Raw genomic sequence first — 143497 nt, forward strand, 5'->3', positions numbered from 1 at the left:
CTCGTCTGAACAGGCCATTCTGCTTGGCATCCCTTTTCAGCCACCCTCACCTGGCTAACTCAACTCATGCATTTAGATGTGGCATAACCACCACTCTTTCAGGAAGCTTTCTTGACCAGCTTCCCAGGTTGGGGGCCAAACGTGCCTACAGCGACTCCCACAGTCTTGTGCTCACCCACATTTCTCAGTTGAACTGTGTGAAACACACATTTAACTAACAAAAATTCAACCATCTCTGCTTGGCCAAAGAGAGAAAGAGAAGGACATTTTAATTCAAACAGGGCAGTCTTTGGCCTGAACACTTTCCTGAGAGGAAGCGATGGAAGCCCTGACTGCATCTTAGTACTCCTATGTCCTAACATTCGGAGAAGGCAATGGCACCCCACTCCAGTACTTTTGCCTAGAAAATCCCATGGACGGAGGAGCCTGGTAGGCTGCAGTCCATGGGGTCGCTAGAGTCGGACCCAACTGAGCGAGTTCACTTTCACTTTTCACTTTCATGCATTGGAGAAGGAAATGGCAACCCACTCCAGTGTTCTTGCCTGGAGAATCCCGGGTACGGGGGAGCCTGGTGGGCTGCCGTCTATGGGGTCGCACAGAGTCGGACACGACTGAAGCGACTTAGCAGCACCAGCAGCAGTCCTAACATTGTGAGCATCTGTCCTTTCTGGGAGTGATTCTGGTGTTTAAAGACATATATGTCTCACAGGGCAGGAAATGTCCCAGACAGAGCAACAGGAGTCACACCCTGGGGGACCAAAGGAGAAAACATTAAAAATAGAAAAAGAAAAGCAGGACATACCCACTACAAGCTCTTTTCTTTTATGGGAAATTTAGGATATGAGTTCAAATCCCAGCCTTGCAGCTAACCAACTTGAGTACTTCGGTCACGTGACTGTAACCTGTTTAGACTTGGGATCTCTAGGTGTGCCTGCCCATCTTGGAGGGTTACCCCGAGGCTTGAATGAGGTAACAGATGTCTGGAGCCCACAAGGTAGACTCTCAGTAGCAGTTCAGTTACTCCAGCTCATTCCGCCCTGCCTCCTTAGAACCCCGCACTGAAGCATTCCATCCACCTCCAGCCAGACTCTGGGCAGGTCCACGGGACACATTCAGAGGCTCAGGAGCTAGGAAGGGTTCCAGGGGAGGTTCTATTTCCAACGCCTCAGTCTGCAAGCGTCCACCAAACTCCGCCCCAAGGGATGGAGTCCGGTTATAACCCTCCCCCACGACGGGGGTTCAGGCAGTGGTCACAGGGGGACTCTAGGACTCCGGGCCCCCTTGGAGCACTCTTCCTTCTGCAAGCTGCGTCCGGGTCTATCTCCCTCCCGACCGCGAGTTCCTCGTGGGCGGGACGGCCTGCTGCCCTCAGGATGCTGAGCTCAGCCCAGGGCTGCTCAGCGTGCCGGGGGCAGGAAAGACGACCGAGTTCACGGTTCCCGGGTCACTGTTAACGATGCTCCTGCCCGCAGCCCTGGCCTCAAAACTACTGTCACGGCTCCATCTAGATGCGGCGCGCTCCCAGCTTTTGAGGGACGCGACCTCGGCTGTTGCACACAGCAGGCGCTCCATCGACGCTACAAACGCCTAGCTCAGGCCGCCGCCCAGGACCATTTGCCGGCTCCTTCCCGAGGGCCGCGTGGTCAGGACGCCGGGAACCCGCCGCCCCAGCCGCCCGCCGGTACCAGCCAGCCCTTCCCAGCAATGGGTGCCGCCCCCTCGGCCCGGGAGTCGCCCCTAGCAACAGCAGTCCGGCCGGCTATCTCGAGCCGCGCTGATTGGCCGAACTCCGGGAGGCGGCGGTGTCGTCACTTCCGGCATCCGGAGGCAGCAAAGGAAGCCGAGAGGCGGCCATCTTGGGTCCGTGAGGCTCGAAGGTGCCGGGAGCGGCGGTGTCGGCAGCCACCGGGCGGAGGCTGAGGCGGAAATCGAGCCGGAGAGAGAAGAGCAGCCAGGCGCAGGCGCCGCTTCCGCAGTCCCCTCCATGGTCGGCGCCCGCAGCTCGCGGGGACCTGTCTCGCACTCCACATCCTCTACTTCAGGGGCCGCCGGCGGCGCTGTGTGGAGGCTCCGGCGCTGAAATCCGCGGCGCGACGGGCGGGGGCGGAGGAGGAGGCGAGGGGGTCCGGGCCTGCGGGGCGCCCTGAGGCGCGGGGACGCCGGCGGGCCGAGCCGCAGCCCGCCGCCGCCGCCGCCGGCCCGGCCCCGCCACCGCCGACCGCGGGGCTCCTCGGCGCGGCCGCCGGGGCCGGGGGAGCATGAGCCCCGCGACCCTCCGGGAGACGGCCCGGGCCCGGCCCGGGTTCTAGACGGCCGTGGGGGAGGGGAGCCGCCCTCCCGCGGCGCCGCTCCGGAACCGCCGGGCGCTCGACGCCGCGACGCCGGCCCCGGGGCCGCGCTGTTTTGTTTCGCCCTCGCGTTGTGAAGTGAAGTGAAGTAAAATGTCCACTAGGACCCCGTTGCCGACGGTGAATGAACGGGACACTGAGAACGTGAGTAACCTCGGCGGCCGCCCGGGTCGGGTCTCCGCGCGCCGCCCCCGGGAACGCGGCCGCATCCCTCTCTTCGCCCCCCGGGGTCCGGGGGGCGGCCGGTTTCCTGAACGCGCGGGGCGGGAAGCGCCTCCGTGGCGACGCCGGGGGCTCCCTCGGAAGCGACGCGTGGAGGCTGCAGCGTGGCCGCCCGCGGTCCTGAGGCGGTGGCAGCGCAGTGGGCGCTCGGAGCGGGTGTCGGGTCTCCGCTACTGGACTCCTTCAGATGAAGTAGGCGGCTCTTGAGAGGCTCTCGGGCTAGAAACTGGTTCGTGGTGTTGACTCAACGTACTTGATTGGACCAAGTGGACTGTCCTTTTTGCCTCGTTCTGTAAATCGTCTGCAGCTGAGTTTAGTGACAGTCACTAGAAGTAAGCGCCCTCTGAGGGATCTTTTCGGCCCCCTTAGGTGGAACTCCAGAGCTATTCAGAAGTTCTTGGAGAGAGTTTAGACTTACCGAGGAGCAGCCGCGTTTCCAGACGGCTGTTTTGAAGGAGTTGGTTGAGAGTTGGTTGAGCACCTTTCAAAGGAAGGTGTGTATAGTCAGGCTGCCTGCCTCGCAGTGCCTAGCCGAGGGTCACCCACTCCGGGCTTAGCTCTTCTCCTTCCTGAAAAGAACTTGGCTTAGATGAGCTCTCTGGTCCACCCTGGCACTCACATTCTATGATTCTGTAAAAGGAACCTTGGCACTTGTTCGTGTGAACTTTTTAAAAAGGCAAGAAACAGCAGTTTTAGTGACTGACAACTTGTAGTAAAAATTCCATTGGAGCGATGTTTCTTCTGTCCCAGTGCGATTGGAACTCTTTTCTAGCTCTGGCTTCGGGACTGTTCAGTCTAGCTGTGAGTTATCGTCTGTTAAAAACAAAAACATCTAGGTTGGGGGTGGGGAGGGAGGGATGGACATGTACACTCTGCTCTGTGGATAACCAGCAAGGACCTGATATGTAGCGCATGAAACTATTCAGTGTTGTGGGGGGCCTAAATGGGAGGGGAGTTTGGGGGAGAACGGATACACGTATAGACACGGCCGAGTCCCTCTCACCTGAAACTTACAGCATTGCTAATCGGCTATACCCCAATACAAAATAAAAAGTTAAAAAAAAAATCTGGAAAATAACTTGTAATGAAACTTCACTGGCCTTTTATTATAAGTGTTATGAGGTAATTCCTGGCAAGAAAATGCTGTCACTTAGGAAAAGCTTCCTTGCTCTGCCTGTTATCATGCTTTCAATAACGTCCTGAAACCTTGTGACGTAGTGGTATCAAATACCTTCATTTTAATCTTCAAAATGCCACTTATTTGCTGGATAACTATTAGGTGATTTAATTTGTTTATGTAAATCTTGGCTTAAAGCATCCTTTTGGTATATTAATGGGTGATATTTAATGTTCTTTAACCTTGTAAATCAGTAGTACAGTGATATATGTACCTTTTCATGACATGGATTAGAAAATTACATAAAAAGTAATAGAAAATCTAGACAAGGTGAATTGGTGAGTTCATTTTCTCATAGAACCTAATTCTTCATTGTTTTCTTGTTCTTTGTGTAGAGTGGAGCAAACAAAAATGTGAGTTAACTTACATCATTGACTTTCACTCAGAGAAGCACAGTCTTAAATTGAACCAGAGCAGGAGGTCCATACTTCCTATTTTGTTACTACTATTATTTTTCTATTTTTTGACTGCACTGCCTGGCATGTGGGATCTTAGTTCCTTCACCAGGCATGGAACCTGGGCCCCCTGCAGTGGATGTGCAGAGTGTTAACCACTGGACCACCAGGGAAGTCCCAGGAGCTCCATAGTTTCTAAGTAAACTATAATCAGAAACAATGATAGCAGATTTGTGATAATGAAGGGTTTACACCAAATGGGTCTTTACTGGTTCTCTGTTGAATTTGTTGAATTATGGTGTAATCTTTTTGTGTGTCATTAGAAATTACTAAGTTTAAAAAAAATGTGGGGTATGGAGTGTGCCTTTATTCTCTTGGAATGTATTTAAATTGAATTTCTGACAGTGGTGAAATAGAGGTTTGTAGCACATCATTTCATTATTGCACCATGCCGTCTTTTTAACTCAGGTATTGACATGTTCTGAAAGTAGTTGTATATTTTTCACAGTGTGATACCTTGTGTGGTGTTTGTCTGGCATATACAATATTATTTACCTGATACTACTGAACTGAGTGTTAGACTTCTTGCCAATTGAATGATGAGGGTTCAAGAATGAATGGGAGTTCTCAGTCTGATGGGCAGCTCTTTTAAGTTGTGTATGTTGAGATAGAACATTCACTCTTCCCAAGTGTGCAGTTTGATGAGTTTTGACAAATGTATAGTTACGTAATCAGTGTCACGGTTAGAGAACGTTGCCATTGCCCGAAAAGGTGCCCTGTGTTTCTTTACAATTCCCTTTCCCTTCCCCCAGCGGTTGGCAACTATGGATCTGTTACCTGTCTCTGTAGTTTCTCCTTTTCTAAAAGTTACTTGAATGGCATCAAAGAGCATATAGTCTTGTGTCTAGCATCTTTAATTTGGCATAACATTTTTGAGATTTATGTGTGTTTGTGTGTGTATCAGTAGTTCATTGCTTTTTATTGCTGAGTAGTAAGTAGTTCATTGTTTGGGTGTGTAACTTTTTTTTTTTTATCCGTTCACCAGTTGATGGACAGTTTTGGCTGATATGACAATTAGCTTTGTCTTTATATTTTGTAAAAAGATTCCATTTTTGCTTACCCCAGGAATCTTATTTAAATTTTAAATAATTATATATAAATTGTGTAAAGAATGTTGCTTATAGGTCAAGAATAATAAAAGGCAGATAATTTGCAAAAAGAAAATTCTCTTCATGCTGGTACACGACTCTATTTTCATTTATTTGATTTCCAGATTTGAATATCCACCTTTAGCTGATAGACTGTTACCTTTTAAAACTTAAAAGGATAAAACAAACAAACAAACAAAAAACTCAAAAGGACTAGTCAAACAGTTGGACCTAATGAAGATGTTGAGGCTCAAAAAGGTGACAGGACCTGCTTGCAACTATTGACTTTAGCAGCAGAGCATCTACTAGGCCTCAGATCTCCATCCCAGCCCTCTCTGCTTTTTTGTGTATCAGGCTGTTTCTCTAAATTTTATGTAGTAATTATTCAGCTAGGGAGATGCAGTTGTACCAATACATAGAGTATAATTAAAAGTAGACTTTAAAAAATATTTTTCTATGGAAAGCAAATAGAATTTAATAGGTATTTATCAGTGGTTCTCAAGTGGGGACAAGTTTGACCCCCAGTGGACATTGGACAGTGTTGGTTTTGGTTGTCACAGGGAAGAGGGTTGCTCCTGACCAGGAATGCACCTAAGCATTTTACAATACATAGCACAGTGCCCCCTACCCCCTCAACAAAGAAATAGCCAAAATGGCAATAGAGCCAGAGTTCTCAACCCTGGTATATAGTTAGCCCCCCCATTCCTATGTACTCAGCAGCTCAGTGACCAGACTAATTTTATATGTTCTGTCCCTAAGAATCAAGCTCAGAACATATCATTTCATTTCTAAAGCTTTTAGAAGAGATAAAGCTTCTTTAAAAATGTAATCTTAATCCTCTGTCATAATTTTTTAATATCAAATATCTAGTTAGCAGTGTTCAAGTTTCCTCAGTTGTCTTTTTTTTTTTAAACAGTTTGTTTAAATTAGAATCTATATTGGGTCTACGTATTATAGATGGCTAATATGTGAAACAAGATGCTTTTTTTAAAAGGCAGCAAAAAGTTTGCATTTTAGTTTATGTTCCACAGTTGACTTGCATAGAGGTCATGAACAAATTGTGTACTGGTAAATTTGAAATGTATTTTCCACTTACATTTCAAAGCATATGACACTTCGTAAGCAAGCCTGGGTTACTTGCCAGAGTACCAGAGGCCCTGGAGTACTTTGCCAGTTAAACAGCTCCGGGTGTGTGCACGTTGTGTCCTGACTTAGTGCATTATTTGTTAATGCAAACAGTCATCAGAATTTCTTATCTCTGTGAAATAATAAACTGATGTTGTTATTGTCTAGCTAGCCACCTGCTGTTTGACTATTACCTGCTCAGACCTGAGTGCCTACTTTGTGTGTGGCACTGCTCTAGGCTCCATGGAGGATTTACCTAGGAACTATTATCACTCCTCTGCCTTTGGGCTCCCAGTCCCTGCAGAACACAGCACCCCGAGCTCTGTGAAACTAGCCTGCTAACTCTCAAACTGGAGCACACACCGCCTGGAGGGCTTATGGAAGCTCTGATGGCTGGGCTTCACCCCCAGACCTTGATTCTAGCTTTGGGGTCCTAGAGTTTGCATTTCTAACAAGTTCTACCAGATGATGTTAATGCTTCAGATCTAGGGATCACACTTTAAAGAATTGCTGTGTTAGTATTCAGTGAAGGCTTGCTGACTAAATTATGTTCCTTTAGATTGTATTGTGACTAAAGAAGAGATTTCGGTGGTTTCAATAACATTTTCAGGTTCCTTGAGTTTTAAAATTGGTTCTTTGTTGAAAGTGAGGTTATCGAGAATAAAAATAGTTACTGGTTGTTGGTTACTATGTGTCAGGCAACAGTACTAAGTACTTTATATAGTATTTAATTTAAAACATGTAGTGTGGTTTCATTTAATCTGCTTAACTTCTAAGCATAACTGTCTTTTGAATCAAGCTGTTTGGGCCTTAAAAAAAAAGGTTGCTTTCTGAAGAATTAATATTTTTTATTGGGTCAAAGTGTTTGGGAAAAGATCTTATTCAATTTGAGAGTTGTTTTCATTTCTTTTTTTATGTAAATTAGGTGAAGGTGGAAATTTTCAATGAGTAGAATATTTTTCGTTTAGATCGTGTGTGTGTGTGTGTGTGTGTGTATGTATGTGTATGTAGGCTTGGTTGTGTCTGACTGCTTTGCAACCCCATGGGCATGGAGTCTTCCAGGCTCCTCTGTGGAATTCTCCAGGCAAGAACACTGGAGTGGGTTGCCATTTCCTACTCCAGGGGCTCTTCCTGACCCAGGGATAGAACCCCCATCTCCTGTGTCTCCTGCAGTGGCAGGTGGGTTCTTTACCACTGCTCCATCTGGGACGCCCCTTTGATTGTGTAGTGCATGATTGTTTGTATTGTAATTAGTTTTAAGAGATTCATACACAGTTTAATGTGAATTAATAGTACGTGTTACCTTTAATTTCAAAGAGGATTGCTCTGGATTCTAAAACATGGATAGATATTATCCCTGGAATTTATTTTCAAGCTGAAAGTAAGAGTCAAGGAGTATAGCTATTTCTGATCACCACTGGGAAGATAAAAGTATAAATTCACTTGTCTCCCATCCATTTTAAACTTTCAAAATAATGAAAAAACAGATCTCTTCCTTGGGAATCTCCCAACTTTAGTGTTGTCTTACACAGGAATTTAAAGAATGTGCTTGGAATTGGTCTACAAGTAGTCACAAAGGGTCTGTGCTGACCCACACGCACCTGCCTGTACAGTCATTGAGAGGGCAGCTGGCGGCACTGGAAGAAAATGACTTTTGAGGCGAGTCCAACTTTTTCTTCAAACTAGATTCTTTAGCACTGCTCTTAGGTCACCTGAGCTGCTTGGCGATGGTTGGTTAGTCTTACACAGTGTTGTGTAGACTAGATAAGGCATTGTTTCTACCTTATTGTATCTGGGTTACCTGGGGTCTTGGTGTTCACAGCTGAAGCTTGAACAAAGCTTAAGATGTTTTGTTTGTATTTCTCACTAATAGGCAGTTGCTTGGGAGTGGAGGTTAAATATTGTGGGACTTGTATTGTTCATTCGCCTAGTCATGTCTTTGAGTCTTTGTGACTCCATGGTCTGAGCACACCAGGCCTCCCTATCCCTCACCATCTCCCAGAGTTTGCCCAAGTTCATGTTCGTTGTATTGGTGAAGCCATCCAGCCTTCTCATCCTTTGACGCCCTCTTCTCCTTCTGCCCTCAATTTTCCCCAGCATCAGGGACTTTTCCAGTGAGTCGTCTATTTATATAAGATGACAAAAATACTGGAGCTTCAGGTTCAGCATTAGTCCTTCCAGTGAATATTTAGGATTGATCTCACTTAAGATTGACTGGTTTGATATTCTTGCTGCCCAAGGGACTTTCAGGAGTCTTCTCCAGCACCACAGTTTAAAGGCATCCATTCTTTGGCGTTCTGCCTTCTTTATGATCCAGCTCTCACAACTGCACGTGACCATTAGGACATTTTATATGAAAATCTATTTTGGGAGAGTTTCATATGAAGTTTGAGTAAGCTGAACTCAAGGGTCTTATTCTAGAATTTTATATAGCCCCATTCTTTTTATAGTCAGTACCTTTATGACTTCACTGACCACAGTAGCAGATTAAAATGAGAATCCCAGAGAGGAGTACACGTAGAACAATTTCCTAACATAGCCTTCTGCCCTTTGCATTCTTTGTCCGGAAGCATAATTTAAGCTGGGCAGGCAACTTTTATTGTTGAAGGCACATGAGGTGTTTTTGGTGGCACTCCGTTCACATTCTGTCTCTACCTCTTTCCGTGTCTTCCTTCCTTTTCGTAGCCCTTGCCTGTCCCAGACTTGCCTTGGTATTCATAGGCATGTGTTAGCTTCACTAGTAGAATGGACTAAAGGAACTTCATACTTTTTTTCTTAAAAGAAGGTTGCCTTCTAGACATTAAAGATTTTCAGTGATAAAGAACCTTCGACATACCATGGTCATGTATTCTAGTTTCTTTTTCTGTTTCTGTTAATAAATGCTTAACATTTATTTCCTGCTTATTATATAGTTATCCTACTTATTATTCCTGTGGAACTAGCCACTCCACAACTTAGTAGTATAAAACAACTGTTTCATTATACTCACAGATTTTGTGTGAGTAGTGTAATTCAAACGGGAATGACTTATATCTGGGACTTCACTTGGGATATCATGAAAGGCTTGGGGATTTGAACAGCTGGGTTGAAAGATGCATATCCTAAGTGAAAGTGAAAGTCGCTCAGTCGTGTCTGACTCTCTGCGACCCCGTGGACTATATACAGTCCATGGAATTCTCCAGGCCAGAATGCTGGAGTGGGTAGCTCTTCTCCAGGAGAATCTTCCCAACCCAGGGATCAAACCCAGGTCTCCTGCATTGCAGGCAGATTTTTTACCAGCTGAGGCACCTAAGACCACTTCTTAATCTGGCACATTGACAGGTATTGTCAAAAGGCTGCTGGGGCTCTTGGTCAGAGCCACTATGTGGGCCTCTCCAGCCTGGAGACCTCAGTGTGATCAGACACGAGGTGGCTTGATATTTTAGCAAACAAGACAGAGCTGCTTGCCTTTTATGGCCTATCCTCAGAGGTCACATAGTATCAGTTCTTAGAATGCTAAAGCAGTCATGGGCACCCAGATTCAAGTGGAAGAGACATAGCCCTTGTAATGGGAGTCAGAGACTTCGGGGTCTTGTTTTCCAGCCACTGTAATAGTAACTTCGAGTTTATAATCTGACCTAGCATTTTTTGTGTGACCTTGGACAAGTTATTTAACTTCTTCATGTCTCATCTATAGAATGGGATTGGTGGTAGTAATCACCTCATGGGGCTGTTAGAATACCTTCCATGCCGTGCCTCCCTTACCTCTCTGTTCTCATCTCTTGCCTTGCTGTTCTTTGAATACACCAGGGACACTCCAGCCTCAGTGCCTTGGCGTTGGCTCTTCTCTTTGTCCGAACACTTTTGTTCCAGGTACCCACATGGCTAATTCTCTCACCTTCTCCTCTTTTCAGGCATCACCTCAGTGAGGCTTGCTCTAACCATTGATGTCCCTCCCAACCTGCCTAACCCTGATCTAGTTTTTTTTCTTAATCCCCATTGTGTTGTTACCTTTAACATAGTATATAGTTTATATATTTCTTAGGTTTATTGTGTTTTGTCGATCTCCTGTGGCTACTGAATACTCCATGAGAGCAGGAATATTTGTTTTGTTTATTGATACTATTTCAAATACCTAGACAATGCTGGTCATTTATTACAGGTGATCTGTAAATAAATATTGGTTGAATTAGTGATTAAATGGGACAGTATGGGTAAAGCATTTAGAATGGTGCCTGGCACATCATAAGTAATAGATAAATGCTAGCCATCATTAATGCTTGTTACTTGGTCTTTTCATCTCATCTCTGTGTTGTCATTTCTTTCATCTCTCATGTCCTGTGTCTTCAGCCTCTTCTTTCTGTAGTTCCAATGAATTCATCTTCTTTCTCCTTTTTTAAAACCTCAGATAGCTTTCTTTTTTTTTTTCAGATAGCTTTCTTAAAGGGAGGCTTAATGGAAAGAGTCTGGGCTTGGAAGTCAGAGGTAAAGATGGGAGCCTAAGACTGTGGTTGAGGGAGAGATTCTGAAGACACTTCTGGTGTAGAGTGGACCAGATGTGGAGCCCAAAAGAAGGAGCAGCAAAACATGAGAGAAATTCAGATTTGGAGTTAGAGGCTTGCATTTGAACCTGGTCTTCCAATACTAATACAAGTATTTGACCATGGGCAAGTTAATTACTTGTCTGTGCCTCATTTAAAATTTTTTAATATAATTAAAAACTTATTGATATAATTGACGTGTAGCATCATATTAGTTTCAGGTGTACAACATAATGATTTTATATTTGTATATGTTGTGAAATGATCACCACAATGAGTCTAGTTAATATTCATCACCACATATAATTAAGGTTTTTTTTCTGTTCACGAGAATTTTAAAATCTACTCTCTTAGCTGCTTTCAAATATATAATTTAGTGTTATGTGTTCAATATTATATAATCAGCATGCTACACATTACATCTTTTTATCTAACAGAAGAGAGTAACATCATCTATTCAGGGTTGTTGTGACTGAGGAAACTGACACCAAGAAGAGCTTGGCCGGGTCTGCTCCACGTGACGAGGGTTCTGCATGTACATGTCAAATTCCCTCTTCAGGTAGCTTTTGTAGTGTGATTCTAGAAAACTGGGTAATCTAAAGTCTGGTTTATTATTCAAATACTGACCCACGCTTTGTTTTTTCTAACTGTTTGCCTGTTCTCCTTGACTGTTCACCTAGCAGTTTCACACCTGCTGGTTGCCAGGTCCTGTGTTCTAAGAATACAGAGAGAATTCTTACCATCAAGGAGCTCTTAGTCAAGTACTTCAGTGCAGAAATTAACTAAAGCAAGGGGATGCAAGACAGAAGTGCCAGCCTAGTCAAGAACAGAAAGAGAAGAAATTTCCAGCAGTCACGATGTCAAGGAATTAAGCCAATTTTTTTTTTTTCAGTGTTAGAGGTGTGTGAAAGAATTGTGAGAGGTGAAATTGGCTGGACCTTCAGGTTAAGGGATGTCTCTCCCGGCACCTCCAAGCTTTTTAAGCTTTCCTTGTGCTCATGTCTGGCTTGAAATGGCCTTCATCTTCCTTTAAAACTCTGCTACTTGTCTTTCAAAGACTCCATCCCATTTTTTTTCCTTCATCTTGGACACCTGTTTTTCCTTCATCTTGCCCGAATGTGGTCATGTTGTCTGAGTGCTTAGAGCTGCATTGTCCAGCACAGTAGCTACCAGCTATGTGTGGCTACTGAGTCCTTGACATGTGACTGGTCTGAGTTAAGATGTCTTGTGAATATAAAGTATATTCCAGATTTTAAAGACAATATGAAAAAAGGAATATAGAATCTTACTTTTTTATATTAGGTGTTGAAATATTTGGGAATATATTTTTAAAAAGAAATTAAAAATTGAATAAAATTAACCTATTGCTTTAATAGCAAGATGAAAACACATTTCTCACAAACCTGTTGGGTGGTGCTTAGAGTATTCGCACTTTGATTTTTTCATGGGGCAGGGATTGCCCCTCGTTTCAGTAACTGTTCTCCGTTAGCTCCTCAGCTAAACTGTGTGCATATGTTCTATTTGTTTTATTCCGCTGTTATTTAATGAGTACTGGTCCTGTTATTTAATGAGTACTGGTCCATGGGGTCGCTAAGAGTCAGACACGACTAAGCAACTTCACTTTCATGTATTGGAGAGGGAAATGGCAACCCACTCCAGTGTTCTTGCCTGGAGAATCCCAGGGACGGGGGAGCCTGGTGGGCTGCCGTCTGTGGGGTCGCACCGAGTCGGACACGACTGAAGTGACTTAGACTAGACTAGACCAGCATATAATTAACTGGTCAGAAGCTACTGAGTCAGTTTTCTTTAGCTGCAGTTTGTGCTTTATTCTTCTGAGGGTAAATCAAGTAAATTATTTTTCAGTATGTTTCATTATTACGATGCTTCATCTGCTATACCAGTAATCAGTTCAGTTGAGTCACTCAGTCGTCATGTTCAACTCTGCGACCCCATGAACTGCAGCACGCCAGGCTTCCCTGTCCATCACCAACTCCTGGAGCTTGCTCAGACTCATGTCCATCGAGTCGGTGATCCCATCCAACCATCTCATCCTCTTGTCGTCTCCTTCTCCTCTTGCCTTTAATCTTTCCCAGCACCAGGGTCTTTTCAAATGAGTCAGTTCTTCACAACAGATGGCCAGAATATTGGAGTTTCAGCATCAGTCCTTCCAATGAATATTCAGGACTGATTTCCTTGAGGATTGACTGGTTTGATCTCCTTGTAGTCCAAGGGAGTCTCAAGAGTCTTCTCCAACACCGCAGTTCAAAAGCATCAATTCTTCGGTGCTCAGCTTTCTTTATGGTCCAGCTCTTACATCCATACTTGACTACTGAAAAAACCATAGCTTTGACTAGACAGACCTTTGTTGGCAAAGTAATGTCTCTGCTTTTTAATATGCTTTCTAGGTTTGTCATAGCTTTTCTTCCCAGGAGCAAGTGTCTTTAATTTCAAGGCTGCAGTCACCATCTGCAGTGATTTTGGAGCCCAAGAAAATAAAGTCTTTGTCGCTGTTTCCATTGTTTCCCCATCTATTTGCCTTGAAGTGATGGGACTGGATGCCATGATCTTTGTATTTGAATGTTGAGTTTTCACCCAGCTTTTTCACTCTCCTCTTTCACTTTCATCCAGAGGCTCTTCGGTTCCTCTTCGCTTTCTGCTGTAAGGGTGGTGTCATCTGCGTATTTGAGGTTATTGATATTTCTCCCAGCAATCTTGATTCCAGCTTGTGCTGCATCCAGTCCTGCATTTCCATCATGTACTCTGCATAGAATTTAAATAAGCAGGGTGACGGCGTACAGCCTTGCTGAACTCCTTTCCCAATTTGGAACGAGTCCGTTGTTCCATGTCTGGTTCTAACTGTTGCTTCTTGACCTGCATACAGATTTCTCAGGAGTCAGGTCAGGTGGTCTGGTATTCCCATCTCTTTCAGAATTTTCTACAGTTTGTTGTGATCCACGCAGTCAAAGGCTTTGGCATAGTCAATAAAGCAGAAATATATGTCTTTCTGGAACTCCCTTGCTTTTTCCATGATCCAGCAGATGTTGGCAGTTTGATCTCTGGTTCCTCTGCTGTTTCTAAATCCACCTTGAACATCTGGAACTTCTTGGTTCATGTACTGTTGAAAGCCTCACTTGGAGAATTTTGAGCATTACTTTGCTAGCGTGTAAGATGAGTGCAATTGTGCGGTAGTTTGAGCATTCTTTGGCATTGCCTTTCTTTAGGATTGGAATGAAAACTGACCTTTTCCAGTCCTGTGGCCACTGCTGAGTTTTCCAAATTTGTTGGCATATTGAGTATCATCTTTTAGGATTTGAAATAGCTCAGCTGGAATTGTATCACCTCCACTAGCTTTGTTCGCAGTGATGCTTCCTAAGGCCTGCTTGACTTCAGACTCCAGGATGTCTGGCTCTAGGTGAGTGATCACGCCATCGTGGTTATCTGGGTCATTTAAGATCTTTTTTGTGTAGTTCTTCTGTGTATTCGTGCTACCTTTTTTAAAAAATATCTTCTGCCTCTGTTAGGTCCTAATACTGATAATAAGCGTTTTGTTACAAATGAAACCAAGTTGGCTGAATTTCTGCAAATGAACAATAATAGTTCCCCTTCCCTATTATTCATATTCTTGGAAAAATTTTCATAAACTCAGCTGCAGAAGTCACATCTTGATGAGTGTGAGGCCGTTCTTTTTATTCCTGTTAATCCCTATATATCATGTCCCTTATCTTTCCAAGATGTTAGTGTTCTCATATGTGTTCTTAAACGTGTGTGTTTTGTGCTTTGTGTAAATAGTTCAGTCTCATCTGTGCATCAAACCTGTTGCCTCTAATTGTAGAAGAGCACTTCTGTGGTATGAGTCTGCCACATTTTACCTGGGTGCCAGGGGTAGACTGTCTGCTGCATACACGCATGCACACACAGTGCAACAATGAATATCTTCATACATGTCTCCTTGTGGAGCTGTGTAAGAAAGTCTTGCAGATGTGCAGCTAGGAGTGGATTTCCGGGGTCACAGGAAATGTCACGTACTTCCAGGTTGCTCTTCTGGGTGGCTCTATCAGCCCATACTCCCACTAGTAGTGCACAGGGGTTTTTGTAACACTGGTTCCTCCATCAGAATTCTCCAGTTTTCTAATTTTTTTTTTTTTGCCAGCCCTAAGTATAATGTGATACTTCATTGTTAACTTGTGTTTCTTCCTGATTTTTCAGTTCAGTTCAGTCGCTCAGTCGTGTCTGACTCTTTGTGACCCCGTGAATCGCAGCACGCCAGGCCTCCCTGTCCATCACCAACTCCCAGAGTTCACTCAAACTCACGTCCATCGAGTCAGTGATGCCATCCAGCCATCTCATCCTCTGTCATCCCCTTCTCCTCCTGCCCCCAATCCCTCCCAGCATCAGACTCTTTTTCCAGTGAGTGAACTCTTCACATGAGATGACCAAAGTACTGGAGTTTCAGCTTCAGCATCATTCCTTCCAAAGATATCCCAGGGCTGATCTCCTTTAGGATGGACTGGTTGGATCTCCTTGCAGTCCAAGGGACTCTCAAGAGTCTTCTCCAACACCACAGAAGCATCAATTCTTTGGTGCTCAGCTTTCTTCACAGTTCAACTCTCACATCCATACATGACTACTGGAAAAACCATAGCCTTGACTAGACGGACCTTTGTAGTACATCTATATATTTCTTGGCTTTGGGGGCCTTTTATAAATTGCTGTTTTTTCTCTGTCCCTTTTCTACTTGATGATTTTTTTCTTGTTGATTCTTAGATACTCTTTGATTTTCTAGGTATTAATCCAATGTAGGTTTAAGACATTGCACGTATCTTATATCATCTTAGTAGAAGTCCCTTTGGACAGAAGCTCTTAATTTTGGTGTAACTCACATGAATGTTTGCCTTAAGTTTGTGCATTTGAGGTTTTGCTTAAATATCTGGCTCACAAGGATATTTTCTTAAATTTCATTTTATATTTCACATATGGGTTTTTTAGTCCCTTTAGATTAAAAGGGAACGTCCTTTCTGCACAGGGACTTAGATAGGGATCTAGTTTTATTTTTCTCTGTAGACTGATCCAGTGAATCAGTTTTCCTCCTGCTGTCCACTCAATAGTCCGTCCTTTCCCCAGTGGTTTATAGGATTGCTTTCATTGTATCTTATGGTCCCGTACATTCAGTGGCTTTTATCTTGGTGTTTTGTTGCATTGTCTATTTTACTGTTGTGCCAATACCCTATAGGTTTTCTTTTCTTTAAAAATTAGTATGGCTTTATAGAATATTGTAATCTTTGTATCTTTATATGTATATGCTTATCAAACTTTTCATGTTAAAATCAATTCAGACTTAAAATTGTGAGATTAGTACAGAGTATGTGTGTACTTTTCACTTAGTCTCCCCTGATGTTGACCACTTAGATACCAGTGAACCAGTGAAGTCGCTCAGTCGTGTCCGACTCTTTGCAGTCCCATGGACTGTAGCCTACCAGGCTCCTCCATCCATGGAATTTTCCAGGCTAGAGTACTGGAGTGGGTTGCCATTTCCTTCTCCAGGGATTGAACCCAGGTCTCCTGCATTCCAGGCAGATGGTTTACCGTCTGAGCCACCAGGGAAGCCCAAACCAAAACTAGAAAATTAACACTGGCCCAATACCGTTAACAAGGGCTGCAGAACTTACTTGAATTGTCACCTGCTTTTCTCCAGGGTTCTTTTCTGTGTTTCAAGATCCAGTCAAAGATCCCACAGTTTAAGTTTGTCTAATGTTTTCTCAGAATTAGATTAAGGTTATATCCTTTTGGCAAGAAAGCCACAGAAAAGATGTTGGGTCGCTCTTAGTACATGCTTTTGAGGGTACAGTGTGATGCGGGTATGTCTTGTTACTGGTTTTAACCTTGATCACTTTTTATTTCTGAGCTTTATTTAACTCTTTTTTAAGGCTAACCTGGTAGCCATGAAATATTTGTCCATGTACACTTTGGAGTAAGTTTAAAATTACTCATAAACTACTGGCTGGAAATGTTAATTGAGATTGCCTTGAACTTATAGATAAATTTGGGTAGAATGTATAATATTATCTGTCCAAGAGTGTGGAATTCCCATTTTACAGTATTTAGAGTATCTTTTATGTCTTTTATTGAAAATTTAAGGCTTTGTCCAGGGAGCTCTTGTTTCAGTTAGTCTTCAGTTAATTTCTACCTACTTTTTATTGCTATTATGAAGGTTATTTTTTACTTAAATTTTGTGGTAGGTTACTACTAGTGTAGGGAACTTTTGTTATAGGTTGATCTTGCACCTTGCTAAGCTCTCTCTTGAGTTCCAGTGGTACTTCCAGTTCTTTTGGTTTGCAGGTAGTTTATATCATCTACAAATAATGACATTTTCTCTCTCTTTTTAAGATTCTTATAAGTTTTTCCTAAAAGTATTAGCCATGAGCTCCAGTTTTTTGTTAAATAATGGTAGTGATAATAGGCAGCTTTGTCTTGTTTCTGATTTTAAGAAAATGATTCTAAGTTTCTCTGTTTAGGATTTCCCTGGTGGTCCAATGGTTAAGAATCTGCCTGCCAATGCAGGGAACACGGGTTTGATCCCTGGTCTGGGAAGATTCCACATGCCATGGGGCGGCTAAGCCCATGCACTACAACTGCTGAGCTGTCATGCTGTAGAGTCCGTGCTCTGCAACTAGAGAAGCCACCACAGTGAGAAGAAGCCCACGCACCACAGCTGGAGGGTAGCCCCAGCTCTCTGCAGTTAGAGAAAGCCCATACGCAGCAGTGAAGACCCAGTGCCGCCAAAAAATAAAAATAAAATAAAGTCTCTATTTAGTGTAATATTTGTTAAAGGGTTTTTGGTCTGTGATTTTTGTCAGATTGAGAAAGTTCCATTCTATTCCCAGTTTGCTAAATTTTTAAAAACACAAGTGATTCAGTCCTAACAGGTATGTTTCCTTCAGTGAATGAAATAACTGCTCAGTTGTTTTCAAAAGTAAATTTTGGCTTTGTGAATATCTCTAAAGTATAAAATACTTGTAGAACAGCTTTTTACTGTCATAGTTTGGCTTTGTAGACCCCCCCACAACTTTTGTAAATCCCCCCCCCCCCAACTTTTGAAAATCCTGCTCATGTGTTAATGAGGTGGCTTGTTATTTGAAGGATTAGAAAGGATGTGTGGGCACACATTTTATAGACAAGGCCGAGCTCTGTTCAGGAAGAGTTCAGATATGGCATAAAGTTGTTGTTGTAGACATTTAAACCTGATTTCTTAAGTAGGCCTCTCAAATTTCAGGTTGGTGCTTTAGCAGATAGATCCAAGGGCAAACCTGGAATCATACAGTTTAAAAAATCATACAGTTAAAAAAATTTTTTCTGTGTGCATGTGTCTAAGGTATGTTCTCGTTTGTGGTCACCATAAGCACAATAGTTTATGTTCTGTGGCTCTGTTTCCCTCTAGGTTTTCTTTTTTTTTTATTGGAGTATGGTGGTTTTACAGTGCTGTTAGTTTCTCCTGTACAGCAGAGTGAGCCAGTTAAACCTACATCCACTCTTAGACCTCATTCCCATGTTGAGCATCACAGAGTTGGGAATAGTTCCCCGTGCTGTACCGTAGGCTGTTCGTTACCTGTTACACTGTGGTTATATGTACATGCCACTCCCAGCCCCCTCGTTTGTCCCCCACCCACTTGCTCCCTCTGGTAACCATGTTCGTTTTCTACATGTGTGACTCTGCTTCTTTTTGGTAAATAGGTTCATTTTTACCATTTTTTTTAGATTCCACATACAAGTGATAACACATGATGCTTGTCATTCCGTCTGACCTACTTTACTCAGTATGACAATCTCTGAGTCCATCCATGTTGCTGCATATGGCATTGTTTCTTTTTTTTTTTTTTTAATGGCTGAGTAATACTGCATCATGGGGCTTCCCAGTTAGCGATAAAGAACCAACCTGCCAATGCAGGAGACGCAAGAGACATAGGTTTGATGCCTGAGTTCCATAGGGTAGGAAGTGGCAACCTGCTCCAGTATTTTTTTTCTTTGTATTTTATATTGGTGTAAAGCTGATAACAGTGTTGTGATACTTTCAGGTGCACAGCACAGGGACTCAGCCATTAATGTACATGGATCCATTCTCCCTCCGAACTCCCCTCCCATCTAAGCTGCCACATCACATTGAGCAGAGTTCCCTGTGCTATTCAGTAGGTCCTTGTTGGTTACCTTTTTTTTTTGAAATTAAATGTTCACTTTTAAATGATGGGTGTATCTAAGAAGCCATAACAAGGACAATTAGAAAATATTTGTAACAAAATAAAAATGAGAAGAGAATTGGCCAGAATTTGTTGCATGCAGCTGAAACTGCTTGATGCAGTTTAAGTACAGTGGGGAATCTTGAATAAGGTATGAACACAAATAGTGGACAGTAGCATAAAATTTTGTGAAATTTGAACAAAATCTATACTTTCATTAATATGGTATCATGTTAATTTCCTGTTTTGTTTCTTTTTAACAACATAGTATTTCTTTATATTCTCAGAATTGGATTAAAAGTTTTAAACCTCATTCAAAATTTTTTTAAGTCATAAGATAATAAACTTTCTAGACTTTTAGTAGTAGCCGCTTCAGTATTCCTGCTTAGAAAATTCCATGGATAGAGGAACCTGTCAGGCTACAGTCCATGGGGTTGGAAAGAGTCAGACAGATTGAGTGACTGAACACACACACTATTCCATTTTATATATATGTTTAACTGATGGACATTTAGGTGGCTTCCGTGCTGCAGTGAACATTGGGGTTTTTGATGATGACCATTCTGATTGGTGTGAGGTGATACCTCTTTGTAGTTTCTAGAGCTCTTCTACATGTAGACACATTTTAAAAGAAGAACTAATATGTATAACGAAATGGAGTGCACTTCTCATTCACTCTTTATTGCTTCTTTCTTCAGTATTGATATGGCACCTGGGACAGTTTAGTAGTGCTTTGGCTAAAAGTAACTAACTTATACCATGGCTTAACCAAATAAGGGTTTATTTGTCTCACAAAACAAATCTAGACGGCCTCTAGCTTTGGTTCAGCAATTCAATATTGTTGGAGTTGGTGGTTTTTAAAAATATTTTTGTCTTTTCTCTCCTGTTTGAGACCTACAACTACAGGGTAACTTACAGAGCTGTAGCTCTTGTGGTTGCATTCAAGGCAGCAGAAGGGAGGAAGAGGCCGTATTAGTTAGTGTACCTGTCTGCCTTTATGAGAAACAAAATTTTTCCAGGACCACCCAGTAGACTTTCACTAATGAGAACTGACCAGAACCAAGCCATGTGCTACCTCCAGCTACAGAGAAGTTTGGGAAAACAAGAATTTCACTGGCCATGTTTCCTCCCCAGATTCACGTCTGGCTTCTGTTAGATAAGAAGGGAGGTATGGATGTTGAGTAGATACCTACAGTTTTGCTCCACTCCTTAATAACATTACCTAGCAGCTTAAATATTTTGCATTAAACAGAAACTTTAGTTTGAAAATGAACACTTTATGAATTTGTTAATACTTTTTTATTTTTGCCTTGATTCTGCAAAATTTTTAGTAGCACTGTCCATGTTCTAGTGTTCTTGGTGGATAAAATGGTTCAGCTCAATTCCCTGAGAGAGAGAAAGATCTGGACTCTTTTACTCTTTTCTTTTTCTTTTAATATAAATGTACTTATTTTAATTGGAGGCTAATTACTTTACAGTATTTTATTGGTTTTGCCATACATCAACATGAATCCGCCATGGGTGTACACATGGTTCCCCATCCTGAACCCCCCCTCTCACCTCCCTCCCCATACTGTCCCTCTGCGTCATCCCAGTGCACCAGCCCTGAGCACCCTGTATCATGCATCAAACCTGGACTGGCGATCCATTTCATATATGATATTATTCATGTTTCAGTGCCATTTTCCCAAATCATCCCACCCTTCTTTTACTCTTTAATAAAGATTAAATTAAACAGCTTTGAGTGCCTGTTGGGTTTTTAGTGCTTCCACAAAAAGTGGCTACTATTATATCACTTTTTGTCACCTTAGGGAGAAAAAAATTTATGGATAAATTGGCTATTAGTACAAGAATTTATTTATTTGCTAAAACGCTAGGAGATTTTTTCTTCTTTGGGCCTACTCATGGATGCATGGGGAAGATGGAAGCCAAGTAGAATCAAAATGCAGTTTAATCTGCTTCTGTTCTGAGAGAATTTTTTAGTTAAAAACCTTAGATTTTAAAATTTAGGGAGTTTATCAAACTAAATATTCTGAGTTTAACTCTATTGGAATTTAGCAAACATCAGCTATTTCAATCTGTTATATGAGTTTATATTCTTGTGGGAAAATACAGGTTTCTTTTTGGGTTTGTATTAGTGTTTATTTGCATGAGGGTGTATTACGTAGGCTAGGTTATGCTGTGGTGACATAGATGACCAGAATCTTAGTGGCTTAACATTGACTCTATGAAGCCTGATCTCCATTTCCAGGCCGTTTGGTCCTCTGACCTTCACTCTTTGGACAGGATTCTAAATTCAGGAGAACAGAAGAACACAGGGCTTGAGTCAAGCACTGTCAGTAAAGACTTCAGCATGAAAATGACATATTCACTTTCACTCGTATCTCATCGGCCATACTTGGACAAATGACTGTGTGGAACCTCAAGTTGAGTGAGTTTCTGTAGGAAGTCAGTGTAGTGTGGTGGATAAGTGTCTATGACAAAGTAGCAAGATAGAGACAGATACAAGCGAAGTACATTGGGAGTCCAAAGAAAAAGCAGTTCTGCTGGGACGCAGGGAGAGTCAGGGAAGATTGCTTAAAGATGGCGACAAATGATGCAAGCATACGGGAAAGAGTAGGATGTCCTTAGGTTTGAATGGAAGAAAGGGCACTCAGACTGAGGAGAGAATCACGCTAGAAAATAGTGGGTGATGGAGCGGCCGAGGAGTAATGGCTTAGATCAGAGAGGACCTTGACTTCATCCGGTATTCGTGCAGTAGGAGTCCATAGTAGGCACTGTTACAGTTTCTGGGAATATCTGATAATAAACAAAACAGACATCTCTGTTCTCCTGACATACCAGTGGATGTAGTGCTAAGGAGTTAGTTTGGGGGGGCAGTTGTTTGTGTTTTGTTTTTTTAATGTTTTGGCCTTACTTCGCACAGCATGTGGGGTCTTAGTTCTCTGACCAGGGATGGATCTGGGCCCCCTGCCATGGAAGCGCAGTGTCTTAACCACTGGACCGCCTGAGAAGTCTCAGGAGTTATTTTTTTATGATAAATAGATTGGAGAGTAAGCAAAGGTATAAACTTCATGCCTATGAATTTTAAGCTAAGCTAAGTCACTTCAGTCGTGTCCGACTCTGTGCGACCCCATAGACGGCAGCCTACCAGGCTCCCCCGTCCCTGGGATTCTCCAGGCAAGAACACTGGAGTAGGTTGCCATTTCCTTCTCCAATGCGTGAAAGTGAAAAGTGAAAGTGAAGTTGCTCAGTTGTGTCTGACTCTTCGCGACCCCATGGACTGCAGCTCACCAGGCTCCTCCATCCATGGGATTTTCCAGGCAAGAGTACTGGAGTGGGGTGCCATCGCCTTCTCTGCTATGAATTTTAACGTTCTTCTAATATTTCTATTTTACATGTAGTAGAAGACAGTTGATTTGTGCAAAAGTTAATATTTTGTCTACTTAACTGTGCCACACTCCAGAAAACTAATTTTCTGTAAACTAATTAATACATGAAGGGTTGAATTTATGAACATATAAATTAAAAGTCTATGTTTGCATTTAAAAAGCTTTTATAACCAAAATTTTAAATAGTAGTTTAATTTTAATAACTGTGTTTTCATTGTATAAATAGCAAAACCGCTTGACATACACCTCATGGTTACAGGGACTTTGTTTTATGTTCTGCTGGGTTTCTGACACTCAGAACAGTGCCTAGCTCATAATTATATAAAATCTATTATACATTATCATTCAATAAATATTTGAATAGAAGAAAGAAATTTGGGAAATAAAAATTTCTTGTAATTTAACCATCTGAATGCTACAGTGATTAGTGTTTTGATGTCATTTATTTAGTCGTTCCAATATTTATTAAGGCTTCCCTGTGGCTCAGTTGGTAAAGAATCTGCCTGCAGTGCAGGAGACCCAGGTTTGATCCCTGGATCAGGAAGATCCCTGGAGAAGGAGATGGCAAACCTCTCTCTTATCCTTGCCTGGGAAATCCCATGGACAGAGAAGCCTTGTGGGCTGCTTTCCATGGAGTCCCAGAGAGTTGGGCACGACTGAGCAACTAACACTTTTCACTTTGCAGTGTTCATTAAGTACCTGTTATATATGTCTACTATTCTAAGATACAAGGGATAGTAAATTACTGTCCTTGTTTTTAGGAAACATGTCTAGTTTGGAAATAAGCATATATGAAACACGTTTACCAAAATTATTTTAAAACAGTACTTTGTTGCTGTTTGGACTGCAGCATGCCAGGCTTTCCTGTCCTTCACCATATCCCAGAGTTTTCTTTAAACTTGTGTCCTTTCAATCGGTGATGCCATCCAACCATCTCATCCTCTCCTGCCCCCTTCTTCTGCTCTCAGTCTTTCCCAGAATCAGGGTCTTTTTTACTAATGAGTCGGCTCTTCACATCAGGTGGCCAAAGCATTGGAGCTTAAGCATCAGGTCCCTCCAATGAATATTCACGGTTGATTTCCTTCTAAAAAAAAAAACCATAGCTTTGACTAGATGGACCTTTGTCAGCAAAGTGATGTCTCTGCTTTTTAATATGCCGTCTAGGTTTGTCATAGCTTTCCTTCCAAGAAGCAGACGTCTTTTAATTTCATGGTTGCAGTCACCATCTGTGGTGATTTTTGGAGCCCAGGAAAGAAAATCTGTTACTGCTTCCACTTTTTCCCCTTCTGTTTGCCATAAAATGACTGGATGCCGTGATCTTTGTTTTTTGAATGTTGAGTTTTAAACCATCTTTTTCACTCCTCTTTCACCCTCATAAAGAGGCTCTTTAGTTCCTCTTCGCTTTCTGCCATTAGAGTGATATCATCTGCATATCTGAGGTTGTTGTTTCTCCCTGCAATCTTGATTCCAACTTGTGATTCATCCATCCTGGCATTTTGCATGATGTACTCTGCATATAAGTTAAATAAGCAGGGTGACAATATATAGCCTTGACATACTCCTTGTCGTATTCCTTTCCCAATTTTGAACCAGTCAGTTGTTCCATGTAAGGTTTTAAATAGCTGTTGCTTCTTGATCTGCGTACAGATAGCTTTCTCAGGAGGCAGGTAATATTCCCAGCTCTTTAAGAACTTTCCACAGTTTATTGTGATTCACACAGTCAGAAGCTTTAGCCTAGTCAATGAAGCATAATAGGCGTTTTTCTGGGATTCTCTTGCTTTTTCTATGATTCAGCAGATGCTGGCATTTGATCTCCGGTTCCTCTGCCTTTTCTAAAACCAGCTTGTACACCTGGGATGTCTCGGTTTACGTACTGTTGAAGCCTAGCTTGAAGGGTTTTGAGCATTACCTTGCTAGCGTGTGAGATGAGTGCAGTTGTACACAGTGTACATTCTTTGGCACTGCCCTTCTTTGGGATTGGAATGAAAACTGACCTTTTCCAGTCCTGTGGCCACTGCTGAGTTTTTCAAATTTGCCAACATATTGAGTGCAGCACTTTAACAGCATCATCTTTGAGGATCTTTCCGTAGCTCGGCTAGAATTCCATCACCTCCACTAGCTTTGTTTGTCGTAATGCTTCCTAAGGCCCATTTAACGTCACACTCCAGGATGTCTGGCTCTAGGTGAGTGATCACACCATCGTGGTTATCCTGGTCATTAAGACCTTTTTTGTACAGTTCTGTGTATTTTTGCTACCTCTTCTAAGTCTCCTGCTTCTGTTAGGTCCTTGCCATTCTGTCCTTTATTGTGCCCATCCTTGCATGAAATGTTCTCTTGATATCTCCAGTTTTCTTGAAGAGAACTCTAGTCTTTCCCATTCTGTTGTTTTCCACTACTTCTTTACATTGTTCACTGAAGGCCTTATCTCTCCTTGCTATCCCTCATTTGTAATGGGCTATTTTCCCAAAATTCTCATTTGAAAATTAGAATCTTTTTGCTACAGGAATAAAGTTGTTTAGATTTGTAACCAGTTTGTAAAAGTCTTTTTAACTTAAAATAGAAGAAAACCTATCTCAAAACTTGGTACAGGAATGACAGAGATTTACTTAGAGGAATATAAAAATGTAGATGGAAATTAATGTGGACATTCTGAAAAGGATATCTTTTGAGGAATTCAGAGGTTGATGGCACAAATTCTTAAGCTCTCACTGTAAAATACTAATTGGTTTTTTTTTTTTTTTTTCCATTTTTCCTTGATAAGAATGTGTTACAAAGTGTAGTTTCTTATGTTTATCACCTAGAATCAGGCTTGTTTGACCTACAGGTAGAGAGTGAACATGAAGAACAAGGGGTGTTTTCCTGGACAAGAGGAGAAAGGGATGAAGGTGCTTGACAGTGTCCCGAGAGGAGAGGAAGCAGTTAGCGCTCAGGAGAGGTAGGCAGTGAGGTATGGAGAGAGGAAGCGCTAGGCAGCTGGTTGCTCACGCATGCAGCGCTGTCCTCATCAGGCACTTTGTAACTCGAGCACCTTTCTGTTTAATGTGGTTAGAGGTGTTTATGATTTGTTTTACGTTTTTGGAGTATGTTGAATACTGTATTCATCTGTTCAACAGATGTTTATCAAGGGCTTTAGAGTCTGGCACACACTGTCTTAAAAATCATTGTTAGCAGCATAGTTTAGAAAGAAGTTGGGAATCCATATTCTTTTTGAATTTCTCACTAGTGATTTGGTGGTGAATAAATCTCAAGGTATCCTCATCTGGTTAATGGTGATGTTACCTGTTCTACCTATATCATAAGGTGTGTTGACTATAATATGTGCTGGTGTATTTAATAGCATGTGGGAAAGTTAAGTTCTTTATGACTGTAAGGCAGTCTTCTTTCTCCTATTTTATGGTATAGCCACATTACAGAAAATAATCTTCATCTATCTGAACACCCAGTTGAAGTTCAAGACTGGTATTTCTCTTCTCAGCATTTTATTTTCCTCATGAGTTTATATCACATGGGCAAGTCCCCATAAAGTGCCATATGTAGTGGGATTAAATTAAAGCAGAGATGTTTTGTTTCTTCAACTGGAGACTCTTAAACCTTGTCAACTACTGTGGGTTCCTCATTCCCTGCCCTTTGTTGTCTATTTTACTGCAGCACACGTCACATGGAGATGGGCGGCAAGAAGTTACCTCTCGCTCTGGGCGCTCTGGAGCACGGTGTAGAAACTCTATAGCTTCCTGTGCAGATGAACAGCCTCACATTGGAAACTACAGGCTGTTAAAAACTATCGGCAAGGGGAATTTTGCAAAAGTGAAGTTGGCAAGACACATCCTTACAGGCAGAGAGGTAAGTAACGAATTATACTTGGGTTTCTGTTAATACACTTTCCTGTTTATTTCCATGTGAGACAAAGAGGAACACAATGTATATATTTGGGCTTTCTGTAAGCTAGTTAAACCTTTTTTAAGAATAGGAAGCTTATATATTAATTATCCTGGGAGTTGTTTTACTTTCTCATTTCTTTACTTTTCATTTACTTTCTCATTTCTTTCTCTGTTGTAAAGATTACATATTGAGTGTTTGAATGATTTTGCCTTTATAAAGAGATAGCGTTCTTTTTCAGTGGTAAATATGTACCACCACAGTAAAAATGTTTTAACTTCATTATAAGCTCATGGTACTTGCAAAAATCGTGTTGACTGTTTTTATAGATTTATCAAGAAGCTTCTTCATCTCCCCAAACATTTATCTCATAGCTTATGTTCGATAGGTTATTATATAGAAAGGCACATGCTTTCCTAATTTTTGTCATATTTGCTTTCTGCTCAACCACATTCCATGTTTATAAAAAACACTTCCATTAAAACTGCTCCTTAATTAACTCCCTCCTCACATTCTTTTTGTGCAGCACAGAACTGTTCTGGTGTGTTTGGTTTTTGGCTGCGCTGGGTCTTCATTGAGACACACGGGCCATTTGCTGGTGTGCAGGCTTTTCTCTAGTTGTGGCGCACAGGCTGAGTCGCTCTGCAGCACGTGGGGTCTTGGTTTCCCAACCAGGGATCAAACTTGTGACCTCTGCACTGAACCGTGGATTCTTAACCACTGGACCACCAGGAAAGTCTCTGTTCTGCTTTTTTTTACATAGTTTCTTGGATCTTTGTTACCTGCTGTTTCTTGCCTAAAATACACTTCATCCTTTTGTGTTGGAGTCACTTCTTGGGGAAAGTAGTGATTAACAGACTCCCTTTCCCCAGGCACGGCACTCATGTTAAAAATCACGGTACTTTTTCCCTAGCTAGCATTTTTACCATTACAGTTAAATAAATAGTATGTTTTACTATTATAATTACAATTATATTGCAAATTGCTTATTTATCTGTCTTTCCACTCTAATCTATGGGGAAGATATCAGCACTTAGCCATATTTGGCACATACTAGGTGCTCGTTGTTTAGTCGATAAGTTGTGTCTGACTCTTTTTTGACTCCATGGACTGTAACTCCCGGGCTCCTCTGTCCATGGGATTTTCCAGGCAGTGGATTTTCTGGAGTGGATTGCTTTTTCCTTCTCCAGGGAATCTTCCCAGACCAGGGATTGAACCCACATCACCTGTGTTGACAGATGGATTCTTTACCACTGAGCCACCAGGGAAGCCTTATTAAAGTACTTAATAAATTTTTTAAAAAACTTTGTTTTATATTGGGATATAGCCGATTAACATAGTGCTGTGATAGTTTCAGGTGAAGAGCGAAGGGGCTCGGCCATGTGTCCATTCTCCCCCTGTACTTGATAAATATTTATTGGATGAACTTAATGCTACTTTTGAAGGAAACTGTAAAGAAATAATTCCCATGTAATGGAGCCTCCTGGTATGTGTGCCAAGGCAGTGTTAAGATGTGCTGAGGCCTGCAGTCCACTGTGCAAGGGCCTGCTGGAGTGAGACCCACCCTGGGTTTGCTACAGTTTGCCCTACAAATATTCTAACTTCCTCTGTGTTCTGGGACCTGAAGAAGATTGTGCATCATTGGTCTATTCTAACTGGAGTCTTAAGTAAAGACTGTAACTAAAAATTTGCCTCCTCACGTTTCATCTCAATTTTAGTGGCAGTTCCCTAGTTAAGACTCCATAGAGATGCCGGGACTGCTTTTGGAATCAGTAAATAGCATGAGTTAGTGGAGCTTTCTTTGCTGCCCTAGATCCAAACTTTTTGAAATAAGGAACAGAACCTCTGAGTTTATTTCCCCCAACCAGTTTCAGGTGGTTACTTGGCCAGTTTCCTTATATAGATAGAGATGGTGGGTTAAAAGAGGAGTGAGACAGATAGACCCTCTCGCCTTTTACATAACTTACTTGTGCTGGAGTGAGACTTGCCATGTTTACATCTAGTGTGTTCTCTCCAGAAATGCTTGAATTTGACTATATAGTGGCTAACTTAAAACACTTTTTTTTTTGAGGTCTGAAAAAATTGATTTTACTTTTTTCCCCCCCTATTGTAGGTCTTACCCAGAATCATGTAAAATATAAACATTATAGAAACTCATTATGTAGAAAATAAAATTCCTTAAACTTTCTCTCTTCTCAGAGGATCACTTTCAGCAGTTTGGTATACATTACCACAGTTCTTTATAGACACAGTAATTTTTGTTTATTTTAACAAGAAAGGACATAATGGTGGTTTTTCTTACCAAGTGCTCAGTCACGTCTTCATCACGTCTGGATTTCAGTGCTTCTGGACCTGACATACTCTCTTTAGGGGCGTTGCCTTCTAGTGTGTGCTGGCACCATAGTTTACCTATATTGATGGGCATTGGGTGGTTTCTGATTTTTTTGCTATTACAAACATCTGCACTGAATATCCTTAAACATAACTTTCTGTCCTTTATTAAGAGTGTTTCTGTAGGATAAATTCCTAGATGTCTGGAAGTCCTGGTTCAGAGGGAATGTGAGACTGTAGTTTGTTGCTGTTCAGGCGATAAGTTGTGTCTGACTCTGCGACCCCACGGAATGCAGCACACCAGGCTTCTCTGTCCTCCACTAACTCGCAGAGTTTGCTCAAATTCATGTCCATTGAATTAGTGATGCTGTCTAACCATCTCATCCTCTGCCACCCCCTTCTCCTTTTGCCTTCAATCTTTGACAGCATCAGGGTCTTTTCCAGTGAGTCAGCTCTTGGCATCAAGTGGCCAAAGTATTGAAACTTCACCATCACCGTCAGTCCTTCCAATGAATATTCAGGGTTGATTTCCTTTAGGAGTGATTGATTTGATCTCCTTACAGTCCAAGGGACTCTCAAGAGTCTTCTCCAACACCACAGTTCAGAAGCATCAATTCTTTGGCATGCAGCCTTTATGGTCCAGCTGTCACATCTGTACATGACTACTGGAAAAATCATAGCTTTAACTATATGGACCTTTTGTTAGCAAAGTGATGTTTCTGTATTTTAATACCGTAATGTTGCTGATGCTGCATCGCTTCAGTCGTGTCCGGACTCTGTGCGACCCCATAGACGGCTTCCCACCAGGCTCCCCCGTCCCTGGGATTCTCCAGGCAAGAACACTGGAGTGGGTTGCCATTTCCGTCTCCAGTGCATGAAAATGAAAAGTGAAAGTGAAGTCGCTCAGTCGTGTCTGACTCTTAGCGACCCCATGGACTGCAGCCCACCAGGCTCCTCCGTCCATGGGATTTTCCAGGCAAGAGTACTAGGTACTGCTAAATTGGTTTTGAGAGAATGTTGTACTGCTTTATTAGCCTACCAAAATGAATGAGAGTGCCTATTTTTCTACACCCTTGCTAACACTGTAGATAATTTTTGTCTATCGAATAAACAAAAAAATGATATTTTTTTAAAAAGATTGCTTTTTTGATAGCTGCTTACATTGATGATATTTTCATATATTTGTGTCATTTATATTTTCTTTTTAAAATAAGCTTCCTGCTGTATATCCTTTATCTGTGTCTCTTTTCTCTTTTCCTCTTAGTGATTTAAACCTTTTATGTGTTTTTAGACATCGGTCCGATCTGTCTGGGTTTCATGTCTTGGTGAGAACAGTTTACTTTTTTTCCCAGATTGTAAAAATGATTCTGTTTTTTTCTTTAAATACTGCTGTGACTGGCATTTGAATGTTTAATTGACTTACTGTGTATTTTGGAGGATTAGTATGAGGTGTAGAGTCTTAACTTTTTCCCCCTACATGCATTACTGCTTTCCCTGGATCATTGGTTCTTTCCCCCGATTGTTAAATTCCCTTTTGTCTCTCTGATTTAATTTATTTAGTTTTATGCCCAGTCATGGTGTTTTTATTACTGCAGCTTTTGATTGTACATTTTGATTTTTTGAAGTAGGTTAAAGTTCCCTGATGATTATTCTTATAAGAATTTCCTTGCTCTTCTCGCCATTTAGTCTATCAGATGAATTTTTATTATATTCCATTTTTTTTGGGTGGGGGGCACACCATGTGGCATAAGGGATCTTAGTTCTCCACCAGGGATTGAATCTGCACCCTGCATTGGGAATGTGGTGGAGTCTTAACCACTAGCCCACCAAAGAAGGCCCTGTACAGGTCTTTATGTGAGCATAAATTTTAATTTCTTTAGGATAATTAATCCAGGAGTGGGATTGCTGGGTCCTATGATAAAAAACTGAAGTTTTTTTAGACAGTTGATTTTATTATAGGTTTATTATAGTATATATTTTATTACAGGTTTATTATAATATTCCCAATAGATTAAAAGAAACCTAAAAACTATAGTTATTGTATTTTTATCACTTGGTACTGTTCTCCAGTCAGCCCATTGAAAACGAAAGTTTTTCCATCAGCATTCTCTTGCCCTTTTATGGGAATAGGATGTGTCTTTCCTATTGAGGTACTAAGACCTCTAAAGAAAACCCAGAGTGCTTCAGGAGGTGATTTTGGTAATTCAGAGACTTAATTCATTCAGTCAGTAGAAGATAAAGAGTTATTATATGGTATGTTAAGAGACATCAAACCAGTCAATCCTAAAGGAAATCAGTCCTGAATATTCTCTGGAAAGACTGAAGCTGAAGCTCCAATACTTTGGCCACCTGATGCAAAGAGCTGACTCATTAGAAAAGACCCTGATGCTGGGAAAAGATTGAAGACAGGAGGAGAAGGGGACAGCAGAGGATGAGATGGTTGGATGGCATTGCCAACTCAATGGACATGAGTTTGAGCAAGTCTGGGAGATGGTGAAGGACAGGGGACCCTGGCATACTGCAGTCCATGGGGTCTTTAGTTCCCTGACTTGGGGTTGAACCAGTGCCCCCTGCAGTGAAAGTGTGGATTCCTAACCACTGGACTACCAGGGAATTCCTTGGAGTTCCAATTAATCAGAGATTGGAAGCCTTGCAAAGGGCCTTTTATATGATTTTTGATTGTGCCATACGGCTTGTAGGATCTTAGTTCTGTGACCAGGGATTGAACCTGGGTCCTGGGAGTGAAAGTGCTGAGGCCTAACCATTGGACCACCAGTGAATTCTCAAGAGGCTTGATTTTTTAGTTTCTGGGTTTTTGTTTTGTTTTCTCTCTGTTCTGCTTTCTGGGACATGTCTGTATCTTCCAGTCTTTCTCTTAAATGTGTGTATGCTCCTGTGGGTGTCCTCCTCCCCCCGGTTCTTTCTTGTTCTCTGATTATTTGTCTTTATAGCGTCCAGTTCTGGTATCAGTGCTGTTTCTTCTGTTAACTCCCTGAGGATAGTAAAAAGCATGATTCTTTTTGTTGTTCTTGTTCCCTACATTATTTCTCTTGTCGCTGGGATTCTTTCTTGGTGTCTTCCTTAGAGACTTCATTTGGAATCTGGTAAGTCTTGGTTGTCTGTCTGTCTTAGGTGGAACCCTAAGAAGCTGATCGGAAGCTGGGTTTGCGTGCATAGAATATGTTTGACCACTTTCATTTGGGAGTTGTCCAGTGCTTTTATTGGAGGACCCAGGTATCTCTGCCATCTCTTCTCTGGGACCCTTCTGTTCTCTAGATTAAGAATCCTCTGTTCTGCTTGGGAAGCTCCGTGGTCCCACCCCTCCTCAGTGGCAGTCTGACACTTAATCCCCCCCTTTTCCTCTCATGCCTCACTCCTGCCCTCTCCTGGCTTGTTGACTTGGAGTCCAGAGCCTCTTTAACTTCTGGAATCGGTAGTCATTGGTTGGGCTGAGGAGCAGCAGCATTCTTTATGCAGACTTTTGACTTGGGAATTAGCCCAGCAGCTCCTGCCACCTGGAAGCTCCGGGTCCAGAGCCCTTTCAAGCCTGCACCCTGTCTCCTTCAGAAGGCCCCTGAAGTGCGTGCCTGCCGTTGTCCTCGCAGCCTGCTCTGCGCTTTTGTGGCTGCCCACGTTCACTGGCAGTCCGTGTCCTGCGGTAGAGGAGAGGCCAGAGGGGAGCGGGAGGAAAACAGATTTCAGTCTCGAACCTCATTTGTCCTCGGCCTCTGAGTACTCAATTAGCATTAGTTGTTGGTTGTAAGAATGATAAAACCTCAGCTTTTCATCTTTGAATGTGCTAAACTTCTTGAGATTTTAGTTTACAACATTTTGTGTGTGTCAAGACTGTGTTAACAGCTTTACAGAAAGTTTGGAGACCAGAAAGGAAAAAAATTCCCCCAATCAAAATATGCATAATACCATTATTTTGGTATATCATATCCTATATATATTTTTCAGCATACTTTTGGCCCTGATTTTGTATGCTGGTTTTTTCCCTTCAGAATTTTATCCTTAACAGTTTTCCCCAATGCTGCATAATCATAAATTGTAGGTTTCAGTGGTTATATGCAGTTTCATTGATTTGAACAGTAGTTTTCGATTTTTTTAATCTCACAATTCCATTAAACTTTTTAAATTGAGGACTCAAAACAAGCTTTTGTTTATATGAGTTACATCTATTGCTGTTTACTGTTTTAGAAGTTAGCACTAAGAAACTTAAAATATGTATTAATTTATTAAAAATAATAGACCTTTTACTTGTTAATATAAATAACATATTTTTATGAAAAATGACTTATTTTCCAAAACAAATTACAAAAAAGAATGACATTGTTTAAATTTTTAAAAGTGCAATTCACTTTAATATCTCTTTTAATAGAAGGTAGCTGTATTTTAAGTCTGCTCTGCATTCAGACAATTTTGGTATGTGATTCTGGTTGAAGTGTATGAAGAAAATCTGGCCCCACTCAGATAAGTAGCGAACGAAGAAAAGAAGACCTCATTATCTCTCTCAGGTGGTTCCAGGTATTGCCCTTTGCTGCTCTGTTAAAACTCAGTAAGTAGTCATTGCTGGGATTTGGGCAGTGATTAATAGAATGTTTTCTTCAAAACAACTGTTGACACACAAAAAGAATATTTTGAACAGTTTGCTTTTATTGGAAATAATAGTAGCAGATTTGGAAGTAAGCCAGCAGAATGGTAAAAGATAGCCTTAGTAGTTTAATAACATATAACTGAAAAGGCCACCTGATCTGCCTCTTGAGAAACTTGTATGCACGTCAGGAAGCAACAGTTAGAATGGACATGGAACAACAGACTGGTTCCAAATAGGGAAAGGAGAACATCAAGGCTGTATATTGTCTCCCTGCTTATTTAACTTATATGCAGAGTGCATCATGAGAAACGCTGGGCTGGAAGAAACACAAGCTGGAATCAAGATTGCCGGGAGAAATATAAATAAGCTCAGTCAGATATGCAGATGACACCACCCTTATGGCAGAAAGTGAAGAGGAACTCAAAAGCTTCTTGAAGAAAGTGAAAGTAGAGAGTGAAAAAGTTGGCTTAAAGCTCAACATTCAGAAAACCAAGATCATGGCATCTGGTCCCATCATTTCATGGGAAATAGATGGGGAAACAGTGGAAACAGTGTCAGACTTTATTTTTGGGGGCTCCAAAATCACTGCAGGTGGTGACTGTAGCCATGAAATTAAAAGACGCTTACTCCTTGGAAGGAAAGTTATGACCAACCTAGATAGCATATTGAAAAGCAGAGACATTACTTTGCCAACAAAGTTTCGTCTAGTCAAGGCTATGGTTTTTCCTGTGGTCATGTATGGATATGAGAGTTGGACTGTGAAGAAAGCCGAGCGCCGAAGAATTGATGCTTTTGAACTGAGAAGACTCTTGAGAGTCCCTTGGACTATAAGGAGATCCAACCAGTCCATTCTGAAGGAGATCAGCCCTGGGATTTCTTTGGAAGGAATGATGCTAAAGCTGAAACTCCAGTACTTCGGCCACCTCATGTGAAGAGTTGACTCATTGGAAAAGACTCTGATGCTGGGAGGGATCGGGGGCAGGAGGAGAAGGGGATGACAGAGGATGAGATGGCTGGATGGCATCACTGACTCGATGGACGTGAGTCTGAGTGAACTCCGGGAGTTGGTGATGAACAGGGAGGCCTGGTGTGCTGCGATTCATGGGGTCGCAAAGAGTCAGACACGACTGAGCGACTATTTACAGTTAGTGTGCAGAGAAAGAAACGAACATGACATAAACCTACTTTCTACAAATTAAAAAGCACTTAATTACATAATTGTAACACTTTTTTATTGTGATAAAATATACATAACATAAAATTTACTATTTTAGCCATTTTTAAGTATGCAGCTCAGTGGCATTAAGTGCGTTTATGTTGTTTGCAACCATCACCACTGTCCATCTTCAGAATAGACCCACTAGTCAATCTCATTATTCACAAATTCCAGATTTGCAAATTTACATACTCTCCAAAATTTGTTTACAATCCAGAAATCAATACCAGCAGTGCATTTGCAGTCTGTTTTGGCCATGCACAGAGCAGTGAGAAGTTTGAATTGCTTTATGTGTGTTTGCTCTGCTGAGGTCCAACAAGGTAACACTTGGCATTCTTTCAGCTTTCATACTATTAACAGATGCCTGTTTTGTGGTTATTTAGTCCATATTTTCCACATTTTTTGGTGCATTTTGATAGTGATTTTGCTATTTAAAATGACCCCCAACTGTAGGGCTGAGGTAACTAGCCAGTGTTTCTAAGGGCAAAGGCTGTGAGCGCCTTATAGAGAAAATATATTTGTGAGATAAGCTTCATTCAGGCATGAGGTTGGATAGTGCTGCTGCTGCTGCTAAGTCACTTCAGTCATGTCTGACTCTGTGCGACCCCATAGACGGCTTCCCACCAGGCTCCCCCGTCCCTGGGATTCTCCAGGCAAGAACGCTGGAGTGGGTTGCCTTTTCCTTCTCCAATGCATGAAAGTGAAAAGTGAAAGTGAAGTCGCTCAGTCCTGTCCGACTCTTAGCGACCCCATGGACTGCAGCCTTCCAGGCTCCTCTGCCCATGGGATTTTCCAGGCAAGAGTACTGGAGTGGGATGCCATTGCCTTCTCCGTAGATAGTGCTAGTCAGTGTTAATAAATCAATAACGTATAGTAAATGAGATGTCCTTAAGCAGAAACATAAAACAAGGTTATGTATTGGTCAGTTGATGAAAATGTTATGACCAGGGGCTCACAGGAACCTCTTCTAGAAACAGTGGTTCAGTATCCACCAATTCCGTGTTCACAGTGAATTTATAGAATGGAATTACCATGAGTAATGTGAATCAGCTGTCTTTTTTTTGAAATAGGAGGAGGCTTAATTGTTACCGATGTTTTCTTGTGACAGCAGATACATGGGAAGGAATATTAGGAAAGATTGTAGGCTTTGGGAAAGATTGAAGGCAGGAGAAGGGGGCGACAGAGGATGAGATGGTTGGATCGCATCATCGACTCCATGGACGAGTTTGAGTAAACTCTGGGAGTTGGTGATGGACAGGGAGGCCTGGAGTGCTGCAGTTCAATGGGGTCGCAAAGAGTTGGACACGACTGAGCGACTGAACTGAACTGAACTCAGGTGTCTTGAAAACATTTTCAAGAGCGGAGGAATCAGAAGCACCCTGAGAGCTCTTTACATGAGGTGTGTGGAGTTGGCTGGCTTAGCTCCACAGTGGCTTGGATGAAAGTTGGCCTTTCACTCGGACCTTCATGTACACAGCATTGAATTGTTTTCTGTGGTCAGTGAAGTTTTTCCTGGGTTGTATCCTTCCTTGAGCATACTCTAGGCTTGTGTGTGCCCTGTTGTGTGTACCTCTGATTTTTGTCTCCCAGAAATTGTTTCAGATCTCTTGTTCGCTGGTGCTACCTCTCCCATTCTCTTTGCCATTTTTTTTTTTTTTTGGTCATTTAATCTTTATTGTTTAATGGGACTGTCAGATGGGAGAAGAGCGAACGCACATGATTAGTGTGCCATCTTTAACTGAAAGTACTCACTATGGGTACGAAAGAGCTTCTTAATCAAACGAGAGTCTCCTGCATTGCAGGTGGGTTCTTTACCAACTGAGCTATCAGGGAAGCCCTTTAGTTATTTTTATTCAAGTTAATGATCTATTACACAGTTTAAAGAATCGATGCTGGTTTTTTTAAGTGTTCCCTGGCCCCACCCCAGTTTCCTAATCACTTTCAGCCTTTTATTATTATTTTTTTTTCCTTATTTTCTACTATTAATTTAAAAAGAAAATCCATCCTGAACCCTCCTCCCTCCTCCCTCCCCATACCATCCCTCTGGGTCGTCCCAGTGCACTAGTCCCAAGCATCCAGCATCGTGCATTGAACCTGGACTGGCATCTCGTTTCGTACATGACATTTCACATGTTTCAATGCCATTCTCCCAAATCTTCCCACCCTCTCCCTCTCCCACAGAGTCCATAAGCCTGTTCTATACATCAGTGTCTCTTTTGCTGTCTCGTATACAGGGTTATCGTTACCATCTTTCTAAATTCCATATATATGCGTTAGTATACTGTATTGGTGTTTGTCCTTCTGGCTTACTTCACTCTGTATAATAGGCTCCAGTTTCATCCACCTCATTAGAACTGATTCAAATGTATTCTTTTTAATGGCTGAGTAATACTCCATTGTGTATATGTACCACAGCTTTCTTATCCATTCATCTGCTGATGGACATCTAGGTTGCTTCCATGTCCTGGCTATTATAAACTGTGCTGCGATGAACATTGGGGTACATGTGTCTCTTTCCCTTCTGGTTTCCTCAGTGTGTATGCCCAGCAGTGGGATTGCTGGCTCATAAGGCAGTTCTATTTCCAGTTTTTTAAGGAATCTCCACACTGTTCTCCATAGTGGCTGTACTAGTTTGCGTTCCCACCAACAGCGTAAGAGGGTTCCCTTTTCTCCACACCCTCTCCAGCATTTATTATTTGTAGACTTTTGGATCGCAGCCATTCTGACTGGTGTGAAATGGTATCTCATAGTGGTTTTGATTTGCATTTCTCTGATAATGAGTGATGTTGAGCATCTTTTCATGTGTTTGTTAGCCATCTGTATGTCTTCTTTGGAGAAATGTCTATTTAGATCTTTGGCCCATTTTTGATTGGGTCATTTATTTTTCTGGAGTTGAGCTGGAGGAGTTGCTTGTATATTTTTGAGATTAGTTGTTTGTCGGTTGCTTCATTTGCTATTATTTTCTCCCATTCTGAAGGCTGTCTTTTCACCTTGCTAATAGTTTCCTTTGATGTGCAGAAGCTTTTAAGTTTAATTACGTCCCATTTGTTTATTTTTGCTTTTATTTCCAATATTCTGGGAGGTGGGTCATAGAGGATCCTGCTGTGATGTATGTCAGAGAGTGTTTTGCCTATGTTCTCCTCTAGGAGTTTTATAGTTTCTGGTCTTACGTTGAGATCTTTAATCCATTTTGAGTTTATTTTTGTATATGGTGTTAGAAAGTGTTCTAGTTTCATTCTTTTACAAGTGGTTGACCAGATTTCCCAGCACCACTTGTTAAAGAGATTGTCTTTAATCCATTGTATATTCTTGCCTCCTTTGTCAAAGATAAGGTGTCCATATGTGCGTGGATTTATCTCTGGGCTTTCTATTTTGTTCCATTGATCTATATTTCTGTCTTTGTGCCAGTACCATACTGTCTTAATAACTGTGGCTTTGTAGTAGAGCCTGAAGTCAGGTAGGTTGATTCCTCCAGTTCCATTTTTCTTTCTCAAGATCGCTTTGGCTATTCGAGGTTTTTTGTATTTCCATACAAATTGTGAAATTATTTGTTCTAGCTCTGTTAAGAATACTGTTGGTAGCTTGATAGGGATTGCATTGAATCTATAAATTGCACTTTCAGCCTTTTAAACTGTTCTTTAGGTTTTTTTCTTATTTTTGAATTTTAGGCATCATTAGCTATTGACTTTTGGACTGTAGTTTTTAAAAGTCATCACTGACTTTAAAAAAATTAACTCCATATTGAAATATAGTGCACACATTGAGAAAAAAATATAAGTATTTGCAAAACCATGACCCAGAGCAAAAATACGCCATGACTTAAACCCCAGAAGTCCTCCCTTCTAGCTCCTTCTAATCACTTCACTTTCCTCCCCCTGAGATAACCACTATAATGACTTCTAAAACACCGCAGGTTATTCTGTGTGTTCTCCTCTTAAAATCATGGAGCCGCACAGCGTTCATTAACTTGTGTGCCTCTGTGACTCTGCCTTGTGCTCGTGACAGGCACTCATCTTGCTTTGCATTGTTAGGTTTAATTTGAAGTTGGTAGGCTTGTTCTCCATTGCTGTGGACTGAATTGTGTCCCCCAGAATTCAGATGTAAAAGCTTATTTGGAGATAGAGCCTTTGTGGAAATATTTAGGCTAAATTAGGTCATAAGGGTAGGCACCCGATCTGATAGGATTAGTGTGCATATAGGAGACACCAGAGAGCTTGCTTGCTTTTTCCACCTCATAAGGACACGGTGAGAAGCTGAGCGTCTGCTCGCCACGAGGAGCTGCCTGTGCTGGTGCCCCGATCCCTGACGCCCAGCTTCCCAAACCGTGAGAAAATACATTTCTGCTCTTTAAACCACCCTGTCTCTGGTATTTTTGCTGTGACAGCCTGAGCTGACCAATATGCCATTCTTCTGGATCACTGTGTACTTCTATAGGACTTGGTAGTCTTTCTTGCCCCTGCTCTTCTGTAAAAGCTGTAATGCTTTAACACCCGCCAGGAGCAGGATATAAGGGTCTTTTGACCAGTAGTTAATTGACAGGAACTGGAAGATAAAGATTTTTCTCCATTGGGTGTTTGCCGCAGGTTTGTTGGACTCTTGATTTGAGGAATGTTGAGGGAAGCCTTTCTTACATGTGAGCTCTCTTTTATTCCTATTTTGTAATTTTCCACTTTGCTTTAGGCATCAGGGGGAACAAATGGAATTTCCCGGAACTTTACACAGTGGCAGGGACACTTCTGTTTCCTTGCCTAGTGAACCCCCGTGGCATTTGTTGTGCAGGTGTGAGCTCACTTGAGAGCACCCCCATACACACACACCCTCTACAACCTTGGGCGTGGCTGAGTGGTCTGTCAGGTCTCTGTCTTTCTCAGGCAGCTAGTGATGCCCCACAGTTGCCTCGAGGTCGGAGCTCTTCTCCTGGCTCCAGCTCTGGCCCTGGGTTATTTTGGTAGTTGAGTCATCCCAGCAGGGAGCTGGAAGGAAGAAGGGATTAGGAGCTTCCCCTTCAGCTTTCATTGCCACACATACACGCATTGTGTTAAATGAGGACTCTTGCTTTTGATAAAGCCTCTCGTCCACAGTGAGATTTAGCTGAATGCAACATGTTTTGAACTGATCTTGCTTTAGATACTATTTGAACAGCTGCTGCTGCTAAGTCACTTCAGTTGTGTCTGACTCTGTGCGACGCCATAGACGGCAGCCCACCAGGCTGCTCTGTCCCTGGGATTCTCCGTGGAGTGGGTTGCCATTTCCTTCTCCCATTTGAACAGCAGTACTTGAAAGTGAATATGTGTACTAACAGAATCAGAATGGAATCTCTAGAAGGTGGATACTGAGCAGAAGAAATGAGTGAACAAGGGGCCTCTGAGGAGAATAGAAATTGAACTGGAAAGACAGCATTTATGGTGGATTTGGATATGAGAGGAAGAAAGAAAGCAGGATTGTGGCCAGAACAGTGTTATCAAAGGGGTTTCTTTGGGAATGGGCAGATCCAAGTATACCACATAAAATTACTTATGAGAGTAAAGTTTGTGGGGGTTTTTTGGCCACACCGCATGGCCATGTGGGATGTTATTTCCCCGACCAGGAATTGAACCCATGTCGCCTGCAGTGGACCACTAGACTGTTGAGGAAGTCCCTTGACTTTGAAATAATGTAATTTTAAAACCACACTGATGTTTGCTAAAACATCAGAAACCCTGTTCTTCACTGTTCTGTCTCCATCTCTGATGTGTCTGTGGTTACTGATGCGAGTGTTCAAGGCCTCGGGTCACTGCAGTAAGCGTTCACTGACTGCTTCCTGTGTACAGGCTGTATGCTGGGGCTATAATAGGAGTCCTCTCGTCAACCAAGGTACGCAAAAGGTGGTCATCATTTGCATACGTGAGAAGCCAGTATTTCCTTTTGCTTTATTTAGTTTCCATCAAGTAGTTTCCATCAAGACTTAAATTTTCTGAATATAAGAATTTCGACTTTGCTTTTTCAGACATGTACACTCATTAACTCTCCCCTCCTCCACCAGTTCTGATTTTTTTCCTCCCAGGCAGGGGTGAAGGGGTGGTGGGTTTCTTCCACTCCAGGGTCAGACTCACTGGATACCTTTCTTTAGCTCATTAGGAGGCTAATAGAGTCCTAGGAAGTAATCAAATATATGGGCAGATGAAGGCTTTAAACCATGTTAAGCAGTTTTTTAAAACATTAATATGAGTAGTACAGGGTTCTTGAAGTAGGAATGTGGACCCCTGTATGTGTTCTGAGATCCTTTTAATGGGGGTCTGCAAAATCAAAACTGTTTTGGTAATACCATTAAGACATTATTTGCTTCTTTGATTCTTTTCCACAACTGTAAAGTAGAATTTTCCAGAAGCGGTGTGACATGTGATACAGTAACCGATTGACTACAGGAGGACATGTGAGAATTTTATTAAAATGTTATTTATATTAACATGCAGTGGACTTCTCCCATTTTTTATTGTGATAACATGCACATAGTATAAAATGTATTAACTATTTTAAAATGTGTATTTCAGTCATATTACATACATCCATAATGTTGTGCAGCCATCACCACCATTCATCTCCTGAACTCTTCGTCTTCTAAAACTGAAACTATATCCATTAAATTCGCCATTCCCTCTTCTCCCCAGGCCCTGGCAACCAATGTTCTGCTTTCTGTATCTATGCCTTTGAATATTCTAGGAACCTCATATAAGTGCAAGTACACAGTATATGTCTTTTTGCTGTTGATGTTGTTTAGTCGCTAAGTTGTGTCTGATTCTTTGCTACCCCATGGACTGTAGCCCACCAGGCGCCTCTGTCCGTGGAATTTCCAAAGCAAGAATACTGGAGTGGATTGCTGATTCTTTCTCCAGGGACTCTTCCTGATCCAGGGATCGAACACACATCTCCTGCGGCTCCTGCATTGCAGGTGGATTCTTTACTGCTGAGCCAGCGAGGAAGCCCAAATATTGATAGATATAACCTGTATTTGGTTCAGCATAATCTTTAAGAATATAAAAGGGACCAAAAAGTGCAAGAACTGTTGATAAAGAATCTTTGAATCTGTGTTCTGAGGGACACGTGGTAGGAACACAGCCTTGTCAGTTTGGGGTGAGATCATTTGTTGTTCTGGACCTCAGGTGTAAAGCTGGGTTAATTATGTATGTTCCCTAGTTCCTGGTACAGCCTCTCTATTCACTTACATCCCCTTCTGTCCCCTGTCGTCACCCTATCCCCCCTTCTTGCTGTCTGTAGCCCCTAGTTTTGGATATCTGTTGTTGTTCAGTCGCTAAGTCATGTCTTAACTCTTTGCGATCCCGTGGACTTCAACTTGCCAGGCTTCCATGTCACCCGGAGTTTGCTCACTTCATGTCTATAGAGTTGGTGATGCCATCTAACCATCTCTTCCTCTGCCACCCCCTTCTCATCTTGCCCTCAGTCTTTCCCAATATGAGGTTCTTTTTGAATGAGTCAGCTCTTTGCCTCAGGTCTGCAAAGTATTGGAGCTTCAGCATCAGTTGTTCCAATGAATGTTCAGGGTTGATTTCCTGTAGGATTGACTGGTTTGATCTCTTTGCTGTTCAAGGAACTCTCAAGAGTCTTCTCCAGCACCATAGTTCGAAAGCACCAGTTCTTTGGCGCTTAGCCTTCTTTATGTTCCAGTTCTCACATCCCTACATGACTACCGGAAAAACCACAGTTTTGACTATGTGGACCTTTGTTGGTAAAGTGATGTCTCTACTTTTTAAAGTACTGTCTAGGTTTGTCATTGCTTTTCTTCCAAGGAGCAAGCGTCTTTTAGTTTCATGACTGCAGTCACCATCCACAGTGATTTTAGATCCCAGGAAAAGAAAATCTGTCACTGTTTCCACTTTTCCCATCTATTTGCAGTGAAGTGATGCCATAATCTTAGCTTTTTGAATATTGAGTTTTAAGCCAGATTTTTCACTCTTTCATCTTCTTCAGGAGGCTCCTCTTCGTCAAGAGGCTCCTCTTCACTTTCTGACATTAAAATGGTATCATCTGAATTTCTGAGGTTGTTGATACTTCCCCTGGCAGTCTTGATTCCCCCTTGTGATTGAGCCATCCCAGCATTTTGCATGGTGTACTCTGCGTATAAGTTAAATAAGCAAGGTGACAGTATATAGGCTGGGCATAATCCTTTCCCAATTTTGAACCAGTTTATTGTTCCATGTTTCATTCTCTTGCCTGTTGACTTGCATTACAGGTTCCTCAGGAGGCAGGTAAGGTGGTCTGGTTTTCCCATCCCTTTAAGAATTTTCCACAGTTTGTTGTGATCCACACAGTCAAAGGCTTTGGTGTAGTCAGTAAAGCAGAAGTAGATGTTTTTCTGGAATTCTCTTGTTTTTTCTATGAGCCAACGGATGTTGGCAATTTAATCTCTGGTTCCTCTGCCTTTTCTAAATCCAGCTTGAACATCTGAAAGTTCTTGGTTCACATAATGTTGAAGCCTCACTTGGACAATTTTGAGCATTACTTTGCTAGCGTGTGTGATGAGTGCAGTTGTGCGACAGTTTGAACATTCTTTGCATTGCCTTTCTTTTGGATTGGAATGAAAACTGACCTTTTCCAGTCCCATGGCCACTGCTGAGTTTTCCAAATGTGCTGGCACATTGAGTGCAGCACTTTAATGGTATAATCTTTTAGGGTTTGAAATAAGTCAGCTGGAATTCGATTTGGATCCCAGATTAGATAAAAATGATGAATAATATTTTCATTATATAATATCTCCCCCTTTTGGTGTGGTTTCTGGGAGTTTTTTTCCCCCCTTGTCTATTTATTTATTTATTTATTTTTTTGGAGAGGACATTTTTTAATACTGAGGGCCAATTACCAGAGAAAAATAATCAATTGATATAAGTTATATAAGAAAAATTTCCTCATAATTTGGCAAGTTTTAAGATAATTATATAATCAGATCAGATCAGTCGCTCAGTCGTGTCCGACTCTTTGCGACCCCATGAATCGCAGCACGCCAGGCCTCCCTGTCCATCAACTCCCGGAGTTCACTGAGACTCACGTCCATCGGGTCAGTGATGCCATCCAGCCATCTCATCCTCTGTCATCCCCTTCTCCTCCTGCCCCCAATCCCTCCCAGCATCAGAGTCTTTTCCAATGAGTCAACTCTTCGCATGAGGTGGCCAAAGTACTGGAGTTTCAGCTTTAGCATCATTCCTTCTGTCACACTAGTGTATGTTCCTTGGTTCTTTGTCTCGTCACAACAAAGATTTGGAGCGACGGACATTAAAGCCCTCAGCGCGTCACAGCTCTTGGGTCTTGGACAAACCATGCTACAGCTCTTAGGCAAATCAGTGTTACAGCTCTATTTTATTTAGAAGATAGCAGGAGAATCCAAGACTTGAAGTGAAGAGAGTGGAGGAGTGTGTGGGGAGGGGGGGAGAGAGAGAGAGAGAGAGCGCGCGCATGCCCGTGGGAGAGAGAGTTCGAGAGAAAGCGCTTTGGCTCCTCCTTTTATATGTTTTTTTCCTCCACCTGGGCCTGCCCTATGCAAATTGGGCTTAGCCAGGAGTGCTGTTTGTTCTGTTTGTTCTGCCTGAAGTCTTCACTCTGGTCCTCGGACCTTCCTTGTCTTTTAGCCACCGCCATTTTGGACTCCTTTTCCCTATTCTGCCTACCTAACATTCCCCCCTCAAGAGATGGGAGGCCCAATTCTTTGGGAATAGGGGCGTCAAGGTCTTTCTGGCTACTTTGTGCTGAACTGGGATGGCGAGGGGTATTGGGCCTCCCCCTCTTGCTAGTCTCAATCCTCAGAGTCCTTAGAGCAGTGTCCAAGGGTGTGTGATATCTTCTGTGATCAGCTGTAGTTTTATATCTTTGTTGAACTGGCACTGCATGTTGTAGCTGGTTGACCCGGCTCTTCTTTTTCCATCCAAGACAAAGCTGCTTCCATCAGTGTGCCAGATTTCCTCAGGATTGGTCAGAGGATCTTCTGACAATCCCTCTCGGGGTTTTGTCCAGTGGTCCAAGGTTTCTTAACTGGAGGTCTTCTGGAATCTGAGACTGGGCCGTGTGAGCTTTCTGCTGAGTTTGGTTTTCGTTGTCCTGGTTTCCAGCACGATGGGCCTTCCCCTGCACTGGGTTTCTTCGCCTTCCGCTTCTAGCGTGGGAGCTTTGCTGAGTTGGGCTCCTGTTGTGCTTGGCCTCTTCCACGCAGAGGTTGTTTCAGCCAGGTTATATCCGAGTCACGGCACCATAGATGTCACACTAGTGTATGTTCCTTGGTTCTTTGTCTCGTCACAACAAAGATTTGGAGCGACGGACATTAAAGCCCTCGGTGGTCACAGCTCTTGGGTCTTGGACAAACCGTGCTACAGCTCTTAGGCAAATCAGTGTTACAGCTCTATTTTATTTAGAAGATAGCAGGAGAATCCAAGACTTGAAGAGAAGAGAGTGGAGGAGTGAGTGGGGAGCTGGGGAGAGAGAGTGAGGGGGAGAGATAGTGAGAGAGAGAAAGAGAGAGAGAGAGATAGAGCACATGCACGTGGGAGAGAGAGTCCCCCCCTTGTCTATTTAAATGTAAAATGTTGTACCTGTATTTGTATGAAGCCCCTCTTGTCAATTATAAAATATTTATAAAATGTTAAATAATTGTAACTAGTTGAGTTTTAAGTTTTTAAGGTTTGTTTTTAAGTACTTGTTTTTTAACAATGTCTCGTGTCTGGGTGTTTACAAACCTGTTACCAGTTAATCTATGATTACCAAATTCTTGGGCTTCCCTGATAGTTCAGTTGGTGAAGAATCCGCCTGCAATGCTGGAGACCCTGATTAGATTCCTGGGTCAGGAAGATCGGCTGGAGAAGGGATAGGCTACCCATTCCAGTGTTCTTGGGCTTCCCTTGTAGCTCAGCTGGTAAAGAATTTGCCTGCAATGCAGGAGACCTGGATTTGATCCCTGGGTTGGGAAGAGCCCCTGGAGAAGGGAAAGGCTACCCACTCCAGTATTCTGGCCTGGAGAATTCCGTGGACTGTATAGTCCATGGGGTTGCAAAGAGTTGGTCATGAATGAGTGACTTTCACACCAAATTCTTAAAATCCTTAAAATTTATTAATTTATTTTTTTTCTAGGTTGCAATAAAAATAATTGACAAAACTCAGTTGAATCCAACAAGTCTACAAAAGGTAAGATTGGTCCAACAGCCGGTATTTTTTTAAAAAATGATTTTCAGTGCTAATTGCCATCTAATTTGTGCATTAATTACCTGTACTGTTATTTTTATTGTGTTTAGCACACAGTAAAGCTTCCTCTTCCTCAGATGACTACTACTTTAATGTAATATTGTTTAAATGCAGTATTGTTCAATTTTTTTCCTTCCTTTCCAGTTGAAGATAATGATTTTTAAATGTTCTTAATAGCACAAACTGAAGGCTGTACTTTCAAATTGAATTTTCTAAATATTGACTAGAATAGAATTATAAAAAAACAGAAAAACGTATTTTCATGTAATTAGTGTAATGCAGAGTTATACATATTTTACAGCTAACACTGTGATCTTTTTTCAAGTCAGCACTTTAGCTTTATTAAGCTATCACTATATGTCTAATTAAGGAGTGATGATTAATTCGTGTGAAAGGAAAAAAGTAAACCTGAATTGATAGTTGAAAATGTGTTTGTAATACACTGCTGCCATTTGTATCATCTGATGTAGCTCAGAAGTTCTCAACGTGCTTCATGTTAAAATCACCTGGGCCTCTTTTCAAGCTCCTCATGGCCCATGGGAAGATGTACTTGCTGAGGCAGGGCCTGGTCATAGGTATTTCACTGGTGCATCAGTGAATGATTAGCACTCTTCATAAAAAGATCCTTTTAGTTCTTTTTAGTTTTGCAAAGCCTTTTTGCATTCTTTATTAGATTTCTAGACTTGGCCTGTGGTAGCTGGAAGGTATGGAGACCTAGAAATAAGAACAGGAAGTCCTCTGTCACTGAACTGAATGTCTAACTTCACCTGGAGCAAGTCACTTAACTTTCTGACATTGGGTTTCTCATCTTTAAAAACAGAGATAATTTCACTAAGTGAAATAAGTGAGACAAAGACAAGTACCATATGATCTCACTTATATGTAGAATCTACAAAACAAAACAAACAGACAAAACAGAAATAGACTTACAGAGAGCAAAACTGTTGGTTGCCAGAGGGGAATTGAGTGAAATAGGTAAGGAAGACTTAAGTGGTAAAAACTTCTAGTTACGAAGTAAGCAAGTCATGGGGGTGTAACATACAGCATAAGGAACGAAGTCAATAATGTTATAATAATTTTATATGGTGACAGGTGGTAATTGGACTTACCATGGTGATCATTTCATAATGTATTTGATTGTCAGATCACTATGTTGTACACCTGAAGCAAATGTAATATTGTATGTCAACTAAACTTCAATTGAAAATAATAAAAAATAACTAAATGGAGATTTAATCTTTTCATGATGGGTTATATCAATGAAATAATGCATATAAAAGAGTTTTGTAAATTGCAAAGCAATGTATAAGGTATTTTAAGTATAATGCCTTATGTACATTTCTAATGTAGTTCCAATGGTTATTTCCCATTTACATCATGATTTTGAAATCTTATCATTGAGGGGTGGGGTAGAGGTTGAGGTGGGAAAAGAGGTAGATTTTATCTTGTACTGAAAATGTTATTTAAATGAGTGGTTCTGCAGGGCATAGTGGGCCTTAAGGATTTTCAGGGTGGCCCTGGAAGTATCCAGAAATCCTAGCTAGTCCTTTGTTCTGAAGATGAAATTATATCCCTTTCCTTAAACTTTGATTTCTTCATGTACCTAGGGACTTGGTGCTAATTAATAGGTAAGGGGTTATAAAAATTTGGTATTCAGAACTAAAATTAGTATGTAAAGAGGTTTGCTGAGGATTCTAATGATGTTACAAATCTTCCATTGTTCAAGTGTACTTGTAAATAACTGGAATTGTGGCATTTTTCTAGGAAGAATTTTGTCATAGTATTGAGTTGATTGCAATTTTTGTTTCAAGCTTGATTGCTTTTTTCATTATTTTTGGTCATAGTTTTTAACTGCCACTCTTCTTTTTTATTATTATTACAAATTACAGTTTGTTATATCACTATCAATTCAGTACATGATAGGTTGTCTGGTTAGCTTGATTATGCAGATATGTTTAGCATTAATTTTGGCACATGAACAATAGGTATGACTTTTAAGATTTGTTTGGCATAGTACAAGTATGAACCATTCACAGAAGATTTATACTAAAAGGAAGATCCATCCAAGTTAAATAATCTGAGAAGTGTAATGTTTTCAGTTTTAGGGCATTGTTTTAAGCTGTAAACCATGTGTTCATATTCTTTTCTTATAAATTAAAAGCGTTCTATAAATATTTCCTTTAAAATTATTTTTTACTGAGTTCCTTTTCCATTGAAAAGTGGCAGCAGAGTGGTATGTATACCTGGCATCTTACGCCCCTGGAGTAGTGGTTCTTGCACCTGGTTTTCTTCCTCAGCGTCACTTACAGTTGTTATCACACCTGCGTCAGCAGCAGAGCTCTTTATATTGTGATCTTAAACTCCGGAGCTTGGTGTACAGCCTTAGGAGCCAGCATTCACATTCAGGAGCGTTCTGTCCGCAGTGTGTAATCTTTCTGTACTGCCACTGCCACAACTGTGCACACTGCTCATTCAGGCAGCGTTTGATCACTGATGTTACGATAGTTTAAAAGTGTTCTCAGTGTCCTGGCTCACACACGATCGTGTCTGATAAACACAGATAAGCAAACCTGAGGTGACTGCGTATTTGTAAACTGATGTTATTTTCACTGCCAAGTTCCCTCATTTTTCCTTTTAATTTTTCCAGCCACTGAGTGAATACATGTTAGATTCTAGTAAGATATATCTTTCTCCTGTTTTTTTTTTTTTGTACTTCTTAATTTCTAAGTACTATCCCTGAGACATTTTGCTGTTTATAAATGTCTTTTAGGTCAGCCTTTAAAGAAATGTGTAACACTGTGTACTTATAATGCTGTTGAAAACAACAGGAGCTTAAAAAATGTAGTTTTCTTCCTGGTTTTATAGAATCATTTTTAGCTGTGATTTGGTTACATGCAGATGATCTTGCGATCTTGTTTTGTTTTGTGTGTCATTAAGAAGCAAGTTATGACTTTATTAAGACATGCCAGTACACTGAGTGTAACCCACCTGAAGTTATTTTCTTTTCTAATCTTGGAGTAGTACTAACAAGAAGAGAGGGAGTATAGAGTCATGGATGGGAAAATGGTGAAGCCAGGCTACATAGATTCGAGTTTAGGCTTCAACCTAGCCTAGCTTTGTGACACGTCACCTCCCTGGATCTTCATTTCCCTGTTTTTAAAATGGAAATAATAACCTTATCTCTAGGGCTGTGGTGAGAATTAAATAAGTTAACATTTTAAAGCCCTTAGAAGAGCTGAGTGTAGTTCCTAGCATATGCTAAGGACTGAGTGTTATTATTGTGTATCCTGTTTAATATTGATTTTGAGGGGGAGTAGGAGATTTTCTTTTTTTTTTTTGGAGTGTAGTTGATTTACAGTATTGTTTTAGTTGCAGTGTACAGCAAAGTGAATCATTTATATATATATATATAAAAATAAAAATATATATATATATATTCTCTCTCTCTCTCTCTCTTTTAAATTCTTTTCCCAGAGATATTTTTGTTTGTTTGTTTAATTTTACCCTCACAAGAAGTAGGTAAAGCTTAAGAATTGAATTGTGGGTTCTGACTTGGGTCTCATAGGACCTATGTGCTGTAGACTACTTCTGATAATGGCTTAAATTTGCGTGTTTAGTATAACGTACTGGAGTAGTTTGCTCAAGCTGCTATAATAAAATACTGTAGACGGGGTGGCTTTTGCAAATTGTTTATTTCACACTGTTCTGGAGGCTGGGAAGTCCAAAATCAGGGTTGCCGGCACGGCTGGGTTCTGGTGAGAGCTTGCTTTTTGGATTGCAGAGAGCTGCCATCTCACTGTGTCTTCACAGCAAAGTGGGGGGAAGGTGTGTGAGCATGTGTGCATGCTCTCTGATGTCTCTGCTTAAAAGGGCACTAATCCCATCATAAGGAAACACCCTCATGACCTCATCTAAACCAACGTAATTCCTGGATGCCCCGTCTCCGCATATCACACTGTGGAGCAGTTTCATGAGGTAGGCTCTGTTATTCAGGAGAGAGAGGCCAGGAGGTAAAGTGACCTGCCCAGAGTCCCCTCGCTGATAGATGTGCGAGCAGTCATTTTATGGTGGATGTAGTCAGCGTGGAGTTGAACTCTCGTGAACTCTAAGTGAAAGCGTGTTTAGCACAGTTTAGATAACAGAGCACTTGCTGTAGGCAGTGTCCTTGGGTCCTTCACTGGATAGGATTGCATTGTCGGTAGATGCTAGAGGGGCTTCCTGTGTCCTCACATGCAGAGGCTTTTTCACACTCACTAGCCTGATGGGCATCTTCCTCTTCATACTCTGTTAGGTGAGTATTACTGCCGTCTTGATTTTCCATTGAGGAGACAGACTAAAAAGTTATTCTAGTCAAGCTGTCCAGTTCGTAGGTGATAGAGCAAAGATGTAGATCTTAGTCCAGCTCCAGAGGATGGACTCATTGCATTTCCTTACGCTGCTGCTAAGTCACTTCAGTCGTGTCCGACTCTGTGTGACCCCATAGACGGCAGCCCACCAGGCTCCCCCGTCCCTGGGATTCTCCAGGCAAGGACACTGGAGTGGGTTGCCATTTCCTTCTCCAATGCAGGAAAGTGAAAAGTGAAAGTGAAGTTACTCAGTCGTGTCTGACTCTCAGGGATGCCATGGACTGCAGCCTTCAGGCACCTCTGTTCATGGGATTTTCCAGGCAAGAGTACTGGAGTGGGTTGCCACTGCCTTCTCCTTACGCTACCCTCCTGTGATTAAATCTCGCTTGTTGAGGTGGGAACTAACTTGAGACTTCTCTGTAGTGGTGGTGAAGAAGTTAGTTAATAATTTCAAGTTTGAAGAAATATTTCAAGTACGTAAGAAAAGAAAGCCTTGTTCCCCACCTCCCCGTCTGAACTTTGCATAAGTCATGTCTTAATGCAAATTTGTTTACTTACTCCTTCACTTAACAAGCACTTATTAGTAAATACCTGCTGTGTGCCAGGCATTATTCAAGTACTGATGATAAACATTGAACCAAATGAAGTTCTGGCTTTCATGGACTTGACATCATAGTGGGGGAGTAGCAGTGAACAGATACATGGTGTCCCGTCATGTCAGTGCCATAAAGAAAAACAGAGCAAGATGTATGAACTGTATTTTCTTATTTTTTATATTCTCGATGCTCTGTCTGATCTGGGAGAGAGTATTCCCAGAATTTGCTAGTTTCTGGAAATAGAAAACTGCTCCCCTGTGAGGACTGTTCAGGTGCAGACCAAGCAGCACAGAGCCTGTGCTCCGACCACGCCTTCTGCTTGCTCTTAAACTCCAGGAGGCAGCTACTTCTCTGCCCTGCAGGTACTGGGCACCTAACAACTATACTTATACCTGAGATCTGCTGAAATTATCCAAAGGAACCAGTCCGCAGCCTGCTCGCCCTGCCTGGACTTGCCTTTCCTGTGGAAACCAGGATAAAAACTTGCCCATGCTTTCCCCTTGCTCTTTCTGCCTCCTGACCCGTCTTGGTGCTCCCTCACAAGGCCCTGGATGGCACTGTGTGCCCCCTTTTGGGAACTCTAAGTAACCATCCTTTTAGTGGTAGTCTTCTCGTAGCCTCTTGGCTCACCATACCTGAGTAATAACTTATGCTTTAAAGTGCAGGGTGAGGAGATAGTGTTGCGAGGAATGTGTAGGGGTGTCCTCTTAGCAATTCATTTGAGAAACTTTATTGTTCTTCTGAACCAAGCCTTGCGATAAGAAGTCAGACAAGTGCAGTGGACTCTGGGTGAACCTGTGTGGTTTGCAGTAAAATTTTACCTAGGCCTTGAGGATCTAAATATTTTTCAGTAAGTAATGAAGCATGGAAAGACATTTTCAGTCCTCATTGCAATGTTGACATGGAGGTCCTCATTGAGCATTCGTGGAGGATTGCACAGACAATTTGAGGAGCAGCAGCAGCAATGGGCGGCAGAGGCCTGCAAGTATGCAGGGCCCTGTAAGGCCCTGAGCCAGAGGATGTGTCAGGGCGAACGGGGAGCCTCAAATGCCCCGGCTCTTTAAGGAACACTCATCTGTGTGTAGTAAACTTTTTGGTGGTTCCCTAACCTTCCCCTGGCCTCTTCTGACTGAGATTGTGTTATTTTGGAAATAGTCTTGGGACTTAACTGGTGGTCTAGTGGTTAAGAATCCACCTTGCAATACAGGGGATGCAGGTTTGATCCGTGGTCAGAGAACTAAGATCCCACATGCTGCGGAGCACCTAAACCTACGTCCCACAACTACTGAACCTGGAGTGCCACAACTAGAGAGTCCATGTGCCGCAACAGAAGATCCCGCAGCCACAACTAAGACTCAACACAGCCAAATACATTTTTTTTAAGAAAATAGTCTTCTTGATCACCATACTGTGACATCAATATAAGCAGTCCGTCGTCTCTTTCTTAAACTGGAACCATTTAGTTAAAAACAAGAACTATGTAAATTAATGAAATAATTGATTTTTTTCCCCTTAGTATATGTTTGTGATAGCTGGTTAGCCAGCTTTAGAGTTTCCGTGGTGGCTCAGTGGTGAAGAATCTGCCTGCAATGCAGGGGACCTGGGTGGGGAAGATCCCCTGGAGCAGGGCATGGCATCCCACTGCAGTATTCTTGCCTGAAGAATCCCATAGACAGAGGACCCTGGCGGGCTACAGTCCATAGGGTTGCAAAGAGTTGGACATGACTGAAGCAAGCGACTTAGCACTTCTCCAGCTTTAAACACATAGAGAGATGGAGGCGATCTTCTTCCTGTGCCTCTCTGCTCCAGTGTTGATGACTCCAGTTAATGACCAGATTTTTTTCTTTTCTAGTTGAACATCTGTCGTCTAGAAACATGTACAACACTGTTCTCCATTCTTTCATATGGAGCTGTGGTGAATATGGCAATCCGAAAAGAAAAAACCCAAACCCTACTAATGCAGTATAACCACCTATTTTGAGTCTTATTGGTCCAATCTACAGAGTATACACTGAGCCTCTTGGGCCAACTACAGGACTTGCCTTCAACACAGGGCTAATTTATTTCATATCTGTATTTGATTCTTTTTCTTATCTGAATTTATCTGATTTTTGCTAAAAACCATTTAATTGGTAATCCCAGTCTGCTGGGGGTATTTCTAAAAAATGAGTGTTTTGTATTACCTGTCACTTCTAGTCTGGTGCTCTGTGCTTTGGACAAGGATGTGTTTGTCTAATTAAAGATCTGACAGGGCAGAGACAGAGCCCTCAATGGAGAATCCATGTTTTAGTTGATCTTGCTGACCCAGGAAAAACATTTTTTCAGTAAGATTCAAGCACCATTCCTTTTTTTTTTTTTACTTTTTATTTATTTTTTTTTAATTTTATTTTATTTTTAAACTTTACATAATTGTATTAGTTTTGCCAAATATCAAAATGAATCCGCCATTTAAATCCAGACTATTAGAAAAGGAAATCCCTGTGTTTAAAAAATATTGATCAAAATTACAGAAGAAAAAGAAGAATGAACCTTAAATTCAAGTATGTGCAAGTTATGAGAATTCCCTGGTGTTCCGTTGGTTAGAACTCTGCCCTTCCACTGCAGGGGGCATGGGTTCAATCCCTGGTCAGGGAACTGACATCCTGAGTGACAGCACAGTTCAGTTCAGTCAGTCAGTCGTGTCTGACTCTTTGTGAACCCATGCAGCACACAAGGCTTCCCTGTCTATCAACCACCCCTGGACCTTGCTCAATCTCATGTCCATCAAGTCTGTGATGCCATCCAACCATCTCATCCTCTGTCCCCTTCTCTTGCCTTCAGTCTTCTCCAGGATCAGGATCTTTTCCAGTGAGTCAGTTCTTCATATCAGGTGGCCGAAGTATTGGAGCTTCAGCTTCAGCATCAGTCCTTCCAATGAATAATCAGGACTGATTTCCTTTAGGACTGACTGGTTTGATCTTGCAGTCCAAGGGACTCTCAATCTTCAACACCACAGTTCGAAAGCATCAGTTCTTCAGCGTTCAGCTTTCTTTATGACAACACAGTGCAACCAAAAAAAAGTGTGCATAAGATACATACCAGTTTACTGAATGATTATTGACATATTGACTATAGATTCCTTTTATCACGGTCTTTCTGGGAAATTCTGCTTACACCCACTCAAGTCTGTTTTCTTAAGTCGGTTTTTTTTTTTTTTTTTTTTTTTTTAAGCTACTGTAATGCTTAGAGGTCTGTAAGTGACTTTTTCTTGGCATCCCAGGAAATCTTAGTTGTGGGACAAACCAAAGAACTGTATATTTGGAAGCAGAACTGGTTCATGCTTTTCATACGGTCTACAATGTAATTTACTTTTACTGTTAACCACACTAGGTTATTTGGAGTACCTTTGCTTCAGTCTCAGGCCAATCTTTTTTAACCCTTGCTGTGCATTAGAATCATCTCTCATGGAAGCCTCTGGCTCAACGGGTAAAGAATCTGCCTGCCATGCAGGAGACACAGGAGATGTGGTTTCGACCCCTGGGTCGGAAAGATCCCCTGAAGGAGGGCATGGTGACCCACTTCAGTGTTCTTGCCTGGAAAATCCCATGGACAAAGTAGCCTGGCGGGCTACAGTTCATGGGGTCACAACGAGTGTGATATGACTGGGTGACTGAACACACAGTGGAGTTTTAGAGAAAAAAAAAAAAAGGCCCATGTTTTCTTCAGAATACTCCACCCCCTGGAGGTGCCGACTGGTTGGGTCTGGGGTGAGGCAGAGGGATCCGGGTGCACATCTCAAATGAGAGTGGGTCCCGGACTTCTTTGGTTCCCTGCAGGGTTCTTAATTTCTCTCTTCTTTCTGAGGCTGCCCTTTGTTAAAGGTGACCCCTTCCTCCAGTGGTTTTAAGTCTTGCAGGCTGGTGCCACTACCAGTACTGAATATCTCCTTCTCTCAAACTCTTCCTAACCAGATTTCTGGATTTCTTTACTTTTCCTTGCCCATCTGGTGAAGCCCAGGTCATTTTTGGAATCTTTTTCATCAAGCAGCTCTGTTCATCTTTTCCTTTGTCAGTAGCTTCCTCTTTCCATATTGACTTGTAGAGGCTAAGTAGCTCAGGCCACTAACGAAAAGAGTTGTTAGAGTCCTGGGTTTTTTTAAATTCATTTTTAAAAATTGAAGTATAGTTACTTATGTATATTATATAAGTTAAAGGTGTACAATAAGCAATACACAGGTTTTAAAGTTTATATTCCCTTTACAGTTGTTGTAAAATATTGGTTGTAGTCCCTGTGTTGTACAGTGACCCTTGTAGCTTACTTTATGCCTAATAGTTTGTGCCTCTTACTCCCCTCCCCCTGTACTGCCCCTCCTCACTCCCCTCCTGCCATGGTAACCACTAGTTTGTACAGTGAGTCTGCTTCTGTTATAGTCACACTTTGTTGTATTTTTAAGATTCCACATTTGAGTGATATACAGTATTTGTCTTTGACTTTTCTTAACTAGCATAATGCCCTCCAGGTCCATTCATGATACTGTGATGGCAAAGTTTCATTCATTTTATGGCTGAGTAGTGTTCTATATATACACACACACCACATCGTTATCCATTCATCTGTTGATGGAGATTTGGGTTGCCGCCATATCTTGACAGATGTAAATAATGCTGTTGTCAACATTGGAGTGCATGTATCTTTTTGAATTAATGTTTTGGGGTTTTTTTAAATACGTACCCAGTGATGGAATTGGTTGTATATAGTTCTATTTTTAGTTTTTTGAGAAACTCTGTAGTTTTCCATAATGGCTGTATCAGTTTACATTCCCATCAATAGTGTGTGAAGGTTCTCTTTTCTCCACATCCTGACCAACACTGATCTTTGTGTTGTTTTTGATAGTAACCATTCTGACAGATATGAGGTAATATTCATTGTGGTTTTGATTTGCATTTCCTTGATGATAAGTGATATTGAGCATCTTTTCATGTGCCTTTTGGCTGTCTGCATTTCCTCTTTGGGAAAATATCTGTTCAGTTCTTCTGCCCATTTTTAAATTGAGTTTGTGTTTTTTGATGTTGTGTAATATGTGCTGTTCATATATGTTGGATATTAGTTCTTGATTGGTCATATCATTAGCAGATATTTTCTCCCATTCAGGAGGTTGCCTTTTCATTTCGTCAGTAGTTGCCTTTGCTGTGTAAAAGCTTTTAGGTTTAATTAGGTCACATTTGTTTATTTTTGCTTTTGTTTCCTTTACTTTAGGAGAAGTTCCAAAAAATATTGCTGTGATTTACATCAGAGTGTTCTGCCTATATTTTTCTCTAGGAGGTTTATAGTATCCAGTCTTACATTTAGGTCTTTAACCCATTTTGAATTTATTTTTGTATATAGTTTTAGAGAATGTTCTGATTTCATTCTTTTACCTGTAGCTGTCTAGTTTTCCCAGTACTAGTTATCAAAGAGACTGCCTTTTCTCTATTGTATATTCTTGCCTTGTTTGTCATACATTAATTGACTATAAGTGTGTGGGTTTATTTTGGGCTCTCTGTCTTGTTCCATTTATCTATGTTTATTTTTGTGCCAGTGCAATACTGCTTTGATGACTATAGCTTTGTAATATAGTCTGAAGTCAAGGAGTGTGATTCCTCCAACTCTGTTCTTTCTCAAGATTGTTTTGGCTATATGAGGTCTTTTGTATTTCCATGCAAATTTTAAAATTATTTTTTCTATTCTTTGAAAAACACCATTGGTATTTTAATAGAGATTTCATTGAATCTGTAGATTGCCTTGGTCATTATGGACATTTTAACAATATTGATTCCTTAGAGCGCTCCATCTGAAAGCAGCAGAATACACATTTTCTTCAAGTGTACACAGGACATTTTCTAGAATAGATCACATGCTGGGCAACAAAACAAGCCTTGGCAAATTTAGGAATGCAGATCACATCAAATGCCTTTTCTGACTGCAACACTGTGAGACTAGAAGTCAACTACAAGAACAAAAAAACTACAAAAAACACAAAACACATGGAGGCTGAACAACGTGGATCACTAACCCAGTGGATCACTGAAGAAATCAGATAGGAAATTTAAAAAAATACCTAGAGCCCTGACTATTATTTACAGTCCAGGATCTGCATTTGGATCAGTGTAACGAATCAGATAGAGGATACTGCTGCTGCTGCTGCTAAGGCACGTCAGTCGTGTCTGACTCTGTGTGACCCCATAGATGGCAGCCCACCAGGCTTCCCCATCCCTGGGATTCTCCAGGCAAGAACACTGGAGTGGGTTGCCATTTCCTTCTCCAATGCATGAAAGTGAAAGTGGAGTCACTCAGTTATGTTGGACTCTTAGCGACCCCATGGACTGCAGCCCACCAGGCTCCTCCGCCCATGGGATTTTCCAGGCAAGAGTACTAGAGTGGGGTGCCATTGCCTTCTCCGATAGAGGATACAGACTTTTACACATAGAATGTGGTAAATGGAATCTAAGACAAACCCTTCTTCATCTTATGTATTTAAAATACTGAGAATTAAAATATATGTATATTGTTAGATTTCAAAAGTGGTGAAATAGAAGTGAAAGAAAATATAGCTTCAGTGTTGCTGGTGCTTTAGAGGGAAAATTTCAGTTTATTGCCTGACTTATTTTCACTTTGGTAGGAGGCTTAGAGTAGATTTTGAATTGAGGATATTAGAATTTATTTTTAATTATACCAGTGGTTCATTGTGCTATTTAGAAAAGTCACTGAAAAACCAAGTATGTTAACACATTATTGATTGGGGATGTACTAATATGTCTTTTGTTACCTGAAGGTTATTGACTGGAGACGTATCAGCGCGTTTTTAGAGAATGGTACAGTTAGCATCACCGTGAGAATGCTGTTAGAGCTTAAAATTATCAGGGGTTCACTGTACGACTTACAATTGTCGTCGTCGTTCATGTTTTGCTCTGTTAGGTTTTTCAACCAAAGTGTATATTATAAACAGAAAATTTCCAAAAATGATGCATCATGATATTTTGAGCATAGAAGAATTTTTCAGTTTTATGCAGATACTTTCTCTGATTGTCCGAGCAAAATACATATTAGTGTCTCAGAACATGGTAGTTCTTCAGAATATAGTTCCGATTCAGACAGTGTGAATGTTACACCAACAAAAAGAAAAACCTTAGTGATAGATTCTGATCCAGAAAGTGAAAATGAAACTCATGGTGCTAGAGAATGCTCCTTTGCTTCAGTGAAAGAGGCAGAAGATATTTCACAAAAATTGGAAGACTTAACAGGTGTGTCAGGTATAACTGTTGGATGTAGTGACCTGCAGTGCTGATGAAATAACAGAATTAATTTTTAGCTGACCAAAATAAACATCACCGGCCATATGCATTAGTTTCTACAAAAATCCCCTGGTCAGTAATGAGTTAAAGGGGTCAGACTGGAGCCCAGCATGGAGAAATTCAGTTTGCAAAAAATTGAAAATAGGTTTAAAAACTAGACCTTTGGGAAAGAATCCTGGCAATAACAGCTAGAATCACAGCCGCGTGTTGCTTACTGTGTGCCGGGCACTGTTCCAAGATCTCTGCCTGTCAGATCCTTTATCCTGGGAGTACCAGAGGCCTAGGAGGTCCACCCACCTTGGTTCAGTCAGTCAGTGAGTGGCAGAGGCCTAGGTGGGGCCAGATAGTGTGCTCCAGAGGCCAGATTCTCAATGACTGTGAACGGTCTGCATCATTCATTGCCTGTTGTCACAGCAGCCCTGTGACATCGTTATTTTTATCTGTAGTTTACAAATGAGCAGTTCAAGTAATGTCACATCCTTGTCAAATTTTTGTCTGATTTTTCAGTTCTTGCCCATCTGGTAGATATAAAACTATGTCACTGTGGTTTTAATTTGTATTTCCATGATTACTGATGAGTGTTACATCTTTCATATTTGTATTGGCTTTTGTTTCTTCTGTAAATTGCCTGTTGAAGTCTTCTGTTCAGTTTGTATTGGATTCTTTTTCTTAATCATTTTAGAGACTATATATTCTGGATACTAACATGTGACAGACATGTAGCTTCTTCTGTTTGATGGTATGTATTTTCATTCTCTGGACATTGTCTTTTGATGAACAGCAGAGATTCTTAATTTTAACACACCTGAATTTATCAGTCTTTTCTTTTATGGTTTGTACATTTATGTCTTTAACAAATTCTTCCCTGCCTCGGGCCATAAGGATAGTTTTCTCTCTTGTCTTTAAGTTTTATACTCTTGAATCTACCTTGAAGTTGTGCATATTGTGAAGTAGGAATCTTAATTTCATGTTTTTTTTTTCACGTGTTATATCTTACTGTCTAGGCTCTCCTTTCTCAACTGATCTGCAGCAGTTTTCATTCATACCTGTACACACACACTTTGTTCTTTGAAATGGTTTTCCTGGTTCATTGCACAATTGCTATTTTAAAGACATTTATTTTACATTTATTTTTGCATTTAAAATTTTTATTTTCAATAGTACAAGGGCAGATGATAAATAGAATCCCAAAATAGGTGACAGGTAAAAAATCTGAGCTAAAAGTAGAAACACAAGAGTAACAAAGGAGGCTTAATCTCTCTCAGGCTATGTATAGCACATTAAGTAGAGAGAAAAAGATACAGATCTTTATATACAGCTCCTCCACTAGCCCATATTGCAGACTTGCGCATTTTTAATTTAAATTATTTGGTCACAGCTTGTGGCATGCGGGATCTTAGTTCCCTGACCAGAGATGGAGCTTGTGCCCCATGCAGTGTAAGCAGAGAGCCTTAACCAATTGACCAGGGAAGTCCCACAAATTTGTGAATTTTTTTTTTTTAAAGCATCCCTTTCTTAGGATACATTACTGCTGTGTGCCAGGAAATTATTGTGATAACTATTCAAAACTGTGATGACTGCAAGCAAAATGATTTCCTCAGGATTGGGCACTTGTGCAGCTGCTGCTGCTAAGTCACTTCAGTCATGTCCAACTCTGTGCAACCCCATAGATGGCAGCCCACTAGGCTCCTCTGTCCCTGGGATTCTCCAAGCAAGAACACTGGAGTGGGTTGCCATTTCCTTCTCCAATGCATGAAAGTGAAAAGTGAAGTCACTCAGTCGTGCCCAACTCTTAGTGACCCCATGGACTGGAGCCTACCAGGCTCCTCCATCCATGGGATTTTCCAAGCAAGAGTACTGGAGTTGGGTGCCATTGCCTTCTCCGACTTGTGCAGCTAGCTATAAGCAATGGTCCAGTTAATACAATTAATAAGCCTAAGTAAGAGATATTTCCAGGCTGCATTTTCTGAACAAGCAGTAAAAACAGAAACAAACAAAAAGTACAAACGAATGGAGCTTAAAGCACTCACAGAACTCCTGGGGTCTAAGAGAAAAAGCAAATCAAAATTGCAGTGTATCTAGAAAGTAACACTGTGTATCAGCACCTATAGAATACTGTTTTTGTTGCTCATGAAAATTTGAAACCTTAAACATTATTAACAAAAAATGACAGTACATTGAATACGTAGTAAGTTAGAAGAAGGAACAGAATAAATCTCAGGAACTAAGAATAATGTAAGGAACTAATAATGGACTTCCCAGGTGGCACAGTGGTTAAGAATCCGCCTGCCAGTACAGGAAGACACAGAGTCCTGAGTTTGATTCCTGGGTTGGGCAGATCCCCTGGAGAAGGAAATGGCAACCTGCTCCAGTATTCTTGATTGAAAAATTCAATGGACAGAGGAACCTGGCAGTCTACAGTTCATGGGGTTGCAAAGAGTCAGACATGACTCAATACCTGGAGTTCACTGTGGCTCAGATCGTGAAGTCCTTATTTCAAAATTCAGGCTTAAATTGAAGAAAGTAGGGGAAATCACTAGGCCATTCAGATATGACCTAAATCAAATCCCTTAAGATTATATAGTGGAGGTGATGAATAAATACAAGGGATTAGATCTGGTAGCCAGAGTGCCTGAAGAACCATGGACGGAGGATTGAAACATTGTACAGGAGGCGGTCACCAAAACAATCCTGAAGAGAAAGAAATGGGAGAATGCAAAGTGGTTGTGTGAGGAGGCCTTACAAATAGCTGAGAAAGGAAGGGAAGCGGAAGACATAGAAGAAAGGGAAAAATATACCCAACTGAAAGCAGAGTTCCAGAGAATAGCAAGGAGAAGGCCTTCTTTAGTGAACAATGCAAAGAAGTAGAGGGGAAGAGTAGAATGGGAAAGACTTTCTCTTCAAGAAAATTGGAGGGACTTCTCTGGTGGTCCAGGGGTTAAGAATCTGCCTTGCAATGCGGGGGATGCGAGTTCAGTCCCTGGCTAGGGATTGAACTAAGATCCCACACGCCATGGGGCAACTGAGTCCCTGGACCACAACTAGAGATCCTGCATGCTGCAACAAAGACCTGCCACAGCCAAATAAGTAAAATATATAAAAGAAAAGAAAATTGGAGATACCAAGGGAGCATTTCATGCTAGGATGGGCATGATAAAGGACAGAAGCGGTAAAGACCTAACAGAAGCAGAAGATACTGATAAGAGGTGGCGAGAATACACGGAAATACGATACCAAAAAAAGGTCTTAATCACCCAGATAACCGCAACAGCTGTCAAAATGTATCAGAAACAGGGAAGAAAGCTGTAGTTCAATCTCATAACATCCGTTCAAAAATTGGGAATTAACATAGCATATAGGCCATCCAGTTAAACATTTATCTTTGCTTGTTCCTCCCACTCACTAAATAGTAGTAAAAAAATTAAAAAGGAATGTCAAAAATAGAGAAGACTAGCAGACAAAGAATTAAACCAACTTTGCCAGACGGAAAACAGATGGGTGAATGGTGCATGTGTGTGTGTATACACATTATTGTATGGTTTTTTTCACACAATAGATTTTGTATATCATAGTGAGCTGAAACCAAGTCCCCAAAGGAAGCAGCTAGGGGTAGGAATAGGTAGGCTGGTCCAGCAAGAATCATGCTGAACCATGCTACAGAATTCAGGAAGTTTAAGAGTGAGTTCTCTTGGGTCCTTTTGTGGGTGGAGGTACAAGTAGAACTGAAAACAGGATTGGCTGAAAATCTGTAATTGGACCTTATATCACCTTAAGGCAGCCCACCCTTCTTTCCCCCAGTAGAAATTGGGCAGATTGTTTTCTGAAGAGGTTCAGTCAAAGAGCAGTTAGACTTGGGGTCCCCCATACTAAAAACCGGAGAAGGCAATGGCACCCCACTCCAGTACTCTTGCCTGGAAAATCCCATGGACGGAGGAGCCTGGTGGGCTGCCGTCTATGGGGTCGAACAGAGTCCGTGGGGTTGCGAAGAGTCGGATACGACTGAGCGAGTTCACTTTCACTTTTCACTTTCATGCATTGGAGAAGGAAATGGCAACCCACTCCAGTGTTCTTGCCTGGAGAATCCCAGGGACGGGGGAGCCTGGTGGGCTGCCGTCTATGGGGTTGCACAGAGTTGGACACGACTGAAGTGACTTAGCATAGCATACTAAAAACAGGGGCCCGCTGAGTGATGGACGTCTCCCGTCTCTTTGCTTGCTCCCCAGAACTCTCTTAGCCCTTCATGCTGCCTAATAGGAGAGTGGAGGATTCTTCTCCAGGAGAATTGAGCTAAATGAAAATACAGCTAGAGACATTTAATGTCTTTCAGTGAATCTACTTAATCTCTGCCTGGTCATCCTCTGGTCCAGCTCTTATATAACATTCAGTCCAGTGTTTTGGTGCCTCTCTTAAATATGGGCAGACAGCCAAGGATTTCCAGATATTTGAGGATAACCTGAAGCAAATAGGAATAAGAGAAAGGAACACTGAAGAGGAAACTCAACTACTTTAGAAACACACACACACACTGCAATTGGTGTTTTCAAAGAGCTTAAAAAGAGGGAGACAGTGCAACAACCACCATTGCATTCATGAGAGAAGAACGTGGCACACTGAGGACGCACTCGTGGGGAGAGGCGAGTTCATGGTATTGGAAAGAAATTCAGTAAAGGGGTTACAAAATAAAGTCAACAAAGGCTCTCAGTTCATAGAGATGAAAATTAAGATACCACATAAAACTGAAGTGCCTATCTAGGAGGTCTAGTTTCTGATGAAGAGGAGTTGTAAGAAGAGCTGGGGATAGGAGGGAAGATTATCAAAGACTAACATGTGACTTCCCAGAACTGTCGGACCTGAATTTCCAGATTGAAAGGCTTGGTGCCAATGCAGTAAAGGACAAAAGATCTACAGTGCGTCTGGACTGAATGCTAATGTACCACAGAGACTGAGTCTGTGGTACATTAAAACATATATACATCAAAATTAGAAGAAAGAGGGGGAAGATAGGTCATAAAGAATTGTAACAGAATGTCATCATACCAGTCCATATCACTGTAAACGGGAAGAAAATGGATCAAAGCCTTTAAAATTCTGAGAGAACTGAATATTCCTGTGTAAAAGAATGAAACTGGACCCCTGTTTTACACCACTCACAAAAATTAACTCAAAATGGATTAAAGATTTAAGTGGAAGATCTGAAAACAAAGTTCATGGAAGAAAGCAGAGGGGAAAAGCTCCTTGACATTGTTCTTAGCAGTGATTTTTTTATGTGACACTAAAAGCACAAGCACAAAAAGTGGGTCTACAGAACTTGCGCACAGCCAAAAAAAAGCGATCAGCAAAGTGAAAAGGCAGCCTGCAAAAGGGAAGAAGAGGAACGCTTAAAACCCAACAGCAGATAAGACCCTAAAGAATCCAAGTTAAAAAACAACAAAGAATCTAAATAGGAATTTTTCCAAAGAAGACATTCGGATAACCAACAAGTACATGAAGAGGTGTTTAACATCACTAACTATCAGGGGAGTGCAAACTGAAACCACAGTGAGATACATCACCTCACACCTGTTAGAATGGCTATCAAAAGAGTGTAGAGAAATGGGAAATGTGTACTGTTGGTCAGAATCTAAACAACTACTGTGGAAAACAGTGTGGAGGTTCCTCAAAAAATTAAAAACAGCTATCATACAACTCAGCAGTCCGTTTCTGAATGTGTATCCATAGGAAACACAGTTACTATCTCGAAGAGGTGTCTGACCTCCGTGTTTGTTGCAGTGGTGCTCTCAATAGCCAAGTCAGGGCCACAGCCTAAGTGTTCATTGACAGATGAGTGGATAAAAAAAGTGTGAGGGGTATTATTATATATTCCATAATTGTCTCTGCTATATAATAATAGGAATATTGTTCAGCTGTAAAAATGGAAATCCTGCCCTTTGTGACAACATGGATGGACCTTAAGTGCATTATGCTGAGTTAAATCAGACAAAGACAAACACTTGTTGTTCAGTCACTCAGTTGTGTCCGACTCTTTGCGACCCCATGGACTGCAGCACGCCAGGCTTCCCTGTCCTGCACCGTCTCCTAGAGTTTGCTCAAACTCATGTCCATTGGGCTGGTGATGCCGTCCAACTATCTCATTCTCTGTTGTTCCTTTTCCTCCTGCCTTCAGTCTTTCCCAGCATCAAGGTCTTTTCTAATGAGTTGGCCCTTTGCATCAGGTGGCCAAAGTATTGGAGCTATGATATCAATTATGTGGAATCTTAAAAAAAGGAAAAAAAGCTGAACTTATATAAACAGTGTTCATTGTGGCTGCCAGGGTGTGGGAGGTCGAGGGACATGGGGAGCGACTGGTCAGAGGGTACAGGCTTCCAGCTGTGAGATGGGAAGTTCCAGGTGTCTAATGTACAGCATGGGGACTGTGGTTAACAAGTGTTGGGGACTTGACAGTTGCTCTGAGAATGGGTCTTAAATATTCTCACCATAACAACAACAAAAAAATGGTAATCATGTGAGGTGAAGGATATGTTAACTAGCTTTATTGTGGTAAAGCTATCACAATATCTGTGTGTATCAAATCATCACATTGTACACCTTAGACTTAAACACAATATATAGTATATGTCAGGTATATCTCTCTAAATTGGGGGTGGGGCACTTTCAGAGAAAACTTGACCGTTACCAACTTTTTGGTACCAAAAAGTTACCAGAGAAAACTTTAGAATTCTTTACCCAGCCAAATGTCAATCAAAGGTGAAGGTGGAATCAGAACATTCTGGGCCATGTAAGGTCTTGAATTTAGACATCTGCTTACCCTTGCTCAGGAATATTGGTGGGGCTAGCAAGGGAGGATACTCACAAGTGGGAAAGCATAGGATCCAGAACAGGAAATCCAACACAGCGGGTCTTAAGAACAGAACAAAGGCCTCCAGAATATTAATATCTTCAGAGAGGGGAAAAAGAATACTTGACTATTTGAAAGTATTTGAGAGGAGATATATACTTCCATTACAAAGCTTAAGGATGCACCAGTAAAGTGAGAGATAGACAGAAAACCTAAGTTAACAGAATAACTAAAACAATTATTAGCTCAAAGGAAATCAAAACATTTTTGATAAATAAGAAAGAATGGAAATGCATTCCTAGTGTGGCTGTAAAGAATATTTATAGTGCAAACTGAATAGTTTAGCCAAATATTATGGTGACTGATCAGAGGAAGGAGGGAAGGGATGTAGGGTGGGGGGGCAGGATGTCAGAGCAGTCTTCATTGCTAGTGTTACCAAGTCAATATCAAGAGGGAGGAGCTAAGAAATAAAGACTAGGGGCACTTCTGTTTTGAAGTAAGGCAGCTCAAATACTTGAGATAAGAGGGCTTGTTGCTGTGAACAAGGGTTGAGGGTGGAGAGAGAGACTACATTACACAGTTTGACTTTCAAAGCTACATATATGTACTACTTTTAGCAATAAAAATTAAACTATTTATTTAGCCAAAACTATAATAGAACCTCATGAAGAGGTTGGAGAGGGAAAGCATAAGTCTGTTTGGAAGGGCTTTAGGAAAGCTAAATCCACAGTGGGAAATCAAGGAAGCTGTATAATCTGACATTTTAGAAATATGTAGGTGAACAATAGATGACATAGCTAAAGAAGCTGAAAGGACTGTTTCTGAAAAGCCAGCAAAGAAAGAGTCAGGATGAATTTGGATAAGTACCCAACGTTGTCTGCTATTGCAGACAAAGATCCTGTTTCCTTACTATGGAAAAAGTCTTGCTAATTGAGGAGAAACAGGAGTATATAACCCAATAGAAAATAGTCAAAAGATATACTCAGGCAATTAATAGGACAGATGGTCAGTGTTCAAGTAAAACTGTTCAACATCCACATCCGAAAAGATAACGTGTTTTTCACATCAGATTTGCAAAACGGATAATTCATATTGTTGGCAAGAGTGTGGAGAATCAGGAACTCTCTTATTGGCAGTAATGTAAGTACGGACAAAATTTTAGAAGCATGTATGCTGTTGGCTTCTATTCAGTTTCTAGGAGTCTGCTCTGCCAATATAGTTTCAGAAATGTATGAGGAGGTATATATACAAGGATGCTCACTATAATAGTTCAACGGCCAAAAGTTAGCCATAAACCTACGTGATATCAGTAATCTATTTCTCACTTCCACTGTATAATCATAAGGGATTTGATTTAGGTCATACATGAATGGTCTAGTGGTTTCCCCTACTTTCTTCAATTTAAAGTCTGAATTTGGCAATAAGGAATTCATGATCTGAGCCACAGTCAGCTTCTGGTCTTGTTTTTGTTGACTGTATAGAGCTTTGCCATCTTTGGCTGCAAAGAATATAATCAGTCTGATTTCGGTGTTGACCATCTGGTGATGTCCATGTGTAGAGTCTTCTCTTGTGTTGTTGGAAGAGGGTGTTTGTTATGACCAGTGCATTTTCTTGGCAAAACTCTATTAGTCTTTGCCTTGCCTCATTCCGTATTCCAGGGCCAAATTTGCCTTTTACTCCAGGTGTTTCTTGACTTCCTACTTTTGCATTCCAGTCCCCTATAATGAAAAGGACATCTTTTTTGGGTGTTAGTTCTAAAAGGTCTTGTAGGTCTTCATAGAACTGTTCAACTTCAGCTTCTTCAGCGTTACTGGTTGGGGCATAGACTTGGATTACTGTGATATTGAATGGTTTTCCTTGGAAACGAACAGAGATCATTCTGTCGTTTTTGAGATTGCATCCAAGTACTGCATTTCGGACTCTTTTGTTGACCATGATGGCTACTCCATTTCTTCTGTGTGGATCACAATAAACTGTGGGAAATTCTGAAAGAGATGGGAATACCAGACCACCTGACCTGCCTCTTGAGAAATCTGTATGCAGGTCAGGAAGCAACAGTTAGAACTGGACATGGAACAACAGACTGGTTCCAAATAGGAAAAGGAGTACGTCAAGGCTGTATATTGTCACCCTGCTTATTTAACTTATATGCAGAGTACATCATGAGAAATGCTGGACTGGAAGAAGCACAAGCGGAATCAAGATTGCCAGGAGAAATATCAATAACCTCAGATATGCAGATGATACGACCCTTATGGCAGAAAGTGAAGAGGAACTCAAAAGCCTCTTGATGAAAGTGAAAGTGGAGAGTGAAAAAGTTGGCTTAAAGCTCAACATTCAGAAAACGAAGATCATGGCATCCGGTCCCACCACTTCATGGGAAATAGATGGGGAAACAGTGTAAACAGTGTCAGACTTTATTTTTTTGGGCTCCAAAATCACTGCAGATGGTGACTGTAGCCATGAAATTAAAAGACGCTTACTCCTTGGAAGGAAAGTTATGACCAACCTAGATAGCATATTGAAAAGCAGAGACATTACTTTGCCAACAAAGGTCCGTCTAGTCAGGGCTATGGTTTTTCCTGTGGTCATGTATGGATGTGACAGTTGGACTGTGAAGAAGGCTGAGCGCCGAAGAATTGATGCTTTTGAACTGTGGTGTTGGAGAAGACTCTTGAGAGTCCCTTGGACTGCAAGGAGATCCAACCAGTGCATTCTGAAGGAGATCAGCCCTGGGTGTTCTTTGGAAGGAATGATGCTAAAGCTGAAACTCCAACACTTTGGCCACCTCATGCGAAGAGCTGACTCATTGGAAAAGACTCTGATGCTGGGAGGGATCGGGGGCAGGAGGAGAAGGGGACAACAGAGGATGAGATGGCTGGATGGCATCACTGACTCAATGGACGTGAGTCTGAGTGAACTCCGGGAGTTGGTGATGGACAGGGAGGCCTGGTGTGCTGCAATTCATGGGGTCGCGAAGAGTCGGACACGACTGAGCGACTGAACTGAACTGATATCAGTAAAATACTGGTTAATTACATGCAGTACATCTACACATGGGCTTCCCTGGTGACTCAATAGAAAGAATCTGCCTGCCAAGCAGGAGACTCTAATTTGATCCCTGGGTTGGGAAGATTTCCCTGGAGAAATATATGGCAACCCACTCCAGTGTTCTTGCCTGAGAAATCCCATGGACAGAGAAGCGTGATAGGCTATGGTCCATGGGGTCACAGAAGACAGCGACTGAAACACAACAACATCCACACATTTATGTTCCCCTATCTGTAGGCAGCTCTTCCTGGGTAGGAGACAGGTCATGCTTTTGCCTAGTGTTAGACAAACAGATTTTAATAATGCTTTTAATTAATTTCTCTGTCATTTGTTAGCTTTCCTATTCTGTTGTTTATTTTCATGTTAGGGTGGTTCTGAGAGTAATTGAACTCTCTTTAAGCTCCTTAGGTTTTGCCTTACTATGCTGGCTCTCATATTTGCTGGTCTTTAAAGACATTCCCTGGAAAACTTGCTTGCCTTCCACCCACCAGCAGCTTTGGCCCACACCATGAAAAGAATAGTAAACTCTTGTTAACAGTCCTCAGAATACAGCAACTTTCAGCTACCTTTTCTTTTTCAGAAATTCCCCTTTTATAAAAAAAAAAACAAACTTTATTTTCAACCTTTTTCTTAAAATTAATAGTAGAAAAGGAGATAGATAATTAGATATTTAGATAAATAGATAATTAGATAGATAATTCAGTTGTGCTTCCGAGTTCACAGGACAGATAAAAGTCAAAGTCTTTACCTGCCCAGATGCCTGCCCAGAGACAGCCAGTGGCATCAGTTTCTTTGGTCCTTCCAGAAATACCCTGTTTATAGAGAGGCGAAAATATGTGTATTTTTTTCTTGTTCACACCAGCCTTTCTTGGCAATTCCTTCTCCATGAACTCAGGCGTTTGCCAGGCTCTCCCCCTCAGGACTATCTGAGGGTCTTTGATCTGTTCTTTTGTTCAGCAGAGGTTCTGTGGTCAGTGTGGTGAGTGAGACAGAGGGACATACTGAGGAGAAGTAGGTGGCCATCCTCCCCTCCTTCCTTCATGAAGTACCCCGGAGGTGTTAGGGTCGGGGAGGCTGGGCATAAATCGAGGTTTGTGACCCCCCCCTTGTCAGTCTGAGGGAGGCACTGGACTCTGGTGTCTGGGTTTCGTTCTGTCGCTCCAGCTGCGTTTTCCTGTGTCTCTGTTGTGACCCCCATCTCATTCTCGCACTGAAATGCTTGTTTGTTGATGTTTCTGTCTTTCCATTTTTCAGTTAGGCAGTTGTCATTTCCTTCCAAGGATACTATGCCTATGCTGATAATTCTCCAGAATAGCCCAGATTTCTTCCTGAGCTTCAAACCAAAATACCAGCTACTGAGCTTTGTTCTCACTGTCCTCACTTAATTGCCCTTCACGGGGTGTGTCCTAAAGCAGACTCAGCCTGCCACCCTTCCTCACTGCAGCTTGAGTCTTCTCTGTCTCACAGTGGCACCCAAATTCACAAACATGGGTGTCTGCTTCAACTCTGCCTCCTCTCCCTTACCCACTCAGTGTTTCCTTACAACCTTGAGTTTACAGTACAGCTCTTTCCTAGTAAAGAAGAGGTTGTTGATTGTATACCTGTTCATTATTTTTAACAGATAAGTTGTCATCCAGTCAGTTGCCCAGCTGACAGGCTCTCAGCCTTTGGCCTGTCTCATGCCTGTATATCCGGAGAAGCCAGTCGGGTCACCTTTGCCATGATGACTTATGTCGCAGTTTGATGGCTATGACAATACCTCACCCCATGCCCTCTCTGATATGCTTATTTTTTTTATTTTATTTCTTTATTTTTGGCAGTGCTGGGTCTTTGTTGCTGCATGGGCTTTCTGTCTAGCTGCCAAGCACGGGCTGCTCATTGTAGTGGCTTCTCTTGTTGCAGAGCACAGGCCCTAGGCACACGGGCTTCAGGAGTTGCAGCTCCTGGGCTATAGAGCACAGCTCAGTAGTTGTGACACACAGGTTTGGTTGCTCTCTGGCATATGTGATCTTCCTGGATGAGGGATTGAACCTGTGTCTCCTGCGTTGGCAGGCAAATTCCTCACCACTGAATCCCCAGTAAAGACCCTGCTCATTTTATTTTTAGGTCAATTGATAAAATTGTTTTTTCCCAAGGATAATTTCTGTATGTCCTTGGTCCTGGCTTTGGGGACATTTGTTTTTTCTGTGGTACTGTAGGCTTAGTGTCTCTTCAGTATTCTCATCACCAGGATCCAGGTCTTTGCCTTCAGAAATGTTTGTTCTCCTCCTATCTGCCAGTTTCTAAAGGACATAAAAACGGGAAGATGTGTAGAGCAGGGTTCCCCAAACTCAGAGATCTCGTGCCTGATGATCTGAGGTGGAGCTGAGGTAGTAATAGAAATAAAGTGCATGATGAATGTACTGTGTTCGAATCGTCCTGAAACCACCCCCCCACCATCCGTGGAGAGCTCGTCTTCCACAGAACTGGGCCTGGGGCCAAAAAGGCTGGGGGCTGCTAGTGTAGAAGATGGAGATTAATAAAGAGAGGAGAATTTTTTCACTTTACACATTTCTGTGTTATTTCAGTTTATTTTTTACAACTAGCATCTGGATAAGGTTGAAAGGGAATGTAGAGAAGTAAGATAGTAGAAATCGGTGAGCTTCATATTTAAATGTCCTTTTATATAGCAAAACTTAAAAAAATATGTATTGTACTATCCTAGTGAGGCCTTTCCTTAATGTGCATTTTTTTTTTTTTTTGATAGGTGAGTAGTGGATTTATTTAGAAAGATGCACAGTCCATAGACAGAATGTGATCCACCTCAACAGGTGAGAGCAGCCCGGAAATATGGGCTGGTTAGATTTTATAGGTTGGGTAATTTCATAGGCTAATGAGTAGGAGGATTATTCCAGCTGTTTTAGAGAAGTTGTGAAGCTTGGAATTGGGCCATTGCCCACTTACTGCCCTTTTATGGTTGGCCTTAGAACTGTCATGGCACCTGTGGGTGAGTTATTTAACATGCTAATGTGTTACAATAAGTGTATAATGAGATACAAGGTCTCAGTTCAGTTCAGTCGCTCAGTCGTGTCCGACTCTTTGCGACCCCATGAATCGCAGCACACCAGGCCTCCCTGACCATCACCAACTCCCGGAGTTCACTCAAACTCATGTCCATCGAGTCGGTGATCCCATCCAGCCATCTCATCCTCTGTCGTCCCCTTTTCCTCCTGCCCCCAATCCCTCCCAGCATCAGAGTCTTTTCCAATGAGTCAACTCTTCACACGAGGTGGCCAAAGTACTGGAGTTTCAAATGTGCATGTTTTCAGCAAATTATTGCTACCCAAATTTATCTTCAGCCATCAGGTTCACAGTTGATGGAATGAGACCTCTGGCATGTGAATCACAGACGTAAATTGTCGACGTTAAACAAATTCTGTGCCAGTACCCACCTGTTGCTCTGGAGTTTTCTGTCCTGCCAACTTGAAATGTATCCATTGCTTTACTTGTACATTTCAAAGGTGGCTGTTTGGAATCATGAGATGAGTTAGGACTTTGGAGTCAGACAACTCAGACTCTGAGCTCTGGCATGGGTTAGCTGGGCAAACTTGGGCTGGTTTCTTAACTTTCTCAGTCCTCCTTTCCTGTGCACTGGAGATGATCATAGTCACCTGACAGAGCTGTGAACATTCAGTTAGGTAGGATCATAGCCGTGGAGCATCTGGTGCTGAACTTCAGACACAGGTGACACTTGACAGCTGCTGGCTTCATGCCTCCTCTCCCCACCCCCTGCGATTAAGTTGGTATAGAGTTGATTCTAGCTTCTGCCTGATATGTAATTCTGACCGAGGTAAATACATAAAGTTATTTGTATAACTTTGGACGCTGTCCAGCTGGGAGACCTTCAGCTACTCTGTTTGCCTATGGAAAGAAACTTGTACTATTCATCCCTCTGTCTGGTCCCACTCACCTGTCCTGTGTGTTTTCACAACATTTCCCTTGGTGTGGCCTCTGCTGTGTGTGACCCAGTTCAGTCGCTCAGTCGTGTCCGACTCTTTGCAACCCCATGGAAGGCAGCACACCAGGCTTCCCTGTCTATCACCAACACCCGGAGCTTGCTCAAATCCATGTCCATTGAGTTGGTGATGCCATCCAACCATCTCATCCTCTGTCGTCCCCTTCTCCTCATGCCGCCAATCCCTCCCAGCATCCGAGTCTTTTCCAATGAGTCAGTTCTTCACATCAGGTGTCTAAATACTAGAGCTTCAGTTTCAGCATCAGTCCTTCCAGCGAACATTCAGGACTGATTTCCTTTAGGACTCACTAATTGGATCTCCTTGCAGTCCAAAGGACACTCGAGTCTTCTCCAACACCACAGTTCAAAAGCATCAATTCTTCGGCCCTCAGCTTTCTTTATAGCATGGCTAGAGGAGAAACCGTAGCTTTGACTAGACGGACCTTTGTTGCCAAAGTAATGTCTCTGCTTTTTAATATGCTGTCTAGGTTGGTCATGGCTTTTCTTCCAAGGAGCAAGCATCTTTTAATTTCATGGCTGCAGTTACCATCTGCAGTGATTTTTGGAGCCCACAAAGATAAAGTCTGTCACTGTTTGCTTTGTTTCCCCATCTGTTTGCCTTGAAGTGATAGGACCCGATGCCATGATCTTAGTTTTTTGAATGTTGAGTTTTAAGCCAACTTTTTCACTCTTCTCTCTCACCTTCATCAAGAGGCTTTTTAGTTCCTCTTCACTTTCTGCCATAAGGGTCGTATCATATGCGTATCTGAGGTTATTGATATTTTTCCTGGCAATCTTGACTCCAGCTTGTGTTTCATCCAACCCAGCATTTCGCGTGATGTACTCTGCATGTAAGTTACGTAAGCAGGGCAACAACAATACAGCCTGACATACCCTTTTCCCAGTTTGGAACCAGTCTGTTGTTCCATGTCCGGTTTTATCTGTTGCTTCTTGACCTGCACACAGATTTGGTTTTCAAACTTCATTGTGTTTCCTCTAGTGTATTACCTACTACTAGTCTCTAAAAATTACTCTAAAACTTAGCAACTTAGAACCTGTGGTAATTCAGTTTCTTTGAGTCATCTGTTTGAGGGTAACTTAGTTGGATGGTTCTGGCTCAGATGCTCTCAAGATACTTTGGGGAAGAGCCACAGTTGCAGGCGCCCACAGGTTTGACTGGGGCTGGTGCATCCGCTTCTAGGAGGCCCTTTCACCTGGCTCTTGTCTAGGGCCCACGGTTCCTCAGCAGCCGCAGGTGTGAGTCCTCAGTTCCTTGCCACCTGGGCCTGTCCACTGAAGTACTTACTGTCCTTACGACGTGCATGTCAGTGATCTGTGAGAGCAAGGAGGAGCCCCAGTGCCTTTACAGCTTAGTCTCTGATGTCCCCTCCCTATCGCTCTGCTTTCCTCGCTTCATGAGAAGCAAGTCTCTAAGTGCAGTCCACACTGAAAGGGAGGAATATTAAGTTCTACCTTTTGAGAGGAGGATTGACAAAGTATTTGTGAACCTGTTTTAAAAGCACCACACCAGGGGTGCTAGTTGAAATGTAAAATTCTCAAAGCTCATTTCAGATCTAGTGATAGGTAGAACCCAGGAACCTACAGTTTGCACAGATACCCTAATGTTCTGATGCTGGTGGTGTAAAGTCCACACTTGGAAACCCGTGCTCTGGCAGGTGGAGCACCTGGGCTTCTTGAAATAGTCTTCATTGGTTGCGCCTCCCTGTCTTGCTCACATCGCCAGCCCATTTGGAACTGCATAAATCCAGTTACCTCCATGGTGCCCAGCACCGCAGGCAGAGGTGAGCTCTCTGTCCCTTGGGTCCCTGCAGGACTCTGTCTTTCTCTTGCTCTTTGGTTCTGATGTTGTGGTGATGTGCTGCTAGTAGGATGTAAGGTGTTTTTGTTGGGCCCCTTTTGCCAGCAGAACTGTGACAGCCCTGTCTTAGGCATTCTGCTACTCAGGATCTAAAAGCAGTGTGGTCATTAGAATGCTAAGGAGACTGGCTCAAACCACACTTCTTGGTACCCAGTACTTTCTTGCAGGCTTTTATCAGACAGATGAGTTCCTGTTGTGTGCCAGGCTGGGTTTCGAGGTTCCACTGATGACAGGAGGCAGACACACTCCCTGTAGATGAGGCGGCAAAAATGCACTGATAAACACAATGTATTATCACAACGTGAAGGACATTCTGGGAAAGAAGTGCTATGATGTAAAACGAAGGAAACCTACTTAAGTGAGGTTTTCAGAGAATCTGCCTGAGACTTGAAGGATGAAAAGGAGAAAAAATTTTAAGGAAAGAAAGAGTATGTTCTGGGAGAAATCAGAGTGCCTGGAGTTGAGGCTGAAAGTGTAAGCAGTCTGCCATGGCCATGCTCAGGGTTTCATTCTAAAACAGTGTCCTGAGCTGAGTTAGTATGACAGCCAACTTGTCACTCTTCTAATTTAACAGCCATAGAAATGACTGGGAGGTTCAAATTATAGGTACAAGTCCAGCTATAATGAATTGGGAAAACAAGGTTCCTGTGTTTGCGTAACAGAAGGAAATGAAGAAGGAGCCCAAGCCTTTAGTGGATGGTCCAGTATCATAGGTGGTCGTGGTTTAGTCGCTTCAGTCATGTCCGATTCTTTGCGACCCTATGGACTGTATAGCCCGCCAGGCTCCTGTGTTCATGGGATTTCCCAGGCAAGCATACTGCAGTGGGTTGTCATTTCCTTATCCAGGGGAATCTTCCCAACCCAGGGATCGAACCTGCATCTCTTGTGTCTCCTGTGTGGCAGGCAGATTCCTCACCACCGCACCACCTGGAAGCCCGGTATTGTAGACAGAAAGGCCGCTCATCTGGATTCCATGTTTCTAAGCTCTGAGCTGTTTGTAGGTCAGATGCTGTGCCTCCCTGCCTTTCAGCTGCCTCCATGCCTGTTAGTTGCTGATTCATTTCTAGGTTAGACCTGGTGGACAAAGACAAGGGCGGGGAGAGTCCCACCTTCCCATCCCATAGGCAGCCGCTCCTCCTTCCCAGACCACTTTCTAGCCTTGCCTCCTACAGGCTGTGATACCCTGGGTGCTAGGAGACTAGTTCTAACCACATGCCCCACAGAAAGATAGGAGAACCTTGGAAGATCTTTCCTCTCTTTTTCTGGTTTCCACTGGTTTGCAGGAGGGTTGTCTAAGATGACCTCTAAAATTCTGTTATTTTATGAGATATCATATTAGCCCAGACCATGATGCTCTGAATTCACAGCATGTTTGTACAGCAACAGTTTAATATTCTGCTTTATTCTGTGTGATGGCTAGGCACCTTGAAGTGGTTTTATTTAAAGCCTTATAGAATTACTTGGAATTATCAATCCATTACACTCATGATGCAGTTCATTGGGACTGTACAAGTTTTGATTTGCAGAATTAGAATTCCTCGATAGATACTGAATTGGACTAAGTCTAATAACAAACTATTCTGCTTAAATCTGATTTCTGTGTTCAAGATAGCAAAATATAATTCAAAATAGCAAAGTATCATCCTCTGGGAACTCTGCCTTTTCATACGATAAAACTGACGCATTAGTATTGGAGCATTGAAATGGACTCATTTAGTATTAGACAACAAAATTACGTCATAATTACTCTGGATTTCCATGTCTTAGATGTGGACTACTAAACATTATCAGTGAATCAGTTATCTAAGAGAACAATTTAATTGATATTGCCACTGTGGAATATAATGTTTAATAACCTGTGTTGGGGGGATTGTGTGTGTGTTTGTTTTTTAGCTCTTCAGAGAAGTGAGAATAATGAAGATTTTAAATCATCCAAACATAGGTACTTTCTGCTTTCTTAAATACTTTTGGGTCTAAATGCATTCTTGAAAGTTTTTCATAAAGCTAAACATATATTCCAGAAGTGACAGGAGATTTCTTCCCTTCTCCCATTCCAGGTACACTTTTAGAATATATGTGTGTGTGTGTGTGTGTGTGTGTGTGTAGTTGATCATTTCTGTTAACTTTTTGAAATTGCTAAAGATAGGTTAAAAGATTCAGTATTAAACATTCAAATGTAAAGCTTTAATTTAGTAGAAACATCTGTAATCAGATTGTAATTTTCTAAATTTTAATATATCAAAATGTCATAATTGCACCTAAATTTTAGATAGAGGGAATTACAGTAAGCTAAAGTTTTCAAAGGTGTTTTTTGCTCTAGCTGTATTCCTGAGGAAATAATGGTGCATTGAAACATATTTTAAAAAATAAAGGGAATTTCCTGTCAGTCCAGTGGTTAGGACTCCGTGCTTCCAGTGCAGGGGGCACAGGTTCGATCCCAGGCCAGAGAACTAAGATCCTACATGCTGCTCAGCACGGCCAAAAAAAACAGATACAGGGTACTTGCTATCTAATAGAATTTTTTGGTATGAATTGTTTTACACTGTGCAGACCTGCTTTCTGTGTCCTCTGTGCTTTATGCAGTGAGGTGTGTCTAAAGGTTAGAGTGGGTCATGGTCCTGCCCTCATCGTAGTTGTAGGAACAACATGAAAGCTGACCCTGTGTACACACCTCAGTGAAAATTTTTGATTCCATGCATAATGCAGATCTTTTAAAATAATACAACTGCTTTCTTATATAGTAATAAGTCCTACAATCTAAAAATATTTGAGTGAAATAGCTCCTAAGAGAACCAGTTGTATCAGCTTAATATCAAAATCAGTTCTAGGAAGTGGGAGTGTGATAACTTTGGTGTTAGGGAAATCTTATCAAGACTTCTTGAAGCACAAGAATAGAAAAATAAAATGGAACCACAGAATGGAAAAAACTTACACCCTATTTCATCTAATCTGAGCCACCATCATGTAAAAGGCATTATTGTGTTCATGTGCTATTAAGAAAATGCTACCAAGCCGTTATCCCCTTATCGGTGATGTTAGTTAAGATGTGAAATGATCCGTATCATGGGCTGTGACAGGGCTGGGGAGAATAGCGAGGGGTGTGGCAGGATATATAGCAATGCAGAGAGGCCTCCATATTGCACTGCAGCTGTGTGAGGGCAGCCAACCAGCGCTAGACTTCAAACTCCAACTCCCTGCTGCAAATGCACTGCCAAGAGCCCGCTCACGGAAACCTGTTGTGTTTTTTCTTAAGTTGTACCCTGATTGAAGTTCTCTATACTTACCACTAAATGACATATCTTTGAAAATATAAATTTCTAAAAATTTAAGTTCCCATTGGATTAAAGTAGTTTTCCTAGAAGAGCCAATATTTGCATTGGAATTTTATTTTTTAATTTATTTTTGGCTTGCCAGGTCTGAGTTTCCCAACCAGGGATCAAACCCAGGCCCCCTGCAGTGAAAGCACAGAGTCCTGACCACTGCACTGCCAGGGATTCCCCCTGCATTGGAATTACAGAATTTACTAATATGTTGATGGCTTACCAGCATATGTCTTACATTTATTTAAATAATTTTTCTTAACAACCTGAACATATGCCATCTTAGAAATGATATGATAGTTTTAACTCACCAGTTTGACAAACACATCAAATACTGTACAAGCTACTGATTTGATTTAATACTCTGTATTAAAGCATCAGAAAATAACCCACAATAGAAGAGACTAGCATTCTCGCTCGCCGCTCTCCTTTTTGCTGAATTTAATTGTAACATATGTATTAACAAAATAGATACAGGACATAGTGATTTGATAGTTTTGGAAATCAACTTCAGTTTTATTTAAAAATTATATATTTCTGATTGATTTGTTATGGTTTTATGAATTAGCAGTAATAGAAATTTTAGTTTTATCTGTAATAAGAGACTGCTATAGCAGTCACACTGACCCATTGAAAATAATTAAAAAGTTCTTTTCAGTATAACCTGTTCTATTTTTTGGTCTCTGGCTTTAGAATAGAAACAAAGGAATCTTAGGAATTCCCTGGTGGTCCAGTGGTTAGGACCCTGCACACTCGCTGACAGGGCCCAGGTTGGATCCCTGGATCCTTGGTCAGATCCCTGGTGAGGGAACTAAGATTCTGCATGCTGCATGGCTCGGACAAACAAAAATAAAATATACATCATTAAAAAAGAAAGGAATCTTTTTCTCTGAGAATTGTGATAAATTTCTTAAGCAACAAAAGTCTCAAGTGGAATTCTATGTATCCTTAAACCCACAATGACAGGTGAATGGACATGAACATACAGGAGTAGGCTAGATACAGACATACTACAGGGGCATGAAATGAGAGCCGAGAAACTGCTGATGCATCCTGAAGTTACAGTGTTTGAGAACCCAGAAATCATTTTTATGGAATTCCATGTTTTTATAAAGTCTTTTCTGCTTTTGTAATATAAAGTTTCCTAAAATCATTTTTTTTTAAGAGGGCCAGGTATTAACAGGGAAAAAGTTAACTTTTTGTAGTTAGTTTATATGTATATGGTATGTACATACAGACATTTGTTTCTTTTTCTCCTGTATCTTCTCTCCTCTTGTAGTGAAGTTATTCGAAGTCATTGAAACTGACAAAACACTCTACCTAATCATGGAGTATGCAAGTGGAGGTAAGGCATTTATAAATTGTTTTTCTTTCGTCCCTCCCTTTTAGAAGAATATGCAACTGCACTGCCCATGTAGATAAAGATAGAGTTTCATGTAACCTTCAGAATCATAATACACTAGGACGAGAATCAGAAGAGCCGATTCCTAGCAGTTCAGTGGTTTGCTGTTAAGCGTTTCATTGTTATCATCATTAATCGATAATATGCAAATAGTTGGATTTTTTTTATGGTATAACATAAAGTTTACCATTTTAACCATTTCAGGTGTACGGTGCTATGGCATTAAGTACGTTCACATTGTTAACCAATACCATCATCCATCTCCAGAACTTTTTCATTTTCCCAAAATGAAACTCTGTCCCTATTAAACAATAATTCCCTGTCCTCCCTCCTTGTAGCCCCTGGCAACCACCATTCTGCTGTCTGTATGACTTTGACTGCTCTAGGGACCTCATATGACTGGAATCGTACAGTATTTGTCTTTTTTGTGACTTCCTACGTCACAGTGTCCTTCAGGTTTATCCATGTTGTAGCATGTGTCAGAATTTCCTTCCCTATTAAAGCAGAGTAATATTCCATTGTTTATAGCACATTTTTTTTATTCCAGTGCTTGAATTTTCAAAAGCATCAATGCATTAGCCTGTTTGAAATAAATGTGTACTGCATGTTGGATGGATTTCTTTATCAGATTTTTACATCAGTTGTGCCCCTTGTTTCCCAAGGCCAGAAATGGTGGTCACAGTGTATAGGATTAGATTTCCTTAAAGATTAAAGACTAGTAATTACTTGCCTATAAGGATATATAAAGGTAGACATTTTTATGAAATGAATGTATATAGCTGTTCTCTTTCACAGAGATTCTTATTTTAAGGTTTTGGCTAGGCTATGCTTGTAGGTTGTGGACCACGCATGAACTTTCATTGTGAAAGGCAGAAGCTTTGTTGCTTGTGTTTTCCCTGCCTCTAATACAGTGCCTGGCACATAGCAGGCTCTAAGCAAATAAGAATTGAGTTGAATTAATGAAATTTTAATCTACTAGCGACATGTTCTGTTTAACTCCACAGTATAGATTTAATTGTTTTGATTATAGTAGAGTTTTATTAAACAAACCCTTTGATCCAGAATGTAAAACCTGGAGACAGAAAGTTGAATCACAGCCTCATTGTGATGAGTTGACCACTAAATAAAAGATTGTAAATCTGTTGTGGGCAGAGCAAGCGCACCCCCTACACCACTTTTTCATACTCCTGATTCATTATTTGGAGAAGGAAATGGCAACCCACGCCAGTATTCTTGCCTAGAGAATCCTGTGGACAGAGGAGCCTGGTGGGCTGCTGTCCATAGGGTCGTACAGAGTCAGACACGACTGAAGTGACTTAGCAGCAGCAGCAGAAGCAGTTCATTATTAGTTGTGTGCTTCGTATTTTAAATGTGTGGTTTGAGATTTTAGTTGGGATTTTCACAGTTGAGGAGTAGTAGGAAGAGTTGAATTCAGTTCATGAATTGTAGAACCATGAATCTGTATGGAGTTCCCGTGCTTTCTACTCCTCTTACAGTTCGTAATCTTCTCCTTTATGGAGCCTCTACAGTGCACAAGTGCTTTTTTCTCTTACTTGATCTCCTCTGACTTTAACAATGGGTCCCTGATGTGGCCAGGCAGTGAGTGAGGAGATGGAGGCGAGGAAATACCCCTGTGGTCATGTTACCAGGCCTGGAGCCCGAGCCTTCCAATACCACATAGCCTCTCCCGATTGGTCAGTCAGTCATGGCTTTCTGTTTCATCTATTTTAGGTCACAGGGTCATAGCAGTTGCTCTGTGGAGAAGTGTCCATCCCGAAAGGATCGGCTCTGGAAAGGACAAACTTGGAGTCAGTCTAGCCAGTGCCCCTCATTGGCAGTGTGACCTTATAAGTTGCATGTCTCTGAACTACTCAGTGGACATGGCCGCACCGTCCTCCTTCGAGGCCTCAGTGCCATTGCTTAACATGATAACAGCACTGATCAGTGGTGGTTTATTGGCTTGGACCATTTGTTTTAATCAGCTCAACAAAGCACCTTCTGTCTCCAAGGCAGCTGTTTATTGTTGATATGTTTGCCAATTTGAACAACAAAAGTTTCATTAAATTGGCTACCTACTCCTCCCTAGCCTCATATTCTTCAGTTTTATAGAATCATAGAATTTTAGAATTGGAAAGAATCTCAGAAAGTCATCCAGGGCAACTGCCTAGTTTTTACAGATGAACATCTGAAAAGTTGGTCTGGTGCCCATGGTTTCATCACTGGTTATAGTGACAGGACCTGAACCAAGGGCTTTCTGAACTGTCTTGACATGGGTGGGGAGAACTACTGTTTGCTGTTTTTTCTACTAGTAAATAATATCATGCAGAGATTTTTAATTTAGTTGCTTACCCTGAGTGCTAATGCATTTTTAATGGAGCGGGGGGAGTCTGGGTTGTATGCCTGGTTTATAACAGTGATTGTGAGTATGACTTTATGGTTCCAAAATCTCTTAACAGGTTTATATCGCATTGGAATCCTAAAATATTTTAAAATTACATTGACATTATCTGTGTGACTGTACAACTACTGGGTTTAATCCATAATTTTTTTTTTAAGTCAAAACTGTTCCATGTGGTATGCACACATCTTTGTTTTTTCACTTTTTAACCACTTGTTTTGACATATTTTTTTATTCTGCAGATAGAATGGCATTCTTGGAGAAAATACTGACATTTAATTTTATAATTCACCATAGTTAAATGTATTGCGTAGTGTAAATTAACAGTATGTAATTCCTTTCAAAAGATCATTATGCAATCAGTAATAACTTGAAAATATTTATGCCCATTTATTATTTTAAAATTTATTCAGAGTTAGGGCCGAAAGTTCAAAAGTCAGAGATACTAATGTACAGTTCAGAATAAGGTTTTCCTCAGAAATACTTAAGTTCTGAAACTAAGCTTTTTAAGTATCAAAATGTTTCATTTGACGGTTGACTACAGTATGCACTCCCTCACAGCAGTCGGCACAGTGCTTACGCGTGCACACGCGCACACACCCTGTTCCTTTCCCCTGAGTTTTCTCCACAGTACGTTTTATCATCTGATACACTGTATATTCATTTATTTGCTTATTATCTGTCTACCCCCTCCTGAAATGTAAACTCCGTGAGGAGAAAGACTTTGCTCTGTTCACTTCTGTATTTCCCCAGAGCCAAGAACAGTTCTCAGCAGTTAGTATACTCTCAGTAATTATTTGTTGCATGAATGAATTTAGGAAATGCTTTTCTGTCATAATCCTATAGTGAAAACACCTTCTTGAACACAAATAACATTTCCATTTTAACTTTCAATTTTCATTGCCAAGTTTTTACTAAAGCATACTGGAAACAAAACCTTTAAAGTAAAAGTGTCACAATTGAAATATATGAGAATTTAATGTTAAGGCTTTTCTATAACTTAAAAGATTTTATCAATAAACTTCTCCTATAGTTAAGGCTGGGTTAGTTCAAATTCCACATATTTCTGTTTATCTTCATAACTGCATTTTAAAAATTAAAATTACAGCATTGCTAAAAGTGAAGCATTTTTAATTTATGGGAAAGTTAATGCTCAGAAATAGGCCTTCTGCTTACTTTTATTTTTCTCAATTATAGGTGAAGTGTTTGACTATTTGGTTGCACATGGAAGAATGAAGGAAAAAGAAGCAAGAGCTAAATTTAGACAGGTATGGATTATTGCACGTTTAGTTTATTGATTAAATAACATTATCGGGCTTAAACCCTGAAGCAAACAAGTGTTTGCCTCTATAAATGTCATAAGGTGCATTGGATGAAGCAGGGGTTGGCCATTCAGTTCAATGCAACAAAATATTAATTTATTAAGTGCTTTCATGCCTAAAGCACTGTGCTAGAGGCAGCTATGAGTTCTGTTTCTAGCTTTGTAATTGGAATTATAGTCCCACTCTTAATCTTAGTTGTTTGACAGTTGAGCCTTAAAAAATGAGTCTTTGAGCACTTGGTGATTGCATTAATTAAAACTGTTTCCAATTTTTAGCAAAAGTGTTATAATCTCAAAATTCATTATCGGTTTTGTCTTACATAAGCCAAAACCAAACAGAACTTAACCTGTGAATTAATGACTTGTCTTCTTGCTTTGTCTCTGCCCATTGCCTTAAAGAGACTCATTTTAATACGTAGGTTTTGAGCATAAATGTGATATAAGTCTCTAATAAAGGTAACTATTGATTGATCCTTACCCGTGAGTATTGGATTAAGTCCTTTACCTCCATTAATGTAAATCTTGCAGCAGCTTTGTCAGTAAAGATCATCATAAGTAAGTGAAGTCACTCAGTTATGTCCGACTCTTTTTGCAACCCCATGGACTGTGGCCCACTAGGCTTCTCTACAAGTCCATGGGATTCTCCTGGCAAGAATACTGGAGTGGGTTGCCATTTCTTTCGGATCTTCCCAACACAGGGGTTGAACCCAGGTCTCCCGCATTGCAGGCAGATGCTTTAACCTCTGAGCCAGCAGGGAAGCCCAAAAGATCATTGTGCTCATTTGTTAAAGATAAGGAAGCTGAGGCACAGGAAGATTACATAATTTGCCCAAAATTTGATGCCTGGCAAATAGCAGACCTTCCATTGATTCAGAGCCAGGACCTGTGATTCCAAACTAAAATTCTTAATCGTTATGGTGTGGTCTTACTTAGAGTAGGCATCAGCAAACTCTTTCTGTAAAGTGCCAGATAGTAAATTTTAGGCTTTGTAGGCCATACAGTCTTTTGCAACTATTTAATTCTGCTATTGTAGCGTAGAAGCAGCTTAGACAATATCTGGATGAATACACTCATATGATTGTGTTCCCAACAATACTTTCTTCGCAGAAACGAGTGGTGGGCCATATTCAGCCTACAGGCCATAATTTGCCCACCTCAGATTCAGGTAAAAGGAAGGGCAGGTACTTTATTATCTAACTATCCTCCCATAGTTTGAAGTTCTGTATGTAAATGGCAGTATAGCCTCATTTCTTTTAGAAACTTAACATTTTTGTTTTATTCACATGTAAGGTTGTTAAGGTGGAAGTATAGGTAGGAGTCTTTAAGGGTTTCACAATATTTATAAAGGCAGGTTTAACTGATTTTCAAGATTTTGATCTGCTTAGTCTAGTGTTTACAGATAAGGACTTATAAATAAGTGTCTTAACTTTTGCTGTTGCTTAAATTTACTTTTAAAATCTTAAGACATCCTAATGGTACTTTGAATTAAAACCTGTTACATATCAGACTTTAACCATCATTTAACTTTTCTGGTCCTCAGTTTTTCTAGCTCTAAAAAGAGGAAGTTCTCTTTGATTAATTCTGAAGTCCTTTCCAGTTTTGATACCACTTTATTCTGTGGTCTATGGAAGGAAGCTCAAATTTCTCTTTGTTACAAAACAAGTCTGTTTGGCCCTTTCCGTATCTGTACTCTTAATTTTTATAAATTGGCCACCTGAAAATCAAGATTTTTTTTGCCTCATAAAACTGGAATTTCTTCCCACTCAGATGAGTGTGACTTGCAAGTGTTTATGTGAGTGTGATTTATTGACTGTGAGGGAAGGGCTCCTGCCAGCCCTCGTATCAGATGTGAGTCTGGACCTTCTCCAGGGAAGCAGTGTGGTGCTCCGATCTCTGGCTCCTCTCTTCTTTCTTCACCCATTTTCCAGGTAGGATCTGACTTGTCAAAGGGACTTGGACATTTATCACTTTTTATTTGTATTTTTTGACCATGCTGGGTCTTCATTGCTTAGCTCGGGCTTTCTTTCTCTAGTTGTGGTGAATGGGGGCTACTCTTCCTCGTGGTGCTCGGGCTTCTGTTATTGCAGAGCACGGGCTGCAGGCTTGCCAGCTCAGTAGTTGTGGCTCAGGAGCTTAATTGCTCCACAGCATATGGGATTTTCCCAGACCAGTGATCGAACCTGTGTCTTCTATATTGGCAGGCAGATTCCCACCCACTGTGCCAGGGAAGTCCTGTCACACAGCTTTTTATCTTAAAAATTTCCAGCACAGATTCTGAAGTATGTAGTTGAGGAATCTATTAGTTGGTCTAGGAAAGATAGTTTATGTGCTTTCACAGTTAATGCCTTGATTTACAGTGCTTATAATTAATGTCAGCTTTTCTCCTTGCCACCATGTTTCCTTAAGTCCACTTGTGTAAACCTGGAAAGGTCAGGCATGATATTGGTACCTCCACTTTTCTGTTTCTAATTGCCATGCTTTCCAAAAGGTTTTGTTGTTGTTTTATTGGAGGATCCAAAAACTTAAGTCCTCATTACTTTGACTAAATAGAAAGTTTTCCTGTTTACAGCGAAGACAAAGGTATGCCACACACACAGAGTACACTGTGCTTCATCTGTTTTCTGCCAGAAATAAGCCCTTCTTTCCATATTCATCAGCAGATGGTCTTTCCTCTTCCCACCTCCTTCACCACTCTCATCCTAATCACTGTTTATGCTGCTTTAGTTTTTTCTTTCCAAAGAAGAATAGATTCCTGGCTCCATCTTCTTTCCTCGCTCTTCCTTGATGGGTTGCTTGTGTTACTACGTCTACTTTTTCATGTGTGACCAGAAGTGAATTAGGCTTGCATTCTTATTTTAACCTGAGACTCAACCTAGGTTCTCAGCCTTCCATAGAAATAACTACTTTTACATTAAAAGCAGAATGTGAAAAAGCAATAATTTAAAGTTGAGTACTTCCAAGTTGTTGTGGCATTTGCACTGTTTGGAGGTAAAAGAAGAGAAATTCTCTTTGAGAAATGGTACGAAAGTGTCACATCTGGTTCAAAAGTAGAATTTGAAAATAACCTATGAGAGAAATCTGACTATGGGGGCAGGGGGGCGGGGGCGAAGAGACAGGGAAAATTGGATCAGGCAGAAGAAGTAAGATAAAATTGTGTCCTCGGCAATAAACCTGTTCCTTTGGGGAAACAAATCTATTTCACTTTCCCAGTTCTCATGCTGCCAGAATGGAGCAGCGTCGTTACTAACAGATGCTCTAGAGCTGGTGTCTTGGCCACAGGATTTGTGGGCCTCTAGATGACTGTGGGAGAAGGCAATGGCACCGCACTCCAGTACTCTTGCCTGGAAAATCCCATGAACGGAGAAGCCTGGTAGGCTGCAGTCCATCGGGTCGCTAAGAGTTGGGCACGACTGAGCGACTTCACTTTCAGTTTTCACTTTCATGCATCGGAGAAGGAAATGGCAACCCACTCCAGTATTCTTGCCTGGAGAATCCAAGGGACAGAGGAGCCTAGTGGGCTGCCGTCTGTGGGGTCGCACAGAGTCGGACACGACTGAAGCGACTTAGCAGCAGCAGCAGGTGACTGTGAGTGGGTCTAATCTTCGTATTCACTTTATAAAGTAGGAAGCTGCTTAGTGAAGCCTTGACTCTGGCATCCTTCCCAAACCCAGCCCAGCGTGTCCTTGCTGCTTATTTTGAACCAATATCAACCAGGAGATCAGCCCTCTCTGAGTTTTTGTGTCCAGTATAGTTAGGTGCATGTTGCTTACAACTGAAAGTTGATGATTTGGAGAAACAAGAAGTATTTTCATTATGGCCCCACTTTTGTATGTATATAATCATATATATTTAAGTACACGTATATAATACCAAAGTAAAGACTTGAAGCAAATACACCAAAATAACAGGAAATGTCATCTCTGATGGTTCAGTTCAGCTCAGTTCAGTCGCTCAGTCGTGTTACACTCTTTGCGACCCCAAGAATTGCACCACGCCAGGCCTCCCTGTCCATCACCAACTCTCGGAGTTCACTCAGACTCAGATCCATCGAGTCGGTGATGCCATCCAGCCATCTCATCCTCTGTCGACCCCTTCTCCTCCTGCCCCCAATCCCTCCCAGCATCAGAGTCTTTTCCAGTGAGTCAGCTCTTCGCATGAGGTGGCCAAAGTACTGGAGTTTCAGCTTTAGCATCATTCCTTCCAAAGAACACCCAGGGCTGATCTCCTTCAGAATGGACTGGTTGGATCTCCTTGCAGTCCAAGGGACTCTCAAGAGTCTTCTCCAACACCACAGTTCAAAAGCATCAATTCTTTGGTGCTCAGCTTTCTTCACAGTCCAACTGTCACATCCATACATGACCACTGGAAAAACCATAGCCTTGATTAGATGGACCTTTGTTGGCAAAGTAATGTCTCTGCTTTTGAATATGCTATCTAGGTTGGCCATAACTTTCCTTCCAAGGAGTAAACGTCTTTTAATTTCATGGCTGCAGTCACCATCTGCATTGATTTTGGAGCCCCCAAAAATAAAGTCTGACACTGTTTCCACCGTTTCCCCATCTATTTCCCATGAAGTGATGGGACCGGATGCCATGATCTTCGTTTTCTGAATGTTGAGCTTTAAGCCAACATTTTCAATCTCCTTTTTCACTCTCATCAAGAGGCTTTTGAGTTCCTCTTCACTTTCTGCCATAAGGGTGGTGTCATCTGCATATCTAAAGTTATTGATATTTCTCCCGGCAATCTTGATTCCAGCTTGTGCGTCTTCCAGCCCAGCGTTTCTCATGATGTACTCTGCATATAAGTTAAATAAGCAGGGTGACAGTATACAGCCTTGACATACTCCTTTTCCTATTTGGAACCAGTCTGTTGTTCCATGTCCAGTTCTAACTGTTGCTTCCTGGCCTGCATATAGGTTTCTCAAGAGGCAGGTCAGGTGGTCTGGTATTCCCATCTCTTTCAGAATTTTCCACAGTTTATTGTGATCCACACAGTCAAAGGCTTTGGCGCAGTCAATAAAGCAGAAATAGATGTTTTTTCTGGAACTCCCTTGCTTTTTCCATGATCCAGCAGATGTTGGCAATTTGATCTCTGGTTCCTCTGCCTTTTCTAAAACCAGCTTGAACATCTGGAAGTTCACAGTTCACGTATTGCTGAAGCCTGGCTTGGAGAATTTTGAGCATTGCTTTACTAGCATGTGAGATGAGTGCAATTGTGCAGTCGTTTGAGCATTCTTTGGCATTGCCTTTCTTTGGGATTGGAATGAAAACTGACCTTTTCCAGTCCTGTGGCCACTGCTGAGTTTTCCAAATTTGCTGGCATATTGAGTGCAGCACTTTCACAGCATCATCTTCCAGGATTTGAAATAGCTCAACTGGAATTCCATCCCCTCAACTAGCTTTGTTCGTAATGATGCTTTCTAAGGCCCACTTGACTTCACATTCCAGGATGTCTGGCTCTTGGTCAGTGATCATACCATCATGATTATCTTGGTCGTGAAGATCTTTTTTGTTCAGTTCTTCTGTGTATTCTTGCCACCTCTTCTTAATATCTTCTGCTTCTGTTAGGTCCATACCATTTCTGTCCTTTATCGAGCCCATCTTTGCATGAAATGTTCCCTTGGTGTCTCTGATTTTCTTGAAGAGATCCCTAGTCTTTCCCATTCTGTTGTTTTCCTCTATTTCTTTGCATTGATCGCTGAGGAAGGCTTTCTTATCTCTTCTTGCTATTCTTTGGAACTCTGCATTCAGATGCTTCTATCTTTCCTTTTCTCCTTTGCTTTTCACTTCTCGTCTTTTCACAGCTATTTATAAGGCCTCCCCAGACAGCCCTTTTGCTGTTTTGCATTTCTTTTCCATGGGGATGGTCTTGATCCCTGTCTCCTGTACGGTGTCACAAACCTCAGTCCATAGTTCATCAGGCACTCTATCAGATCTAGGCCCTTAAATCTATTTCTCACTTCCACTGTATAATCATAAGGGATTTGATTTAGGTCATACCTGATTGTCTAGTGGTTTTCCCTACTTTCTTCAATTTAAGTCTGAATTTGGTAATAAGGAGTTCATGATCTGAGCCACAGTCAACTCCTGGTCTTGTTTTTGTTGACTGTATAGAGCTTCTCCATCTTTGGCTGCAAAGAATATAATCAATCTGATTTTGGTGTTTACCATCTGGTGATGTCCATTTGTAGAGTCTTCTCTTGTGTTGTTGGAAGAGCGTGTTTTCTATGACCAGTGCGTTCTCTTGGCAAAACTCTATTAGTCTTTGCCCTGCCTCATTCCGTATTCCAAGGTCAAATTTGCCTGTTACTCCAGGTGTTTCTTGACTTCCTCCTTTTGCATTCCAGTCCCCTATAATGAAAAGGACATCTTTTTTGGGTGTTAGTTCTAAAAGGTCTTGTAGGTCTTCATAGAACTGTTCAACTTCAGCTTCTTCAGCATTACTAGTTGGGGCATAGACTTGGATTACTGTGATATTGAATGGTTTTCCTTGGAAACGAACAGAGATCATTCTGTTGTTTTTGAGATTGCATCCAAGTACTGCATTTTGGACTCTTTTGTTGACCATGATGGCTACTCCATTTCTTCTAAGGGATTCTGCCCGCAGTAATAGATATAATGGTCTTCTGAGTTAAATTCACCCATTCCAGTCCGTTTTAGTTTGCTGATTCCTAGAACGTTGACGTTCACTCTTGTCATCTCCTGTTTGACCACTTCCAATTTGCCTTGATTCATGGACCTGACATTCCAGGTTCCTATACAATATTGCTCTTTACAGCATCAGACCTTCCTTTTATCACCAGTCACATCCACAACTGGGTATTGTTTTTGCTTTGGCTCCCTTCCTTCATTCTTTCTGGAGTTATTTGTCCATTGATCTCCAATAGCATATTGGGTACCTACCGACCTGGGGAGTTCCTCTTTCAGTATCCTATTATTTTGCCTTTTCATATCATTTTCCTTTCATTTTGCCTTTGATGGTTATAAAAGCATATTCTTGTATGTACTTTCTGAATTTCCTAAAATTTTTATAATCATATAAAACTTTAATAAAGCTTATAAAGTTTCAGGATAAGAGTCTTGAAAGTTGGTAGTAACTGTTAAATTTCTAGAGCAGTTATTTAACAGTGCCAATCAGGGAATTCCCTGGCGGTCCAGTGTTTGGGACTTGGCACTGTCACAGCTGAGGACCCAGGTTCAATCCCTAGGGTTGGGAAACGAAGATCCTGCAAGCTGTGCTGTGCAGCTGAAAATAATAGGAATAATAACAGTGCTAATCCCAGGAGTAATCAAAAGTTGGCTAAATAAAAGGATATCATTTGCTAAGTGTAGAAGAGATTCTTATTGATAAAGCACATAATAGTTTTAATAGTTTGTAGTTCACATGCATTACAACATTCATTCTTCCATTTTAAGAAAGAGGACACTGGTCATTAGAGAGGTGAAGTCATTTTTGCTGCCCTTGAACCTACATTAGCCAAAAGGAGGAGAGTGTTGTCAGGAGCGGATGGCAGAAGAGAGGCAGCCTGATGACACACCTGGTGCGGAGGGTCTGCCGCTGCCAGCTGGGCTGTGAGCTGATGGCGTGGGCGTGGAGAGCCTTCTGATTCTGGGCTCTGGGTCCCAGTGGTTTGCTGGGCCCCAGCACCACACTTAGAAATAACTGGAATGTTGAGGGACAGGGCCTGAGAAGAGACTTTATAGTTAAAACTGGAGAGAACAGCCTCACCTAGCTCTTCTTGCACTCACCCCTCAGTCTCTCCAAATTGAAAGGTATAAAGCATAAGAAAATTATCTGTAGAGATCTACACAGCCGTTGAAGTGCCCACTGAGTGCTTTGCGTATGTGGACATTAGAGGTGTTTTTCTGTCTTGACCGTGAGTCTGCGTCGGTGACGGTTAATGGCCTTGCCTCTCTCCTGTCCAGATTGTGTCTGCAGTGCAGTACTGCCACCAGAAGCGCATCGTTCACAGAGACCTCAAGGTGAGCCACGTGCCCTTACTCGTGTACGCTTTCCTTGTGTGTGTTCAGCTCCTGCTGCTCACGACACAAATGAGGGATACATTAGATTGTGTTAGTAAATTCAGAAGGAATCCTAAGGTTTAGTTTCCATTTTAGTTAAAGCAGCTTATTGTTGGTCTCTGGAGAAAAATCACCCACCACCCAACAGCTGAGCACTCCCAGAAATGCACGCTTTCCCCTGGACAGCATGCTGAGTGCTGCCCTCACCCTTTTCTGTCTCCCTAGTCAGCATTCTCTCCTATTAACAGCAGCGGCTATTTGAGACCGACTGCACGGTTCTCCGCCTTTGCCCACATTCCTGGCATAGGCTCAGGTTTCCTACTGCACAGAGAAAATAGAAACAGCAGGCAGAAACTCCCTGTTTCCCAGCAGGCCCTCAGCTTAGCTGCACCTGCATCCACCCTTGACCTTTCAGAGTTTTCCTCTTGTCACAGGACAGCACAGCACTGCTGCTGACCCCTCTGGTGTTCAGGATCTGTGTCCCTCCCTCCCAGGCTGCTTTGCTGTCTCCTCCCACCCCTCCTTCTTCACCTCCTGTCTCTGCTGGCGCCTCAATAGCAGCATGTGTAAAACATGCTTACATTCACACCCTCTTCTACCTAAGAACCTCCCACCCCAGTTCTTCTTCCCAATATACCCTTTTATTCTCTTCACCTTCACAGCCATTTTTCTCTAAACGTTGTCTAGATTCTTTGTTAACTTGGTGATCACTTCTTCTCTCTCCTCACATAACTGTTGTTTACTGATTCGCTTGTTCCTCTGTTCACCCACCCTTGCTGCATTCACATTCACTCCATCACCTCTGGTTTGCTAACCCCCAGATCTGTTCCTGCACCCAGAGCTCTCTTCCAGGACTCAGTGTCCAGCTGACAGAAGGACAGCTCCTCAGCAACCCCCAGGCAGCTTGATTTAGCACGTTAGATACCTAAACTCTCCCTTGCTAAACTTAAATTTGTATTTCTCATTGTGGCGACTGATGCACCCCAGGTGCCTCTGTCTCCTTTGCTCTGACGCCACCTCGGTCCTCAGGTCCCTGCTGCTGCTCCCTGCGTGTTCCTGAGTGTGATTTTCTCCGTCCCCACTTGCACTGTCCAGTTCTAGTCCCCTGGTGTCCAGGGCCGGATCACTGCACTAGCCTCCTGCCTGGTCCTCCCTGCTTCCAATTTTGCCTCTTTCCTACACTGCAACCAGAATGGTCCTTTAAAAACACAAATAAGATTGTTGTGGGACTTCCCTGGAGGTCCACTGGCTAAGACTCTGGGCCTCCTGCATTCGGTGCCCAGGTTTGATCCCTGGTCAGGGAACTAGATCCCACATGCTACAACTAAGACCCAGCACAGCCAAATAAGTAAATAAATGTTTTTTTAAAAAACCACACACACAAATAAAACTTGTCATTTCCCTGCTTGAATGACTTCTCAGTGGCTTCCCATTGCCCTTAGGATAAAAAGCTAAACTTCCTGAATATAAGTCGCTTCAGTTCAGTTCAGTCACTTAGTCGTGTCCAACTCGTTGCAACCCCATGAATCGCAGCATGCCAGGCCTCCTGTCCATCACCAACTCCCAGAGTTCACTCAGACTCAGGTCCATCAAGTCAGTGATGCCATCCAGCCATCTCATCCTCTGTCGTCCCCTTCTCTTGTTGACTCATTGGAAAAGACTGTGATGCTGGGGGGGATTGGGGGCCGGCCACCTTCGCATGAGGTGGCCAAAGTACTGGAGTTTCAGCTTTAGCATCATTCCTTCCAAAGAAATCCCAGGGCTGATCTCCTTCAGAATGGACTGGTTGGATCTCCTTGCAGTCCAAGGGACTCTCAAAAGTCTTCTCCAACACCACAGTTCAAAAGCATCAATTCTTTGGTGCTCAGCTTTCTTCACAGTCCAACTGTCACATCCATACATGACCACTGGAAAAACCATAGCCTTGACTAGACGGACCTTTGTTGGCAAAGTAATGTCTCTGCTTTTCAACATGCTATCTAGGTTGGTCATAACTTTGCTTCCAAGGAGTAAGCGTCTTTTAATTTCATGGCTGCAGTCACCATCTGTAGTGATTTTGGAGCCCCAAAAAATAAAGTCTGACACTGTTTCCACTGTTTCCCCATCTATTTCCCATGAAGTGATGGGACCAGATGCCATCATTAGAGGGAACTGGAATGCAAAAGTAGGAAGTCAAGAAACACCTGGAGTAAAAGGCAAATTTGGCCTTGGAATACAGAATGAAGCAGGGCAAAGACTAATAGAGTTTTGCCAAGAAAATGCACTGGTCATAGCAAACACCCTCTTCCAACAACACAAGAGAAGACTCTACACATGGACATCACCAGATGGTCAACACCGAAATCAAATTGATTATATTCTTTGCAGCCAAAGATGGAGAAGCTCTATACAGTCAACAAAAATAATACCAGGAGCTGACTGTGGCTCAGATCATGAACTCCTTACTGCCAAATTCAAGTCGCTTAGCCATTTGTAATTCAGCCATAGCCGTGTCCGCAGCCCTCTCTACCGTACTCTGCCTTTCAGTTTCTTGAGCAAACCATGTTCTGTCTCACCTTCTGGGTTTTCAGACCGTTACTGTGCTTGAAATCCCTCACGTTGACACATCCACTGCCATCACCTAATCCTTGCAGTGGTTCAGTCCATCTGGTTAGGAAGCCAGACCGCACCTCTCAGTGCCGGGCCCACCACTCCCCTCTTCTCGGTCACAGCACTGGGGGCCTGGAGTATAGCTGCAGGTTTTTCCTCCCCTCCCTTTGTAAACTGTGAGCTTTCTGAGGGCAGGACCCTGTCTGTCTGTGCATCCAGACACTAATATAACACCTGGTGTATAATTGCCTAAATGTCTCTTAAGACAAGCAGGCATGACTGTGATCTCTGTCTTAAATGAAGTTTAGGATGCCCCTGTTCTCAGTAATAGCCATTATACACCTTATTTAGCAGTGTTTGTAAAATGTGACTGTCCATTTAAAAGGATACTTAGAAGGATCTGTTTTTTAAAAGCCCCTTATTCTTAGCTGAATAAGCTCTTCCAATATTGTTTTGTCATGAACATTTGCTGTTTAAATTGGTGCTGGAATTGATCTATACAGTTGGGCCCCCATACCCCCAGGTTCTGCATCTGTGGCTTAGGAGGGCTGGCTGGCTGGACCGTTTTATATGATGGTGGAGGATGGTGTCCACGGTGCCCGAGCCAGTGCCCTCAGAAGACCGAGGGACCACTGTACCGTGCACCTCTTGTTGGTGGTTAATGCTAGAACATTAGGTATTCTGAATTATCTTTTTTTTTCTCTCTAGAAAGAATGTTTTCTTATTCATTAGGATATATTAAGTTTATATCATTACAGAAAGGTTTTATGAAATGCCTAATTCTCTCACAGTTCACTATATTTTTTTGTTAAATTTCATTTTTGTCTTGATGTTTTCCCTCTAGGCTGAAAATCTATTGTTAGATGCTGATATGAACATTAAAATAGCTGACTTTGGTTTTAGCAATGAATTTACTGTTGGCAGTAAACTGGATACGTTTTGTGGCAGTCCTCCGTATGCGGCCCCAGAGCTCTTCCAGGGCAAGAAATACGATGGGCCGGAAGTGGACGTGTGGAGCCTCGGCGTCATTCTTTACACTCTAGTCAGCGGGTCGCTCCCCTTTGATGGGCAGAACCTAAAGGTATATGAAGCAGTTTCATCCTAGTTCTTCAAAAAGCTTAAAGGATTTTGTCAAATGATTAGAGTTAACGTGTCAGTGTTGTTTCAGTGGGGGAGTTGGGTTCTTTTTTAACCTAAAAGTTGACTTAGTAGTTTTCTTTCCTCTCTACCTCCCCAAAGGAACTGAGAGAGCGAGTATTAAGAGGGAAATACAGAATCCCTTTCTACATGTCCACAGACTGTGAAAACCTTCTCAAACGTTTCCTGGTGCTAAATCCAATAAAACGAGGCACTCTAGAGGTAATCACATAAGTGGAATAAAGAACAACAGTGGAGAGTCTTTAAACGTATTTTTAGAATTTTGCTTAGTTTGTATGCCATATTGAATACTATCCTGGGTTTTTTTTTTTTTTTTTTTAAACAAGATTGAGACATTTTTAAAAAGTTATCGTTTGAACCATAATTGATGAAATGTTGAGAATAAATTTCCCTAAATATTGTGATTATCAGAATGCTTCATTTATACTGCTAACGACCCAGTTCACCTTTCAGCAAATCATGAAGGACAGGTGGATCAACGCAGGGCATGAGGATGATGAGCTGAAACCGTTCGTTGAACCAGAACTGGACATCTCAGACCAGAAAAGAATAGGTAATTACTCTGTGCCTGCATGCTGGTGTATGTGCAAGTAACATACTTTTCCCTTCACTTATATGTGTACACCTAAGACAGGGATGGGCTTCCCTGGTAGCTCAGTCAGTAAACAGTCTGCGTGCAATGCAGGAGACCCAGGTTCAATCCCTGGGTTGGGAAGATCCCCTGGAGAAGGAAATGGCAAATTGCTCCACTGTTCCTGCCTGGAATATCCCGTGGACAGAGGAGCCTGGTGGGCTACAGTCCATGGGATCACAAGAGTGGGACACAACCCACCAAAACGGGGATTATAACTGGGATAAATGTAGGTTACATGAAGCAGCTAATATGTTTTGTCATATTTAGGAAGTTATCTGCAGGCCCTGTAATAGTACTCAGTAACTCAGAAATAAGCCAACTGCCCATTTATGTTAGAACAATGTGTGATCTTTTCAGTCAAATGAAGGAAATTAGTTTACCCTGTAATGTAATGATTTCTTAACCAAAGGAAACCCATAAACTGTATTATGCCCTTCTTTTAGATATTATGGTGGGAATGGGATATACACAAGAAGAAATTCAAGAATCTCTTAGTAAGATGAAATATGATGAAATCACAGCTACATATTTATTGTTGGGGAGAAAATCTTCAGAGGTAAGTATAACCAGATAAAAATGTATAATATCCTTTTTGTGAATTATTAGCTCATGTAATAATTAGTTTTGGGTTTTTTTAGTGTGTATAACATTGATGATATTTTTAAATTTACCTTCAAATGACTTCAAATTACCTTCAAATTTACCTCCTATGACTATTATGAGCTACTATTTTAGCTTTAAGAGAATAAACTTTAATTAACTTGGCTTTTGTTAAGTTAACCTATGTAGTCAGTGATACTTTTAAAATGGTGTAAAGTATCAGATGAAATAGAGCATTTTTAGTTTTTTGAAAAAGCCTAGAAGGACATAAATATCTATCCTTGTGTGAATTTTTCCAGTAGTCAGAAAAATACTATTGCCTGAGTTTAGGGTGTCTCTTTTGTACACTGTGGTTTTTCTCTCTAAATGAACAATTTGTAAGAGGTTTGTGTGTTATGAGAAGTTTAGTTTCATAATAAACCATTTGGGCTCGTGTTGTGGTTTGCTCTGTTTTTCTCATTTTCTCTTAGCTGGATGCTAGTGATTCCAGTTCTAGCAGCAATCTTTCACTTGCTAAGGTTAGGCCAAGCAGTGACCTCAACAACAGTACTGGCCAGTCTCCTCACCACAAAGTGCAGAGAAGCGTCTCTTCAAGCCAGAAGCAGAGGCGTTACAGTGACCACGGTGCGTAAGTTTGAGATCGTTCCAGTGTGTTCCAGGCCTCCCGTTAACCAAGAGGCCTCCTGACATTGCCAAGCATCCTTTTGCTTATGGCCTCCTGGGGTTAAGGTTGCTTGATTGCCCTTCTTAGCATTTCTTGCAAAGCAGTCCTTCGTACACTCAATGTACCAAGGTACACTCAACTTGGTACACTCCTTGGTACACTTAGTCTTGGGTTGACAAGGCCTGGCTGGGTAGAAACCTGAGCCACATGGGAATTTATCAAGCACTTGAACGGAGAAAGTGATTTTCAGTTTTGTCGAAGTTAAATTTATAAAGCCACATGTGGCCAGTGGCTACCACCATGGACAGCACAGCCCTGGAAAATGTATAGTACACCAGTTTTGCCTTAATTGGTTTAAATTTTTGACTCAGGTCATTCTCGACCACACTCTTAACTGTCCACGTGTCTAAACACCCTCACTCTTACATTTTCACCATAGAGTCAATCTTTCGTGAGACTTAGGACCCAAAAGGATGCTTACCACACGTGCCAATTATTCTGCCTTCAAGGCAGTCCCGTTTGTTGGAATCCAGAGACTCTAGCAGATGTGCATTTATTCACGTGTTAATTCCTTTAATTCCAGTGCACAAATTTATGTTGGCCTAGTCCTGACTTTTAAAAATACATCCTCACATGGAATCCTCGTTCATTTCTTTGTTCAGTTCACTTCCCTTCCCTGGGCTTTGTCCTCCTGTGTTCTTCCACCTTGAGAGCTGGCACTTAGAACTGTACAGAGTATTCCAGGTGTCTACAGCTTTGGCTTTGTGCCGAAAGTGATGACTGTTTGCTTGGTTTCCATTTCTCTTCCTGCTGCCAGTGCCTCTGTGTGGTTTAGGCTGAAGCAGCACATTGTACTGCTTACTGATGCTGTCAGTAAGCTGTCTGCACGTCTGCTGTTTTCCAGGCTGAAACTGAGAGCTCAGAGCCTGTCTGATGCCAGAATTTTGCAGATGGCATTTGTAAATCAAGTGTTGATCTGGGTCTCAGTCTTTTGTGTTCATATTCGTTGCTAGCAAGGAGGGGTTTTTCTGTGTACTAGGTACAGAGCAATTAGCGAAATGCCTACGTGTTGCTCTGAATTTAAATAAAGAGAATTGTTCCTAAATCCTGGAAGAAACCTGGTATTAGTTTTCTCATGTCCCTAATGACTGTCTTAGTAAGTTCATTCTTCCTTAAGCAGAATCTGTCTGGATTAGTAATGCCCTTTTCCCAGCTCAGAAGATTGTAGAGCTAAAAAGAGATCACCAAACCCCCCCGTACTGGCAATAAAGAAATAGGTCAAGATTGCTCACCAGGTTTTCTGGGGTTAAATGGAAGTGGAGTGCTCGCAACAGGACCCAGCACTCCTGGCCCTGGCTCGGGCTCAGCCCACTAGCCCACCACTGCCGCTGTCGCGCTGCTTGTGTGGTGATGGTCATCCTGCCTTCTTGGAGCCTTTAATACTAAAAAAATTCACAAAGGAACATATCAGGAAGTTCTGTACACAGATTGCAGACCCGATTCCATATTCTTTTTTACTGTCTTTGGGGATGAAGATAGTGGTCAGCAATAAAAGAAGAATTGATTATGCCTCTGGCACTGTTCATATAAGTGCTAAGAATGGGCTAGGTTCCAAGTACTGGGGTCTCGTAAAGCACATCCAGGTGCGGCAGGCAGCCTGGCCAGTCCAGCTCAGCCTCCCACCCTCATCTCTCCTCTTGTCCTCTAGCTCTCAATGCCACTGACTTATATATGCCTGCTTCTGTAAAATGGTAACAAATTTTCTTTGTGTTTTTCGTTTGGGTCCCCTGTGTGAACACCCCCCCCCACCCTGCTGCCACGTGTGTATATTTTTTCCTTGGAAGGGAGCTCTTCATCAGATGTGTAAGGGATTCTTTTATTTAAAAAAAAAATGCTGAAGACTCACTATTCTATTAATAAATGGTATTGGGGTAGTTGGTAGTGATCAGAAAAAAAAAAACTGCATCCATTTCTCACATCCTACGCAAGGTTGGATTCCAATTGAAATGAAGATGTAAATATATATAAACAGAAACCAGAAAAATGTTAAAAAAAAATGAGATAATTTCTTTGTAATTTGGACTTGTTAAGGTCTTTTCAACTATGGCCCCAAACACTAAAAGCCACAAAAGAAAAGACTTAAAAAATTTGACTACATAAAAGTCATATTTGGGGGAATTCCCTGGTGGTCCAGTGGTTAGTTAAGACTCTAGGCACTTTCATGGCACAGATTCAGTTCCTGGTTAAGGAACTAAGATCTGGAAAGCTGCGCAGTACACCCCCCTTTGCCCCTAAAAAATTAAAAAGGAACGGTTACTTTTTTGTGTGATATGAAACACAACATGGGACACTCCTCAGCAATGAAAAGGAGCAAATTGTTGATAAATACAGCAATTTGGAAGGATCTTGGGGGAGTTACGCTGAGTAGGGGGAAGCAATCTCAGAAGGTTGCATTGACTGTATTCATATAACATTCTTGAAATGAGGAAATTACAGAGGTGAGAACAGATTGGCCAGGATTTAGGAAAGGGACTTGTGGAATAGAGGTGGCTCTGAAGGGTTGCCCTCAAAATCCTTGAGACAGAACTGTTCTGTGTCGTGGCAGAGGGTGAACACATGAATCTGTATGTGTGATTAAAGTGTGTAGAACTGAATACACTGCACACAATGCAAGTAAAGCTGGAGTGGTTTGAAGGAATGAGGTCAGTGGGCTGTATCAACAGCCATCTCCACGCACAATCCCAAATCCTAAAATGAAAAGAAATTTTTTTTCTTAATCAAAATAATAGATGTTGAAAACAAATTGATATAGTAACCGTAAAGGTTTAGAATGTCATTGGATGTATCATGATAGTGAGAATAAAAATAAGTTTTAAGGGTAGTATCATCTTACATTTGGCTGATTCTTTGTTTTATATGTTAAAATTGCCAAACTGGGAGCTTAATTGTTCTCTTCCCACAAGTGAAATCAAATCTCTGTTCATTTTTAATTCATTTCCAAATAGATTTACTGTTTATATATTTATTATTTCTTGGTCAAACTGAGTGGCTTGTGGAATCTTAGTTCCCCACCCAGGAATAGAACCCGAGTCCTTGGCAGTGAAAGTGCAGTGTCCTAAGCACTGGACTGCCCGGGAATTCTCTAGGTTTACCATTTAGATTTTTGTCCAAGAGGTAGCTTTTCTGTACCCCACTTCATCCTATTTTTTTATTGATTTATTTTTCTATTGAAATATAGTTGATTTGCAATGTTGTGTTAATTTCTGCTGTACAGAATGTATTTATGTATACTCAGTTATACATAAATATACACTCTTTTTTATACTCTTTTCCATTATGGTTTATCTCAAGATATTGACTATAGTTCCCTTTGCTGTACAGTAAGGCCTTGTTGTTTGCCCATCCTGTGTGTATAGTCAGAGGACAGTGACGCAAACTCATAGTCCCTCCCTTCCCCTTCCATCCATTAATAGACCTAAGTATATAAAAATCTTTTCTCAACATAAATGTTGAGCATTTGGTGCTATGTCTTAAGATTACCACTGGACATTATAATGAACATGCAAGTTACCTTGTTCATTTCCAAAATCCTTTGAACGCCAGCTCTCCTGTGTCATCACAGTCTCTGGATGATGTCCCTAAGCACCCTCCTGGGAGCAGGCGCGAGCTGCGGCACCCACACCCCATGCCCTCCCAGTCACTTGCATGAGGAACATGCTTTCCTCTGCTTGTGCTGCCTTTCCTCATCGACTCAAATTCCTGTTTATCTAGATGAGCATGAGTGCTTTAAAAAAGATGCAAGATAAAGTGTCAGAAGAAATGGCCTGTAAATCTGTACTGTCCTTTTCCAAAAGGTGAAGGCATCTCTTGTACAAAAAGGATGAGATTCACTCAGATGTACCAGGTGAAGCAGTTATTCTGCATGATGTGTGTGCATACTTATCTGTCCAGGAACACCCTGTGAAGATGTTTCAGGACAACTATATAAGCTTACTAATTAAAAAAAAGAAACAAAACACTTTTAGAAAGTTGGGGACTAGTAAGTAAAATTTTAAATTGAATTCATTGCATAGGGAAAGCATACATGAATGGGAATCATCTTAGAAGATTTTACTGTTTTATATTAGATGAATATAAATCTTGGATCATCTTATAAAGTTTATTTTCATAAGATAAAATATAAAACTTTAAAAATATTCAGAAGATAAAATACTCTGAATTTTAAAAAGTGAATTCTTTATTTTAGCTGGACCAGCTATTCCTTCAGTTGTGGCATATCCAAAAAGGAGTCAGACCAGCACTGCAGACAGTGACCTCAAAGAAGACGGAGTTCCCTCCCGGAAACCAGGTGCCAGTGCTGTTGGAGGAAAGGGGATTGCTCCAGCCAGTCCCATGCTTGGGAACGCAAGTAATCCTAACAAGGCGGATATCCCTGAACGGAAGAAGAGCTCCACTGTCCCTAGTGTAAGTGTTGCTGGGCTGTATGACCTGCCTGGGAGTGTAGGACTGAAATGACACGACGTTTTGCTCCTCTGTTCTTCTCTGCCTGCAAAGCCCTGCCCCCTGGGCCCCTGTGTACAGTGTCACCATGTGGGGTCACTAGCTTTGTTGCAGATGTTTCTTGTTGCATGCACGCCACCCCACTGGATGAGATCCTTCATGTCAGGGGCTGTTTATAGTTACTCCAAAAATGTCTGAGAGATGGAAAGACCGCACAGTCTGACAGGAAATCAATAAAAGCAATGGTGACAGTACAGACAGGTGGTCACAGCTGACGGATTCTGTCCAGGACACTGTGAGGTCTAACTGCAAGGCAGGAACACGGTGTTGGCCCAGCATGTCAAAGGGCTCTATCAATACAGAACATTGACTGAGCCCTAATCTTGTGCCAGGCACCCTGCCGAGTGCTTTTCCATGTGTCAGCTGAATCTTAAGGCAAAGAAATCAAAGAAAAGTTAGGTAATTGTCCAAAATTATACTACTGACCTAAATCCATCTCTTCATTCTTGCACTTAACAAAATCTCCCTAGAGATTAGGTAGTGTTTATTAAATTTAATCTGTTCAGTTTCAGAAACTTTTCATGGATTGAAATGTGTTCTCTGAGCTAAAAAAATAATCACTCTTCTTAGCACTCTACGGAATTTTTTTTACTTGTGATGAGAACTTATGTTTATTCTCTTCAGTTCAGTTCAGTCGCTCAGTCATGTGCGACTCTTGGTGACCCCATGAATCGCAGCACGCCAGGCCTCCCTGTCCATTACTAACTCCCAGAGTTCACTCAGACTCACGTCCATCGAGTCAGTGATGCCATCCAGCCATCTCATCCCCTGTCGTCCCCTTCTCCTCCTGCCCCCTATCCCTCCCAGCATCAGAGTCTTTTCCAATGAGTCACCTCTTCGCATGAGGTGGCCAAAGTACTGGAGTTTCAGCTTTACCATCATTCCTTCCAAAGAAATCCCAGGGCTGATCTCCTTCAGAATGGACTGGTTGGATCTCCTTGCAGTCCAAGGAACTCTCAAGAGTCTTCTCCAACACCACAGTTCAAAAGCATCAATTCTTTGGCGCTCAGCCTTCTTCACAGTCCAACTCTCATATCCATACATGACCACTGGAAAAACCATAGCCTTGACTAGACGGACCTTTGTTGGCAAAGTAATGTCTTTGCTTTTCAATATGGTATCTGCTGCTGCGTCGCTTCAGTCGTGTCCAACTCTGTGCAACCCCACAGACGGAAGCCCACCAGTCTCCCCCGTCCCTGGGATTCTCCAGGCAAGAACACTGGAATGGGTTGCCATTTCCTTCTCCAATGCATGAAAGTGAAAAGGGAAAGTGAAGTCGCTTAGTCGTGTCTGACCCTTAGCGACCCCTTGGACTGCAGCCTACCAGGCTCCTCTGTCCATGGGAGTTTCCAGGCAAGAGAACTGGAGTGGGGTGCCATAGCCTTCTCCTAGGTTGGTCATAAACTTCCAAATATACAATGTAGTATTACTAACTATAGTCACCATGCTGTATATTGCATCCCCATGACTTATTTATTTTAATAGAAGACTCCAAAAGTAATTTTGATAAGAATTTGCAGAAAATGAACAATTTTAAGGATATCCTGTAATCACATTTTCCCTGAAAGTTAACAGTGACACAGCCTTCCTCCAACCCTAAAGAAACCCCAGAGTCAGGATCCTGTATTTGTGCAGCTCCCTTGTCCTGTTCTGGGGAGGGGCTCATACAGGAGCCCAGAGAGTCTTGTCTGCTCTGTCCGCTGACCTTGTGCTTCATCGGAATAAACACTGTATGGAAAGGCTTTTTATTTCGACTTCAATCGTCATTCCATAGCCCTGCAGTTTAAATCCAGCCTTAAAGAAACTTGTTCCTTGCCTTCATAACGTCTGTTCCTTGGCTCTACTCATTAGCACATCCTCTTTTGAAAATATATCCCAAGCATTATTAGCCACTCATATTTATTTATAAAGGAAAAAAGTATGTTGCTTTAATTTTCTCCCATTTGTCTTCAGTTTCCTTATACACGACCTGCTCATGCTGTGGTAAAGGTGGCTCCTTTTAATCTTTTTTTTAAATTATCTAATAAAAGTTGTGCCGTGACTTTTGTTCTCCTTTTTTTTAAAATTTTGAAAGTATTTAACTTTTAAAAATTGATGTGAAGTTCACGTAAAGTTCCCCTACATACAGTTAACCATTTGAAGCATTTATTTGGCACATCTGGTGCACGTTCAGCCTCTGCCTCTCTAGTTCGCAAACACCGCAGAACGCCCTGTGCTCATTGAGGAGTTCCTCCCCAGTCCACCCTCCTCCAGCCCCTGCAGCCACTAACCTCTTTCTCTCCTGGTAGATGTGCCTCTTCTGGACATTTCATATACGTGCACTTACACAAGCCTTTTGTGTCTGACTTCCTTCACTCACCATAATATTGTCAAGTTTCATCCAAGTTGTTGGATGAATTCATTCCTTTTTATATGCCACAGTTTATCTCCTTATGTGTCGATGGACACTGAGTGTGTTCCTACCCTTTGGCTATTATAAATAATGTTGATATAAGCATTTGTGTACAAGTTTGTGTACCACAGCTGCACTTTTTTACGTCCTTACATATTCACGTCCTTGTTTCTCCACATTCTTGCCATATTTGTTATTTTCTAGTTTTTTTTTTTTTTTGATTGTACCTCTCCTAGTGCATGTGAAGTGGTATCTCATTGTGGATTTGATTTGCATTTCCTAAATGACCAGTGGTATTCAGCATCTTTTCATATGGTTATTGGCTGTTAGTAGGCCTTCGTTGGAAAAATGTCTATTCTGTCCTTTGCCCTGTGTGACATATCTGAATCTCTTGTCAGATCCAAGATCATGCAGATTTATCTGTTTTATTTATTTATTAAAAAAATTTTTTTTCTAATAGTTTTGCAGTGTTAATTCTTATATTTTTAAATTTTTGTTTCATTTGTATATTTACCTTATAATCTGTGCTTTTTAATGTTTTAATTTGAAATTATTACCTTTTAAAAAGTGAATTTCTCTACCTTCCTTCTTCATTTCTCTACCTTCCTTCTTCATTTTAAATAATCCATGAGTTATTACTCTATAGATTATTGTAGCCAGCTTTTCAAAGTCACTTTTCCATAGCCATTTTTCATTATTGCAGAAGTACTGGAAGGTAGGAAAGAGGGTAGAGGTTGCTGCCTTTGTCTTCTCTTCTGATCTAGTGCCTAGTGCTGTTAATACTTTGTTGTTGTTTAGTTGCTAAGTCTTGTCTGACTCTTTTGTGACCCCTTGGACTGTAGCCCTTTGGGCTCCTCTGTCCATGGGATTTCCCTAGCAAGAATACTGGAGTGGGTTGCCATTTCCTTCTCCAGGGGACCTTCTCAAACCTGCATCTCCTGCATTGGCATGTGGATTCTTTACCACTGAGCCACCTGGGAAGCCCATTAATAATTCAGGTTTATTTAAAGACTAAGTACTTATGTTTATTTAAATAGGACTTTTTTTCCCTGTTGTATTATACTTAATAAATCGTTTAAAACCAAAATGCCCTTTTTTTTAAATAGAGTAATACGGCATCTGGTGGAATGACGCGACGGAATACTTACGTTTGCAGTGAAAGAACTACAGCTGATAGACATTCAGTAATCCAGAATGGCAAAGAAAACAGGTATGGAATTTTACCTGTTTGCAAGAAAATGTGTTTTTCCCAAGAGAAATGGAAGGATGGTATTTACTTCTTAGTTTTTATAATCAAAATTCAAATAATAGTGGTAAGTATTCTCTAATGGTAAGTTAAATTTAAATGCAGTTCTAGTGAGATCCTAGAATTCCAAATTCCTCTCCTGGTCCAGAGCCTATTCTCGGGGGGCTGGGTATGATGATTGGAAGGGTTGAGTTAAACCAGGGAGCTTTCCCAGGTGAAATAGGTGGTAAGCTGTGCATTAATTGTAGAACTATGAACAGGGAAATGGAGTTTGCTTTGTGCACGTGAATATCTTGAACCAAGACTGGAAGCGGGGAAGGATGATGACCTGAGACAGGGAGCCACGCCTCAGGGGCATGGAGCACCAGATGGGGTGGGTGAGCCATCTGTTATAGGTCAGCAGTGTGCCAGAAGGGCCGGGTAGACAAGTAACATTGTAAAGGTAGTCTTCACCTTAAAAGAGACACACTTGAATATCCAGAGAAATGGAGAGTTCAGTCTTCTCAATGATTTTAATCTGGTAGAGAGGCAGTCTTAGATTGAATAAGCATGATTTTAAAATACTAACAGTAATATATCAGTAAGGAATCAGATCATACAGACCCCTTTCTAGGGGTTTCAAAATAAGAAAAGTAGGATTAAGTAGATCCAGCAATGATGCAATAGAGTTCAGTTTGGGTGGAGAGAAAAGAGAGGAGAACGTTGGCTTGGCAGAGCAGCTAAATATATTCAGTATAGAAAAGATTTCGCAAATGGGTATGGTTTTCCTTCTTCTGTTTTGGAAGAGTAGTATAAAACTAAATTCAGAATGATGAGATAGAGTAGAAAAGTTCTGAAATAGAAATCCATAAAATAAATTCACATCATCGTTCATTGTCCCCTGGCCTCTCAGCTTGAACATTATTTGGTCATAGCACATTCTCATGTGTAGCATCAAAATTGTTTTTCTTCTTTTTCTGACATTTACTTTCTGAAATTGCACTGTAAAGTTTCTGTCGTTAGATCTCACTAGTCAAATGAAATGTTTGATCACTAACTTCTATAACAACCTATCTATCATTTTTATCCTTAAAACCAGACTATTTTGTCATTCCCCTCTTGCACAGACCACTTATGTTTGAATTGACATGAGGGGAAAAGCTTGTTCTGTGAAATTACATTCATTCATTTTTTTCAGTGACTTTTTAGAAATATTTACATCTTGGTATTCTGTCTTTGAGTCCTGTCTATGCTTGTTCTCTCCTAATAACTTGAGTAGAGCCACTGGGCTAGATAACTTACAGATTAATGATTGGTATGTTTATTTTTTTAATAGTCTGTTCTTCAGTAAATTTTCTTTTATTACAGTTGCTTTCTCAAATCTATCAAATTGCTTGTGGTTTAGGGGACTGAGTAGGGGATACCAATAGAAGACTTAATTAGACAGAAGTTTCTTTCTTTTTCTTTTGGCTCCACAGGAGCCACGATTGATCCTGGGTCCCTGCAGTGAAAGCGCCAAGGCCTAACCCTTGGATCATCGGGGAGTTCCCAGACATTTCTGTTACGAATTTTAATCTGTAGAACTAGAAGAATGTTGTTTCATGACTATTGTTTTTTAAAAATTCTTCTAAATTGTTGAACTGCTCTCTCAGATTCCTCTTGAACTTTAGAATATACAGCTCTCTGAGGTAGAGTCAGACTTTGCTTTAAAAGGCTGTTATGACCGCAATCTCTCTGCTCCCTCGACTTGGGTTTGTGCACATGGCTCCTCTGATTCTCCTCTCGTGCAGCTACACAGTTCACTCCTTGGAGACAGTTTTAAGAATACTCTTGATTTCTTTGGAGTCATTACCTGGTTTCTACCTGCAGATACCTTCCTCAGTGGGGCTGCCCCCTCCTTATCCAAACCTGGGCCTTGTTGCTCTGTTGGCGTCAGTTATTTAAGTGCTCTCCTTCTGAAAGTGTTGTCTTTATCTTAGTAAACAGCCTCCTGCCACACAAAACAGGGCACATAATTTTAATAATACCTGGATTTTGTTTTTGTATCTTATAAATGAATTGAAAAATTAATGGAAAAATATTGGAGGTTTGAGTTCCAAACTAGTGGTCATATTTTTTTTTTACTTTCAGTTAAGGAAGACATTAAGTGTGACAATTTTTCCACCCTTAAAATAGATGCTTGAGTCATAAATTATTCACAGAGCCTTCTCTGTGCACAGATGACTTCTTTGGAAGATTGTTGCTTTTTCCTCTCCTATAGATATATATACACACACACACACACACACACACATCTTATTCCTTGACTAAAATACTAGTGAGGTACAGGATGCCTGGATCTATGTTAACTTCTGGAAGAAAGACATGAATTCCTATTTTAGCCTTTAGTATGTTTGACTTTTTTCTTAAATATGTGAGTGTTGTTACAGAATTCCAACATAAGAATGACCACGGCTAATAAAAATTAGATGAGCAAAGAAGGTTTTATCACAGTTAACACATGTATCTTTGGATTTTATTTTTAATTCTGCTTTTGCCCAATCACTGAGTATGCTTTGCATAAAGCATCCAAAATGTTTCATATTGGAATATTTCAATATGGAATAAAAGTCATATTAGACATATTTAGATATAAAGTCAAAAGATCAATAGGAACTTCACACAATTTGAATTTTAAGAACTAGTGCTATTTCTTTAAATAATGATTTTTTTTTCCTTGGACCCAGAACTGCTAAAAATATGATGCAACTACTGTTTTGTTTGTGTAAATTTTTGTGGGATAGTCTGTGGAACATAACCAGCCTTTTTGCCACATTTCTGAGGAAAAAATTTTGTCCAGCTTTTTCACAACAACCAACTTGATGCAGCCCATTGTGAGTTGGGGTTGTTTGTTGTAAATAGAACTTTTGTGAATTTGTACAAACATGAAATTCCACAAACATTTCTTGAGTTTACTGATTCCTAATTTGAAGTCCTAGGCCTGCTTTGAGAGTTCAAAAAAAAATCTGTTTTGTTGTTTGCTTTGTGGAGCTTGTGATATGACATGATTAAATTTCTAAAGAAATAATTCGTTTCATTGCTTTTAAGATTATGCCAAAAATTGAATAATTTATAGTTGAATATATCAATTTGCACTTCCTTTTTAAGAAGGTCTCTGACTCTAAGGAAGGTCAGTTTTTTGCTGCAGAGTACTTGTTCACGTAATCTTGCCTGCACTCTCCAGCCAGGGGGATAGCTCAGGGCGAATAGACTGAGCCTCTCCCTGTTCGGGATTCTGACTAAAGCCAATTTCCTCATCTGAGTCTTTGGGACCATTTATATATTCTCCAGAGAACATGCCAGGTAACCCCTACCACCTCTTCTTCTGCTGCTTTTTTTAGTGCACTTACTGATTCTAGGTCCTAATTTGGGCAAGAGAATGTCAGCTGCTGGGCAGGGGAATAAAGCATGTTGACCCTTGAGCTGCTCTGAACAGATAATAGAGCACAAAGGACAGTTGCATTTATCTGTAGGACTTCCTGGTGGCCCAGCTGGTAAAGTTATTTATCTGTAACTTAGTAAAGTAAACGTGTATGTATCTCTGTGTGCGTATGTCTATATGTGCATATTGGAAACAACAAAACATTTCTTCACATAGTTGAATCACTTAAGACTCTTACGTTGAGGTGGCAGAAACTCAGTCCAAACAAATTTAAATTAAAGGGCATCTATGAATTCTTGTAAGTGAAAAAGTCCAGGGATAGAGTCAGGGTTTGTCTCCTAGTTTTGCTGCTTCTGCAGGAGTTCCTTGGTGGGCTCAGCAACATCCGCCTTGATGTTGTCCCACACTCAGCTCTGCTCAAGCAGAAGCCCTGGGGCAGTGTTGGTTTGGCTGTGGCCTGCCCATCTCTAAATCTGTCACTGGCCAGGATAGCAGGAAAATCCAGCAGGGAGTCAGCGACATGGGGAGACGGAGACCAAGAACCTATTTCTCCCAAAACAGAATTCAGGTGCCAAAGGGAAAAAAGTGTCAGAGACAAAAAAGCGAATCCGTGTTTATCTTTTATAAGGTGTTTGTACAGTTCTGTGACTGTATTCAAGTCACACCCAAGTCAGAGGGCAGGGTTGTCAAAGACACAGGGCAAGCAGATCTTCTTGAGTAGTTTGTTGCACAGACCTGTCTCCTCCATTATTGGGACTGCTGGAATTCCAGTGGCTCACCTCACTAATGTTCCTTCTCAGTTATTGAATATTCTTGAGCACCTGCTCTATCTGAGGCATACTGCTGACTGCAGAGCACCTGTCCACATGGTCTTGCACATACAGTGTGGGGTCACACTGAGGCTGCAGGCCGTGTTTCCAGAGCACACAAGAGACGAGTCACTGCAGTGCAGTGGGGTGTGCACAGCAGGTGCTGTCACTGAATACACAGAGGGAAAGGGGTAACTCCTGGTGAGAGAGGGCACTGGTGCAGCCTTCGTGGAGGGATAACTTCGGAGGTGAAATCTGATGAAAAGAGAAAGATGTCAGCTTTCCAGACACAGAGACTAGCTCCTGCAAAAGTTCTTTGACCTGATGCATGACCAAGAGACGGCAGGTCATCTGATGTGCCAGAAAGTCAAATTCTGGGAAGTAACAGTGGAAGGTCAAGCCCAGAGAGGTGGCAGGGTCACAGCCAGACGGGTGCCTGAGGATGCGGCTCAGGGCCAGGGTGAGGAGTCTGAACTTTATCCTGAAGAGGCCGTGTGCTTTTCCAAGGTTAAAAGCAGATAAGCGACAAGGACGAGGTCAGGTGTGTGTTTTAGGAAGTTCACAGCTGTATGGTGGACAGACGGGAAAGTGTGAGATTGGAGAGCAGTGAAGACAGGTGGCTGAGGTCTGGGCCTGGGAGAGAGACGAAGCTCTGCACAGGGACCCTCAGGTGGGGAGGCGCGAGCCCAGTGAAGTGCTGTGAGGGGCTGACACCAACAGGAAGATCCAGCTGCTCTGTATGTCGGGCATGAGGGGAAAACCTGATGTTTTCTAGGTTTCAGGCTTTGAGAGGATTTCTGCAGAGAGGCACTGAAAGAGTATGGTCAGAATTCTAAATCCCTGATTATCCTTAACTGCTCCCTTTGAAATTGCACGGACGTGATGGCTGTGCTGGCGTTAAGAGCGAGAGAAGCCCTGGGTCGCTGTGTCCTGTAGCTGTGCCTGGTGGGACTGCTGGTGTGTGGTCGCTTGTGTCGCTCTTTCTCTGTCTGTAAACAGTTAATTTGCTCTTATTAGTTTTCCCACCTTGAAAAAATGGGGCTTTGTTGACCTCTTAAGAATTGTGAGTGTTTTTTATAAAGAAGTCAGTGTGCTTTGAGTAGGAATGGTTTGATAACATAGGATACTTTGATAAGTACAACTAGTTACTACCATAGCCGTAATTTTTCCAGTCCATTTAATGTATGACAGTGTGCTTGGGAACAGGTTGAGAGCACAGTGTACGTATTACAGATTCGCTTTGATTTGAATGGAGATATCTTTTAAGATAAGCTTTATTTTACGCATAGCTCGGAGATCATCATCACTCACATAAATATTCAGACATGTACAGTGTTACTTTCTTTTCTTTAAAACTAATAAACTTTTTAAAATTACTGGTTTTTAAAAAGCAGATACAGATTAGCAATTGCTCCAGAATCCCCAAAACGAGTTTAAGAGATTTTTGTTCTTTGACAGAAATGAGATGGTTTGGGGAGGAAGGTAATGTGCTTTGAACAACAGGTTGCTCTTTTTGTCACTGGTCCATCATACTGTTGTTTCTGCCTCTGCCTGAACCCAAACCCCCTCCCAGCCTGACAGAAATGTTCGCTTACGCAGCTAGCCCTGCCTCTGTTTGTAAGACATCTTCCACCTGTCGGCTGAGACATCAGAAGTCGATGTCCATGTCAGCCTCTGGGCACCCCAAGATGATGTTACCTCCAATAGACAGTGAAGGAGATAACTTCAAGGCTATGTAAGAAAAATGCACATTCCTTGTGAAACTAATGTGTACCCACTGCTTCTTAATTTTGTGCTGTGGATATTACAGTCTAAGGTTTTGTTCCAGTTGTCCACAAAGTGTCCTTCCTGTGTGTGGTTTTAGTTACGCACATCCTGTCTCATGGTGTCCCTGGTCATCTTTGTATTTTCATGCCTCTTCATACTATAAAGGATGTAAGACATTCCCCTTTTTCTCCAAGTTGCTTTCAGCATGTGGGATTTTACAATACTTACGCCATTTTTGTGCTTCCGAAACTTTTTAGTTGCCTGTTCTTCAGTTTCACCTGCATAGCCTTTGTTTCTTTTGTATTGGCAGGGTTCTCTGCATGTAAGCAATTTGAGAGGGAAGCAAAGGAAAAGAAGCTTGAGTTAGCTGTTCTTTGTTCTAGAATTTCCCTGCATTAATCTTGTCCTTGAAAATATGTACGTATTGTCCCCTTCAACCCCATAAGGTGTCGTTTCACTGTGTACTATTCCTTTGGTACCCTTGGCCATTTAACTTGCCTTTTGCTCTTAAGTCCTATAAAATACCCGTTGGATCTGGATTTATATACTGGTTATTTCTACTCTATATCAAAGGTATATTATGACTACAAATGTTTGTGTGCCCTGTTTGCTACGAAGCCAGGATTTTGTGAACAGGGATCTAACAATCTGTCTTTTGCTGGTCTCCTAGCACTATTCCTGACCAGAGAGCTCCAGTCGCTTCAACACACAGTATTAGCAGCAGCACCACCCCAGATCGAACCCGGTTCCCAAGAGGCACTGCCAGTCGTAGCACTTTCCACGGTCAGCCCCGGGAGCGGCGCACAGCCACGTACAATGGCCCACCTGCCTCGCCCAGCCTGTCCCATGAAGCCACACCGTTGTCGCAGACTCGAAGCCGAGGCTCCACTAATCTTTTTAGTAAATTAACTTCCAAACTCACAAGGAGGTAAGTGCCAGGTGGTACTGGTTGGTTGGAGCAAACACAAGGGCAAAAGGAGAAATGTTTTCCCCTCCATTATGTGAAGCCACTGCCCAGATGCTTTTCATTCTGCCTTTAGCTCACATTTTTCTGGTTTGTATATCTAACTCTGTACTTCTAAAACCTTTTAAAAGAGAAATTATAGAGCCCCGAGTCCTTTCACAACACTGAAAGTTCTATAGCGCTTGGGAAATTGTTGTTCCTTAATTACCGTTTCTGTTAATCATACACCTCTCCACATGGCGTGTGCACTGCAATTTAGCAAAACCCCAGATCTGCTGTCGTCCAGCGGCTGGTGCCCTGCAAGCTGCCACTGAGGAAAACTGTGTGGTCTGACCCCCCGTAGACACAGAGGGGAGACACAGTGCCTCTTTTCTCATTTCATCCCAGTGTCATGGAGGAGCACTAAGTTCCTGGGAGCTTAGATCTGGACATTGCTCTCTGTTGGCCTCAGGCATAACGAGAACAAAGCCGCATTCTTCTGTTGTGTAGTTTTGGAGATAAAATCCCTGCTTTATCCCCAGGAAGAACTATTATCTGGTCATGTATGAAATCTTTTGTTTGTCCAGTTGACTGTCAGCTGGGGCCTTGGGAGACCTCTAAGGCGCTTTCCTTGCAGAAGCTAGTCTAGAGGTTGCTAAGCCTGGAAACATTGGCCGCTACGAGAGGACAGAGAGAAGACAGCATGGCGCACTGCGCTCAAGAAAGCAAGGGCACCTTAAGCCAGGGCCACTCGCAGGGAGCCTCCACCCGCTGCAGTTCCCGGATACCTGGAGGAAATCCTTTGTACTGGAGCCTCTCTGTGCAGTAGTCTCTTCTCCAGGTGTTCTGCAGATTTGCCTGTTAGAGACCCTCACAGGACAGTGATGGGGCTTTCCCAGCGTCTGGAATGATAGATGCCCTCCTCATTCCGCACTTCTCTGCATTCCCTGTGGTGCATTATCCTGCTGATGTGTTCCATTCCATCTTTGTTACTTAACTGTAAGCTGGATATCACTTGGCAGTCTCCTTAATGCCTCCAGTAATGTTATTTTAAATCAGCCATCTAAAACTTAGACAAAATGGGACTTTCCTGGCAGTCTAGTGATTAACACTTCACCTTCCAATGCAGGGGGTGAGGATTCAATCCCTGGTTGGGGACCTAAGACCCCACATGCTCAGGGCCAAAAAGACAAATTGTGAGACAAAAACATAGTAACAAATTCAGTAAAGACTTTAAAAATGGTCCACATCAAAAATAAAAAATAATTCAGACAAATCACATTAAGCTATCTTTCCCTAGATTATCTGTTCATTGTCAGGATGTTGAATACCAGATTAAGGAGGACTTCAGATACCCACTGGCAACTGACTAGAGGTCAGAGGAATAAAAAGTTTCTGGCCTACTCTCTCATTCTCTTCGTAGCCCTTTTGCTGAGACCTCCCATTCCAGGATGGGCTAAAGAGCAGAGTGGTCCAAGGGGCCTTGCCAGATTCGAGGCACCCATTTGTGAGCAGCAGGAGAAACAATGAGTTCAACCCAAGGAGAGTCTGATGACCCCAGAATAATGCATTGCTTCCTTTCAGGGTCATTCCAGGGGCTCTCCCAAGCCTCCCTGTGCCTTAGCTCCTTCCTCAGAGACTAGGCTGCTTAGTATCAACTGGTATTTTGCCTTCTGGTGCCCCAGCGCAAAGAGGGGGTGTGGCAGTCAGGTACACTGTCTAAGCTCCGGTCGCAGGATGATCAGCTTTGTGTCCTTAGGTTTTGGTCTCAGATGGGCTCTTTAAATAAAGCCTTGCACATCATTAAAATCCTTGTATTTATTTGTCTCCTTTGTGTTCTTTTTCTTTTGTCTTGAATTCTATCATTGATAAAAGTAATATCAGCCACAGTACATCAAATAACTTATTATGTGCTAACAAATAGATGTCTGTACATTTATCGATATGGAGATACTTGTTTTATATACCTGTGTATGTGCGTATACACACATACATTCTCTCTCACACATTTAATCTCCACAGTCTACCCCGTGGAGTACACATTACTCCAGTTTTATAGAAGAAACTGGAGGTAAGATTCAGAGAGACTAAGGCACGTGTTCAAGATCCCACGGTAGAAGAATGCTGAGTCAGGTCCATGCTTCCAGGAGAGGCCCTTGATCCCCACCACATAGTGTCCCTGGGAGGGAACAGTGAAGGGCTGTTGTGGATGTGAGTCCTTTTCCCTCATTTTCTAATTGTTTATTTTATGTATTTGAATTGAAATTGAAGGCTGGGGCCCCTTGTTAAAAATATTCTAGAGAGGGTCATCTAACTATGATTTCCACCCCCAAGTTTTTTCAGAAAGTCTTGTTCATTAGTTTGCAGGCAGACTTGGAGCCTCCCGCGGTGCTGTACTTCTGTTGTAGTCAGTTAATTCTTAAAAGCAGCCAGCGTCCTTGCTGCTGCAGCAGCATCTTATCCGCCCCTAATAATTGAGCTGATCAAAGTGCTAATGCCTGAAAGGCTCAGGTGTGGGCACACGAATGCCTCAGGGGAGACCTGCCGGGATGTGGCAGAACAGGGCCTGGTGTCCGAGCTCGCCCTCTGCCCCCGGCTGCGCACTGGACAGTGTGAGTGCTTTAGAGAGTCCGTTCCCTGCAGGCGGGACAGCCCGGGTGCACGCATGGGGCCCTGTGCCCCCGAGACTTCCTCCTCTAATCCCCTCAAGGGGTTTGTGAGAGGACAAGTTAAAATAAGTCCTATGACTCCTGAGCAGTCCCCTTGACTTTTCTCAGGTAGAAAAATTGGAAATGAAAATAGGTCTTAAAGACCTTTTAATCAGTTTTCACAGGCATCTTTCCTACTGTGTGTAATCCAAAGGGTACTACTGTTGATGTGAGCGTGGAGTAGATGCTGGTTATCTCCAGTGGTTACGTACTTTTCAAATTGGTAGGTATCTGAAGCAGCGCCAAAGTCATCCCAAATTAGAGAAAAATAAAACAACAAAAAGAAAACTATTAATTCAGTCACAGCAAAATACTTATGGGTACTTCCTGTGCTGCCACAGATCTGAGATTTAGAAATATCGGTAGTTTTACAAGCCCAGGATGCATTCACCCAAGAATGCTTATCGTGTGATCATACAGGCCTGAGCCACAGCTGGAAGTTTTCTTTTGTCAAATTCAGTTCAGTACAACCTAAACATCTCCTTCAATTTTTTAACAAGCAGAGTCAGTTCTTTTAAATACAGCTCTTTCAGTTGTATTACTTAAAAATGAAACTCCCAATGTTGTCATTTAATTTTCTATCATTTTGGTATAAAAGCTTTAAAAAGTCTACTTCATTTTAAAATCCCAGAAGCTTATTACAGTGCTGTATGTCAGTTATATCAAAACTGGAAGGGAAAAAAAAAATCTCGGATGACTTTTTTTTCCCTCTCCTTAAAAAGTGATTTATATCGAGTCACTGTGATACGTATTGATTCTCTTCATGAATAAACATTTTATAATGACATTTTTAATGTTTCTGAATAAGGTGATATTTTTTGTTCAAAGATATTTTGAAGAAAATTGAGAAATGTTATTTTATTTCTAGTACATTGAAAATAGCTTTTCTTTAATACAAGATGTTGAATTTTATTATCTTAAGGTGTACCCATCTGAAGAACCTTAAGAAATGTTAATTGTAGATACTGTCAATATTTACTGCTAGGTTTTTTCTTATTATTTTTTTATATTTTTTTATATTTATATTTAAAAGACAGTTGTTTGTGATAATTTTACTTTTTCATCAGATGTCATTGTTTTCATTGTTCATTGGGCAAGAGAGGAGCCCTGTTTTACTTGCTGGTTTTATTCTATCTGTAATTAACTATTTAACTTGTGCAAGTCATTTTTGTTAATTTTTTTTTTTTTTGGCTTAATTTCTTTTAGAAACATGTCATTCAGGTTTATCAAAAGGTAGGATTTATATATACACATTTTTTTTTCAATCCTCACCCCAAAATGGCTCCTGCAATTAACATCAGGTTTGGCTTTGTAGCCCTGTTTTTTTCCTTGAAAACTAAACTTTCTGCTGAGAACTAAATACTTATTTCTTTGAAAGGAAATTGGAGAGAAAGAGATTAACTCTGTCAGGCATCTTAAAAGGGACTGTTGCACCCATGTAACAAGAGGCCTACGCATGCTCTGTGCATTTTCTTCCTTTGGTAGAATTGTTTAGCATCCAAATAATTCTGTCTTCATACTAATAACACTTAGCATGCTTCTGTTGGAAGAATGAGATGTTCAGTAACAATATGCAATTAATGATTAGCCCCAGGCATGCAAAAGGTAAGTGGTAATTGTGTTGATTTTTTTATTTTTTTTTAATTTCATGGAGGATTGCATTAGGGAAAAGCTAAGAGTTGTAGAGTAAATAGTTTTGTATCTAAAAGGCACTTTCCACCAACCTCTGAAGAAAGTATGTCTTATTCTAGTAAATGTTACTCTTATTAGGTGGATATTTTGTGATGTGACAGTCAAGAGACCAGGGGCATTGCTCACACTCTCAGGACACACGCCCTTCAGGGGAGAGTGGCCATTGCAGCCTTGTTGTGCCCGCGCCTCTCAGGTCCCCAGAGGCCAGGCCATGGGTTTACCTGAGATGCCACAAGTGGGTCACAGAGAGGCTTTATTCACGGGAGTTCTTTGTCAGAAACCACAGGAAGAGTGCTTTCTTCTTCCTTCTTTCCACTCTGATGATGTAATTGGAAACGCACTGTACTTTGGGGCTGGAGATGGAAATGGCAACCCACTCCAGTATTCTTGCCTGGAGAATCCCATGGACAGAGGAGCCTGGTGGGCTCCTGTTCATAGGGTCACAAAGAGTCGGACACGACTGAGTGACTAAGCACATACTTTGGGGAGTGATTAAAAAGTCAGAATAACTCCACTAGAAAGCCATGCATGTGCAGAGATTCCAGAACTGGGCAGGAATACCTGTTGTGTATATGAAGCAGATGTGCAGCCTGCCTCCTGCACAGCCTTTGTGGGCACACAGATGGTTTTTGGCTGAGTCACACCTACGAGAGTAAGAATTGTAATGAGCTCAGCAGGTGACCAAAAAGTACTTCGGGTTCGTTTTATAATGTCTGTGTTTATATTGGGGTTGGTCGTGTTCTGGTGTGTAAGATTTCTTTTCTCTTTCCCACTTCTCTGTGCTTCTGCCTTCTATTCATTGAGGCTTCCAACTGAATATGAGAGGAACGGGAGATATGAGGGCTCCAGGTGAGGGAAATGATTTTTACTTAAAATATTTTATAGGTATTTACTTCATTTCTGTGGCGGAGGCAACACTTTTCGAACGTTCTGCGTCATATCCTTGCTCCACGTGGGGTTGGCTTAGGGCGGGCAGCAGTCTGTGGTCAGGAAGTGTGTGTGCTGGTGCCTGGCGGCCACGCGAGGGCGCTGCGGTGCCGCCGCCTGCACGCCGCCCAGCCCCGTCGGGTTCACGCTAGTGTTTAGGTGTTAAGGTGCCATTCCTCCTGCCTGCGCGCCCCTGAGGCCCGGGAGTCTGTGGCAGCACTGTCGACATGTGAATACTCCTGGCCTAGTTCTGGTCTCGAGGAAGGAAAGCAGAATATTCAGGAGAATGTTCTTTTTTTTTTTTTGGCCTTGCAACGTGGCTTGTGGGATCTTAGTTCCCAGAACAGGGATTGAACTCCAACCGTGGCCCCAGCAGTAAAAACACTGAGTCCTAACCACTGGAATATGTATATATATAATAACTATGTGGGGCATTCCCAGGAGGTCCAGTGGTTAGGACCCTGAACTTTCACTGCCAACAGCCTGAATTCAGTCCCTGTTCGGGGAACTAAGATCCCACAAGCCATGCAATACAGCCAAAAAAATGAAAAAAGAATGATTATGTGGTTGAGTGGGTTTTGCTTTTAAGTTTTGTTTAGCTGTCAGTGCATGGATTTGGCTGCAGAGAGAGTGACCAGATGGACTCAGGACTCTAGATTTCTTCCACTTGGGCCCTTTTTTATACCGGTCACCACCGTGCTGTTTGAGGTCCTTGTTAGCTTTCTTCCTGAGGCACAACTCTGGTCATATGACTTCCCTGAATGGAAGCCTGCGGTGGCCCCATCGCCTGATCGAGCGTGTCCACACGAGGCCCTGTGTGGCCTCAGCAGCTTCAGTTTCCCCCACACACAACCTCCTCAGCTGAGCAGAAGTCTGGGGCGAGAGCCAGGCAGCACCCCCAGCCTGCCCTGGAGCAGGTCTAGCTGCCTTGAGTTTGTTTCTAGCCCCGGGGTAGGGGCAGGACAGACCCTTGTTCCTGATGTGCTGAGGATCAGGGGCTCGGGACGCATTCTGTGCCTCCATACCTCCTTGCCTGCCTTAGATTGCCTCTGCTCAGCAGGCAGGCTTAAACCACCTCTATCTTGTTGTTGAAAGTCCCCAGGCTCTTCATAGCTCTCCTCAGACGCTGCTCCCCACCCCTGCCCTTCCTGTCCCTTTTCTCAGTCCTCCCGCGAGGCGGGCTCTGCCTCTCTGCGACTCTAGCAGACTGCCCGCTCCTCACCTGTGCTGCGGCTGTGTCCCTGACCCCAGCTCTGAGTGCTTTTGCTTTTTTTTTTTTTATAACCTATGTCATATTTAACAGCACTTTATACTTAAGAAGCTTTCAAACAGTTTTGGTAGATGTGAACCAAACTGCATATTCTCCTAGCAGGTGGATGACAGGGAGGGCTACGTACACAGTAAAACCCATAGCCCACCCTTAGCGCTGATGAATTTGCCAAAGGATTGAGTGTATTAACACATACACTGGGAGGTTTTAATGATCGAGAGTGATAGGTATTCACCATCCTAATTGAGACCTTCAGAAACACACAGGAGAACGTAAGTAGCGGTTCCCGGCAGTAATGATTAAATGCTGCAGAGCAGACCTGGTAGGCGCCTGTTGGAGTTCCTCAGAGAGCCGTGCCTGGGGCTGCAGCCTGCAGTTTGTGAGTCTGTAGGGTTTGCATTTAGACCAGTCATTTTAGTGCTCAGCAGCAAATTAGTCTCAACATGTCACTTTCCTGTTTCAGTAGTAAGAATTATTTTTAACTGTGATGTATTAGAAGTTTAAATGAACAGAATAGAAGGAAAAATGCTGAGGTTTTTGTAGGGGTCTGAGAGAATGGCCCACCTGCCACCCAGCTCTGTTTAGCAACTGGGGCCATTTACAGGGAAAGTGATTTTAAACTCTTTTGTCACTGATTGTCCTGAATAACAGTGACGGTGGAGGTTATGATGAGTTGAATTTTTAAAAACTGGTGGGAAAAGCAGCCAGGCAGGGCAGAACTGGAGGCTGGCCTGCTAACGCCACCTCCCCGAGCTGGGCCTGTGACGGGCTGTGATGGGCCTTGCCGCCTGCAGCCAGCCCAGATGACAAGGGCTGGGCTCTTGGAGATGTGCTCAGATCACTCTCTACCTTGCCTGACTCCCAAGGATTCTGTTTAACAAATTATTTTCTTAATTTTCACCAGATGACTGGTGAAGATTTTTCAGCCAGGTAGATTTTTTGTGTCCTGGCTTATGATGGGATGGGAGAATGGATAGATAGATGAATGCTTCTCAGAGAAGGAACTGGTTACCAACGGTGAGCCTCTGCAGGAGCCACCCAGGAATCGTTTATCGTGCTGCATTGAGCGAGCTAGAGTAGAGAAGGCGGGGTTTCCTGTGCTGTTAAGAATAAACCTGCCACTGTGCATTTCAGTCGCAACGTGTCTGCCGAGCAAAAGGAGGAAAACAAAGACGCGAAACCTCGTTCCCTGCGCTTCACCTGGAGCATGAAAACCACTAGTTCCATGGATCCCAAGGACATGATGCGGGAGATCCGCAAAGTGCTGGACGCCAACAACTGCGACTACGAGCAGAGAGAGCGCTTCTTGCTCTTCTGTGTCCACGGCGATGGGCACGCGGAGAACCTCGTGCAGTGGGAGATGGAGGTGTGCAAGCTGCCAAGACTGTCTCTGAACGGGGTCCGGTTTAAGCGGATATCAGGGACGTCCATAGCTTTCAAAAATATCGCTTCCAAAATTGCCAATGAGCTAAAGCTGTAACCCAGTAATTATGGTGTAAATTAAGTAGCAATTTAAAGTGTTTTCCTGAACACTGATGGAAATGTATAGAATAATATTTAGGCAATAACGTCTGCATCTTCTAAATCATGATATTAAAGTCTAAGGACGAGCGCACGCCTGGGAGCGAAAGCTGGCCTTTTTTCTACGAATGCACTACATTAAAGACGTGTGACACGCGTGCCCTCTGTCTCTTTTCCATTGCCTGAAGTCAGCGTGTGACACCCGTCTCCACGGGCCTCCTGTCTGTGCGGGTGTGAGAGTGGACGGTGTGCGTGTGTGTAGTGCTACAGAAGCATCTCCTTACACTGGCAACCAGAGTTTTTATGAGTACCTCTGTGGGAGATTATTTGGTGCTAAAACATTAAAATTGCCAAGGAGGAAAATATTGAGTTACTACTAAGAATTAACTTTAAGACTAGTTGATAATTAATACAGGTTTACAGTTCATGCCTGTGGTTTTGTGTTTGATGTTTTGTGTTTTTTTTTTTTTTTTAGTGCAAAAGGTTTAAATTTATAGTTGTGAACATTGCTTGTGTGTTTTTCTAAGTAGATTCACAAGATAATTAAAAATTCACTTTTTCTCAGTAAAATCTTGCTTTGTCTCCTGATGCTGTATTTAAGACTCAGATTAAGGCAGTGACTAAAAGTATGTGTTTTTGCCTCCACCACCACCTTGAACAAAAGCAAATGGAAAGCGTGTGAAGGCCAGGCCACTTTTTCCTTATTGTGGATCCTAATATTTTGTCATTTCTAGCATCTTCTTTCCCCAAAGGCACTGAAGGGAGAAGACGGCCCACATGGCGACCAGAGCTGGATGGGAGTGGGCCGTGGCTGTCTGCCTCACCCTCGGGAGTCACATGTGCCCCTGCGTGGAGAAACGCCAGGCCTTGGCTGTTCTGGGTCTGTTCTCCAAGAAGTATGTAATTTTCCTCTCTTGTTCATTGTGATTCAGGACATGAATTAGACCCACAGCCTTTACCCAGCTGCTGCATGATTACGCAGAGAGGATACTGAGGTCATCGGTCAGTTTGACGTCTCGGTCTCGTGGGAATGCTGTGACACTGATGGCTGTGGGTTCTGGGCTTGTCTGTGGTAGTCCAGATGACAGTCTGGACACAAGGTCGTCAGTGCTTTCCATCTACACAGGCAGGGAGGTGGTGTAGGTGTTTGGGATGCATCCCTGACCTCTTAAAGTTTATGTCCTAATAGGGCAGCAGTCAGTAAACAGTGATTAAGTGTCTAGTACAGAACACAGGGGTCAGTGGCACGAGGAGAATCAGCGCAGGGTAAGGATCCAGAGGCCCCGGGGTTTGAGTGGTGCCATGTTAAATGGGTGACGGGTGAGGATGAGGTGCTTTAGCCAAGACGTGGCTGCAAGGGAGGCACCCGAGTCTGTGTCTGGCTGAGGCCAGAGTGCACCGTGGCCTGGAGCAGAGTGGTGGGGGTCAGAATGCCCACCTGGGCCACAGAGGCCACACCAGTGTGTCTGCTCTGAGACGGGAGATGGGGAGTGGGGTTTCGGATGGAAGAGGAGTGGCCTCAGGCTTTCAGATGCTTGTTTTGGCAGCTGTATTGCAAAAAGGCCAGAAAAGCCATTTGCAGGCTGTCGGCAGTAATGAGGTGAGAGGTGGTGCTGTCCTGGCAAGACAGTGGTTGGATTCTAGGTATGTTTTGAAATAAGAGTCCATTTGCTCCTGATTGCAAGTGGGTGAGAAAGAGCCAGAATGGTTGTCCCTTTTTTTTTTTGGCCAGAGCAGTAGAAAGTACAGGGTTGCTGTCCATGGAATGGAGCAAGTTGTGGGAGAGTTTAGGGGTGAGAGAGCAGGTGTAGACGCAGTTTGAGGTACCTTTAGGTATAGGTGGTGACTCGGGGGAAGACCCCAGAGCCCTCAGCGAGTAAGAGGAGCAGAGGAGAGGACCAGCGCTGAGCCCTGAGACGGGGCTGGGGGAGGCCAGGAGAAGGGGGCCCGGCGGGAGGGCCCTGTGGTCGGGGGAGGCCAGACCGGTGGGCCTGAGTCGGGGCTCAGGGAAGGGTGGTGGGGTGAACGCCCTGTGACCTAACAACAGAGCAGGTCCTTTTCACCTTCCTGGAACTTCATGCTCTAAAGGACAAACGGAATACAAAGTTCTCTTAAAGGAGTTTAATTTCTCTGATTACTCATCTGTCATAAGCTATCTCTGTATTTTAGTATGTTCCTGACCCAATGAGCAATGCTATCTTTAGCACCAGTGTTCACCTGCAGAAGTCATCTGAACTGGTCATATTTAAAGGGCTCCAACAATACAGGTTTGATTTTAGTGGCAGCATAGATAGTGTTACCTTTACTGAGGTTAAAATGTGAAATCTCATCCGTTACTAAAAGACCCGTGTCCTTCCTTGAGATACTGTACCCTCAGGATAGAGCATTTTTATTCTTCATACAGTGAATTTTGAAAGAGAATATTCTAGAGTACTTGAGTCACTTGAGACAAAGCCATATTTTTTGAATCCCCAGAAGTGAGATAAGATACCTGGTGGGGGTATGCTACTGTTTTTATTTACCCGACACCCAGAATGTTTTCTTATTCCTGAAAATAAGGCTTATCTCCTAGTTAGGTTGACTTCCCGCTCATCTAGGTCAGGCACATCGGGGGAACCAAGACAGCATTCTTTAATGACAGGCCTTGTCCTCAAACTGTCCTTTTCATTTCCAAAAGTGAAGACCTGTGCAGAAAACTTAAGAAACATGACTGAAACTTTCAGAAGAACAACTGTGAGCGCTTTCACAGCATACTGCTCCAAAAACCTAGAGAAGATGATGCTTAAAAGAAAAATTTCCCTCTGTGCAGTATGAACAAGTTACCATTGCCTTGGAAACTGTCCCTGGAACACCCTCTCCTAGCAGTTCTTGCTCAGTGAGTGATGCTTGGTGACCGTGGGATTCATGGACCTCGTGTGGCTCCGTGAGCAACACCAGAGATGCCGGGGGGCACGTCTGTGAGGTGCTGCCTCCTGGTCCGGCTCAGGCAAGACAGGCAGCAGGTATAGGAAGGGCTTGGAGCACAGGGCCCAGAACTTTGCTCTTCTGGGTTTTGTTGTTGGGGTGGGTTTTATTACTAATTGGCCGTGAAATCCTTTAGACAGTTCAGCAGCCCTTTAAGTGGGGAGAAAAGTGGTAGCTTTGAAGGGAGCGACGTGAAGAGCGTGGCATGCCTTGCAGGCGTTCTGATGATGCACAGGTGAGTCCAGGTGGCTCTGTCCCCCAGCGCAGAACCCGGCTGTCCCCGCCAGTCCACGAGGAGGCCAGAGGCCAGCAGCTCTGTGAATTGGTCTTGGTTTGCCTCTTGAGAGACCAGAGGCCAGCCAGAGGTGACAGGAAACTGGGCCTCACTGTGTCCCCAGGGGAGGGAGCTCACCGGGTGAGGGGGGCATGTGGAAAATGGGTTTTGCTGGGAGAGTCTGAGACTTTTCTTCACTTTGGGCCCAACTCTCAGGACGCTGAGAGTGCAGCAGTGGCCTTAGGGCCCAGGACAGATAGTAGACGGGCATTTTGAGGAAGGCTATGTGAACTCAAAAGTGAACGTCCTCTGCCGGGAAGGGGGCCGCTGGCCACCGTGGGGCCTCTGCCTGCTCCTTGCCACAGCGGGGTCAGTGCCACCAGAGGGGCCAGGGCGGAGCAGGTAGGGACCAGAGTCCCTCCCCGTGGTCCGCAGAGCCCTGTTCAAACGTGGGTCACGCAGCGTGCCCTCCTGTTGTATGCCCTGCACCTGGGTGGCTTCTTTCCGGATCCCAGCTTCTTAACCTCGGCTTTCCTCCCCAGAAAGTCGACATGTTTAAGGTGTCTCACGCTGGGATGCTGGCCGGGGCCCCCAGACGGCATGTGCAGAGCAGGGCTCCTGGCAGCCGTCTGGAGGTCAGCAGCTCCCCAGGCGCAGGCCCTGTTAGGTGGGAACACGGGCTAGTCCTTGTCTCTCCCCTCCCGGCTTGCCCAGAACACAGAAGTCCCTGAACAGCGTGCTCTGGCGCTCAGGAGGGGACCTGCCCTGCCTGCAGAGACTTCGTGAAGACATTCCACCTGTGTCTGTAGGGTTCTGGGCTCCGAGCCCGCTGTGAGGAAAGTTGACAGGCCCGTGCCAGTGTGCCCAGAGGACAGGGAGAAGCGGTGGGCCAGGTGTGAGTGCCAGGCAGGAAGCTGAGGGCGCCTCACCTCCTCTGGGCTCGAGTCTCCACCGCCGATGCCGGCCACTCCCGGGCCTGCCTGCCCCACTCAGCCCTGAGTGGCCACTGTGCCTGCCCCTGCCGCCCTGACAGCCAACAGCAGTTACAGGTTTCTCTTTTCTGTATGCTGTTTACTAGACTACAAGCGCATGGGTCAAGGAGCTTGGTCTTTTTTTTTTTCCTTCCTGTAACCCAAGGATCTAGCATGGTGCCTGGTACATACTACAAAAGAGGTATTCATTGGCGACAGTGACGGAGCACAGGCCCGAGGGTCTGGGACACATGAGGCGGCTGTTCTGAGTCTCCCCCGAGCCGCCTCTCCCCTGTCGGCCCAGGCTGAGATAGGCTGACACAGGCTGCAGCTGCAGGGAGTGGTGTTTGGTCCGGACAAGGCCCATCCTGCTTGATCTCCAGCAACTCTGGACCCTTCCTGTGTTGCAGACGAGGCCCAGCGGTGGGGTGAGAATGGAGCCCGTGGTCCCGCTTGGGCCGGTGCTCCTTGCTCTTCACCCGTCTGCCTGTACTGATGCCCGTGCGATGTCATTCAGTCCAGACCCTGCAGGTTCCTGCAGACGTCGAGGAGGAGGCCACCTGGTGAGGAATCGGCCATGAGATGCGAACCTTCAAATTGAAACGCTTGGCTGAGCGCCTTACTCTGGGCCTGGCCATGAAGCGTCACACAGTCAGCGTGGCATTTGGGTTTCAGTCCCTTGAAAGAGTAGCGACCTGAGGCTCGCCAGCATGTGAGGTGTGTTCAATCGGGAGGTTAGTCAGGATTCACTTGGGCATCAACAGCGGCCACCACCATCTCCTCTGTTTAGAGGTGGCCCCCACCGTTAACTCTGATTAACAGTGGCCACCACCAGTTACCTCTGACTGCTTAGTCACGAGCCGGAGCCTCCCGCAGACCAGGGTCACTCTGGGGTGGAGGTTAGACCAGACCACACTTGCCGAGACGACCCAGTCTCAGGGTGACAGCAGGGGCCACTGGGGCCGGGTTGGCGGGTCTGATGCCGTCAGCGTTGGTTTGGTTGCCTTGTGGATTTTTTTGTTGTGGTTTTTTTGTGGCTGGCTGTGTGACAGGGCTGAGTGGCTACATGCTCTCGTGCCCTCCCCAGCTCCCTGGTATTCATCCCTGCAGTTTCTGACTGTGGTGACACACAGAGGCCTTCCTGGGGGTGTCACCGAGGGAAGAGCCGGCGGAGCATCCATACCCAGCCTGTGCCATGCCTCCTTCCTGCCCCCTCCACCCACCCTCTTAGAAAGGAAACCTGCAGCTGCTCATCAGGAACTTCTGCTCTGGGGGCCTCCGGTGCCTGGGTCTGCGGGGAGTTCTGGCGGCTGCTGCCTTTTCCTGACGTGTCGCAGCTTCCTACACTGCCCTGGTGCTCTCCTCTCCTCCCAGCTTTATGCTCAAGGCTCCAGTGTTTGAAGATCAAAATTGTATTCCTTCCCTGAGTTTTATCACTCCAGGTGATTACTGTCCTAGTTCTTTTCAAGTGTTTCAGGACAAGATGGGAAGAGTCTCTCATTGTTTCTACGTTTGTGTGTTCACTTAGCAACACTCACACTAGGAGGTTCAAGGTGGGACAGCTGCTCTCAGAGGGCCCCGTGCTGAGCTCTGAGGATCCAAGAATGAGGTAACAGCCATGTTCTCTTGTAAGTTCCCTCACAGGAAGAGGGACACAACCACAGCCGTGAAGCCTGGCATGGCCGGTGCTGCGTAAAGGAACGCCGGGCTCAGGGCTGAGCAGGAAGCCCAGTCCAGGTGGAGGAGGCAGGTGGAGACGAAGGAACGACCAAACGCCCCAGGTCACACAGTGGGAGGGAGGGACTGAGTAGCCTGTGCCAAGGCAGGCACGGCGGACTCACCGTGTCGCCGAGTTGTGGGGCGAGTGTTGGGGCAGCAGTGGGCTCAGTGCTGCTCTGTTCCGTTGAGGGGACTCGGGTTCAGCACTCCTTAGGGAGTGGCAGGCTTTGGGCACAGTGCTGCCTCCAGAGCAAATCAGACCCTGCTGCCCTGGGCAGCCAGGTGCTGGGGGCCAGACAGGAGGTATCCGGTGTGGCCCATGTGGTCCTCCCATTCTTTCTGGAGTGAGGGCTGCACTGGCTGCCCGTCCCCCTCTGGAGGGTGCTACCGGCGGGCAGGAGTAGGTGTGAATGCACTCCCACGCAGGCGTGCTCTGCATGGAAGGAAGCCGGGAAGTGGGAGCATATGCAGTCAGTCCTTCGTATGGGACCAGGAGAACTTGGTAGAGGGACCCCTGGGGGTCGTGTCCCAGCACCAGAGCTGCAGCCCACTCCACCACCCCAGACGCACCCTGTTCCCTGAAGGACTGTGTGCTGCTCCCTCCTCTGTCGGCCTGCAGCATCCAGCTCCACTGGCATCCGCTGCCTCCTGTCTTTGGTGTCCTCCCCTTTAGCCCAGCTGGCTTCTCTCTGCAGCCCCAATACCCTGGGTCCCTGGGTCCTCTCCTCCCCTTCTCTGAGCTCTGGAGACTCCGCGTGGGCTTATCTCGTGGCTTAGCCTGTGAGTAGAGGGTGGGAGTCATGTTATCCTGAAAGAGCATGCCGGACATCCTCTTGTCTTGACCTCGCTCAGGATGTGGGGTGTGTTTTGAGTTTCCTAGCCTCGCAGTATTAATGAATTGAACCAAAATACTGAAACAGGACTAGAGAGGCAAAGTTGTGTTAGCATGTCTCGTTGATGCTGGAGAATAGAGGAAAGACGTCAGCACCTGCATCCTCTCTAGTCTCGAGGAAGGAGGAGGAGGCAGGACCCTGGCCCCCCCTGCTGAAAGCGTTTCCGCTCTGAGACAGACACTGCACTGGTGCCGTGACTGTTGGTGTTGCCTGCAAGTGGCCCCAGTCAAACAGTCAGCACTTTCAAGTGTGGATGAGTATGGACCACCTTTATTACAGTCTTTTGAAATTGTGATTCTCTTTGAAGTGTTGCGCAGTTGATGGGTCAAAAGTATTGACAAAACCAGACTTTTTACTCCATTAGAAACCTGATAGTTTGTTTATTTACTAAATGGTACATTTCTAAAATAACCAGGGCATGTATTAACACAGACCACCTGTACCAGACACAGGAGCAGCCCAGTTTGGGTGGGGTGGGACGAGCGGGGAAAGGCCTAACGCCTGACCCCATAGCCAGTGTGGGATAACGTACACGGAGGAGGATGGCTGAGGGCCTCCTTTTCTGTTTAGTGAGAAAGCAGGTTTATTCAGGGGCATACTATTAAAAAGCAGAGACATCACTTTGCCAACAACAGTCGCTATAGGCAAAGCTGTGGTTTCTCCAGTGTCTCGTACGATGTGAGCGCCTCCATAAAGAAGGCTGAGCGCTGAAGAATTGATGCTTTCAAATTGTGCTGGAGAAGACTCTTGAGAGTCCCTTGGACAGCAAGGAGATCCAACCAGTCAACCCTAAAGGAAATCAACCCTGTGTATCCACTGGAAGGACTGAAGCTGAAGCTCCAGTAATTTGGCTACCTGATGGGAAGATCTGACTCGTTGGAAAAGACCCAGGTGCTGGGAAAGACTGAAGGCAAGAGAAGGGGGCAACAGGTTAAGATGCTTGGATGGCATCACCGACTCAATGGACATGAGTTTGAGCCAACTCCAGGAGATGGTGAAGGACAGGGAAGCTTAACATGCTGCAGTCCATGAGGTTGCAGAGACTGGTCTCAACTTGGTGTCTGAACAAAACCACTGTGTTCCATAGACAGAGCGTGGGCCGTCTCAGAAGGTGAGAGTGACCCCAAGGTATGAGGATGTCAGTTTTTATAGGGATGGGTAATTTCATATGCTAATGAGTAGGAGTACTCCAGCTGTTTGGGAGAAGGGGCAGAGATTTCCAGGAATTGGGCCACTGCCCACTTTTTTAACCTTTACTGTCTGCCTTGGCAGTATGGTGCCTGTGGCTGTGTCACTTAACTTTCTGACGTGTTGCAGTGAGCGTATACTGAGGCTCAAGGTCTAGTGGAAGTCCGCTTGTCCACCGTCTTGGACCCAGATGGTTCTAGTCAGTTTATGGCATGTTCTTGGGCCGTGTCATTCTTCTAAAGGTTGTGCCAGGCCCACTTCCTGACTAATTCACCCCTCAGAGATTTACTCCCCGTTCTTATGGAAAGCAGAGGGACAACAGTCTGTCTTCTGTAGCTGCTTCCGGGCTGAGTAGGGGCATCGACCCTGCCTGTCAGGGAGTGAAAATCTCTGGATGCCTGATCTAAGGGCCCCAGGGGCAGGACAGCTCCTTGTTTTGAGTAGGTATGGCCTGCAGTCCTCACACAGCCATTATCTTGATGTGGAATTGTTATAACTGCTTCCATAGCTTCCTATTTTTGAAGATGAAGCATTTTTGTAACAGCATCAGGGTACGATAACTCTATAAACGACAAAAGACTTAAAAGGCACAGTTAAACATCTGATTACAGTGTAATTGATCATCTTAGTTACTGGTACGACATACAGCATTTTAAGGTAACAACTAGAGCTCTAGAATTATACCAGGACATGTCCAGATTTTAGAAAGTGTGTAGTTTTTAGAATTTCTGCATTAATAACATCCATACATTATATTTTTAAATTAAGAATTTTTTATTGGGGTGGAGTTGCCTTACAGTGTTGTACAACAAACTGAGTTAGCTGTATGTATACATATATCCCCTCCCTCCCACCCCCAAACAGTATGTTTTTAAGTAGGATTATGACTTATGTGATAATGCTTTCCATGTAATTTAACATGCTAAATCATAATAGTAAAATATTTCTCTCTGAGATGCCTCAGGGTCCCTCTGAAGCGTCCCCAAATTAGCTAAAAGTCAAAAGAACTTTTGATTAAAATTTGGGATTTGGAAAGTTTGTCAGAAAGTTTCAAAATAGTTGATCAAATAGGATTTCTCACTGCTGATACCATTTACCTCAGATTGGGACTTGAACCCGTGTGGCTAGGACTCAAACCCACATGACTGTACTCAGAGTCAGCCAAAACCCACAGTACCTGGTTTGAGGACCTTCTAATGAAGCTCAGGTTCTTGATGTCTCTTCACAAAGAATTCAGTGAGACAAAGTGATAGGTAAGAAGTGGATTTATTCAGATTCAGAGAGAAGCATACTCCACAGACAGTGTAGACCATCACAGAGGGTGAGTTCAGCTGCGAAATGTGATGTGGTTAGTTTGTATAGGCTGGGTAATTTCATATGCTAATGAGTGGGAAGATTATTCCAACTATTTGGGGGAAGGGGCGGAGATTACCAGGATTTGGGCCACTGCCCACTCAGTTCAGTTCAGTTCAGTGGCTCAGTCATGCCTGACTCTGCGACTCCATGGACTGCAGCACACCAGGCCTCCCTGTCCATCACCAACTCCCAGAGCTTGCTCAAACTCATGTCCATTGAGTCCGTGCTGCACCCAACCATCTCATCTTCTGTCATCCCCTTCTCCCGCCTTCCATCTTTCTCAGCATCAGGGTCTTTTCCAGTGAGTCAGTTCTTTGCATCAGGTGGCCAAAGTATTGGAGTTTCAGCTTCAACATCAGTCTTTTTAATGAATATTCTGGACTGATTTCCTTTAGGATGGACTGGTTTGATCTCCTTGCAGTCCAAGAGACTCTCAAGAGTCTTCTTCAACACCACAGTTCGAAACCATCAATTCTTCCAAACTCAGCTTTCTTTATAGTCCAACTCTCACATCCATACATGACTACTGGAAAAACCAAAGCTTTGACTAGACGGACTTTTGTTGGCAAAGTAATGTCTCTGCTTTTTAGTATGTTGTCTGTTGGTCATAGCTTTTCTTCCAAGGAGCAAGCATCTTTTAATTTCATGGCTGCAGTCACCATCTGCAGTGAATTTGGAGCCAGAGAAAATAAAGTCTGTTTCCATTGTTTCCCATCTATTTGCCATGAAGTGATTTGGAACCATTCTGTTCCACATCTGGCTCTAACTGTAGCTTCTTGACCTGCATACAGATTTCTCAGGATGCAGGTAAGATGGTCTGGTATTCCCATCTGTTTAAGAATTTTCCATAGTTTGTTGTGATCCACAAAGTCAAAGACTTTGGCTTAGTCAATAAAGCAGAAGTAGATATTTTTCTGGAACTCTCTTTTCTAGAAACGCCCACTCCTTGGTCTTTTAACAGAAGGGAAAGATGAAATAGTTTGAGTTTCCCTGGTAGCTCAGAGGTTAAAGCATCTGCCCACAATGTGGGAGACCTGGATTCAATCCCTGGGTTGGAAAGATTCCCTGGAGAAGGAAATGGCAACCCACTCCAGTATTCTTGCCTGGAAAAGCGCATGGACAGAGGAGCCTGGTGGGCTACACTCCACAGGGTAGCAAAGAGTCGGACACAACTGAGCGACTTCACTTCACTGGAACTGTCATGGCACCTCTGGGTGTGTCATGTCACCAGTTGATTGAGGATCAAGGTCTAGTCTTGTCTAGTCTTGGTCCCTTTTGATTCTAACCGGTTTATGTTGTGTCCTTGGGCTATGTCATTCTTTCAAAAAGTGTGCCCTGCCCCTTTCCCTCCCATTACACTATTTATTTGCTTCACTGGTGGTTCAGACAGAAAAGAATCTGCTTGCAATTCAAGCAACCTGGGTTCAATCCCTGGGTTGGGAAGATCCCCTGGAGACGGAAGTGGCAACCCACTCCAGTATTCTTGCCTGGAGAATTCCATGGACAGAGGAGCATGGTAGACTACAGTCCATGGGGTCGCAGAGTTGGACAGGACTGAGTGACTAACACTTAAAAGTTAGATCTCAAAAGCAAATACAGATCACTTACACAATCTGTTATCAGAGGCATTCCAGGACTTTCTGGTGGTCCCGTGGCTAAGATTCTGCACTTCCATTGTAGGGGACAAGGATTCTGTCCGTGGTCAGAAGTTAAAAGACATTCCAGGAAGACTTTGTTCCCTTTTAACAGAAAAACCAAATCCAGGTGTTACTTTACCTTACTCCCAACATAGTAAATAATACTAGCTAAATATTTCTCTCTGGGATGCCTCGGGGGCCCTCCCGAAATACCTAACTAAACTCAATCCAATCTTAGAAAGTCCTGATTGTACATAACTCTTTTCAGTATTTTTTCATTCCTCACACCTTCTTTTACTGAAAACACATGCTTTCCTTAAAAGTTTTTCCATGTTATTTTTCTTGCTGATACATTAGCAATAGATACAAGGTCTAGTAAACCATGGTACATAACATTGATGACATCAGTTTAGTACTAAATATTTTCCAGATGATGTGAAACTGAAGTTCATTCTGGCCAGATTATTTTCTGAGTATTTATATAAGCTTAATTTTCTTTAAGTCAATTTTACGAATTAATTTTTGCCAGTACCTTACATCTACAAGACACATAAACACAGAGGCCTCATAGTTCCTATTCTAAAATTTAGCCATGAGTCAGGTACAGCAATATAAACCCATTAGTCTGCAAAAGAAGTTGGATTGAAATTGAGTTTCTGGCAGATGGAACAAATCAAGCTTATTTGTCTCACTGGCTAAACCCTTTCTACTAATATTTATGGAAAATGCTTAAGATTTTTATTTGTCCTTGACAAGTTCCAAATTATTAATTTGTAAAAATTTGTCTGTGTGGGTTATTAGTTGCAGCACATGGGATCTTTTGTTGCCACACACAGGCTCTAGTTTTGGTGTGGGGACTTAGTTTTTCCTTGGCATGTCAGATCTTAGTTCCCTGACCAAGGATCAAACCTGCATCCCCTGCTTTGCAAGGCAGATTCTGGACCACTGGACCATCGGTAAAGTCCCTGTTTCAAATTATTTACTCCCTCTTTCAAAATTTGCATTTTATTATTTTTAATGAAACAAAGATGAGTATTTTTAATGATAAAAGATACAATTCACAGAGAAGATAGATATCATAAACCATTAGACATATAACAACAAATAAAAATAGATAAAGCAAAAATCTTATCACTCTTATGTCCTACACAAATATATTTAAAATGTTGTATCTCGCTCCTTGTTATTGGATGTCCAAAGGACATTTAGAAAACTTAACCAAAAATAAATAATTAAAAAATTACTTATTTTCAAAAAGTAGATTCTTTTTGGTGATTCACTTAAATACATATATTATTTTTGAAGTTATTTTCCATTGTAGGTTATTACGAGATATTGGGGCTTCCCTGGTTGCTCAGCTGGTAAAGAATCTGCCTGCAGTGCAAGAGACCCTGGTTAGATTCCTGGGTTGGGAAGATGCCCTGGAGAAGGGATAGGCTACCAACTCCACTATTCTTGGGCTTCCCTGGTGGCTCAGATGGCAAAGAATCCACCTGCAATGTGGGAGACCTGGGTTTGATCCCTGGGTTAGGAAGATCCCCTGGAAGACAGCATGGCAACCCACTCCAGTGGATTGGGTTGGGTTGGACAATCCCCATGGACAGAGGGGCCTGGCGGGCTACAGTCCATGGGGTCACAAAGAATCGGACATGACTGAGCAACTAAGAACAGAACAAGATGTTGACTATAGTCCCTCGTGCTGTACAGTAAACCTCTGCTGCTTGTGGCATGTCTATTTTTTTAAAATCTGAAAGCGAAAGAGTCGCTCAGTTGTGTCTGACTCTCAGTGACCCCTTGGACTGTAGCCCTAACAAAAATTCTCCAGGCCAGAATACTGGAGTGGGTAGCCTTTCCCTTCTCCAGGCAATCTTCCCAACACAGGGATTGAAGCCAGGTCTCTCCCTTTGCAGGCAGATTCTTTACCAGCTGAGCCACAAGGGCATTCTATTCATACTGAGTCAAACAAGTGATTCCGCTTTTTTGTATTTTAAAAAGATGGCAGAGGTAAGAGTTCCTGGAGAAAACCAGGTAGGACATTTGTATCTCAAAGGCACAGGCACTTCCTCCCAGCCTGACTTTGTTTTCCCTTTCTTTAATCTTAATACTTTTTTTAAGATCAATAGACAAGGTTTTGGGAGTGGTAAAGGATTGGTGGGTTTTGGATTGCTTTTAGAGCCACACCTCTAGTTCTGTGAAGACTTGTAAAACAGGGACAATTTTTTTTTCTTTTTTAAAAAGAATTAGGTGGCTACCTAACTGCCATTGAGAGACTGACACACCCGTGCTCACCCATGTTGGGATGTTTTACTTTTCCTGATTTAACTTAGCGGGGAATCCCTCACCCAAAATTCCTGTCAGGTACGGCTGTTGAGTCAGACCATTGGCCTCCCGTTTTGGTAATCTATTTACAATTTTGTATGGCCCTCAGTCTGGCCTTTGATGTGAGGAGGCTTGTCTACAGCCCCATGGAATCCCATTTTTAAAGGTACTGGGACAGTTTTTTGCCAGACTTGTTTCCATTCATATCCTGTGGGCACCGTTGGCTTGAGTTTTATAAGCACACAGAGCGGAAGCATTCATGGCATTACAGTGTCTGGGTCTGTCCACTCGAAGGCAAAGAGGTGTTGAGAGTCTGGGTGCAGAAGAAAGCCACCTTTACTTCCAGCACCGTGAACCAGGTCAGCAGCCCATAGTTTGACAACTTGGATGGGGTAGAACGGAGACCTGTCTCTTGGGACTGAGCATGCTCCCCTCCCCACCAGGAGTAACTTTTTCTTGGTGGGTGCCTTTTCTTTGAGGGTCTCCAGACTGTACTGTTGCCTGGGATTTAGTGAGCAAGCAAGGGAGCGGTGCACTCAGGCAGGAGCAGCTCTTGGTCTGGGGCTTTCCATCAGTCCCCATTGTCGTACAGGGTTGGGAGGGAGGTCAGAAAGCCCCCGTGTCTGCTAAGAATACTTCTACCAGCCATGTCAAGGCTTACCTGAGGCTTTTCCAGGGAAATGAACCCCAGAGGCTTCTCCAGGTGTTCTTTGGGAGACAGGGAGGCCCTGGGCCCCGTCAGCCTCTGGTCCTCTCATCCATCATTGGTTTGAGAGCCCCAGTATCCCTTCAGGACTGGTGACGGTCATGCTTCCAGTGGCCCTCTTGTCCACACTTAAAACTTGTTTTCTCAGGGAGAGAGTGGCTCTGATCCAGGCTTCCTGGGTCCTGTCCTTAGCATGGGTCTTCGCAAGGGTGCGTGACCCTGAGGTGGTGCTGGGGTTAAGGCTGCTGCCAGTGATTAGGCTTTTTCATATTGTCCCCAAATCCTTTTCATCTCTTGTCCCCTATAAAGAAAAAGAGAAATAGTCATGTCCAGCTCTTTGCAACCCCATGGACTGTAGCCTGCCAGTCTCCTCTGGCCATAGAATTCTCCAGCAAGAATACTGGAATGGGTTGCCATTCCCTTCTCCAGGGGATCTTCCCACCCAGGGATCGAACCCACATAGGCTTTACAGGCGGATTCTTTACCATCTGAGCCACCAGGGTAGCCCCTTGTACGTTATCTGTACTGTTAAATATCCCAAAGACCATATCCATGAGCTTATTGATAGGAGTCTGGGGTCTCCAGCTCCCCAGATGGTACATTAGGGGTAAATGGTCTGGAAAACTGTCACCCCTTCAGAATTGGGATATGTAGGAGCTCCCAATTGTGGACCTCAGGGAAGTTGACTCATAAGGGTATCATCTAAAACATGGGGTTCCTGTGGGGGGACGGGGTGTGAGCCAGCAACGCCAGGCAGTTCTCTAGACTCGGATTTTGGAATAGGGTCTTGCTTCCCTGATAGTAGGTAAAGAATTCCCCTGCACTGCAGGAGACCCCGGTTCAATGCCTGGGTCGGGAAGATCCACTGGAGAAGGGATAGGCTACCCACTCCAGTCTTCTGGCCTGGAGAATTCCATAGACTGTATAGTCCACGGGATCGCAAAGAGTCCAACGTGACTGAGTGACTTTAATTTGAACATTTGGATGAATGGACTCCCCTCCCCATTTGCCTTTTCTTTTACAAAATATGACCAGCTGCAAGATGGTATTGTAATTTAATGACCTAATATTTTTTGCCCTATTGGTCTAAATTTTCCCGTTAGCTAATATGCATCCTAGCAGGGAGTCCATCTGGATGCTTACAGTTGCTCCTGTGTTTTATTGGGATGGCTTGACAGGGGGTCTAATGGGTCCTGGCTGGTGGTACTTACTTGTCCTGGTATTCTCCCAGTGTCAACAACGGGGTCCTGTGATCTCCAGGTTGGTTAGCCTAAGGAGGTCCGCTGGATCAGTCAAGGAAAGGATCAAGAGCCAGTCGGGAACAAGCAACCAGAGTCAGACCGAGAGGGAGGAGACCTAACTAAACAGTTATCACTGAAACAACAGAAAGAAAGGAGCAGAGCCCAAGGGCAGGGCTGTGGTGCCTTAAGGCAGTGATACCTGCAGGAGACAAGCTCCCCTCTTTAGGGTCCTTGCGAAGGAGGCTGCCTGTCTGCAGAAGTGAGGCAACACCCACCTGCTGGCTGGGCTGGCGAGGAGTCTGGGACCAGTAGACAGTCCAGGAAGTCAGGAGAGAAGCCTCAAGTCTCCCACCAACTAGGACACCTTAGAGCGTTTATTTTAAACCACTCAAAAAGAAATTTGTTTCAGCTATTTATATAAGGAATACATGTTCACTGTAGAAAATCTGGAAAAGAAAGTATAAAGAAGGAAGTCACCTGTTACCCCGCCACCCACAGCCGACTACTGTTCGCCGGGATTTTTCCATCCATGATGATCTGTGTGGGATCCCACAAGGACAAGCTGTTTTATAACCTGCTTTTACACTTCTGTTTTAAGCGTGTCGCCGGCTCACCAAGTTCTCGCCCGCGTGGCGCCACGTCGAGGGAGGGAGGTGGCCCGGTTTTGTAGCCAGACCTTTATTGTTGGAGTCCTGACCAGCTCGCCCCTGTTCTGAGTGATTGCCTTCTTTGTTATCTCTATGCAGTGATGGTTCTTGAAGGGGCTGAGGGCTATTTGGGCCCCCAGGAGACACTTCGCAGTGCCTAGAGAGAGAGTTTCTTCCCACTGTCCCGAGCAGGGTGAGTGAGACTGCTGGCATCTGGAGGCGGGCGACAGCGAGCATCTGCCTCCTCCCACCTGCTCTTGTTGGCACCACGGTGAGGGGCATCCTGGCCGGGCCCTGGCTGCACTGCAGGTGCGATGGGCTCTGGTGCTCCCAGATGACTTCCACTCCAGACACCGAATGGGAACCAATGTGTGTTTCCATGTGGCTGGGCATTTCTTAAACTTTCCACGTTTGACCGTAGTTTCAAGGGATGTTAAAATTGCCCCATGTAAAGGTCTCTTGAATCCAGAGGAAAGGCAGGGAGGTTGTAGGGACTCTGGCTGAAGGGTCCATGGACGGCCGAGCAGAAGTGCTCTCACTGGGTGTATCATCAGCTATGTCTTGTTCCAAAAATGGTGCAGTTTACAAGTTTATGTTTAGTAAAAAGTGAGAAAACAAGTGGCCCAGTGAGCAGAAGTGGGTTTGAGTCAGAGTAGCCCTAAGCCTGCAGAAGACACTTCTTACAGGGTCCCAGGGAGCTTGACCTGGTTCCTGAGGGCCCCACCCCAGCTGCGGGCACAGGGGCGAGGCTCCCAGGGTGTTGACTTTACTGTCTGGTAAGGGAGCCCTGCCCACCCGGCCTTCCTGGTGACACGCCCGCACAGGGTGACTTGAAGTTCCAGCTCCTTTGGTGTGATCACTGCTAGTGCGGGGCACATCCCACTCGGACAGCCTAGGTGCTGAAGGCATTGGGCATCTCTTTATCAGGAAGCAATGTGCCTGCCAGGCCAGGCCCCTCAGGTACCCATGCACAGTCATTCCTGAGCCTGCACCCTGACTCAAGTCCCGGGTGGTGAGGGGGGCTGGTCAGGCAGGGGCGACTTCAGCTGGAGGGAGCACACAGGCAAGGGCCTCAGGGTGGACACGGGCAGACAGGCCTGGAACCCTGCCTGCTGGCCACGCAGATGATGGGAACACAGCTACCCTGGCGGCTCCTGGACCAGCGGGGAGGCCTCCCACCCTGCTGCTGACTCTTCTGAGCTGCGCAAGCCCCCCTCAGCATGGAGAGGCCTTCCCAGAGGGGTGCACTTCCGTACTTTCTGCTCTGAATCACCGGGCAGTCTACAAAGCCACTGCCTGGCCTGGTCCAACCCCCCACTTGCTGGAGGGGGACCGTAGCTGAAGAGGAAGCTGAGAAAAGGAGTCCTGCCTATACATGGCCCTGACCTGGAACTTCGTGGTGAGAAGGCAAGTGCAGCATTGGCCCGCAGGCTAGTCAGGGACCCCCAGGATGGTGCAGAGACCCCTTCTGTGCCAGAGGGCTTGCCCTCTTAGGCCCAGCCTACTCAGGTGTTCACTCACCCAGCCTCTGCCCCCTCCCCCGGCAAAGGCTCTGCCTGCATGAGTCCCTCACACCCGCCTGGCCACCGTGGAGGACGCCAAGGCATGCCAACTCCACAGCTGTCACCCCAACCTCCTTGTCCGGGGCCCCAGGGTCTAGATTGACAAGCTGCCCCTGGGACATGAGAGCCCATGGTTCTTGGTAGGCATGACTGCCAGCCCGGGGTACGCTTCTCCCAGCGGTAGGGTAACCCCAGGAGGGTCAGGTCTTTGCGGCTGACTTTGCAGGGGCAGCCCTGGCCAGCAGAGGGCAGGAGACTGTCGGTGAACTGAGGAGCTGGAGCGGACAAGCCCAGGAGAGGGGCGCGGCTGGCTCATTTTTCCTGCGTAGGGTGCCTGCCCACCCACCCATGGTGAGACTCCCAAGTGAGATGGTGGGTGGGGACTGCAGCAGCCAGGAGACAGACCAAAAGATCTTATCCCGAACAGCCCACCCCCTCCCTGTTTGGGGACCCTGTGAGGCCCAGGAACTGGGGCACGGAGGGTCCTAGAGAGGAGGCTGCAAGGATGGGGGTACAGCGGGGGCCCTGGAGCTCCCTGGGAGGGATGGGAGGGCTAGGCCTGAGGAGGCTAGAAGGGAAGGAAGCAGAGCAGAGAGATTATTTAGGAAATAGAGTAGGTGTTGGGGTGGGAGGGGGAGGCAGCAGGGAGAAGCTGCTTGGAAGAGGAGGAAATGGCTTTCGGGGGCGGAGCTGGAAAGGTACCAAATTTCTGGGCTCCTGCCCTTCCCCCCAGCATCTAGAGCTCCTCCAGGCTACAGTGCCAGTGAAGTGCCAGGCTCCACCCCGCAGGCCCCCGAATAGATCTCTAGATGCTCAGGCTGAGTCTCTGCCAGCAGCCCAACCCAGTCCTGCAGGGAGGGCCAAGGCAGGAGGGCAGAGGTTCACGGAATAGGACGAGGGGGCGGGGGGCCACAGCAGGGTCCCAGCTGACAGTGAGGTGGATGGGGTAGGCCAGGCCTCAGAACCAGGTGCTGGGCCCTGGGCTGCCCTGGAAAAAGGAGGCACCACTCAGACCTGGGGCAGGCCAAAACCCTAGTTTATTTCAGCATCAGCAACATCTCAGCCATCACAAAAATAAACTCTACCGAGGGCGACGGAAGTCTCTACAGTAAGGTTAAGGGCTCAGCCACCACACAGCGAGCCTCCAGGGCACGTGGTGGGCACGGCCCGGGCAATAAGTTAGGAAGCAGCTGAGGAGCTGGTGGCGGCGGCAGGTGTGGCCAGGGCTTCACTTCTGGGCCGGCATGAGGTCATCGATGGCCTGGCCCTGCTCCAGCCGCTGCTCCATCTCGATGAGCAGCTTCACACCGTCCACCACCATCTGCACCAGCTCCACCTCTGAGAAGCCCAGGCGGTCGGCATTTGAGACGTCGAAGACCCCGCCTACGGCGGCCGTGTCCACACCGCCTGGGGAGACAGCCAGCTCAGCCGGGCTGGGTGGGGGGCGGCCCTGGGGGAGTGGGCAGCTGCCCGGAGCCCCCCTACTCACCTGTGCCTCGCTTCTGAAGCCGCAGCCGCTTGAGCACCTCGGGGAACTTCTCGTGCTTGCCCAGGTGGGGCAGCTTGATGTGCACCCCGGCCCGCAGCCCCGTGCCCAGGTTGGACGGGCAGGTGAGGATGTAGCCCAGGTGAGGGTTCCACATGAACTCGTAGTTCTTAGACTTGAAGAGCGTTTCAATCTGGAAATGGAAAAGGTGTGAAAGGGGAGGCCTGGCTGAGACACCCCTCCCCAGGGGACCAGCTGGGACCTGGGGTGCCCCCTCCCATAGGACCCTGAGGCAACAAAGACCTGGGCTCCCCGGGGGGTTGATGGGGCACCTCCATCTCTGCCTGAACCCTGGGGCCTGGCCCTGACCTGGGTGAGGCCGTTGCAGAAGCGTGTGAACACCTCCTTCATGTTGCCACCCTTTTGCATGGAGATGACCCGCAGATGGTCCTCCTCGTTGATCCACACCAGGAAGGTCTTATTGTCGTTATGCCTGGGGGAGGGGCACAGTCAAGCCTCCTCCCTGGACGAGGGGCTCGGGACACATCCAGGAACAAAACCTCGCGAGGCCCCCAGGGCCGGGGCACTTCCCAAGTCGCTGAGGTGCTAGCTGTGCCTAGGGCCGGGGGGCGGGGGAGGGGGGCGGGGGGGGGTTGCTATCACGACTCTAGCCCTATCAACACCCTGGGGGCACACTGGGCACTTCAGAGAGGGCACACGAAGCCCTGAGCTGCTTCCCAGCTAGCCGGTCAGGTACCGTGTGGTCCCCACTTAGGGGGTGAGGGGCAGAGGCAGCTGGCCCAGCCCCGCCCACGGGGGTCGCTTTATCCCGGCGCAGAGGCCCGGTGCCCGGACCGTGCGATCAGATCCGGAGCCTGTGAGCCCTGCTCCCCACCCCCACTCGAGGAAGCGTCTGCGTCATCCCGCACCTGACCGACTCCCCGCGGGAGGCGGGTGGGAAAGGAGAGAGCAAACAAGAGCCGCGGCTCCCGGAGGCGGGGGGAGGGAGGAGAAACGCCGACACGACGGCCCCACCCGCCCGAGGCCCTCCGCACCAGCGAGGTCAAAGTCTCCCGCGAGGAGGCCCGGCGGCACCAAACCCACCTGAGGAGCGCGGCGCCGCCCTCCTCCTCCGGTACGGGGCAGGGGGGGGCCGGGGGATACGCACCAGATGCCGCGGGCGTCGGGCCAGTCGCGGGCCATGCCCGAAGCCAGCAGCAGGGGCGACACGGGCTTATCGAAAAGGAAGTGGTCGTCGATAAGCTGCTGCTGCTCCGCCTCCGTCATGCTTTTGAGCGCATAGTACCTCCCCGCCAGGTCACCGTCCAGGCTCGACAGGGCTGCGGAGGAACGCGCTCAGGAGGACGGGTGGGCTCCTGCCCCACCCCGTACCCCCAGGATGCCCGCTCGGCCTGGCTTGGAGCCCAGTTAGTCCTCCAGGTCCGAGCGGCGGGCCGCTCCGGAGCTACACGGCCCAAGCCGACCCTGGGCCGGCCCCAGGGCTCTGTGGGCGCGGGGCTGGCTCGGTCCCTCCGGGAAACCCGAGCCGACGGGGAGATAAGAGCGCGGCAGCTCGGGTGACTGGTAAACAGGCCGGCAGGGCCCGGGGCCGAAGAGCGCCGCTCAGCGGGCCGGACCCTTACCTTCGACGGCGAGCTTCTCGATGGCGCGGCGCTCCCCACGGCTGCAGTGCGGGGGGAGGCAGAAGCCGCGGATGCTGCGGCCCGTGCGCACCCGCGAGCTCAGCACGTAGTTGGGATCCAGGTCGTCGCCGCCCTGGGGGCCGAGCAGGGCTGAGCGCTGGGCAACCCCTCCCCACCCAGCCGGCCCCTCGCCCTGGGCCACCCCGCACCTGCAGGTTGTCGGGGTTGAGGTCGGTCTTGTGCTCGTCGGTGGGCTTATAGCCTCCGTGCCGGTCCTCGATGATGGGGTCAAAGAGCTCTTTGAACACGTCGTACGACTCCTCATCGCCGGCCACACAGCCCACGGTCATGATATAGGGGTGGCCTGGGGGGAGCGCGGAATGGGGACAGTGACGTCACTGCCAGACCCGAGCAAGCCGCCGAGGACCCTGCAGCTGTGCGCGCAAAGAGGGCGCCCGGACCTTGGCCCGGGGGGCGGGGGACGAGGGAGCGGGGGCGCTGGACCCCAGCCGCGGGCTCCTGTCCTGACCTCGGGACTGAGGCGCGCGTACCTGGGTTGTCCACGCCGGTCTGGATGACGTCGTCCACCGTGAAGCCGCTCGGAGTGCTCTTAGCGCGCAGCTCGGCGTACAGCTCGGGGGTCAGCACCTTGGCCATGTGGTTGTTGTGGCCGCTGAGGTCGGGGAACTCATCTTCGGCCGGGAAGCGCAGCTTCAGCGTGTTGTGGCTATTGGAGAAGGGCATGGCGGCGGCGGGCTGCGGGTAGACGCGGGAGTCAGCGGGTCCCGAGGCTCCGGGCCTCCTGGTGACCTGCTAACCACCCAGGGCCCCGGGCTCCGGTCAGCCCGGTCTCGGTCAAGGTCAGCGGGGTCGGCGCTTGCACGCAGGGGGTTACCACAGCGCCCAGGACCCCCGGCCCAGCTGGCGCGCCCACTCCAGGCGGCGGACCCCGGGAGTTCCGGAGCGCGCGACGCCCTGGCCCTCGCCCCCCGCTCCGTGCACAATAACCCCCTCCTCGATGCCCCGCGCCCCCTACCCCCGGCCCCGGGCTCACTCACTGAGCAGTCGGGCAGGGGCGGGGGCTCTAGGTCCGTCTGCAGCTCAGGGCGCGGCGCAGGCGAAGAGCGGCGGCTCCGCGCTCCCGCGGCTCTTAAGGGGCGCGACGCAGGCCGCCCATTGGCCGCTATTTATAGCCCATTCATTCGATTGGGTCGCGCTGCGGGGTGGTGCCGCCGCTTTGTCCGCCACCCTCTGCCCCCGGAGCCCCCCCACCCCACCCCAAGCAGCCCACCCCGACTATCCCCTGGCCGGGACCCCGCACAGCCTGCCTAACCCCACCTCGCTCCCGCCCAGGATCCCGAAGCCAGAACCTCAGGCCCTCGGACATTCCGGATTCCCCCACACCCACGCCTGCCTCCGAGCGGGAAACCGAGGCAGAAGAGCCTGCAGGCACTTGAGAACGCTCGGCCTGGTCTGCACCCCGGCCCCTGCCTTCCCCCCTCCGCTAGTCCTCGCGGTGGTCGCAGAGACAGGCCAGGCGGGAGCCGTCCTGGGCTTCCACGGCAGGTACCGCCACCCCCCGCCGCCCAACACCCACCCCCCCCAACCTTCTCCCGCCCAGTCTGAATTGGCGGCGAGCCGCCGACCTTCTTCAAGGTGCCCGCAGGCATCTCCCCGGAGATCTTGGTGCAGAGCGAAGGCACGCCAGAGGCGCAGTCTGGCTGCGGCCCAGCCCGGCGGCACCCTTGGTGCCGTGACCTTGGGCAAGTCCCCGGGCTTTGGGGTCATCTGAGCCAGAGACTCAGCCCCTTCTGGTTGATGAGCGAATACTGACTGCGGCCCTGCTGGGAAGTGCACAGTCTTAGAGCCCCCAGACCCCAGGCCTGGGCTCTCTCTTCCAGGGACAAATCCATCTCCACACCCCACCCCAAAGGTCATCCTCAGAGAATCTCCGCAGGGGCTAGAGGAAATACTCACAAACAGTAAGCACATGTGAGATTTAAAAAACAAAAAAACTCACTGAAAACCAGAATCATGCAAGTGAAAGTAATGACTCTGCCTTCCACTGTCCCCAACGCCCCAGACTGGCACCAGCCAGTGTTGGCTGTGGACTGGGATGTGGGGAGATAGGCATTCACAGGCTGCCTGCAATTGAGGAGTGCTACATCAGTTTTGGAGAGTAATTTGGCAGTATTTATTAAAACGTAAAATCTTTGTACTCCATGACCCGGCAATCCCACTTCTAGGAATCCAGCATATAGTCTCATCTCTGTCTGCACACAGGCCAACCCTCTCTAGTAGGAGAAACAGACACAAACAACCTGTATGTGACCGGATGCCCGTCTCCTGGGGGCTGGCCGGGGGTGGGGAGGGCATCACCCCAGTGTGGAATATTATACAGCTATTGAAAAGTGCGACTTAGGGACTTCCCTGGTGGTGCAGTGGATAAGCACCCAGCGACCAATGCAGGGGACAGGGATTCGAGCCCTAGTCCAGGAAGATTCCACCTGCCCAAGGGGCAACTAAGTCCGGGCACCGTAACTTCTGAGCCCTGAGAGCGGAGAAGCCACTGCCAGAAGCAGCCGGCGGGCCATGACACAGAGCAGCCCCTGCTCCCTGCAACTGGGGAAAGCCTGAGAGCAGCAACGAAGACCCAGAGCAGCCAAAAATAAATCAATAAATATTTTTTTAAAGGGTGAACTGGCGCTTTTATGGTTAATGTCCATCATATGGTTGCTTTGTGAACAAAGCAAGGAAGGGGGGAAACACTTATCTATGTGTTTATTCAACAAAATCCCTCCAGGACTGCACAGGACTGCTGCTAGAGGAAGATTGTGAGCTTGGCAGCTGTGAGCAAGCAGCCAAGGGAACAAGATATAGTCAAGAACCAGGAGGAGACGGGTGCCTCCGGCAGGGCCAAGCGGCGATCCGTGTGCGGGGGCCTCTGAGGGCGCCGGAGCCGAACGGCGATCCGTGTGCCGGGGCCTCTGAGGGCGCTGGAGCACATAGTGAGCACGTCCCTTTGCCTCTGCCTCTGTGCACCGCCTGCGGTTACCATGGAGGACTCCTGACTCTTCCCTTGCTCAATTTGGCGTGTTTTGACCTGTTCCCAGTCAGCATTTTTTTAGACCCATAAAGCAAAACAAGGTAAAAAGACAAATGGCTCTGGACTGGCCAGACAGGTGTTCTTTAAGCCTGAAATTCCTGTGTTCCGTGCCCCCTGCTGCCCCTCTCCCTAATTTTAGGAATATCTGCACCTGCCTTCCCCATCTCCCCATGAACAAAGGCCTGATGGACTCAAGTTTCTGTTTCTAGAAAATGAGCGCTGGCCCTGGAGGCCTACTTGACTTTCAGACCCCGGGGATTGCAGGCGGGGGCGCTCAGGGCTTCCTTCCTCTTTGTAGCCTCAGCAGCTTCCTCAGAAGGTCCACCCCCGCCGCCGCCCCCTGCACCTTCAGGCCACCAACGGCATGACCCACTTGGGGGGCGGGGGCAGGGAAAGACCCCGGTTCCCCTCTCTCTCCACAAGCGAGGTCCTCACTAGAGAAGCGAAGACCAGAGGCTTGAGGTCTTGCCCAGGGCCTGCTCTGGGGCTCCAGCAGGTCTCAGCCTTCTGAGATGCATGTTTTGTCCTAGTTTTGCAGATGAGCAAAGGGAAGATGAGAAGTGGGTGATGGGGAACTAGGTCCGAGGTCTGGCAATCCCCCTGTGATCCTGCAGTGCCTGGCCCTGTGCTAACCTGACCG

At 43.8% G+C, this 143497-nt stretch overlaps 2 protein-coding genes across 12 annotated transcripts; one reads left to right on the plus strand and one right to left on the minus strand.

Moving 5' to 3' along the window:
• Window positions 1–2292: 2292 nt before the first annotated feature.
• Window positions 2293–119305, plus strand: MARK3 (microtubule affinity regulating kinase 3). Of its 11 annotated transcripts, none has more exons than XM_070775803.1 (19): window positions 2293–2492; window positions 26204–26395; window positions 45682–45735; window positions 75697–75745; window positions 78403–78468; window positions 82121–82191; window positions 90170–90226; window positions 93699–93935; window positions 94094–94213; window positions 94466–94565; window positions 95090–95202; window positions 95717–95870; window positions 100157–100374; window positions 103969–104072; window positions 109891–110052; window positions 110755–111012; window positions 114942–114968; window positions 116232–116276; window positions 118759–119305. In XM_070775803.1, exons 1-19 carry the CDS (start codon window positions 2442–2444, stop codon window positions 119102–119104), a joined length of 2424 nt encoding a protein of 807 aa, XP_070631904.1. In that variant the 5' UTR covers window positions 2293–2441; the 3' UTR covers window positions 119105–119305. The 11 variants fall into 11 exon arrangements, with proteins under 11 accessions (XP_070631904.1, XP_070631907.1, XP_070631906.1 ...); XM_070775806.1 differs by having other exon boundaries at window positions 95765–95870; XM_070775805.1 differs by lacking the exon at window positions 116232–116276.
• An 18336-nt stretch (window positions 119306–137641) lies between these two features.
• On the minus strand, window positions 137642–140501 carry CKB (creatine kinase B). Its single transcript, XM_070775813.1, has 7 exons — window positions 140303–140501; window positions 139961–140115; window positions 139752–139884; window positions 139277–139448; window positions 138478–138601; window positions 138112–138301; window positions 137642–138029 (listed from the first exon to the last, which is right to left on the minus strand). The coding sequence occupies exons 1-7, from the start codon at window positions 140493–140495 to the stop codon at window positions 137851–137853; spliced, it is 1146 nt and encodes a 381-aa protein (XP_070631914.1). The 5' UTR covers window positions 140496–140501; the 3' UTR covers window positions 137642–137850.
• Window positions 140502–143497: the final 2996 nt, after the last annotated feature.

This window comes from Bos indicus, chromosome 21 (genome assembly GCF_029378745.1).
Source record: "Bos indicus isolate NIAB-ARS_2022 breed Sahiwal x Tharparkar chromosome 21, NIAB-ARS_B.indTharparkar_mat_pri_1.0, whole genome shotgun sequence".
NCBI classification, from domain to species: domain Eukaryota; kingdom Metazoa; phylum Chordata; class Mammalia; order Artiodactyla; family Bovidae; genus Bos; species Bos indicus.

Bases quoted from the DNA above. Each gene is read 5' to 3' on its own strand.
- MARK3 (XM_070775803.1), top strand. From the start codon at position 2,442: ATGTCCACTAGGACCCCGTTGCCGACGGTGAATGAACGGGACACTGAG. The intron at 45,736-75,696 runs GTAAGATTGGTC...TTTGTTTTTTAG, and splicing joins ATCCAACAAGTCTACAAAAG to CTCTTCAGAGAAGTGAGAAT. The intron at 75,746-78,402 runs GTACTTTCTGCT...CTCCTCTTGTAG, and splicing joins TTTAAATCATCCAAACATAG to TGAAGTTATTCGAAGTCATT.
- CKB (XM_070775813.1), bottom strand. From the start codon at position 140,495: ATGCCCTTCTCCAATAGCCACAACACGCTGAAGCTGCGCTTCCCGGCC. The intron at 140,116-140,302 runs GTACGCGCGCCT...CGCTCCCCCCAG, and splicing joins GACCGGCGTGGACAACCCAG to GCCACCCCTATATCATGACC. The intron at 138,030-138,111 runs GTGAGTAGGGGG...CTGTCTCCCCAG, and splicing joins GCTTCAGAAGCGAGGCACAG to GCGGTGTGGACACGGCCGCC.